General features: G+C 37.3%; 1 protein-coding gene across 1 annotated transcript; it reads left to right on the top strand.

Annotated features, from left to right (window-relative positions):
* Positions 1-669: 669 nt before the first annotated feature.
* On the top strand, positions 670-95,903 carry LOC128117430 (solute carrier organic anion transporter family member 6C1-like). Its single transcript, XM_052749321.1, has 14 exons — positions 670-994; positions 2,612-2,872; positions 8,677-8,868; positions 10,022-10,111; positions 10,601-10,620; positions 25,641-25,743; positions 26,581-26,690; positions 43,442-43,586; positions 52,937-53,132; positions 63,564-63,717; positions 77,935-78,122; positions 88,521-88,585; positions 91,008-91,145; positions 95,767-95,903. The coding sequence occupies exons 1-14, from the start codon at positions 670-672 to the stop codon at positions 95,901-95,903; spliced, it is 2,124 nt and encodes a 707-aa protein (XP_052605281.1).
* Positions 95,904-142,615: the final 46,712 nt, after the last annotated feature.

Here is a 142,615-nt window from a genome sequence, read left to right on the forward strand (position 1 = left end):
ATGGGGTTGATGTTTCGGCAGTCCAAGTCACAACCCTGGGTCGGGGCCTGAGCAGCTGAATTTTTTGTCTGCCAGATGAGAAATGGGGGACAGTGATTCTTTGCAAAGGACACTTGCAAGTAGAGATATGGGTACAAAGGGGTACAAAGCATGACTTCTTGGGTTGCACTGCGGCTTCCATGAGATTTTAAATTTTTTCCCTTTTAACTTTTTTCATTTTATTTTCTTCCTTTTTTCTCTTAAATTTTGTTTTATTTGGGGGAGGGGGGTGCAGGGGCAGAGGGCAGATGTAAAGGGACAGGGAAGGAATGTTATCAGGATATGTGATGTGAAGGACACAAAGGATAAATTAAAAAAAAAAAAAAAAAACGTTTTATTAGTTACTTGAGCATTTTGTCCAACATAGCTTGATTACACTCACCTCCTCTCTCTTTTCTCCCCCTCGTCTTTCCTTTTCTATCTTCTTTCCTTTTCTGTGACACAGAGAAGACAGAATACAATCTTGGAACTTTGGCCACGTCAGTCAACCCTGCCGTAGGGACGTTAGCTTCCTGCACCGGAAGTAACGTTCCCTGCAGGGGTTAGAGTGTCAGCAACAGGGTTAGTCACTTGAGCCTACGGTGTGCACAGGTGCCTCGAAACACACCTGCGGTCTGTGTTAGATAAGCCATGACGCAGGAACCGGGAAAGATGCAAGGTGCCAAGAAAAAGGATCAGTTGGAAGAAGGCCTTGGCACAGACAAATTGGACGTAGAGAAAATCAGTAAAATAACCCCCTATGTGAAAACAATTCCAAGTGCCATGACGAAGTTCAAAAATCTCCAAGTAGAGAAAAAGCTTGATTTGCCAAGTCACCCAGATTTATCAGATCCAAAACATAGTGCTTCCCTGGAGGGGCCATTTGGCTTGGGACCTCTAGTTTTTCCTTCTCTTCAACGTTTCAACAACATTGACTTCTTCCTGTTTTTGTACTTTTTGTTGGTCGTAGCTCATGGTAAGTTGGTGGAGCAGAGTTGCTCTTGAGAGTAGTAGACGAGGCTGGCATACTGTGGGAAGGGAAGGGTCCATGGCAGAGCATGAATGGAATCAGAATCAGTTAAACCAAATCCTCCAGTGCCCTTGTCTTCAGTTCTTAGCCACATGCTTTCACAGGGTGCACACCGCGCTTCTGGTCTCCAGATACAGAGCTGAGAAGGTGGTATTGTTAGTTCATGTTATTTGATGACCAACTTGAGTTGTGGGTTCAATTTCTTGGAGATTAAAGCTGAAAACAGCGTTGCCATCATGAGGTGGTTTCTGCTCACAGTTTGAAACACTCTGACAAGGCAGTTTTCTGTCTGGATTTTGTGTCTTCATCTTTAAATTTCGGAGGACGAAACACAAAGGGTCTTTTTATCCACATGTTGTCTTCCTCCTCCGTGTATTATTTTAGTTATAAATTTCTAATAATTTTTGTTACTATAAAAAGTCACATTCTTTATGCCTGTAGTCCCCAAGCTCCAGCAATCCACTTCTGAATTTACTTTTATTTGCAAAATGTTCTGGTCAACATGAAAGCTGCATTTGCCCACCAGCTTCCACCTGGCCCTCTCACTTATCTGCTGCCAGTGAGAGGCTTGAGGACTACAGATCAAAAGTGTCACCAGAATCTTCTATGGTTTCCTGGTTTGGGTGTTGATTTGGGCAGCAGGAGAAATAACAGGAGTTCATGGAGGTAAAGCAGGGAATAGCTATTCCATCAGCAGCAATCACGGATGTTTCAGCAGCACGGTGCTCTTTGGGTCTAGCCGTGAAAACTGCTGGGGAAGCAGGTGATGCGCGGGTTCTCAGAGCTTTAGGTGCTTTAGGAAGAATCTGGACTCCCGGATCCCTGCAAGCCAAGGAGGGTTTGAGGTAGTTGGACAACACCAGCTGTGGATACTGCAGCACTGACTTGTGATGCAGCCCCTTTGCAGACATAGCATGGCTTTTAATTTGTAACTATTTCTGTTTTCACTCCAAGAAATATAATAATTTTTGTAGCAATTCCCTGTATCAAGTTATTTTTTGTTTCCCTTAGTATGATTTTTTTTTCTTCTTTACATACTGGATGGTGATTTTATACAAATAATACTACCATCTATTTAATACTCAAGAACATGGAATGTATACTTACATTGAATGTATACTTTTGTTAAAGATTAAAAATGCTCAGAAATACTAAAGCTCAAGCACAGAAGCCTAGCTATAGAAAAGTTTATGTTTAGAAATCAAAGCTGGGTTCCAAATGTCTTTCTAGTTTCAATTAAAAAATATGTAAACATTTACTGTATTATTTATTAATTCTTTGTAACTGATATATAATGCATTTAAAAAGAGAGATGAGATGATAAAACCATAATTGATCTTTGATAAGCTACTAATAGAAGCAGTTAAAATAGCTTCTAATATTCAAGTAAAAATATTTCATGAAGGTTAATGAATTAATTTTTGTCTACAGATTTTACTCATTCATAGTATTATAAAATAACATTATATTAGTGTAAAGTTTTCATTGAATGATTATAATAGTGATATGTTTTGTCTATTAAAATGCATTATATTGACTTTTGTCATTCTTTTGAATTTTTAGGTATTGCATTTGCTATGGTTGATCTGAGTTTTAAACATTTGGAGAAGAAATTTTCTCTGTCAGAGGAAGAAAAATACATAATGGATTTCAGTGATTATCATGCATCCTTCCTGGTAGCAATAATTGTGGCATACTATGGAAGCAGAGGGAACAGATCAAAATGGTTGGCAGGTGCTGCCTTCATGTTAACAATTGCATCAACTATTTTTGCTGCCATTTTCTACAAGTATGAATTTATAAGACCGGTAGAAGAAAGTGAAGGTGATATCATATATTAAATCAATATTTAAATAATTGGTTCAAGGAATTTAAAATAAGTCATGATGTATGTCTGTGTTTCCTTCCTTATATATATATAACCATGTTTATTAACCAGTTTCTGTAGCTCTCTGATTTACCTCACAGAAAAGATTCCTAGGGAAGGAATACTGTAGGGTAATTTGTAAAATTATTCCTTTTATACAATTTGATGTGTGTTAAAAATCTCTTGAGAAGTCTGATGGTTCATTTTATCTTCCACAACCTGCTTTAATTACTCCCTTTATTCCCTTTGTAGCACAGACCCACATAAGTTCAAATACAAGAATAAGCCTACACATACAGAAAGATTAACTTTTCTAGTTACTTTTACCATTGCAAAAGTTGGATGCTATTCTTTGATTACTATTTGAATCTGTAAAGATAGTGACTTTGTCAGGTTGTTTATTGTTTGCTCTGCAATCATTTCACTTTTCCTAGTAAATAAGATCTACTTGAAATGTTCTTGGAGTATATTTCTAACACTATTGTCCCATATCTTTCCTTATCATATTCAGGCTTTCATGTAAATGTGAGGCTGGGTTTTAGCAAGACACGATGAATAGGGGAGGTATATCTATGTGTGTATGCATATAAATGTTTTTGAAGTTGACAGCGTATGATATATTTATGGCATTTATAAAATATTAAATTTGAAAGTGGTTCATTTGAGAAACAACTATTTTAATATTATATAGTTACATACTATATAATGCATACAGATGTAAGAACTATATATTACACATATGCTTGTAATATGTCTTTTATATTTATAGAACTGACATTAGTTTGAATGAGAAGATGACTTATGAAAAGAAGGGATTGAAAAACATTTTATTCCTTTGTTCTTTTAACCATAATCTGATCAGAAATGGTGGGATCTTCAGGGACACAGCTGTCTTGATAAATATTAAAATTCCTATCAGTGCTTAAGAGCATATACTACCCTTGTAGAGGACTTTAATTTGATTCCAGACATACATATCAGGAAGCTAGGAACCACACATAACTACAGCTCTAGGGCACCTGAGACCCTCTTCTGGCCTTTGGTAGCATTGGCTTACACACACACACACACACACACACACACACACAAAAAAAAAAAAAAAAAATTAAAAATTAAATATAAATCTTTAAAAGGTGCTGAAAATTGGTGCTGAAAAAGAGTCACAGCAGTAACTATTTTTTTCTTCCACTTGAATCTTGTTCATGTCATTTACATTTTATTTTATTTAGGATTGCACGCATAACCAGAGAGCTTCTGTATTTGTTTATTTTATCTACCCCTCTTCTCTTATTGCCATGTTTCCTGATTTTCTTTTATGCTCTTCCTTTTTTTGTACATTCTTTATTAGATAGATACTGGGCTCATCTTCCATTAGGAGTTCTATGAATCTCTTTGGTATCCTCCATACCTTCCCATTTTTTATTTGTTATCTGCTCCATGATTCCATCTGTTATTTAAAAAAAAAACTGGTTCATACTCAACCTTGTGCCTCAACACACACGTAGACATCATACTTCACCACACCTTGAAATAGCCAAAACAACATTTTTCCACAAATTCATGAAAATGCTCATAGTACGTTGTCATCTTTGTTTTCTAGAACCTGTATAAAGTGACCATCCACACATCTGTCTCAGCAGGCATACTGAGTTCACTTTATGGTGACAGCCATGAGTGCTTACAGCTTACTTAGAATAATGGCAAACTTTTTTCACTGGCACTTGAGGCTAGTGACACCTGCTCTCTCTGATTCTCATAGTTGCTATTTCCCTTCGTTTGTAGCTTGTTTTCTATCTGTCATCATGACATAGTAAAACCATTCAAACTTCCTCCAGTGAGTGCTGCCTTCAGCTCTCTTCTCTCATTGTCCTTAATCTCCTGCTTGTAAACCTTGGGAGTGAATCATGCACCTTCCCTTTACTTATGCCAGGCTGCTGCTGCCAAATGGAAGTGCTAGTTTCTTCACAAATGGATCTATTCACCTGAAAATTGTCTTAGTCCACACTCCATTCTAACCTTTAAAGGGAATTTAAGTTTTCTTACTGAACTCCTAATATGTCCTGTCTTGGATGGAAAATTATGTTCTAGAGGAAAATTCCCTTATTTTCTTTACATTGAAATTTTAACTCAGCTTACACTTTCATATTAGTATTCTTCATTTATTCCCTCCAGTTAAAATGAAGGAGGCATCCTAGAGTGATCATTCTGTGTGCTCCTGTCTTTTACATTGTCCCATTACTGATCCTCTTCTACCGCTATCTACAAGTTACTCTTCTTTATCAGTTCTCACTAACACTTAAATGCAATCAAAAACTTCTCATTCCATTTTAAAATTTCAAATGCTGCATTGTTTTTTTTATTAAAATAAAATGATATAATTTCCTCCCTTTTCTTTTCTATATTCCAACCCCTCCCACATCTCATCCTCCCACACCCTCCCATATTGTTCCCTCCCTCCACTTCCCGACATTTCTACACTTAGTCACTCTCAAATTCATGCCTTCTTTTTCTTTATTAGTGTTACCCTTTAATTGGGGAAGGAGAAGGGGGTTTGTTAAATTTCTTAAATATTTTTAAATATTAGATTTACTTTATCTGTTTTGCATGTATATAAGCATGCACACTGTGTGTATGCCTGGTGCCTGACAAGGCCAGATAGGCTGTCAGAACCTGGAACTGGATATACAGATGGTTGTTAGCCTCCAGTTAGGTACTGAAAACAGAATCCAGGTTCTCTGGAAGAACACCCAGAGCCCTGAATTGCTGAGCTAACTCCCTAGTTCCATATTCTTCTCACTCTTAAAGAATAGCAAGAGCAGATGTGCTTGTGGTCAGTCCTCTTTTTACCACCTGTTGAAATCTCCATGAATTCATAGTGAGTTTGTGAAAGACCTGTACTGATTTCTGGATTTCTTTGGTGAAATATAACTTGACTTTTACCCAAAATGTTATAACAGAATTATTTCTGTCAAGTCATTAACATAACTCATGCTATTTACTGTAATTAAACCTTACTTGTTATGAAATTAGAACTTTAATCAGCATTTTTAAAGATTTATTTTTTTATTTACTTATTTATTATATATACAGTGTCTGCCTGCATGTCTGTCTGCAGGCCAGAAGAGGGCAACAGATCTCATGTGGATGCTAGGAATTAACTCAGGATCTCTGGAAGAGCAGCCTGTGCTCTTAACCACTGAGCCATCCCTCCAGCCCCATTAATCAGTATTTGTAATAATGAACACACTCTACTTCTTGATAAGTTTTTCTTTTGAGAATTTCTATGTATGCTACTTACATGTTACTTATGTTATTTATACCCAATTTCCTTACTACTGAGTTATTTTTAATTGTTAAGAGTAAATAAGATTGTATTCTGTTATTAGTCAATAAAAAGCTCAGAAATATAATTCTTAGGAATAGGCAGACTAATAAATTCAGCATTCTAGAACAAGGCAGAGGTAAGTGGGATCAGGAGACGTTTTATGGTTGTAAAGAGCATAAAGTATTTTCTTAACTCTATTACCATGAAGTCAAAATGGATTTTGAATGCCACATGTTTTTCTTCAGCTCTAAAACTATAGCTAGAGATCATGGAAAAGTGATAATTTGACTATGATTGTAATTTTACTGAGAGTTTGCATGTTGCAAAAGAGGGCAAAGATATACACAAGTGTCAATGATAATTACAGAAGAAACATAAGGGACAACTGTGATAGTTAATAGGAACATTCTAATAAGATAATATTAGATCTAAATAATATTGTATATTATTTGGATCAATACTAAAAGACCTTACTTGGAAAGATTAGAAGAATACAAAATAAGAATTGTGACTGTTGCATGCTCAGTCATAAATAGTTCCTCTAAAGCCCACTGAACATTGCACAAGAAGATGCAGAAGAATAAAAGAACCAGATGAAATGGAAGGTGTGGGAAGTAGTGTGAAATGCTGCACGTAGGCACAAAATAACCATTGTAATCTTGAACTCGTGGAAGCTGTGAGTATCTTCACATAAATTATCCAATATAGTGTCTACAAACACCTTATCGTAGAGGAAAAAGGAGATCACAAGTCCCCTTTCAATCCTGGAGATTTATATATAGCTAGATGTTGGAGAGAGAGAGAGAGAGAGAGAGAGAGAGAGAGAGAGAGAGAGAGAGAGAGAGAGAGAGAGAATTCATCAGTGGAGTCCCTGCCAAGGTGCCAGTGCTTCTACAAACAACCCTTCTTCTACCATCCTGTAACCAATTCCAGCATAACACATTGAGTCATTTAAAAAAGAAGAACGTGATTGTAGAATAAGGTTCTTGTTAGGAAGAGGAAGCCAATCAGAGGGAGAGTGAGGCAGACAGAGAAAAAGAGATGAAATTGATCAGAACATATCATATACATGTATGAAAATTTTATAAAGAAACTAATTGAACACAGTATGTATTATTTAAAAAGAAAATGATGAACATGATGAGTTAAATTACAAATTTAGGGACATCTTCCCATTTGCTATAGAGTTATGTATTATTCCATAGAAACTAAGTAAAATACTTTTTAATTAATGTAATAGGTTGTAAACTTCACTTTAAAAGTTATTGGTGGCACACGCCTTTAATTCCAGCACTCAGGAGGCAGAGCTAGGCGGATCTCTGTGAGTTCGAGGCCAGCCTGGTCTACAAAGTGAGTTCCAGGAAAGGCGCAAAACTACACAGGGTAACCCTGTCTCGAAAAACAAACAAACAAACAAACAAACAAAAAACAAAAAAAGTTATTCTACAATAATATTTCAACAACATGTATTAAATTTCACCCAAGATGGTCATGGTGGATATGGTTTAGTATAAGCTACTTAGCTCTACCAATCTACTAGCCAGTATAAATGCAAAAACCTTATAATCATGTGAGTAAGAAAAATGAGAAATAACATATCATCCAATGATTTTAAAATGGATAAATGACCACATAGTAACAAAGGAAATCTTTTTGACTTAATATCTTTTTTATGGTCCCATTGTACTTAGATGCTCTATTGCTGTGAACAAATTCTGGACATAACTTAAATGTAGGACAGCCCTGCTTTAGCTCATGGTTTCAGAGTGCTCCCTCTATGGTTACTAGACTCCAGTGACTCTGAGCCCATACCAGGCAGAAAACTGGGAGTGTGCAAAGAAGGCTATTTACCTCATGGTAGGAGACAAGCAGAGTGAAGACAGGAAGGGGTTAGGACAAGATATTCCTGTCAGAGATCAGGTGGTGTATCCCTCTTACAGTTCTAGAAACTCATGGGTCTAAAATAAGAAATTATTTAACCACAGTAGCACACGTATAATTTAAAGATTGCTAAAGAAAGGACCATGAAACTAAACTCAGGTGGTGGATTTTGGCAATTCAGATCATCCAGGGCATTGCAAGTACTTTTATTCTGGAGACAAAAGTCAGAAGAACAGGATGCAAAGTATAGAAAAAATAAGTACACATATATGCATAGATGTATATGTATATAAGCATATCTGTGTACATGTAATGGTAATTCATGCATATAAACAATCACATTGTTTCATTATACTGTGTGTGTCTCTTCCAGTGTTCCCACACATCTTCTTTTATTGTGCTACCTCCATTTAGAATATGATAGTTGATTGTATGACTACACTCAAAGCGAAAATATTAAGTAAAAGAAAACAGTGTGGTGGTAGCAACTGCAAGTTATTTGTACATTTAATTTCAAATTCAATTCAGTAAAATATATTTCTTATCTTTTAAAAGAGTTGTGCATAGAAGAAGCAGACAGGACAATGACAGACTGTGGTGGAGTATGGATACCATACAGATCAAAATTTATCTATCTCTTCGTCTTCGCACAGTGTCTCCATGGAGTGTCAGGGATGCCTCTTTATATCCTTGGCGTGACCTTCCTTTACGATCATGTTCCCACATTATCCGCTGGCCTCTATCTAGGCAAGTTTGTTTTTTTTTTTCTAATATGCATGGGGTAATTTGAATATTCATCAGGTTTCTGTATGTTTCAACTGATACAGAAGTACTATTGGCCCTGTGATGACACCACTGTACCAAGTAGTGAAGACCTGTGTGCATAACTTCAAAAATTACATTAATCTACCTAATTTTGAGATTTGCAACACTAGACAAATCATCTAAATGTCTCTGAGAAGACTTAGAGGAATAGAAAATACATAGGTTTTAAGTGACAAAACTTTCTCCTTTTCTCTGTTCCTCTTTTCCCTCTGGGAGAGAGGGAGGAGGGTGGGGGAGGGGATTATGTGGCAGGGGAGGGATGGGGGGAGGAGGAAGGAGAGGGCTAGATAGTTGAATATAGTGTCATCACTTCCACTTACAATGTCTTATGCAAACTGTGTCCTTAAGTAAACATTGATTCATCCTCAAATAATTTACTTAATAACTATTAATGGACTCTGGTCCTGATAGGCCAGAATAAAGAGATACTTTCACAGATAATATCTAGTTATCATTTATTTTAAATATAAACTTATTTTTTACTTACTTTGAAAATGTCTCTAGTGAACTTTTAGAAGAAATATATTTTATTGTGTTCATACTGAATATAAATGTATTTATTCATAATTAAATTTTCTGAGTATCTAGTACTTGATTACATAAGAGGATACTCCACACAGCTGTACTGTCAGGTAGCAGTCTATATGGCTCTCTGACACTGACCCAGGTATGATTAACATTCACAATCGGACACTGAATAAAGCAGATGGCCTTTAAGAGCAAGTTTCATTCAAGCAAGTAAAGTCTTAACACTGCAGACTGACTGTTCCCAAAGAAGCAGTGATTGTGGCTCAGGACTAGCGTCAACTATAAGACTAGGATCCACTCTTACATGAATTTCCCACCAGCCTCCTGCCCTACTAATTTGGGATTTCTTAGAATCAGTTCCAGAAAATACTTCCCCCATTTCTCTTTCCACCTCTTCCTCCCACCCTTTTCCCTCTCTTTTCCTACCCACCTTCCCTCTCTTAAGTAATAGAGAATAGCATGGAAAACATTCAGATACCACAGATTATTCAGCAGTATTTTCTATGACCAAGTTATGAAGCTGTTTGGTGCTGTGTTCATTTTCAAGCTATCAGTGATGCTGCACAAGTACTGGGATACACGATGGGTTTTGCAATAGGAGCACGTGGTGCTAAACGTTCTCAGAATGAAACTTTGAGTGGACTGTAAGTTACACTATTTGCTTTTCTATTTAGTTTAGATTGTATAGAATATTTGTTGAATAGATACCATAGTTCATAAATAACACACAATTAGTAAGTAAAGTTTTAGAAAATGTATGTAACTATGGGTGGTGTACATGTATAGTGTACATTTGTATTTTTACTGTTTGAAATGTAGCTAAAACCGTTACTTAAAAGTTCACCAACTTTTCATGTTTTGTTGTTAAAACATGCATTATCCATTCAATACAATAGTAACAATTATATGCAGGACATACAGTAGTTTTCATCTTATTCATTTTATTATTTAATTAAAAGTTTTTTTCATATCATATATTCTGACTCCTCCCAGATGCCATCCCTAGGCACGTGAGGTGCTTATGTTCTTTCTCTTTCATTCATTGAAAAAACAAAGCAAAGATGAAACAATCCACACATAAAAACACAAAAATGAAAATCAAAACAAACAGGCAAAAGACCATTAGGACAGAAAGTAAATGATAACGCAAAACAACATGAAAAAAAGTTAAAAAAAAAAAAACAAACCCTTGAGTTCATGAGCCCAGCTCTGTAATGTTGCTGTTATACACAGTGACACTCTAATGTAGAAAACTTACTGTCCCTTTGCAAATGGGCATCCATTGGAAACAGTTTCATAGTTAGGACTGGGACCTCATGTCTCTTTCCCCATCTCAGGGCTAGGACCCCATCTTGGGCCAGTGCAGATCTTCTGTATGTTACTACAGTCTCTGGGATTTTTATCTGTGCATCCGTCCTGGATGTGTCTGGAAGATGCTATTTCCCTGCAGTCATTCATCCCTTCTGGCTCTTACAATCTTTTCACGTCCTCTTCCATGCAGAGTCTTGCAACCTGAAGGGAGGGGTTTGATGAAGGCATCCCATTCAGGACTGAGTGCTCCAAAGTCTCTCACTCTTTTCACATTGTCCTGTTGTAGATATCTGTGTTAATTACCCTCTACTGCAAGAAGCTTCTCTGATGTGTGTTGAACAAGGCACTGATCTACAGGTACATGAGGATGTTATTAGGAGCCGTTAATTGTTATAGTCCTTTAGCATAATGATACTATTAGGTTTTCCCCTAGGCCTATGACTGGTCTTGTCTCAGGTTCTTGGCCACTTTAGCAGAGTCAGATATGGGTTCTATCTTCTGGAGTAGACCTTAAATCCAATCAAAAAGTTTTTGCCTATTCCCCGAACGTTGTGACACTATTGCACTTAATACAACTTGAAGGAAGGGCAGTGTTGTAGGTGTCAAGGTTTATAGGTTGTGGATATTGATGATTATGTTTCTCCTTTGGTAGCATGCAGAGTATTTTCCAGCACCATGAATGCAAGTCAGTAGGGATAAAACCTCTAGTTAGGTACAAGCTCAACTTTTCCATTATTGATGACATAAGTTAAGTGCTGCCTTTCGCAATTGGGCCTATCAAGTTATGGAGAGCAACTAGTAGCCTTGGTAATAACTTGTGATGTATGGGGGTTTCATGGCATGCCTTTTGTAAATGGCTCGACAAGGACTTGATGGGCATTATTTCCTCAATTATTTGATGACTCCTTTTGGATTCCTTTCATATATATATATATATATATATATATATATATATATATATATATATATATATATATATATATATATATATATATGTATGTATGTTAGGAGGCTTCTAGAGTAGTAGGTTTCTATATGTGAATTGAATGGCTGTTAGCATTAGATGTTTCTTCCCATATTTCCTCCTTTATCCATCTCTACCATCCCCTTCCCTATTTAACCCTCCCATTCTAGTTTCTTTCTTATCTATCCATAACATTTTGTTGTAGTTCGCCTGTCTTGGGAGATCCTCTCCTCCCTCCTGATCCTTTAGTAGGTACCTAACTTCTGAGTTATTGTTACTGAAGCACATGTTTCAAATGCTTGAGAGCTAACATCCACTTATAAGAGAAAATATATAGTACTTGTGTTTTTGGATCTGGGTTATCTGACTAAAGATATTTTTTTCTGGTTCCATCTATTTATCTGAAACTTTCATAATTTCATTCTTAATGGATGAATAATATTTCATTTTGTAAATGTACCATATTTTTATTGTCTGTGCATCAGTTGATAGACATTTAATCTGTTTCCACCTTCTGACTGTGATAAATACAGTAACAATGCACATAGATAAGAGCACATTATTATAGAGACCTTTGAGTATATGCCCAAGAGTGATATAATTTGGATTCACATAGATTGACCACCATCTTCCTAAGAGAAACGCCACCCCAATTTCCATAATGGCTGTACTAGTGTACACTCCAGCATGTGATGTCATTTTTTTATTGATCATGACAGCCTGAATGGTGTGAGATGAAATCTCAAAGTAGTTCTTATTTGCATTTCCTTGATAAATACAGTTGTTGAGAATTCTTTAAGAGTTTTTCAACCATTTGTGTATTTCATCTTTTTAGACTCTCTGATTAGGTCTGTACTCCATTTTTAAAATGAGTTAGATTTTTGATGATCAGTATTTTAGTTCTTATATATTTGTAGATACTAACATTTATTAGACATAATTGGTAAATATTTTTACTTAATCTGTTGACTGTTGCTTTGCTTGAATAATTGTGTGTCCTTTGCTATACAGAAGCTTTTCAGCTTCATGAGGTCCCATTTTTAATAAAGTTTGTTTTAGTGACTTTGCTACTGGAGTACTTTTCATGAAGTTCTTTCCTGTGTTGGTGAGTACAAGCCTATTCCCCCTCTCTCTTCTGTGAGGGTCAGTATATCTGGTCTTATGTTGAGGTCCTTGTTCCACTTGAAGTTGACTTTTATGTAGAGTGACGGACATGAATCTATTTGCATTCTTGTATATGCATCTACCAAGTATTACCACCAGCATTTTTGAAGATACTATCTTTTCTGCAGTGTGTAATTTTTGTTTCTTAGTAAAAATTCCAGTGTGGGTACATGTGTGGAATAATGTCTGGGTCTTCAATTTGATTTCATTGATCATTGTATCTATGTTTATGCCAATGCCATGCTGTTTTTATTACTCTAGATCTGTAGTACAACTAAAAATTAGAGATGGTGATATCTTCAGCAATTCTTTCACTATTCAGGATTATTTTATGTGTGTGTGTGTGTGTGTGTGTGTGTGTGTGTGTGTGTGTGTGTGTGCATATAAAATTGAGGTTATTTTTTAATTGCAAAGAATTGTGGTGGAATTTTGATGGGTTTTTGTTGAATCTGCTGTTTGCTTTTGGTAGGATGGCCATTTTGGTAGGATGGTCATTAATTCTGATTCAGGAGCATGGGAGCATGGAAGATCACATCTTTTGTCTTCTGTCATTTTTCTTTATTTATTTTTATGAAGAATTTTTAATTCATTTTACATACCCAACTACAGATCCCCCTCTCATTCCTTCTCATGACTCCGCCCCAAGCCTTCCCCCCATCCCATCCTCCATCCCCTACAAAAGGTAAGGTCTTCCATGGAGAGTCAGCAAAGCCTGGTACATTTAATTGAGACAGGTCCAAGCCCCTCCCCTTGCATTAAACCCATAGGTAATGGGCTCTAAAAAGCCAGCACATGCACCAGGGATAGATCCTGATCCCACTGCCAGGGGTCCCTGTAAGATGAATTGCCAAATGGTCACATATTGGGGTAAGAACAGAGATCAGAAAAGCAGAAAGAAACCAGCCATGTTTTTACCACTCGGAAATCCTCAGCCAATGAAACCTACTTCCTGTATACACATGCCTATATGTCTTTCTGTTCTGCATCTCACTTTTCTTCTCCACCCAGCTACATCACTTCCTGTCTGTCTCTACAGACCTCCAGAACTCTATGGTAAGTCCTGGGATTAAAGGCATGTGTCACCATGCCTGGCTCTGTTCCCCAGTATGGTCTTGAACTCACAGAGATTCAAATGGATCCCTGCCTCCTGAATGCTAAGAGTAAAGGCATGTGCTACTATTGCTTGACTTATATGTTTAATATAGTGGCTGGCTTTTTCCTCTGATCCTCAGATAAGCTTTATTACGGTGCACAATATTTTGGGGGACACAATATATCACCACTTACATCTGGTGGCTCGACCTTTATAGCAAGAATTCACAAAAAGCCACTTGTGGCCTTACAGGCCCCTGGCTTAGGCCTGAACTGCATGGCTCAGGCCCAAGCTACACAAGGCCAGAATCTCTACCCGGCTGGAGTCTCTTTGCCTTATTTTCTCCTGGTGGGTGGTGAGCTCTCTCTGGATTTCCACCTCAGACAGCTACCACACTAGGTAGCTGCTTTGATATTCTCTTGGACTTCTACTATTCTACTCAGTCAGCAGAGTTGTTGAATCAATTAAGATATCTTAAAGGGAGAAAATTAGTTAAAAGAGAATTTTTCCCACATTAAAAAATGGGAAACATTTTTATAATGGGGGGATTTTGCCTCTGTTTGATAATACATTAGGCAGTCTAAAAATGGAACAATTAAATGAGAGGATAATTAATGTTGATGGAATTAAAATAACATCAATTGTGAATATTCTTTGTTTGAACATTTTTATTTTAGCATTAAAAAGGTTGGTCAATTTTCTAAAATAAAAATTTTAGAAAAACTTGTTAAAACAAATTGTAGAGAAATTCAGACCCAGAAAGAAAAATTAAAGGTGAACCTATCTCAGCTTTGAATTATATGGTTACAGAGAAACATCTTAAGTTTACCAAACAGCAAACATTAATCTACCTGGTAACCTCACAGGAACAGCCAAATGCTCAAAGCTGTGTACAAGCTAACTACACTCCAGTGGAAATGTTAGATTTAAGGAGATTTAAAGAAGCTATAGTATTATAGCATTATATTGTATGCATTCTCCATTTGCAAAGCAGATGTTAAACTCATGGTAAACTTGTAATTGAATTATCTCTCAGGACTGGAAAGATTTGGTTACAGCAATCATAGAGGCAGGGCCAGAGTTACAATGGATGTCTTGGTGGAAAGAGGAGGCAAAGACTATAGAACAACAATGTAGAACTAGAGGTATGGAAATTTCCCAAGATCAACTTCTTGGAGAAGGTGATTACACTGATATACAATGACAATCTTTATATGATGTCCACTAGCATGACAGCCATGAATGTGTGGAACAGAATTGAAGAAGCAGGGAAGAAAATTGAATCATTTACAAAAGCTATACAGTGCCCAAAAGAAACCTTCACAGATTTCTTACAAAGGCTGTTTTCAGCAGTAAATAGAATGATACCAAATTCAGAAGCTGAAAAAATAATCATTGAATCTCTGGCTTTTGAAAATGCTAATGCATAATCCAAAGAGGTAATTAGGCTGTTAAGGCAAGATCAGCACCCTTGGAGGATTGAATCAGAGATACAATTAATATTGAATCTCATTACCATGGTGTTATGTGGATAGGAGAGGTGATTTCCAGAGGTTTGAAGAAAAATAATAATGTCAGATGCTTTAATTTGGGTAAAGAAAGCCACCTAAAAAGGGACTGTAAACAGGGAATTCCTAGAAAGAATGTTTCTTAAAGGAACAATGGCAACAGAACACCCCTCCCTTCTGGATTACGCAGAAGGTGTGGTAACAGTAAACATTGGACTAATGAATGTAGATCAACAAGGGACAGACAAGGTAGTCCTTTGCCTTTGTCACTGGCAAACTCCCAGAGGGGCCTCTTACAGGTCCCCATGGCAAATTAAATTCTGTCCTTTCCTGCCATCATAGAAGAAACCCATTCCCAGAGCAATTAAATAACCAAATGGATGTTGAAACAAACAAACAAACAAACAAAACAAAGCAAAACAAAAAACAAACAAACAACATACTGTTCAGGGTGATAGAGCAGTTATAGCAGAGAGAACAGAAAATTCAGGAGAAACCATAAAGTGACTCTTTGGCAAACTTCTATAAATGAGCAACGACCAAAATTAAAAATACAAATAAATATTGTTCTCATGGAGAGACTTGTAGACACAGGTGTGGATGTCACAATAATTGCACCAGAATCTTGGCATCCAAATTGGCCCCTTCAGAAGGTAAATATTTAGCTGTTAGGGACTAGAACATTATCTCAAGTGAAACAGAGGGCAAGATGGATCAAATGTATAGGGCCAAAATTAAAGCCTTATGTGTCTAATATTACTACGAATTTACGGTGCCATGATCTATTACAACAATGGAATACCCAGATTAACATTCCTCCAAACTCAGAAACAATCCATAAAGTAGCAAGTGTTTCTGAGAAAAATATTAGAAGATACTATAAAGAATAGTCACCAGCCATTCAGATTGTACAAGAACATGGCCCAACAGCTGCTGATCTTTTGAAGACACCAACAGTTCTACCTTTAAAATGGTTAACAGGCCGGGCGGTGGTGGCGCACGCCTTTAATCCCAGCACTCGGGAGGCAGAGCCAGGCGGATCTCTGTGAGTTCGAGGCCAGCCTGGACTACCAAGTGAGTTCCAGGAAAGGCGCAAAGCTACACAGAGAAACCCTGTCTCGAAAAACCAAAAAAAAAAAAAAATGGTTAACAGACAAGCCTGTATAGGTTCAGCAGTGGCCTTTAACAACAGAGAAACCAAAGGCCTTGGAAGAGCTGGTACAAGAGGAGTTAAATGCTCAGCATATTGAAGAATCAACCAGCTCTTGGAATTTTCCTATATTTGTTATTAAAAGGAAATTTGGTAAGTAGAGAATGGCAAAAGGTGTAAGAAAAATTAACAAGGTAATTCAGCCAATGGGCTTTCTACAATCTGGAATTCCTTTGCCTACTCTGTTACCTAAAGAATGGCTTCTTACAGTTATCATTTTAAAAAGACTTTATTCTCAGGATTTTTACAAGAAAAGGACAGAGAAAAATTTGCCTTCACAGTGCCTACTTATAATAATTCTCAGCTGGTTAAGAGGTATCAATGGAGGGTTCTCCCACAGGGATTGTTGAATAGCCCAACCCTGTGCCAATATTTTGTATAACAGCTATTGAAAGTAATATGTAAACAATTTCCTAAATCTACAATTTATCATAACATGGATGATATTTTACTAGCTGATTCAAGTGCAGATACTTTAGGAAGAGTGTTTGAAGAAGTAAAGAAAATTTTGCCTTTTTGGGATTAAAAATTGCTCCTGAAAAGACACAAAGAGGAGATTCTATTAATTATTTAGGATATGAAATAGATCTACAAGAAATTAGCCCCCAAAAGGTGCAAATTAGGAGAGAACAATTATGGACTCTTAGTGACTTTCAAAGATTATGTGAAAATATTTCCCATCCATGAACTGTTGTCGGGTTAAAAAATGAGGAACTGAGTAATTTGTTCAAAATCTTAGAAGGTGACAAGGACTGAAATAGTCCAAGAGAATTATCAGCTGAAGCTGAGAGAGAATTGGCCTTGGTGAAAAGAAAGTACAGGAAGGACCTGTGGATTGTGTGCATCCAAAGCTTGATTGCATTTTGGATATTTTACCCTCTAAGCATTCTCCTACAGAAATTTTAATGCAGAGTGAAGATATTGGATATTTCTACCAAATTAACCGAATAAAAAATTAAAAACTTATGTGGAAAAGGCCTCTGACTTAATTTTAAAAGGAAAATTGAGACTTCATCAATTAGCAGGAATAGGCCCAGCAGAAAGTTTTGTACCTTTAACTAAGGAGGACATCGAAAAATTATGGGTAGAAAGTGAACTTTGGCAAAGAGCTTACATAATTTTTTGGGAGAGATTAATAGCAAATATCCCAAAAGCAATAGAATTGAATTTATAAAGAGACCTGATGGGAATTTGCCTCACATTGTATGGGAAACACCCATATCTGGAGCTTGTACATTTTATACAGATGCAAATAAACAAGGAAAGGCAGGTTATGAGTCAGAAAATTTAAGTAAAGTGATTCAAATTCCTTATAATTCATTGCAAAAATTAGAATTGTATGCTATTCTGTTGGTATTAATGGATTTTCAGAAACTTTCAACATTGTTACTGAGTCTCATTATGCTGAAAGAGTAATATTACATATTGAGACTGCAGAATTTATCCCTGATGAGTCAGAATTACTTTACTCTTTATTCAGTTACAAGATATAATCAGGTTTAGGAAGCATCCCTTATATATAACTTACATCTGATCCCATGTGGGTCTGCCAGTTCCTCTAGCATGAGGTAATGATGAGATCAATAAACTATTGATAGAAAATGTGCTGGAGGCCTCAGAATTTCATAAAAACCATCATATTAATAGTAAGGGCTTAAAAAAGATTTTTCCATAACCTGGAAACAAGCCAAGGAAATTATAAGGAAATGTTCTCCTTGTTCTTTTTACCATCAGACTCCACTACCAGCAGGATGTAACCCAAAGGGTACACAGAGGAATGAAATCTGGCAGATGGATGTGTTTCACTTTGCAGAATTTGGAAAACTGAAATATGTTCACTATACCATTGATGCCTATTCAGGATTTCAATGGGCAACTGCTTTGAGTTCTGAAAAGGCTGATTCTGTAATCACACATTTGCTAGAAGTTATGGCCATCATGGATATATCTGCAGAAATTAAAATCTGACAATGTTCCAGCATATGTCGCTGGTGAAATGAAACAGTTTTTTGCTTATTACAATATAAAGCATATTACAGGTATACCACATAATCATACAGGCCAAGCAGTTAAAGAAAGGTCGAACAGAACTCAAAAGGATATGCTAAATAAATAGAAAGAGGTAACAACCCCCTAGAAATAGATTACATAATGCTCTATTAACTTTGAATTTTCTCAGTGCTAATGAGGAAGGAACAACAGCTGCAGAGACATTGGATAATAGAAAAAACTACAGAATTAAATCAGCCTATATACTTTAGGGATGTGCTGACCTCAGAATGGAAACCAGGATATGTATTTTGTTAGGGATGAGGTTTTGCTTTTTTTCTACAAAAGAAGAAAAGCTATAGATACCATCAAAATTGATAAAGGTTCAATTTGAACAAGAGAGACCTCTTAATTAGAAGAGGTGATAGTTCATCAACCAGCATGACCATTCTATTTGAAGTAACTTATACCACTAACAAATGCTTTTCCTTTAGTCAGGTATAACTTGCAAAAAGGGAAACTTCCCAAAGTTAGGGCTGGGGAAGGGTTTTTGTTTTTGTCTTTCAGGAGAATAAAGGCAATGGAATCTGAAAAACAATGGACAAATGAGACATCTGAAAAAAAAGGACAAATCATCCAGAAAAAAAAAATGTCTCAAGAAAAATAATAAATTGATCTACTGGTATATCACATACAAAATTTCATAAGTCTTCCTAAATGTTTGTTTCTGATCTTCTTTATAGACACTTAACACAAATGATATTTATGTAGTCCCAGTTCAATTAAAAATTAAAGCTGACTTTGGAGTTGGAGAATTGCTCCCTCCTTCTCTAAACTGAAGCATGTCTGTGAAAAGGAAAATGCAAAATCTCTGTATCATGTCAGAAGAGCCATCTGATATTAGACAGAAGAAAACCAAAAAAATTAAGGGACTATTCTATTGCCAATAATCTCACAGCTCTTTGGTTCTATTTTGACTTTTTAAAACTTTTCCTAAGGTATGAATTTTATATCAAAATTTATAAGATATATATATTAAACTTGTGTTATGATATTAATGGTCATATAGAATACTAACTAAAAAGCTCCATCATTTTGTTTTTGAGTCTCTATCAGTTATATGCAGGGATCCATGACCATACATAACAGCAAATTTGATGTCTCCCAAAAGATGATGATGGTGCCCCACGACAATTCCATAAGGATGATGATAATACCACTAAACTAACAAATACCACCTAAAGATCAGCTTTGGACTACAAAATGCTCAGGAAAATTTTGAGATGGCTAGCTGAGAGGATCCAGGCTCACAGAATACTCAAGCAAGGACTTGAGAGAAGTCCTGCACTTTCACATTATGCAGAGACTGAACAACAAATGATACCACTAACTCTCCCAGAACTTGACCATTAACTCAAAATTTTTCTTTTTAGGATCCCCTAAAGATTCCTTCACTCCCAGACAGCAGGAAGTAATTTTAAGAACATGATACCCACATTCCCAAGAGGTGGGGTGGGTGCTTTTTGGATTGTCAGTGGGTTTTGGCTATTTGCCATTGTTTAGGAAGGCTAGTTACAAGTTGTTATTGCTAATGGTCAGGAAAATGGCTAAACAAAGGAGATTAGATTTAAGGTTATTGTTTGAAAAAAAAGAAGATAGAAGTAGATTATTGAATCTACTCTGGAAAAAAAGATATATAAATGATAGAATAAAGGGTAGATTATTGAATCTACTCTAAAAAAAGAGAGGATATAGTTATGATAAGATAAGAATGTCGATTATTGAATCTACTTTTAGAAGGCAAATACTAGTTTTAAATATTTTACATTGGATTGAACTTTTGTATATTGTATACAAATTATGTCATATTGCTATAAATTTGAGATTGATTTATATAGATATGATAAGATAAAGAGGTAGATTATTGAATCTACTTTTGGAAGGCAACTACTAATTTTAAATATTTTACATTGGATTGGATTTTTTATATTGTATACAAATTTTGCATATTGATACAAATTTGATACTGACTTTGTTAGAATATATTGTACATATATTTCTAATCTTGTTCAAGTTATTGCACCTATACAGTTCATTTAACAATGTAATGCAATTTGCTAATTCTTGAAAGTAATTATTACCTACTAATTAGAGTACAAAGAAACAAATGTTAGTATTTAGCCATTACAATCAAACTTGTAGTCATTAGGCATGTTTTCAAGGTCAAGCAGGGATATATTTTAGATTGACAGGTCATCTTCAAACACTTCAGAGATCTGCAGAATATGGCATTTAAGATGTTTTAATAACACAGATTTTTTTCTTTTTTTATGACAATGAGACATGTCTGCTCTTGGTAGCACCAATCTAATTCAGAGAAGATACTGGGTACTAAGGAATCTCCATATGGAGTTTATTTTCACTGTGGCAAAAGTTAGCCACTGGGCAAGAAAGTGCCCTCACATGGACTGCTGACAGTATGCTGTCCAAAATGGATAAGCAAGACACAAAACAAATGACTGCCAATCCTTGCCAAGACAAGGTAGGAAGGCTCTTTAGAAAATCCTGCTTCACAGATGAGTCTGTCAAATATGCTAAGCTGTGATGATATTATGTCCACCAATATATTGTGCACCCTAATAAACTTATCTGGGTTCAGAGAACAGAACAGCCACTAGATAGACATAGAGGCCAGAAAATGGTGGCACACACACCTTTAATCCTATCACTTGGGAAACAGAGATCTGTGTGGATCTCTGTGAGTTCAAGGCCACACTAGAAACAGAGGCACGTGTGGTGGCACAAACCTTTATCCCAGCACTTGAGATCTCATGTCTTTGCTTAGGAAAGACACATGCCTTTAATCCCAGGAAGTGATAGCAGGAAGCAGAAAGGTATATAAGGTGTGAGGACCAGGAACTAGAGGCTTTTTAAGCTTTTAGGCATTTGAGCAGCAGTTCAGCTGAGATCCATTAAAGTAATGACCCAGAGGCTTCCAATTTGAGGAAAAAAGATCAGCTGAGAAGTTGGCAAGGTGATACTGGATGTGGCTTGTTCTGCTTCTCTCATCTTTCAGTGTTCACCCCAATACCCAGCTCCAAGTTTTTTTTATTATTAAGACCATTTAGAGATTTGTGTTACACTAAGCCTGTAGGCTGAAGATGATGCCCCAACATTGCAGAGAAACCTTGGGTGACTGTCAAGGCAGCTGGCTGTTTTTGTCCTAACTCACACTTTTTTGGAAGTCACTTGTTTGCATTTCCTTCTTACTCAGATAATATTATTTCCTTCTCAGGTTTCTGAGGGAGTTGAAGATTAAATAGTTATATTTTGCTTGTTAAGAAATTCAGAAAAGAAACTCACTAAAGAGGTATAAGTTAGAAAGACATCAGAAGATAGTTTTGGTTATGTAAATTAGGATAAAAGGTAAATTAGATATAATCCTTTGGATTCACAAAAATAGGATAGATAATGGAACACTTTCTCTGAATTTGTCAAATGCAAATGGACTAGATGTTGTTGATGTATTTATTGCTTGTATATATTGTATATAGTTATTGTACTTATTGTATATAGTTTTTCTTAGTTATAATTTTTTTAGACAAAAAGGGGAAATGTGGTGATATATTGTGTTCCCCAAAATATTGTGCACTATAATAAAGCTTGTCTGAGGAGCAGGGGAAAAAGCCAACCACTATATTAAATATAGAAAACAGGCAATGGTAGCACATGGATTTAATCCTAGCATTTGAGAGGCAGAGATCCATCTGGATCTTTGTGAGTTCAAGACCATACTGGGGAACAGAGTCAGGCATGGTGGCACATGCCTTTAATCCCAGCACTAACCATAGAGGTCTGTAGAGACAGACAGGAAGTGATGTAGCTATGTGGAGAGAAGTGAGATGCAGAACAGAAAAGCATATAGGCATGGGTATATAGGAAGTAGGTCTCTTTGGCTGAGGATTTCCAAGTGGTAAGAACGTGGTTGGCTTCTTTCTGCTTTTCTGATCTCTCAGTTTTTTCCCCCGATATCTGGCTCCATGTTTTTTATTAATAAGACCATTTAGCAACTCATCTTTGAGGCCCGTTAAGCAGACAAAACTACACAACTGTCTCACTTGTGCAGAGGACCTAATCCAGTTCCATTTTAGGTTCCACCTGTTGGTCTAAAGTTTGTGAGTTCCCAGTAGCTTGGTTCCGTTGTCTCTGTAGGGTTCCCCATCATGATCTTGATGCCTCTTTCTCACTAAATCTTCCTTCACTCTCTTCGACTGGACTCCTGGAGCTCAGCCTGGTCCTTGGCTGTGGATATCTGCATTTTCTTCCATCAGTTACTGGATGAAGGCTCTATGATGACAGTTAGGACATTCACCAATCTGATTACTGGGGTAGGGCAGCTGAGGTACCCTCTCCACTATTGCTAGTAGTCTAAGCTGGGGTCATTCTTGTGGATTCCTGGGAACTTCCCTTGGACCAGATTTCTCCTTATCTCCATGATGTCTCCCTCTATCAAGATTACTCTTTCATTGCTCTCCCACTCCATCCCTCCCCCAGCTCAACCATCCTGTTCCCTTATGATCTCATCACCTATCCCCTACCCTTTATTGCCCACCTCATTCCCATTTACTCAGGAGATCTCATCTATTTCCCCTTCCCAGGGCAATCGATATGTTCAGTGTATTAAGATTTTTATTACACAAGGTGTTAACTCACTTGGTTTGAGAGAGCTCAAGATATTTTGTGAGGCTATTGGGAAAGGTGTTGTTTCCCTGATTTCTTTCTCAGTCTGTTTGTCATTTTCAATTAGAAAGGCTGCTGAAATTTGTGTGTTAATTTTGTGTCCTGCTACTTTGCTGAAGTGCTTATTGGCTGTAGAAGTTTCCTGGTGGAGTCTTTAAGGTCTTTTATTCATAAAATCATGTACTCTCCAAATGAAGATAATTTTAATTCTTCCTTTTTTGTTTGTATCTCTTTCATCTCCATCAATTGTCTTATTGCTCTATGTTGGACTTCAAGTACTACAACGAATAGGTACGGAGAGAGTTCTTTGCCAGTGAAGGAATGGATTGCTCATGAAGGTCAGAGCAAGCAGGCAAAGAACAAAAGTGGCCTAAGGGGAAGATTGAGCACTCACTACTAGAATATATATTAAAAACTCAATTTGTCAGTTCTTAAAGAAATACAAATGAACAATGAATATTTGAAAAATATTTGACATGCATTCTCATTAGGGAAACACAAATTAAACCTTCATTGAAATTCTGTCTCAACTTGGTTAGAACAGCTGGTAACAAGAGCATAAGTGCTCATGAGAATGTGGGGGAAAAAAACTTTTATTCATTGCTGGTAGGAATATAAACTTGTACAGTTACTACAGAGGTTCCTAAAAAAAAAAAATTCCTGAAAATAAGGGTTTTGAAAGAAGTCTTAAAGTTAAGAATGCATACCATAACTTCTAATTCTGTGAAGAATGCCACTGGAATTTGATGAGTATTACGTTGTATCTAAGAACACTTTTTGTAATATGTCCATTTTCCTAATATTAATTCTTCTAACTAAGTACATAGTTGCCTCCCCAGTGAATAACATTGTGAAAATTTCCACTGTTTTTTTTTAAGTTTTTTTGAGACAGGGTATCTCTGTGTAGTTTTGGTGCCTGTCCTGGATCTCACTCTGTAGTCCAGGCTAGCCTCGAACTCACAGAGTTCCGACTGCCTCTGCCTCCCGAGTGCTGGGATTAAAGGTGAGAGCCACCACGGCCCGGCATTTCCACTTTTTATGAAAGAGAAAGTCTAATGAACTCACTAAGTCTTGTGGAAACACAGGTCCTCCAAAACAAGTTTATATGGAAATGAGCATTTTCCTGGTATATATATCTGGTTAGGGAAGAATTTATTTATTTATTTAAGATTTGTTTATTTGCATTTTATATGTGTGGGTGTTTTTTAGCATGTATGTGTGAAGTGACCATAGTCAAGAAGAGGAGGGTGTTGAATCCTTTGAAAATCAACTTAGAGATGATAGTTAGCCACTATGTGGATACCGGAAACTAAATCCTTTTTTTTTTTTTTTACAAAGGCTTCCAGTGCTCACAATTTCTGACTAAATTATCGCTCTAGCTCCTGGCTAAGATTTTCCATGGGTGCGGAGCTGAAAGGTTATTAACAGTGTATTCACTGACTTCTGTAGATCTTATCCCTAAATGATAAAAACAAACAAACAAAAAACCCTTGGTAACTTTGAAAATTATTCTAGGTGTCCTCAGCCTTAAGTAAAAACTAGGGACCCTGATAGCTCATAGTCACTCTGTGGAAGAGCAACTCAGCAAATCCCAGCACAGAGTCTTTCATATCCCGTCTCTGCCTTGTCAGGTGCTAAGCTCTGTGAGGAAACCTTAAAAAGAATGCAAATGGACCCAATATGGAAAAATGGAAAGACCACAGAAGTATCAAATGCACTTAAACAAGTGACCCGAAGGAAGGGATTTCAGATGATCTGTCACTCTAAGGGTCAGATGCCATATACAGGAGAAGCTGTACAATTTCCAGGGCAAGGCTTCTTACCCCAGAGATCCAGGTGCAAGATTCAGAGGACTAGGTTAAAGAAGGAGACTTGGATTTCCAGGGGCACAACTGTTAATGGAGATAATTTTGACTAGGAACAAACAGGAACTTCTGCAACCTGAGTAGTGTCACTGAAAAGGGAAGTGGGACAGTTAGGCTCCGGTAGGAGCAAAAACACACCATGCAACTGAATATTAACAACTGACCCATGTCAGCAAAACCCCAAAATTAATAGTGACAAATTACAAGTGAATGCAAATTAACAGGAAATTCTCTTTCTATCCTTGTTTATTATGGTTTGTTTTTTATTTGCCCCAAATTGAAATTTCCTATTTTTCTCTCTTCAAGTGAAAATGAGAATGAGTTTCAACGTTGGCAGAAAAATTGGTGGAGTTGTTTTTTTTCAATTGCTGTACTCTCATTTTGTACATTCTTACCACTCTTATGTTTTCCACCTTGGTTACCCGGTGAGTATAAAAAAAAACTTAATTAATTAAAATAATTCCTACCCCCACCTCCCATTCTCAAAGCACAGACAAACTACATTTCCTTATAAATATGTTTCTCCTACTGGTATTGTTCTGAAATGAAGAAATAGTATCATAGTTATTTTAATCCAAATCAATCAACATTACATCCAAATATTATATTTGTGTACTACATTTCATTAGTATATATTTGTACCCCTCATTATTTCTTTTTTAATACCCGTTAATTTTAAAGTATACAGTTGTCTTTTAAAAGTGAAGTATACTCAAATCTATTTACCTAGTGGTTTATTCAGGATTCTCTAGAGTAACAGAAAGTATAGAATGAATCTTTCAACCTTTCTCTCTCTCTCTCTCTCTCTCTCTCTCTCTCTCTCTCTCTATATATATATATATATATATATATATATATATATTATATGTATAATGTGTGTCTATGTCATATGTATGTATTTTAGGACTGTGTCATCAAATGTTAATTACTGAATGTAGCCATTTAATTCTACATTAAATTAAGAATTAATTCATTCAGCCATAGTAAGCATACTTCCAGCAGTTAAAAGACATACATAGTGGCCAACTACAGGATTGGGCAGTGTAGCTGTAAGAAATTTTCATTATCAAGTACCTGTCTTTTGTGAAGCACTCCTGTAGAAGAATTTGCATTCTAAAATATGCATTGGTTTTAGTTTGTTTAAAATAACTCACTTGTCTTTCTATGACAAATTGGGATTATTATAACATATACAATTGCATGATGTATATTTTCTTGCTCACTTGGACATATCAAAAGATTATTTTGCTTGTGACCTATAGGTGCACACAAGATAAGTCTTGAGAAAGAAAAGGAACCTCGCTCCTTTGACAGGAGACTTAAAAATAAGGAATTTGGACCTAATTTGAAGGATTTGTTTCGTGCTCTTAAGGTAAAATAAAATACTTTTGTTAACAAGCCTGTTAAGTTGACCTGTTTAATTTTCTTATAGAGTTAAGAAAAATGACAGTCTTTAATTTAAATTTTGGTGAAACTTTTAGAGTCTCTTAATTAAAGTGCTCATTTTCCTTGTAATGAAAAGGAAGATCCCTTTATTATTTGGCATTGCTAGGGACCTGTCTAGTGTCAGAGACTGATGCTGCACAACTGTAATTTTTATTTTTCATTGCTTTTACATTATTTTGTGTTTATTCCCTTTGAAGAAATAAATAAGACATTAAAAAAGTTCATAAATTGGAAGAATTCTGTTTGTCAACACATATTCCCCCCACACAAAAAGAGTCACAATCTTGAATGCAAAATCTTGTGTTTCTACAGATGTTGAAGGACTACCATAGCAACAGATACCAGGATGCAGGGGAATCCCCTTCCAACACTCTAGTCTTTTTGTGAATGCTTTTTTCCCCTATTTATAACATTATTCTTAGCATATATATTGCTTGGTTGTAATTTTCACATACAGATTTCACTCATTTTTAGTGAATTTTACACTCTGAATAAAACTTCCAAAAGTCTTTGAAATAACATCAATTGAAATTTCGTAACTCACATTAGAATTATATCTCTGTATTCCCGATTTCCTATTATTTTCTCTTTCCTGGAAATAGTTGTTGTTTCATTTCTCATTGTTTGACTCAAAACATTCTGTCCTTTGAAAACATATTTTTATCTCAATATTAAAATATACTATGGACTTTCTCCCCTCCTTCTCTTTCCATGTTCCCCAACACCACTTGAATCTCTCAAAACTGTAGAGAAAATACTAGAGTCAGTGAAGAAACACTATTGAGAGCAGGAAATAACCTTCACTAGGGAAGAGGCCCCTGTTCCTTTTAAAGTATTTATTAGCTATTTGTGTCCCCCATCCCCAGCTCCCTTCCTCTATACAGAATCCCTCTGGGTCTATGAATTGTAGCTTGGTTGTCATTTATTTAATGCCTAGCATCTACATATAAGCAGACACATCATATTTATCTTTTGGGTCTGGGCTACCTCACTCAGGATGATTTTTTTTTCTAGTTCCATCCACTCTTCTGCAAATTTCATTATGTCATTTTTTTTTAACAACCAAGAATAATCCCTTGGATAAGTGTACCACATGTTCTTCATCCATCTCTGTTGTGGGACATCTAAGTTATTTGCAGTTTCTGGCTGTTATGAATGTAGCATCATTGAATATGGTTGAACAATGTCCAGTGGTAGGAAAACGCATCCTTTATCATGAAGGGTATTGGATTTTATCAAAGGCCCTTTCTGTATCTAATGAGATAATTATGTGCTTTTGTCTTTCAGATTGTTTATATGGTGGGTTACATTTATTGATTTTCATAATTTGAAACATACTTGCATCTCAGTGATGAAGTTTACTTAATTTTAGTGGATATTTTTTTCCTGTTCTTGGATTTGGTTTGCAAGTACTTCGTTGAGTATTTTTGCATCTATATACATAAGGGAAATTGGTCTGTAACTCTTTCTTCTTTTGGATATTTATGTGATTTGGGTATCAGGGTAGTTGTGCCCTCAAAAATGAGTTGAGCAATGCTCCTTCTGTTTCTATTTTGTGGAATAGTTTGAGGAATATTGGCATCAACTGTTCTTTGAATGTCTGGTAGAATTCTGGCCCTAGGTTTTGTTTTATTTTATTTTTGGTTGGGAGACTCTTAGTGAGTGCTTCTATTTCACTAGAGATTATAGGACTCTTTAAATTGCTTATCTATCTTGGTTTAACTTTGGTATGTGGTACCTTTTGAGAAAATTATTCATTTCTTTTATGTTTTCTGATTTGGTGGAGTACAGTTTTTTTAGGTATGTTTTTATGATTCTCTGGATGTCTTTATTGTCTCTTGTTATGTCCCCATTTCTATTTATTTTTTTTCCTGTCATTTTAAAGGTTTTATTGATTCTTTGTGAATTTCATATCATATACCCCAACCCCACTCATCTTTCCATATCTCCCTCTCCCCTCAAAACCTCCCCCCAAAAGAAAACAAAAAATAAAAATGACAAAAAATAAAAAGTTAAAAAAATAAATAAAAATTAATGAAAACAGAAACATCTCTCTGTGGTGTGTCATAGTGTATCACCCAGTCTACCCTTTTGCCCAAACAGCTTTATTTGCAAATGTTCTTTGTAATGAGTCATTGGCCAGGTTTGAGGTCTCTGGTTTCTGCTACACTATCAATACTGCATCCTGGACAGGACTCCTATTGGATAACTTGTTTCCCTGTGTCATGGAGATCCTTCAGCTTTTGTTCTGCAGGACCAGACTCTTCACATGCTCTGGCAGTTCTTAGATGGGGTAGACGTTGGAGTGGGCCAACTCAAAGCCCTGGAACAGGGCAATGGTTGGTAACTGAGTTGGTCTACCCACCTGTTCTCCCATGAGCTCAACATTAGGGCCAGCTCTCTTGCTTTGCCCAGGTTGGGGGAGGGGCCAGCTCTTCTGCCTGTGGTAGCTGGCAAGGGGCAGGACTAGCTCTCCTGAGCTCCCATCCTCAGGACCAGCTCTCCCACACCCACTCCACCAGGGCCAGTTCTATCAAGTGCCCAGGTGAGGTGCAAGGCCTGCTCTTGTGAAAGCTGCAGCTGGTGAGGGCCAGGTCCAGCTGACTGGAGTGCTGCAGCTGGTGAGGGCAGGGCAGTCTCTAAGCAGCACTAGGATTTCAATGTGGCTCCAGGCGATAGCCCAGACCAGGGACATCCCCACGGCTTTTGGTGGTAACATAGGCCACAGACATCGACCCAGACTGCTCCTGCTGCAGGGCTATGGACCCAGACATGACACTTGGATGTGTCAAATTAGATCCTGTTTTCACATCCATTCTTTTAGCCCGTGACTTTTTATTGGTGAATGGAGACCATTCCTATTACTTTGTAGAAGTAGTAGTAGTAGTAGTTGTTGTTGTTGTTGCTGCTGCTGGTGGTGGTCGTGGTAGTGTGTGTGTGTGTGTGTGTGTGTGTGTGTGTGTGTGTGTGTGTGTGTGTGTGTCTGCTGCCCTTCTTTTGGTTTGCTGGTGTGAGATTAGTTATTCCCTATGTTTTCATGAGTGTTGTTAACCTCTTTAGGTTGGAGTTTTCCTTCTAGCCCCTTATTTAGGGCTGCATTTGTAGATATTTTTCAATTTGGTCTATCAAAGAATATCTTATTTTCCACATCTATGGTGATTGACAGTTTTCCTGGGTATAGTAGCCTGAGCTGGCATCTGTGGTCTTTTAGAGTTTGTAGCCCAGGCCCTTCTAGTTTTTATAAACTTCTTGAAAAGTCAGGTATAGCTCTAATAGGTCCGCCTTTATATGTACTTGGTCTTTTCCTCTTGCAGCTTTTAATATTCTTTCTTTGTTTTGTATGTTTAGTGTTTTGACTATGAAATGCCTAGGGGATTTTCTGTTCTGGTCCAATCTATTTGGTGTTCCGTATGCTTCTTGTACCTTTATAGGCATGTCCATGTTTAGGTTAGGAAATTTTTCTTCTATGATTTTGTTGAACATATTTTCTTGGGCTTTAAGCTGGATTTCTTCTCCTTCCTCTTTTCCTATTATTTTTAGATTTTATCATTTCATAATATGTCAGATTTCCTGGATGTTTTGTGTCAGGAGTTTTTTAGATTTAACTTTTTCATTGACCAATGTATCCATTAATCTATCATATCTTCAATGTCTGAGATTCTTTCTTCTATCTCTTGTATTGATTTTGTGAAATTTGGCTTTGTAGATTCTATTTTAATTTCTAAATTTTTCATAGCCAAATTTTCCTCAGTTTGGATTTTCTTTATTGTTCTTATTTCCACCTTAGGTCTTAAACAATTGTATTCATTTCTTTCCATTGTTTGTTTTTGCTTTCTTGGACTTCTTTAAGGGATTTAATTATTTCCTCTTTAAGAACCTCTATCATCTTTATACATGGGGTTCTTTAAGGTCTTGTGCTTATGCTTCAGCTATCTTGGAATACTCAGTTCCTACTGTGGTAGGTTTGCTGGGCTTTAGTGGAGATATATTGCCCTAGCTATAATAGATTATATTCTTATGCTGATATCTAGGCATCTGGGATTGGGATGATTATAGTTCTAGATACAATTTCTCATTTTTTTTCCACATGGGTGTTCTGTTTCCTTGGTCTTTGTTTCCTCTGTGGATTTCAGGAAAGTATGATGGATATGTTGTATGGCAGGAAATTTTCTGTGCACCTCATCGGTGTGGCCACTCAGGGTTCCAGGTAAAATAAGTTTCTGGATATTGGGAACTGACTCTTATGAATGGCTAGGGTACTGACTTTGTTCACAGGAGGGAGGAGGGCATAGTTTTCAATAAAGATCTGCTTATTTAATCTACTTAGAATAAGGGTAGATGGTGAAGAGAGGTCACCTCAGAAAGTCTTCTAAAGTGCTGGGGATGAGAATGGGAGATTAGATCTGTTTCTTCTTTAGAGAATTTTCAGTACAGTAGCTTAGAACTTTTGTTAATTGGGTTGTTTGCTTTCTTTAGGTTTATTTTGTTCTTTGTATAGTCTAACAATCTGTCACATTTATATTAGGGAAGTTTTTCCCATTTACTAGGCCATCTATTCATTCTATAATGGTTTTTATTACAGAGAAGAAGTACTTTAATTTCATGAGATTCCACATGTCCATTGTTTACATTTTTCCTCCAGTCACTAGAACCATATTTAGAAAGCCCTTTACTTATCTTTAAATGTACTCCCTACTTTATCCTCCAGTAGTTTCAGAGTTTTGTGTGTAATACTGCGGTCTTTGATCCAATTGTAACTAATTTTGTGCAGAGTGAGAGACAAGGATCAAGCTTTAATCAATATCTGTAGATGTTCAATTTTTCTAGCATCATATGTTGAAGAGGCTGTCTTCTCCAATCTGTATTTTTGGACTTCTTTGTCAAAACTCAGGTGGAGTGGGTGCATGGAGCTATGTCTGGATCTTCTCTTCCATTAATTAATTAGTCTAATTTAGTGCCAGTATGTGTTTATTATTATTATTATTATTATTATTATTATTATTATTATTATTTATTATAACTTGAAACCATGTACTCTGATACCTGTAACAGTGTTCTTATTGTCTAGGATGGTTTGGCTACCTTTGATCTTTTGCATTTTCATGTGAATTTTAAGAATTTTTTATTTTTTTCTGTTAAGAACTGAGTTGACAGTTTTGTGTGGATTGAAGTAACTTTAAGAGTAGATGTAAACAGGAAGTAGGGCTTGAGCATGGAACCTCATTCATGATATGATTTTTGCTATCTTTCAAAGCTAAATGGACTAAGTGGATATACTACATAAGATTTATTTTCACATATTCCTATTCTCCAAGTACTCCTTTTTATTAAATCACAAATCTTTTGTAATACTTGATTGTAGGTCATCAAAAATTTAATTTTTTTAAAGTTGTATTATATTGCTCAGGCTATTCTTGAGTATTTAACCTTTTTTCAGCCTCTGGAGTTCTAGGGTTTCATGAATGCAGTACCACAGCTGGCCCATTTAATATTAATTCTATACAAAGATTACATGCAAGTATTATTTAATAATGCAGAATCTAAACAATTATAACTGCTTTACATTGTTAAACGTTAAGCTGAAATTTTTAACAATATTTTGTAAAAATTTAAGAATCAGTGTTTTAAAGTTTGTTATCATTTAAAATTCTTTGAACAAAATGAATTAACTATCTATATTAATGGGGATCATCGTGGTTTCTCACACACTGAAGATGGCAGACACTGACTGATTCATGATTATTAGGGTTTCTTCATCCCACCCTTATACCTTTTTTGTATTGTAGTATTTAAGGCACTCTTTTGAAAAGCCTTATAAAATTACACAACAGATTATTGGAGACCATGGTCATCCCACTGCCCAAAACACAAAAGCTCATTCATTCCTTGCATGGTTTTGTACCACTTTTTATCCTTCCCCAATCTTATTTCTATGCCCAATTATACCCAGTGTTCTACCTGCAGATAAACTGTTTCCTAGCTCCTAGATACAGGACAGAGCATTTTGTGTTTGTCTTTCTGTGTCTAACTTACTTAATCTATTTCTCATCACTTTCACGTATTAATTTACAAATGATGAGATTTCATTCTTCTTTACTGCTGAATTATATTCTATTACATATACATGCTTTTATGTAAAAACAGATAAAAATAAAATTAAGATAAAATTCCAAAAAGATAAAAAAATTAAAATATACAGATACCACATTTATAGTTTATTGATTAGTAGGTACCTAGGTCAAATATGAATCATAGCTTTTGTGACTATTATAGTAGTTAATTTGGGGTTCAGGTATTTCCTTGTTATGCTGATCATTTTTCATTGAGATCACTGTACTTTCAACAGTTCTTTAGTGTGCCCTAAAGTTTAATATGGTAAGAAGGTTTTATTTCCAGGAAAAAATATTAGGATGCTTTGGGAAATCTAAGAGATGAGGCCCAACCAGAAGTCCTTAGGTAGTTAAGCATGTATCCTGAATAGGATTGTGACAATCTGATCCATTATTTTCTCTCTTTTTTTGTCCTTACCATGCAGGAAAGGATTGTATGAGCATGTGCTGCCTGAGCCAAAGTAACTGAGACAATCAACCATGGTCTGATTCTTAAAACTATGAGGAATATAAATGCTTATGTTTTTATATATGAAGTAGCCCAATCATATGGTAGATCTGCTCCTAATTTTTGAGTAAAAACAATTTCTTTTCTTTTTTTTTTTTTTTTTTTTTTTTGCAATAGCCACATCCCCATTGACAATGTATAGCAGTTTCTATTCCTCCACCTTTGGCAGAATTTTTGGTTGTTGTTGTTGAATTTTGGACCTTTCTGATAACAGCTAATTGTTATCCCTGAGGCAGAATGCTGAGCTGAAGCAGCTTAAGAGATGGAGAGTTTGATTTGACTCAGCATTCTGGGTAATGCAGTCAGTTATGGCACAGAAGGCATGGCTGTTGGCAGGTACCCGGGAGGGGGGGCAACAGGTGGCTGCAACTCTCTCATCACCTCCTGTCTTGTTAGAGTAGAAAGCAGCGGGGAGAAAGTAGAGCCAGGGCATGATGCTCACAGCTGTCCTAGCAGAGGCATGCTCTTTCCAGGTTTCTGCTTCTCCGGACAAAGTTTCCACATCCCCACAAACAGGACCAAGCAGCTACCAACTAACTGAACTTGTGGGGAGAAGTTTATATCTAGACCATAACATCACTCTAACTGGGATAAGAGGTATTTCATTGTAGCATTAATTTGCATTTCCGTGATGGTTGATTGTTTTTTCACATTTTTTATATTATTTCTCACCTGTTTATATTTCTTCTTTTGATACATATTCGGATCACACATCCATTTTTACATTGGATTACCTTTGTGTTGTTTAATTTCTTCAGAACCACACCTGTTTTGTGTATTAATCCTTGGACAGAAGAATATGTGGCAAGCATTTTCTTCCATTCTATGGGTTATCTTTCCACTCCAGTGATTGTTCTCTGTAGCACCATGTAGCTACCACCACCTGTTCACCATGTCTGAGTGAGGGGCTGAGGATCAAAGAACAGAGACAAGAGCAGCTGGTCATTTGTCTCAGCAGAATGCCAAATGCCATTTATTGAAGGAGGGAGGAAGTCTTAAATACAGGCTTACAACAATAGGAGAACCCCAGAGGGCAGAAGTTCGCTACAGATGTTTTACATTCTTGCATACAGCAAATTCAGGATACACAAACAAAGAACTTCCGGTAAGCCTTCAGGAGGAAGGAAACTGGCAGGGAATTAGCCTGGGGAGGACATCTGGTCAAAGTCATCAAGCAGGGCAACAGCTACTCAAAAAACAGGGGGACCAGGGCCCAACAGGTCCCCCCTTTTTACTAAAAAATGAGCTTCTGTCTTAGGTTGCTTGGGACATCAGCATGTCACCTTACCTGTCATAGGGAGTACCTGCCCAGGCCCTACAAGTCCCCTGCCTTAGGTTGGTGCATGCCCCCCAGACATTACCCGTCATTGAATACTCACTGTCATACAGGCTCATCCATGTGTGAGCTGTGGCGTCAACTACTGCCAAAGATCTCAAAGTGGCGCTGGACTTGCAATCTGTGTATTTGACACAGAAAAGACCAACAGAAGTCCTAACCCACCCATAGCCAGTAGGCTAAAGGCAATTGAGCCTTCCTTAACAAGCCTTACTGCAAATTAGAGCCCTCATAAGATGGTATCCTAAAAGCCAAGTGGAACTTGAGTTTTATAAATTTTATAACGTTCAAAGCCAACTGAAATGTATATAACTTTTGAATTAAATGTATCATGTCCAATAGAATGAAGGATTAATTAACTGTAGTAGTTACTTTTGCTCCCAGGGTCTCTACTCTGCTGGCTGTAGTAACCAACTATGAAAAAGTAATCCCAGAAACAGTAGCAGTGGTGGCTGCCACTGCTATAATAGCAACAATGGCAGCAGCAATGTCAAATTCTCTTCTGGAGCATGTGAGCACCATCTGTGTCTTACTGAAGTGGTCCACTGGCATGGACACAACTCCAGGATCAGAACGACCAAGGCCTGTTTTTCTTGATCCCAGCATGACTTAAGCTGGCAGTTCTGCAAAAGAACAACTAAGAACCACAAAGAAAAACAGAGATAGCACACAAGGAGCAGAACTAATGGTCTCATAATGGCTATATTCAGGCTCACAAATTTTAAGGTATCTTCAAGGGGGGCTAGATGAATTTCAGGAGGCCAATAAATATTGCACAGAGCCATTCCTGAAAAGTAGGTACTATACCAGCTTGAAGAGGATTGTGAAAATGAAAAGTCTTAGGTAGCATGGTACTGTTAACAAATGGAGGTCAGTGACCATGCTACCAAATGTCAGGGTTACCCTTTAATCTCCAAAGTATCTGGGTGACACGTTCTCAAACATTCTTGAAAAAGCAGTTAACATACATTACCTTTTGAAGAATCCAACCACATGGCTACAGTTCCTAGGCTTATGTTAATGCTTGTCAAGGCCAGGCATATTGGGCCCTCAGTCCCCACTGGCATCAGAAGGGGAGACTTCTTCACAAAGGCCCAATAGGTCTCTGCCATGTTTGGATTCGGCAGCAGCCACAGGGTGCACACAGCACTCAGGAACCCAAAAAGGAACCTCATTGTCCTTAGGAAAGACAAAAACAGAACCCCCGGCCCACACCAACACTGGATTGGGTCCCCTCCAAGTGCCAATAGAAAGATCCTTCCATCACACCAGAGGATAATTTGCAACAGGAGCCCTCTAGGGCTTATCTGCAGTGGATATTCCAGCAGAATCCACCAATAAAAAATTTAAAATATATAAAACAAGGGAAAGAATAGAATGTGGAGAGGAAAGATGAGCCCCTAGCTCCCCCCTTTTTACTTTAGCAAAATATGTTTTTAAGGTACTATGGCAGCGTTCTACTATAGCCAGTCCTTGAGGATTATAGGGAATTTTGACAGAATTTTGAAAATCCCATACTGCTGTAGGCGGGACCATTATCAGTCTTTATGCATTTTGGCACTCCCATATAAGCAAAAGCATGAAGACAATGATTCTTTACATCCTTAACCTTTTTACCTGAATGGGCAGAGGCAAAAATTAAAGAGGAATATGTATCGATAGATACATGGACATATTGTAATTTTCCAAAGGAAGGCACGTGTGTGACATCCACTTGCCACACGTGATTAGGTAAAAGTCCTCAGGGATTAACTCCCAAATGAGGAACAGGTAAAAATTCAACACAAATAGGACATGATTTAACTATCTGGATGCCTTGTTCCTGGGTTATGCCCATATGATGATGAAGAGATCTAGCATTAAAATGATGTTGATGCAACTGAGTAGCCTTTTAAAAAGCAGAACAAATTAATGTGACAGCCATATGAGTAATGACATCAGCCTTCTAATTACCTTCACTTAGAGGTCCAGGTAATTGACTATGAGCTCTAATATGTCCCACATTAGTCCTTGCACTTGCAATAAATATTCATGAATGGGAGAGATGGATGGTATGTAGGCTGTTGTCTCCAAAGGCACAATGGCATGTGCCACATATTAGCTATCAGTATAAATGTTTACATGTTCATCAGAAAACATTTGTAAAGCAAGCAACAGTGCCTTGTGCCCCTACCATCTGGGCAGAAGTGCCCTGGACTTTCATTCTCTTTACTATGTTACCAGAAACTACCGTAGCAAAACTACGTGAAGTGTCATCAGTAAATACCACACGGGCCTGAAGAATAGGAGTCATCTGTACTATCTTGAGAAATGTAACAGGATGCAATTTAAAAAAAAAATTGGCACACATCATTGGAGGGGTAGTGAGTATCAAACTGACCCTGCATGGAGCATGTCAATATAGCCCAGTCATTATCATTAGCTTGCAACCATGCTATTTGAGACTGGGTTTATGAGGTCACCACAATATCTGGCTCCTTACCAAAAGTTTGAAGACTAATCTTGATTCCTTTAAATATAATCTGAGCAACAGCCTGAGGATAAGGAGTAATGGTTTTCACGGGAGAAGCTGGGCAATGTACCCATAGAATAGGACCTGTTTGCCAAAACACTCCAGTAGCTGAATGAGAAAAACAGAATATCAAATATAATAAGGGAGAAGAAAGATCTATATAATGCACATGAGCCTGCTCCAGGGCCTCTTGCACATGTTTTAGGGCTGTACACCGTTCAGCTGTTAATTCACAGGGAGATAAAGGGTCAGGGCCGCCATTTAAGACATCATACAAAGGACGAAGTTGACCTGTTTGAATCTTTAAAGTGGGCCGAAGCCATTGAATATCTCCCAGAAAGTTTTGGAAATCATTAAATGTGCGTAGCTGATCCGTACACAGAGTAATCTTTTGTGGATGTATGCCTGTGTGTAACAATTCATGACCTAAATAATGATAGGGAAAGGATACCTGTACCTTTTCTGGGGCTATTTGTAAATTAGCCAGGCTAAGAACCTCTTATAATTTAGAAAAGGCATCAAAAACAAGCTTTTTGCCTTCAGCAGCCAATAAAATATCATCCATATAGTGAATTATATAAATATCTGGAAAAGCTTTTTGAACTGGAGCTATGGCCAAAGACATATAAATTTGACATATAGTAGGGCTATTGGCCATTCCTTGGGGCAAGACTGCCCACTGATATCTCTGATAAGGTTCTTTGAGATTTTCTGATGGAACACTAAAAGCAAAGCGAGGACTGTCCTCGGTATGTAAAGGAATGGTGAAGAAACAATCCCTCAAGTCAATCACAATTAAATGCCAATGTTTAGGAATTGCCACAGGGGCAGGCAAACCAGACTGTGTTGCTCCCCTGAGAAGCATGGTTTTATTTACAGCTCTAAGATCCTGTAATAGCCTCCATTTTTTGACTTTTTTTAATAACAAATATAGGTGTGTTCCAGGGTGAAGTGGAAGGAATGATATGTCCAGCATCTAACTGTTTCTTAACTAATGTGTTTGTAGCCTCCAATTTTTCTTTAGTAAGGAGCCGTCAATTATAAAAGCGTTAAATACAATCTCTATAGCATTTGAAGAGGTAACTTTAGGTAATACTCTTCTAGAGTATTTTTATAAAATCTTAAAAAGAGGATCCTTTTTTATAGATCCCAAGTAACACATTTATGTAAATCAACAAATATTAACAATGTGGATCAAACAATTTATCTGTATTTTATTTACTGGAAAAATAATTTTGTAACCTCTTTATCAGTAAGAGATTATTTTTATGGGTTTTTATCTTAGCAACAACATAAGCTAACAACCCAATCCATTTCAGTTGTTATATTTCTATAGAATTAAACCAAGAATTTCTAGAAAGCAGCTTAAAGAGCAGAGCCAAATTTTTAGTAATGATCAACAGACAAGAGCATACCTAATATATAGTTCAGAATTATGAATCCTGTTCCTTTAGTTTATCTACCATGAAAATCAAACATTCATCCAAACATTTATTAAGACAATCAAAAGAACAGAACATCCTTTATACAATGAATGATTAATATTCCTGGAAATTTAAACAGCCTTGACTTAGCATTCCATGTCCTGACTGAAACCGTTTTTTACCAGAAGTTGGGCCCGTTTAAACTTTTAGCGCCGGTCCCTCCCTGGGCCTCTGTTCCCTGGCCCACCCGTGAGTCTGTTCCCCTCAAGGCTTTACTTTCCACCAGCTTGTACCTGCCTGTCCGCAGCTCTGGGCCATCTCCCGCGCTGCATACATGCCTCTGTCCACCACACCGGGTGCGCACTCCCGCCTCTGAGCACTCTGGTTTAACTTCCTCTTTCTCCCATGAAGGGACTACTAATAATGAGTTATTCCCACCATAAGGGAAAAACAGAAAACATTTCCCATGAAGGGATCTTTAATATTGAGTTATTCCCATTCTGATGGAAAAATAAAAAAAAATTAAAAAAAAATAAAAAAATAAAAAAAAATTAAAAAAAAAACATTTAAACCAAAGTTAAGCAAACAGACAACAAAATTTTTAACCTCTGTGCTTGCTTGCTTGTTCAGCCAGCCTCAGTGAGGCCCATCCATTGATTCTTTGTAATTCAAATGCTGCCACTCTGTGCTGGCAGGCAGAAAGAGCTCAGAGTTTTAGCTATCCTGAGATTTCTATATTGGAAAGAGCCTTTTCTTTTTCTATTAATACTAGGAAGAGGCTTTTTTCTTTCCTTTATTTTTCTTTTACAGGGCTTTAAAATCTTTAGGCCTAGTTTCAATATTTTTTCCCTTTTTACTGGGAAAATCCTTTTTTTGTTTGTTTGTTTAAAATTTTTTCCCTTTTCTATTGGGAAATTTCCTTTCCTTCTCTCTTCTCTATAGGGAAGATTTTCTTTTTTTATTTTTTTCTTTCCCTTTAATCTGGTATATTAAATCCCCCAGAGACCAGAAACCAAGGACTAACATTTTAGAGGATCTGAATGAAATCTTCAGCAGTCCAATTAACTGTTCCTCTAGGAATGACTGTGAACTACCTGCACCCATGACAATTTATAACAATTCACCCACCCTTACCTTCTCTTTTCTTTAAAATGTTGGCCATCCTTATTTTCAGGTGTCCATCAGCGACGACCCTTCTTTCTCGAATCTCAGTGGAACCTCCACTTGTAGCAGTAATGCCTGGGCTACCACCACCCATTTACCATGTCCGAGTGAGGGGCTGAGGATCAAAGAACAGAGACAAGAACAGCAGGTCATTTGTCTCAGCAGAATTCTGAATGCCATTTATTGAAGAAGGGAGGAAACCTTAAATACAGGCTTACAGGACAGTGGGAGAACCCCAGAGAGCAGAAGTTCGCTACAGATGTTTTACATTCTTGCATACAGCAAATTCAGGATACATAAACAAAGAACTTCTAGTAAGCATTCAGGAGGAAGGAAACTGGCAGGGAATTAGCCTAGGGAGGACATTTGGTCAAAGTCATCAAGCAGGGTAACAGCTACTCAAAAAAACATGGTGGGGCAGAACCCTACAGTTCTCTTTCCTGAACAGAAGCCTCTTGTTTTTGTTTTTTTCTTTAAATGATCACATTTATCTATATTGCTTCTGTTTTGTGTACCTTTGGAGCCATAGACAAAAAAATAACAAACTCTCTCATACTCATATAATGCAGCCTTTTTGTTACATCTTAGGAGATTTGTAGCTTCTGGTCTTATGCTTACATTTTAATCACCTTTGAGTTGGCTTTTTCTACAGAATGAGAGCAGAGGTCAAAGTACAGTTTTCTGCATGTGGACATTTATTTATGGAAGAACTGTCTCTTCTTCAGTGTTTACTTTTGACTCTTTATCAAAAATCAGCTGGCTATAAATGACATTATTTCTTGGATAATTGCATAGCTTTACCCTTGACTCACTGGGTAAAACTGTTTCTTTCTGTCTATATCATGCTTCTTTGTCTACTGTGGCTCTATGGTATGTCTTGATATCAGATATATTGACACTTCCAGTTTTGTTGTGTTACATGTTAATTCAACTTATTGATGTCTTTTTTCTCTACGGTATGAATTCCAATATTATTTTCAATAGCTCTGAAATAACATCACTGGTGTTTTGTTTGAGGTTGTATTGAAAGTATAGCTCACTTTTTCTTTTTCTAGCATTTATTCTTTCATGATCTTTTCCTTTTGTGTGTGTGTGTGTGTGTGTGTGTGTGTGTGTGTGTGTGTGTGTGTGTCTACTTCAATTTCTCTCATCCGTGTTTTACAACTTTAATTAAAGCAGTACTTCATTTCTAAGGTCAAACTTAATTCCAGGCATTTTCTCTATAGCTGTTTTGATTGTGATTGTTTCCACAATTTCTTTCACAGCAAGTTCATCTAATTAAATGTTACTAATATTTATGGTTTGGTTTTACATGCTACAAATTTCCTGAGTTAAGGTATTAGTTTTAATATTGCTTTAATATTGACTTTAGGTTTTTCTGTACATGAAAGCATATAATCTTTAAACAGTGATAATTTGACCCTGTCCCATGCCTCGCCATTTGTATATCTTTTATCTAAATCTAAAATTGGATTGTAGACTAAAACATTATCACAAAGTTGTAAATAACTCAGAAATTCATTCAACAGCTATGTCTAAAACTTTCATAAAGAAAATTGAATGCAACCTATCTGTATTAATAACATTTGGGGAAATTGACAGATATATAATGCTAATTCATGAAAAGGCTATGTTCCTGTATGAAATATTTAGTCCAATAATCTATAAAGTCAATGTAATAATAAACAATCATATGGCATGCATTTTTTATTTTAAAGAATAACAAATTTCTTATGCACATCTAAATAAATCATAGTTATAGAGTAGACAACTTAACAATTGGTTATCTCTGTGTGTCTATATACATATATATTAAAGAAGTATTTTCTATAACATAAGCAAGGAGGATAATATTGCTCAGTGTATTCTATGATAAATATCCAAATTCCTATCTTATATTATATACATAGATACTTTTCAGATTTATAAAGTTCTTTAGGTAAAATAAGTAAATGTTGAAAGAGAATATGTGTATAAAACAAAAGTGAAAATGTGCTCTAAGTAAGTTTTAACCAATGTAAAACACAAAGTAGAAGTTATTAGGTCAGATAATATAAAGTCAAGAATGTTTGTTCTATGAATGAATCTGTATCCAGTACAGTAGATAACTAATGGCTACCTAAATTCAAGAAGTTAATATTTAGAATGAATAGGGAATTTTCAGGAAATTTATCCAATCCATAAGGAGGTATAGTACAGCACACACAAACACACAAACTGAACTTCTAAATTATATGAAGAAACACACAGGTTTGCATGTATTTGCATGTATGTTTTGTAGATGTTCACATACGTTCAGGTTCACATGCAAATGAGTACACATAAGTGTGGAGTTCAGATGACCTCAGGTGTCATTCCTCAGGTACTATAAATGTTTATTTTCTTTTTTGAAGTACACGCTAGCCTGGTACTTGTTATGTAGGCTAGACTAGTTTATCAGTAGGCCTAGGGACCATCCCTGCCATCGCCATCTCTCAGCACTGATATTATGAGTGTGTGCCACTGTGCCTGGCATTTTGATAAGGGTTATGAGGACTGAATTCAGGTCCTTGAGCAAAGCAAGCACTTTGCCAACTGATACATCTCTCCATTCCCCCAAATATACATTTATATTTGAAAACATAGAAACACAAAAGAAATACTATCTTGTGTATGTCTGTATGACAAAATTTTGGAAGCCTACGAATGTTAGCAAAGGTTATCAAGTGTTTCTAACTATGTGCTCCATGTCACTTAGCTATTGCTGCATGGCAAAACTCAGTAGCATGACAGTAAATAGTTTTTCTTATTAGTGCAAAATTTTTAGGAGGCTTACTTTTCTCAGTTGTGTGTGGGGGGACTAAAGTGCTCACAGTCTGAAGGATGGAATTATCTCAGGGCTTCTTTGCTGTAATATTAGCATTATTACTGGCTATGTTTTAGAACACACACACACACGGCCTTGCTCACAATTGGAAGACCTTCCCACACTCAGTGACATTCCGATGCAATGGTACATTTCTGCAAGGTCCTGCTGAACCCGAGTGAGATATTGTTCTGATGCATCTTAGAGTATAAGCTGCATCGTTAGGAAATGAGACTCTCTGATATTAAGGTGTTATTATAAAAAGGTACAACTTGAAAAACAATTTGGATCAAAAAATGAAATAAATTACTCATAAATCCCAAATATCCCAAAACCCCTTACAAGGGTACACAATTCTAAAGATGCTCTGTTATAGGAGATCAAGAGTACATGCACAGGGGTTTTTACTGTAACCATGTGTGTGACAGTGGGGAGTAGAAGGTGACATAGCTATTTGATCCTATAGGAACCAATAAATACAGTGGAATCATATGGTGTAAAATTATAGAGCACTCACCAGCTGATCAGGTAAATGAAAAATATGAGTGTATCTAATAATGCACAAAGAGATACTTTCAAAAGCTAACAGATCCAGAGATAAAAGCTATTTTTGCTGTGTAGAATAATCAAATACAAATGTCTTATGGAATGTGTCTATTCTGAAATTATATAGTTTTATTTGCATAACTCTGTTTAGACTATAGGAAGCTACTTCTGCAGATTGATTGTTATCATATGAAGAGATAAAATGATTGTGATATGACCTGTTCTGTTTCAGTGTCTGTTGAGGAACCCGCTGCTGATATGCTTCTCCCTGTGCAAATCCACAGAGTCCCTCACTTTTAAGGGAGCTTCGAAATTTGTGCCCAAATATTTAGAAAATCAGTTTTTGTTAACACCCTCACTTGCCACTATGCTCACAGGTAGATTTTTCTTTTTACTGTGCAGATTTGAAAATTTCTACGATATGTATATTTAAGTGTGATGTGTATATTTAAGAAGTATGTCATGTAAACAGAAGACACAGGGTGCAGTGTACTTGAATGCTACTTGCTATAACCATAAAAACATTAACATTCTATACTACATCAATATTTTTAATGTTGTTTTTATAGCTCACTATCTTCCAGCCCCCCCTCTAAATACCTGCCCATTTCTTTTCCTCTTCTCTGTAGGAAATGAGTCTTCTCCAGCCACAATGTGTTCTTCCTTTTTGTGCTTTTATACCTTTCTGCTTGTGGGTCTGTACCCAATGTTTTTCTAAAAAAATTCACATCATTTCCTACTGATTATTCTATTTATTTCACCAGAAATTATATTTTTCAGATTCACAATCATTTGAACTTAATACATTGTAAATCTTCTGTACATTCCTTATTCCTTAACTGCCAGAGTCATACAGCTGTTAATATACATGCAATTGTATACTCATTATTATACTAAGAGACATGAAATTAGATTTAACCTTAATTTCTCTAAACAACGTCACAGTGCATAAACCCTTTAGTATCTCTTCATTTGTATTTGTAAATGTTGTTCTACATTTTGACACTAAACAGGAATTGCTATTGTTTACAGTTTAATCTTAAAAGTGTATTGAGAATTTGACTCTTTAAGAGACTTCTCAATAATACTTCTAAAAGGAAGGTTCTAGAATTAACTGAAAAGTGATGAACAAAAAAGTTAATTTTAGGCTGTAAAAAAATCAAGCAGGTTTCCAGGACAGCCAGGGCTACACAGAAAAACCATGTCTCATATAACCAACCAAAGAAGCAAACAAATAAAAAACAAAATGAAACAAAACAAAACAACAATGAGTCAAGCAGGCATGTTATAGAATTTAGTGTAACCTGTGAAAGAATAGTAAAAATAATATTTACATTAATCTTTAATTGTATAGGGGCCAGAAAGTGATAAGAAGAAATGAACACAAAGCATATGGAGAAAAAACAAATGTTCTCAAGTGAAGAAGCCTTGATCATAAGCAGACTATTGAGTAGAATTTCTTTTCTATTCTAGTGTTAGGTTTCCTCAGATGTTTACATACTGAAGTCTCAATGAACAAGACAAAATGTATATTTTGCACTATTACTAAGCTGAAAACCTGTGTCTGGACAGGTCATAGGCCCTAGGTAAGAACCTACTACTAATATTCTGCTAGTTGGATATAGTATTAAATCAATTTCTAGCAATTTATTATTATTCCATAGATTAATGCGTCTTTGGTCTTTAATTAATAGTCTTTTCATACATTCTGATGCTTCAGCCCGGGTATAATAGATGAAAATAAAAATTGTATACTCTACCGTGGCTTGTAAGGATGAACTTCCATGCAATTTTGGTATTAATAGTAATGACTTAGACTCATCTAATCCTGTCATTCTGCAGAGTTTTCAGGCTTCTCTGCCAGAGCTTTGATTTTGTCAAGTGTCCTAGAGTAAGTTATATTACGTTTTGAGATGCTACCTACTTTAGAAAGTCATTGGCCTATAGTTTTCTGAGAAAGTTTCCTAGAAAATCCTTCCTCCATTCTTTAGAGTCTTATCTGTAAAACCACCTTTCACAAAGATTTGTAGCTCAAGGAAGTGATCTGACTGGCAATGTCTCAAGGTAGACTCTTTTTTAAAAAAATATTTTTATTTTATAATTAATTTAATTTTACATATCAACCACAGACTCTTAAGAGAAAACTGCTGATAACTTAAGGTAGACGTGTAAGAGAAATGCTCTCTCCCACTCCAAGCAGCTAACAGTTGCCAATAGCTCCATGGCTCAGGCTTGGAGTTCTTGCCTAATTCCTATTGTCATGCTGGGATGTGGTCTCACTAGGGCTTGCACAGGTTTTGTGGACACTACTGTACCTGCTGTGCCTTCATGTGTGCCTCTGCCTTGGTGTAAGACGCTATTTCTTTGTAGTTATCCACTGTCATCTGACTTTTTACACTCTTTCTTCTTCCTCTTCCCCAGTGATCTTCCATGCAGAGCTGAGCATTCTTCAATTTCTGTCTCTGGATCTTGGCCATTGTGGGCCTCTGTGCTAATCACCATCTACTGGAGATAAATTCTTCTCAGATGATTGTTGAGAGATGCATTAATTTATGGAATAATAATAAATCGCTAGAAATTGATTTTATACTATATCCAACTAGAAGAAGAATAGTAGTAGGTTCTTACCTAGGGCCTATCACCTGTCAAGACACAGGTTTTCAGTTTAGTAATAGTGCAAATTATACATTTTGTCTTGTTCATTGAGACTTCAGTACATTCAGAAAGTGGCTGTTTTCTCCCCTAACATTTATCTCACTGTTAGCGCAGTAGGTACATCTTGCCATGCCAGTCATTATCATAGTTCTCGGGGATAACACATGGGTATGACTGATAACTACTGTTCTCCTCCAGTAGTGTGTATAGATCCTTCCACATTATGAAAGCTAACCAGTCAGGTTGAAGCATCCATGTGAGTACCAGCCTGATTTCTCCATGATTCATACTTCATTGGCAATAATCTGTGATGTTTGGGGGGTTCTTGAAGCCTCATTGTCCAACAATTCTAGAAGAAATAGCCCATTTTTCTGAAGCACAGTTCCCACAAAGTGATACAAATAGGGACCAGTTAATATCTGTTACTCATAGTAAATTGTAACATGGAAAACAAAAACAAAACAAAGCAAACAACAACAACAAAAAAAACAAATCAAAATCCCAAATTTAGAGGACTCAAATTTTGCATAATGGTCACTAGTTATACTTGTCCTTTGCTTCAGGGGAAGACATTATTACCCCATATAACACATTTCTTCTCTTAGGTTTTGAATAAATATTGTCTTTGTCATCTAAAAATCATAAGCTAACTTGTCTCTTCTCACAAGGCATAGATATAATCTCTATCATCTATGCCTATTTGCAGTACAAAGGAACATGTTAGCAAAGAGTTTAGAACAAAGAGCAGCGTGCTTCAGTATTTATATGCATCAGATTAAAACTTCTAGGGGAAAAATCACCTGATAACTATTGTTGTATTTGTATGCTGTAGGAAGAGACTAAACACTGGCATAATGGGAAGAAATTGCAATATATATTGCTAACTGAAGCTTTCCCTAAATATGGAGACATACAAATGTTGGAAGGAGGAGGATGCAAAAAAGTATACTATGTGAACCCTAACCAGAGCAAAAACTGGTGTAACTATAGTAATTTTAAATGCAATGACATTTCAAGCAAGATTTAATGGTATGAGTCAATAAGCGATGTATATCATAAAATTGTAAGTTGACATTACTCAATAACATTGTTTTAAAACATATAAAACAAAAATCACATAAAATAAATTAAAAGAGCTAGGCAGCGGTGGCGCACGCCTTTAATCCCAGCACTTGGGAGGTAGAACCAAGTGGATCTCTGTGAGTTCGGAGGCCAGCCTGGTCTACACAGCAAGATCCAGGACAGACACTAAAACTACTCAGAGAAATCCTGTCTCAAAAAACAAAAACAAAATAATAGTAATAATAATAATAACAACATAAATTAATTAATAAATTAAAAGACCCTCTAAGAACTTCTGTTTCTTCTCTACCTCATCTTTTCTTTTAGTTGCGAGTGTTCTTCACATCTGAGATTCTAAAGTAAAATGATTTTCTCACTAGAGTTCTTACTCTCCACTCTTCTGAAGTCCATCAAATTAATACTAATCCATGATATTTACTTGGAAATTTTTGCCCACACTGTATATATTTCACTTTCTAATAAATATATCTATAAATGCCTATATAAAATATCCAAATACTTACTTTTTCATAACATTTTTCTAAACACAAAGTAGTAATGCATTTAAATCTAGTAACAAGTTTATAATGGATGTGTCATTATTTATATACTTAATTCAACAACATCATAAGTTTCTAGAAATGATTTTAACTTTTATACATTATTATTTATTCACTATTTGTGTTTTTTTCCTATGTGTATACATGCATGATCTTGCAATAACACACATGTGGAAGTCACTAGACAACTTGGGGGAGTCGTTCTTACATAATACTATTTAAGTTCCAGGAAATGGTGGCATGCATCTTTTCTTATGGAGCCATCTTGCTGGCCACATAGTGATATTCTTCTCTTTAGCTTGATTTAATCTATTGGTAAGGCATTTGACTAATTTTGTTGGATGATATGGAGTGGGATGCAGCCCAGACTGACCTTGCACTTGAACTTGATCTGTAGCTGAGGCTTCAAGTCTTCCACCCACTTTCAGGTGTGCTCTGCCATACCCAGTTTAATTGGTTTTGGTTCAATTTATCAAGCTTTTCATTTCTAAGCTTTGTATTGTTTTTCAGGATCTTTCTTTATCGAGTTGTTTTCTCTTATTTTTAATTATCTTCATTAACTCATACTGTTCATCCACTATGTATTGCTACTTTTCATATTTTTTCATATTGAGGTTTCCACATGAGCTCACACATACAATTCTTTACTTTTGTATGGATGACATTCTTAATATGTTGAATTCTTCCTGTGTAACTTGGAATAATTGGTTTATTTCTCATGTGAAGTTGTGTTTATTTACTAAATAGTTTATGATACAATGTGTTTTTATGTTCATTTGTGATCACAGTTTTGCAACAGAGATTCCCCTGTCAAGATCATTGTAAATCATCATTTCTACAATTCTTGATAGAGTGGACAAACTGCCGTTTCAAGCAGACGTGTAGACAGCATAAATTTTGGTATACATTCTCAATGTTGACTCTTCCTGGAGTCATAACACTGGTAGGATTTATAGACTTCTAAAGAAACTGTTGATAGTAACTCTGTTATCTGAAAGTGATTCTTAGGTTAGTTGCTGCATTCATGTTGCATAGTCTATGGACTGACTGAAGATATTTCATGGTGAAGATTAGCAATTAGAATCATAGCTTATACTTTGTGACACTCCATCACCAGACTCAATCAGTCACACGAAAGTTTGCCCTGCTGCAGCCTTGGCTGCTGTAGGATTAGATGTAGATGTGATCTCTCCTACTATTATGTTTTGAACTCTATTGCTATGGTATGGATATTTGCCCTGGATCTAACTTCACTCTTCCTCCCCCACAACCTGTTCTGGCTAATAGGTGGAGTTGTATGCTTTCTCCATTTCATTAAGTAGAAGGTGCACTAGGGTTCAAGAAAGACTGGGTTATGACTGGAGCTAAGCTAATTTTTCAGAAAATGTAACTCAGGGTATAATGTACACCAGGTCCTCAAGTTGATGTCCAGTTATTGTGGGATGGAGAAGAGAGAAAGGGAGAAGAACTTTTTAAAATAATCTAATATATAAATAAAAAGAAATTGAAAGGTTGGAACTGTCACCCAGTGCTGGAACACTTGCCTACGATACATGAAAATCCCCATAATTTAAAAAATAAAAGAAGAAAAAAGAAAAATTAAAAATATCAAATAACAAGAAATAAAAATCCATATTAAAATGATAATAAATGGAGGAAAAACATCTTCTTGGCTAGATCTCTCTGGATCTCCTAGAGTTGAAATTCTCAAGGAATAGGGTGAGAATAGTAGGTTGTATTTTCAGATTATTCTCATTCTTCTCAATTTTCACCAAACTAGTTGGAGCAGAAGCAGGCTTTGCCCAACATTTGACAAAGTCAGGGCATGTTGCATGTACTAGTGGTGTGTACCCTCAGGAGTCTGCAATACACTGCACAGGGATATTGATGGTAGAGCAGTGAGACTGTCTTACCATAGGAGCTTAGGAGGGATATGCCACTTTAAGAATATCTTCACTTAAGATGTTTTATTCTGTACAATGAAAATATAGACAGTATTGGGGTTATAGCAAGATCTCCTCATTAAACACTAAATTAGGGCAGATATGAGTTATGCTGAATAGATACCTTTGCTTTTCAAGGCTTTTAGTTTTTGCAAGCTGGAGCACAAGAAGCATAGAAGACATAGGACATGCTTGGAATGCCTCTCACTTTGTGTGTGTGTGTGTGTGTGTGTGTGTGTGTGTGTGTGTGTGTGTGTGTGTGTGTGCATAAATTTGTCAGTATCTTGTGTCAGAGAAACTCACCCAGGTATAACTGTGTTGACTTTACCTGTGGCTGCTGCTTGCCCAGCTATGCACTGAGGTGTCCATGAGAAGTCTGAGCTGTGACTACATCTCCGTGTAGTTGAGTCCCTGACAACAGCCTTTCTAGCACTAAGATTTCACTGAGCTTCTTGCTAATTTCTTTTGTGAAGCAAGTTTGTCTTCAGATGCCAGGCCAGGGATTTACTTAGGCTTCTTGTCTGCAGGATTCAGTCTTCTGTGCCAACGCACCATCACTTTATTACCTAGGCACAAAGGGTCCACTTCTCAACTAAATTTTGTATTCCAGGAGCCTGGGTATTGCTTTATCATTTTCCTTAGCCTATGGAATGCGCCATGCTTTATTTACTGTGCAGACAACTTCCAGTGTTCACCTGCCCTTCCTTCCACGACAGGTTCCAAGTCCATTGTTTTGTTTTCATCCCATGAAAGAGAGGACTAGTGCTGAGTGTCCCTCTTCCATCCCCTCAGACCTGAACTTTTTATTTTCTCTATTATGTGTTTTCTATCCTCTCTTCTTGTTTGTTTTACTTTTTCAAAAGTTACCTTTATTTCTTGCTTCTTGTTTTTGTTTTTTTTTTTACTCTCACTCATTACTCTTTGCTTTTTGGGGGCCCACAACCCACCTCCCAAAGAAATCACACAGAGGCTCATTCTTACTTATGAATGCCTGGCCTTAGCTTGGCTTGTTTCCAGACAGCTTTTTTTGGGGTGTGTGTGTGAATGAATATTTATTAAATTTTTAAAACTGTTCTTAACAATATCAATAGGATCCTGAACACAAGATAGTTTTATAGCAAATATTTGCCATGAAAATAATAAGAATGATTAAGCATATATATATATATATATATATATATATATATATATATATATATATATATATACACTTTATGCCAAATACAGACACACACACGTATATATTCCCACCTCCTCCAGGGCAAAGACTCCCCTGAGGATTGAGTTCAACCTGATAGATTCAGTTCAGGGAGGTCCAGTCCCCTCCTCCCAGGCTGAGCCATGTGTCCCTGTATAAGCCCCAGGTTTCAAACAGCCAGCTCATGCACTGAAGACAGGTCCCGGTCCCACTGCCTGGATGCCTCCCAAACAGATCAAGCTAATCAACTGTCTCACTTATCCAGAGGGCCTGATCCAGTTGGGGGCTCCTCAGCTATTGGTTCATAGTTCATGTGTTTCCATTCGTTTGGCTATTTGTCCCTGTGCTTTATCCAACCTTGGTCTCAACAATTCTTGCTCATATAAACCCTCCTCTTTCTCGCCAATTGGACTCCTGGAGCTGGCTGTGGATCTCTGCATCCGGTTCCTGGGGCTGGCTGTGGATCTCTGCATCCGGTTCCCTCAGTCATTGGATGGGGTTTCTAGCACGACAATTAGGGTGTTTGGCCGTCCTATCACCAGAGTAGGTCAGATCGGGCTGTCTCTCAACCATTGCCAGCAGTCTATTGTGGAGGTATCTTTGTGGATTTCTGTGGGCCTCTCTAGCACTTTGCTTCTTCCTATTCTCATATGGTCTTCATTTATCATGGTCTCTTATTCCTTGTTCTCCCTCTCTGTTCGTGGTCCAGCTGGGATCTCCTGCTCCCCTAAGCTCTCTTTCCCTCGAACCTTGCCCTTCATTACCCCCACTCACATCCAGGTTGTTCATGTAGATCTCATCCATTTCTCTGTTATTGGGCGATCCTTGTGTGTTTCTTGGGGTCCTTTTTTCTAGGTAGCCTCCCTGGTGTTGTGAGTAGCAGTCTAGTCATCTTTGTTTTACATCTAGTATCCTCCTATGAGTGAGTACATACCATGTTTCCAACAGCTTTTCTTAACTTAAATTATCCCATCTCTCTCTTGCCTCTGGGCTTTTATCTTTCTCTATTTCTGAATACATTTCCTTACTTCCTACACCATGGCTGGCTGTGTAGCTGGATGCCTGGCCCCTTGCATCCTCGTCTCTTCCTTTTCTTGTTTCTTCATCTCCCATAACCCCAGATTTCTCCTATTCATTCTCTCTGCCTGGCAGGCCCACCTGTCCTTTCTCCTGCCTTGCTATTGGCCATTCAGCTCTTTATTAAACCAATCAGGTGTTTTAGACAGGCACAGTCACAGCTTCACAGAGTTAAACAAATGCAACATAAAGAATGCAAAACATCTTTACATCATTAAACAAATGTTGCACAGCATAAACAGATGTAACAATCTTAAATTAATATTCCACATCTTTTCTTTCATTTTTTCCATTTTTATGGCACATTTCATTTGAATGTATTTATTATGGAATGATTTAATCTTGTGTTTGTGTTGTATTATTTTTTTTTCTCTACCCACTTCTTCACATTGTGGGCTACATTTGGATCTGATTGGATTACAACATTGTGTGAGTTTACTTTGCTATTCTGAGTGCTTTCTATTTTTTTTATTCCTCCTTTTCTTCTTAGTTTTCTAGCTCATATTCTTCCTGTAATTTTCTCTTTCTAAGTATTTGTGCTAAAGTAGAAAAACTATAGCTTATTCTGAGTATTCTGGAGTTTTCCATTATAAGACTGTTCATGTTGACCTTCTTTTTTTTTTTTTTTTTTTTTTTTTTTTGGTTTTCGGGACAGGGTTTCTCTGTGTAGTGTTGCGCCTTTCCTGGAACTCACTCTGTAGTCCAGGCTGGCCTCGAACTCACAGAGATCCGCCTGCTTCTGCCTCCCGAGTGCTGGGATTAAAGGTGTGTGCTACCACCGCCCGGCCTCATGTTGACTTTCTATGAGAGATCTCATTGAGTCGGTTGGTCTGTTTCTTGATCAAAGAATGGTTTAGACAGCCTATTATTCCAATTAAGTCACTTGCAATAAGCCATACATTCAATTACTTAAGTAATAATATTTGTCAATAAGACAGCTCATAACTTCTATGTGGTATGGACTAAGTTCCTGGCTTGAACTAGGTATCTAGTGTATAGGAGCAACACATCACCATCCCTACCAGAATCCAGTAGACCTACAATGGCTCCATCCCCATGCACAAAATTTATATATTATGAAGTCTAGATTTATTCAGTTACCACATTGTCTAGGTTTTTGGCTTTGCTTCATTGTAAAATCTGTATTGATTAGAGGGATTGTCATCTATGTATAATTTTTCTGTACTCCTAACAGGTTGCTTTTTAACAGTTTTTTCTTTTCCTTTTCTCAGGAATTATTATCCTTCCAGGAAGTGCAGTTGGCCATTTTGTGGGAGGTTTAATTGTTGACAGACTGGAGATGTCTTGTAAGAACAAAATAAGATTCATAGTTGTGACATCTACTGTAGCACTCGTGCTTTTTATGTTGATCCTTTTTGTAGAGTGCGAAACAGTGGAATTTGCTGGAATCAATGAAGATTATGATGGGTAAATATAAGTTTGTATACTAGATTTTAAAATTATAACCAAGGAAATATTTTCCAGAAAAATAATCCAGTAACCATATATATTTATATAAGTCTTGGAATTATTAAACATGTAAATGAAGTATAAAAGACAGTTTTACTCTTCATATTAATGGTACCTATCTCAGAGAGAGATGTTTATCATGTATTCATGATAGAATCAAAACTGGAATTTTGTGTTAGGGTATGTAGCAAGTACAAGATGGTGTTAGAATATGTAAAAGTGATTTGATCTCATGTTCTTGAACTGATCTGTCTGCATTGTTGTGAACATCAAGGATGGGTTTAATCTATTATGAGCATATACACGGACATTTTAATTTATATGTAAAAATTCAAAAAGCTTGGCATGGGTTAATATTAAATATTATACAACATAAATGCAACTGATAACTAAAGAATTAAGCAAATGAAATTCTGAAAGAGAACAATAGCACTTTTAACTACAATTGGTTTGCTTACAGTAAACCACTATCCAATACATGCTACTGGAGTTATCCACAAGGTTATAACATGACTTCAACTTCACGTCTTTTACAAATTCATCCAAAGAACTTAGAGGAAGGTCTTGAATTAATAGACATAGCAATAAAAATGTATCTGTAACTGAAAAATAAGATAATTTTAGAATCTTACAAAAATTAAAAGTCTTTTCTGTGCAAAAACTTTTGTTAATCTGGTGGAACAATTATACTGTGCAGTGGAGAAATATCTGAAAAACGAAAATTCAAGTCTACAGTTGGAGATTAATGACATGTCAACTGAAAAATCTCCAGGCACAAAAATACTTATTTAACTGCTTCCTCACTCCAGCTAAAAGAAAAATGGAAAAAACCTCATATTTTAAAGAATTTGTTTGCAAATAAACAAGTAAGGTTCCTAAATAAAATTCTCAACTATCCAAGGTGAACAAAAGCATTTATAAATAAAATAAAATGTTATTTAACACTTAAGCAAAAGTACTGTTGACCCTCATATGCATGAATACTAAATGTTATGAACATGCCACTTCTCTACAACTTTATTTGAAATTATTTATAATTCAAACAATAACTTTTCAAAATACATTTGTATTAAAATAAAATCTATCATTTTTCTCCTAATAAAGATGCCCATATACCTCAAAGAGCCTATGTACATATGCAGAGCACAAAACCAATGGTCATAAGTGAAGAATACACTCCCTTAAAAACCAAAACAATGAAACGGAGTTGGAGAATTCAACTACAAGAGATAAAAATTTATTGTGAAGCCAAAACAAGTATAGTGGTATTGTCTTTCCTAAAAAATCTTTCTAAGATTCAAAGTAGATAGCTCAGTGGTACATTATGAATACTTAGAAACTTAATGTATGCAAAGCAGATATTCCAACCTGAGAAGGATGCTGCATATTTTAAAAGTATATTCCTGGGAAATTTACTTTTCCAACTGGAAATAGAATTTAAGATACCACTTCCAGTTTTACCTAATTCTCCAGTATGTAAGAGATCTACATATGTACAATAAATCTTGTAGTGCTGGGAAAAAATAGGAATTATATTTTTGCCTCACAGTAAGGTAGAATATACTAAATAAGATAAAATTTTAAATATGATTATAATACTCATATATGATCACTATTCCTTGCTCAGAGTGGTCTCAAGTTCTAGTTAGCTTGGCCGAAAAGAAAGCAAATGTGTCCTGAGCAACACTGAATTTAATTGTTTAGTTACTTCCCTTCAAGAAAGCTTTACAAACTTAGAAAGGACTAGTATAACACTTCATGGTATCAAGTAAGCAAATTCTGTCAGTCTTGTTGCTCTCAACTTCACATGGCTGGCCATGACAATTAAATCTATTCTGTCTAAACCCCAGTTTTTATCAGACAAGAAATGAGGTATTAAGAACAATTTCAGAAAGGGAACACACTAATATAATCTGCTGGCCTGACATACCATCTACACAATATGTTTGGTTAAGTACGTGGTTTTTATTCTGACTAGTCATGCATGTGCTAAATAAAAGTAAGGTAACTGGTACAAAAGGACAGGATACAATTTGGCATAAATTTGTCACAGATATTGATACGTCATTCTGCAAAATTCTTATTTCAAAATTAAATCTTTAACTGATGTGTAAAGACACTAAAATTGTTTATATTAATAGGGTAACATGTAAGGTTAAATAAGGACATCAGAAATATATATTTTCACAATGCAGCTACATAGACAATCCAACTACATAAAACAAGTATCACTAAATGTACAAGTAGTGCTAAAATCTGATAACATAATTGTGGAGATTTAAACGCCCTATATTTCTCAAGCACAAATAACCCAGACAGAAAAACCAGAGAAACATTAGTTTTAAACCATATTGTATAATAAGTAGACCTCACAGACTTTAACAAATGTTGTACCTAACAACTATTGACATATATTTCTTATCAGAAAGGGGAATATTATTTAGAATAGACTATACCTTAGGTAACAAAACCTGTCTCAACATATCTTAAAAAATACAAAATAATTATATTTGTTCATTTTGACCACAAAAATCATATAAAATTAGAAACTAGTAAGATAGACTGAAAACAATGCCATATCAAAAGTCAGTGACATGAACACCAACAGTCAATGGATCAGCACGTAATTTAAAAAATAAAAAGTTGAAACATATGCTAAATATTAAAACATGACATAAAAGCAATAAAGCACAAGTTTATAGCAATGAATAATTACATCATAAACATAGAAAGACTTCAAACTGGCCGTCTAACAATGAAAGGAAAGAATATTTAACAGGAACAAGCTAGAAGTGAAAAAAAAGATGTCCCAGAAGTAATGAAAGTAAAACTAAACATACATAATGCAACACTTCTTTAAAAATATTTTTTTAATTTTTAATTCATGTTTATCTGTGTCTAGCACACATGTGTAGGTGCCTGTAGGAGCCAGGAGAGGGAGTCAGAATCACCTGAGCTGGAATTACAGGCATTTGTGAACTGATGACCTGGGTTCTGGGAACTGAACTTGGGTTCTCTAGAAGGAAGAGCAACAAGTGCTCTTAACTGCTGAACTGTTTCTCCAGACCCCAAATGATTAGTTTAACACAACATTTTTTCTTTGAAAAAATAACTGCCCACCCTTCAACTAAACTAGGAAAACAGAGAAATCCAAGTAAGTAGAATTAGAGATCAAAGATAGCCAGTAGAGCAGACACCATAAAGTCACAAAGAGCTAGGAGGAAAGAACTAAATGCAGTCACGTTAGATCAATATGCAATATGTGAAAAACTGATGTGATAATTATGAAAAAGGCAACCTCTTTAGCTGTAGTTATAAAAAGCAAATAAAATAAAATCCCCAAGAGTAAATTTTACCAAGGCAGTAAATCACTACAATGAAAATTACAACTACATAATAAGTTCCAGGCCAGCCTAGATTAAATTTTAGATTTAAATTTAAGAAAAATAAAATTAAAAAAAATTAAAACTCTAATAAATATATTAAAGGACACTGTACAATAGTGGCTCCTGGAGGCTAAGTTAGTTTTGGGAATGAGAAGTGGATGAAAAAGTGACGGTAAATATGTTCAAGGAGGCATTTGTATATGAGGAATGACTTCTAATGTTGTATAGCATAATAAGATAATTGCGGTTAATAATTTTTTTACACATTTTTAAAGTAGCTGGCAAAAAGAACTTTGAGTATTCCCACATACAAAGAAATGATAAATTCTTAAGTTGGTAAATATACCAATTACTTTAATCTTATTGTTGCATATTATATTAATGAATTTATAAGATTATACAAATTATGATCAACCAAGAATCATCAAGAAAACAGGATTAACAGACAAAAATCAATAGATATATCATACTAAACAAAGTGAATCTGAAATAAAAAAAACTTACAGGTAGCCAAAAAAATTACCTTATAAAATTCAACGTCTGTTACTTTCTGAGGCAATAAAAATGTTCTGCACCAAATTGGAAACTGATGGAGAAGGATTATCATGAGTCAAAGGTCAGCCTTGGCTATCTGGTGAGTTTCAGTCAGGTTGGGCTATAGGAGAAGGCTCTGTCTCCTGTAACAAAAAGAAGAGATGGAGAATAATTAAGGAAAAGAATAAAGAAAGGAAGAAAGAATGAAAGGAAGAACGAATAAAAGAAAGAGAAAGTAAGGAAAGAAGGATGAACTGATGGAGAAGGGAAGATTAGAAAAGGCTCTAGTAATTGACTCCTTTGGTGATTTCACATATGCACAAATATACTAAAAACATAGGATGATACCCTTAAAATTGTGGGCTGTATATCAATCAATAAAACTCATTTTTAAGACATGCAATATATACTTTTAAATAAATTAAGAAAACTGGAATTTAAAGATTAGTACTCCAGTTCTTCAGGGGATTCTGAGTTCCCACAGTTACCTTTCTACTTATAAATTATGATATGAATGTTTTTTAATCTGACCCATTATTCACATCTTGATGTCTTCAACCTCTGTGTTATAATATTATTTGGAACCTTGGGGATGATAGTCTTAGTTTAGAACATGAAGATGAAGACTTCATGGTTCACATTTCTTTTCTCACAAGTAGAAGTATCCAGTGCCCCTACTCCTTAATCCATGTGAGGACATATTGGGAAAAGTGGTTCTCTGTGATATAGTAAGAGGGTAATCACTAAACATGGAATCTGTTCTTCTGGCATTATTCTGGCTAGTGTTTTGTCAATTTGATATATAAGCCAGCATCATCGAAGAGGAGGGAGCCTCAATGAAGAAAATGCTTCTATAAGATTGGCTTGTAGGAAGCCTGAGGAGTATTTTTTAAATTATTATTAATGATTGAAAAAGGAGGGCCCAAGATATTTTAGATCATATTACTCATGGGAAGTGGTCCTGGAGTGTATAAGAAAACAAACCCAGCAAGTCAGGAAGCAGCACTCCTCCATGGCCTCTGCCTTTAGGTTTCTACCTTGAGTTCTTGCCCTGACAGTGATGACATGTGATATGACAGTTGTGAGACAAAAAAAATCCTTTCCTTCCCATTTTATTATTCGTCATGATGCTTCATCACAGCAATAGAAACTCTAACTATAGCTGAGCATGGTGGCTCAAGCCTTTGATCCCAGCACTAGGGAGGCAGAGGTAGATCTCTGAGTTTAAGGCTAGCCTGCTCTACAGACAGAGTGAGTTCTAGGACAGCCAGGGCTACACAGAGAAAACATGTCTCCAAAAAACAAACAAAAAAACCCTAACTGAGACAAACATCTTGGTCCTTGATTTCACGGCTCCAGAAATAACTGTATAACTGCTGAAGGCATCTAACCTATGATGGTTTATCAAAACAGGCAGAGTATACTCAGGGGATGGAACTCTAACTGATCAGAAGTGCAATGATGTTTATTTTCAACATTTTCTTTACAAATTTTATGAGAGGTTTTGCTAAATTAACTAAAGAAAACTAAAGGGGATTTTGAATAAACATTATTAGTAAAACTATTAAACTATTTAAAGGCAATATGATTGTAGAAAATTAAAAAGGCACTAGAACTAATATACTGAGTTTAGGATAATTACACAATACAGTTTCAATATAAAAGAACCCATGGTTCTCTGTCGCTGGGGCTGTATATCACTGATTGTTCATTTGTGTAATTACTACATGGCTACGATATATTGGTGAAAATAATTAGAGACATTTTTAAAGGAAAGCTATCCCATATTCTTGGACTGGAGAATTTATTGTTATGAAGATTTTACTCCTTCCCAAATTGCTGTCATGTATTTAGTGTAGTGGTAACAACATTCCATCAGACTGTCTGCTGTGGGATGTTCTGTATGCCAAATGTGTTGCTGATTAGTCAATAAATAAAACACTGATTGGCCATTGGCTAGGCAGGAAGTGTAGGCGGGACAAGGAGGAGAATAAAGCTGGGAAGTAGAAGGCTGAGTCAGAGAGACACTGCCAGCTGCCACGATGAGAAACAGCATGTGAAGATGCCGGCAAGCCACGAGCCATGTGGCAAGGTATAGATTAATGGAAATGGATTAATTTAAGCTGTAAGAACAGCTAGCAAGAAGCCTGCCACGGCCATACAGTTTGTAACCAATATAAGTCTCTGTGTTTACTTGATCGGGTCTGAGCGGCTGTGGGACTGGCAGGTGAGAGAGATTTGTCCTGACTGTGGGCCAGGTAGGAAAACTCTAGCTACAACTGTCCTTTGTAGATACTAGCAATAAAATCTTATATTGCCACTGATATGCAAGGACCTAGAAAAACAAAAAAGTTAAAAAATAACAAAATTAGAAGACTAATTCTTATTTGCTTCCAATACAGTTTGTAGAGCTATGTTAATCAAGAGAGTGTTAAAAGCATGTCAATGGAATACAACTGAGAGTGTGTATAAATAGAGTCACATGTATGTATAGAAAGTTGATCTTTGGCAGGGTACAGATGCAATGTAGAGACTCTAGAGTCATTTACAAAAATGCTATTAGCTGCCTGGCCCTTAAAACATACACACAGGTAGCATTATATGGAGTGAACAGACTATATATTTAGAAATATATGTATTTGTATATGCATATATACATACAATAACATTTAGTGAAAAAAGAAGTCATGAATTTGAAGCAGTGGGTAAGGCTTGGATGGAAGAAGGGAGAGGAGAAACATAATTAAAATCTCAAGAAAAATTAAAGACCAAAAAATTACATATAAATACTATTAGCAGGGCTAGAGAGATTGCTCAGGGTTAAGAATGCCTGCTATTCTTCCAGAGAGCCTGAATTTGGTTCCAAGAATCCTTGTCAGTTGGTTGATAACTGCCAGTTATCCCTGTTCCAGGGGATCTGACATCCTCTTTTGTTGTCTGAGGGTACCCACCCCCATGACATGTTCTCATACAGATACATGCATACTCACAAATGCAATGTAATAAAAATAATTTGAAGATGTAAATTGATATTGGATTTGGAACATTAGATGTCTATATGTAAAGATATGAACTTGGATTCCTACTTTGTATTATACAGAGGAATTTAAAATGAACCATAAGTATATATGTAAAATATATTCTAAGAATATGAGGGAAAATCTTTTTACTTTGAAGTTGGTAAGGACTTCTTTCATATGACATAAAACACATAATAGAGGAAGAAAATTGCAAGTTGGACTTCATAAAAATTAAAACCTGCTTTTTCAAGAACTTTTTTTTCTGTTTTTTTTGTAGGGGGTACTTGATACAGGGTCACACTATGTATACCTGGTTGTTCTTGTACTCACTATGTAGACTAAGCTTGCCTCGAATTATAGAGATCCATCTGTCTCTAATTCTGCCTCTGCCTCCCAAATCCTGAGATTAAAGATGTGCACCATCATACCTGACTTTCAAGGACTATTTTAAAATCAAGCCACAGATGGTAAAACGATATTTGAAAATAATCTATACAAAATAAAATATTTTTTTCTGATCATATAAAACCCCTAACAGCATTTACTTTATTAATAAGAAAATAAACAACATAACAAAAACTGACAAACAATTTGAACCTAGACTTTCCTTTCATCAAATTATATATATATATATATATATATATATATATATGTACATATATTTTTTCATATATATATGGAAAATATACAGAAATAAATTCATTACCATTAGTCACTAGAAAATGTGAATCAAACGTCAAAATCTTAACTATTGTTCCCATATCAGAATGCCTAAGTCATTGAAATCACACTGTTACAGAGAACTGTGGAGAACAGTTGAAACTCCTGTAGACTGCTAGCAGAAATGCAATCATAAACTGAGGGGATCCCTGCAGGTGTCATGCAGGTAGCGAAGTGAAATGTGAAGAGGTGGAAATGAAATCTCAGTTCAGATTGACTTTGTCAACATTGATCAAACTTTGGGGAGCCTGATGCTGTTTGGTCTCTTTTCCATTTTTTGGGTCCACACTACTCATGTGCCATCCTTTCCCACTTCTTTTTACTAAACTCCATTGAGTTCCTCATTCCAGATGTCTCCATTCACTGTACCCTTTCTACATGCACAATTTCTCTTTTCTCACGTTAGGTTGGTTTCCACTCTCCGTGTATTTCTAACCTCGTATGATAATTTATACATGAGGTAAGTTGTTGTTGAGCACCAACCTTCCTGTTGTGTTTCAGCTGTTAAATTTCTTGTAGTCATTAACCAAGGCTCTCACGAAAGCAACTTAAAGAACAGGGTCAAACCCTAACTAGTGATAGACATTTAAGAGTGTATCCAATTGACTTAGCCGTAAAATTTTAATTTTGTTCTTTAAATTTGTCTAACCTAAAAGGTAAGCACTCATTGAGGCACTGCTTCGATGAGCAGGAGAGGAGAATGTCCTCCATATACTGACTGAGCAACAGCTCAGGACATTTAATCAGCACCAGCTTAAGGGATTTATGACTTTTTAATATTTTTCTCTCATGAAGGAACCACTGAAACTTAGTTTATTCCTGCTATGAGGGAAAAACAAAGCAAAAATAAACAAACAAACAGCTCTGTGACAGTCTAGCCCTAGCTTATGCTACAGGTGGTGGAGCTCCACCTGCTGTTCCTTGGAACTCTGGTGTTGCTGCTCTGAACTAGTAGGCTCTGGGCTAGCAGGAGGCATGCAGAGAGAGAACTCCGAGTTCTGGTCAAATCCTGCAGGAGGGTGAGCCCCAAACTTGTGTGGCTGGCCTGGAATCTGAGTCCATTCTGCCTGCCCTGCCTAGATGTGTATGACAGAAAATCCCCCCTCCTCCCTCTCTCCCTCCCCATCTTCTTTCCCCTCTCCATTTTCTTAAATAATTGACAGGGGTTTTATCTCTTTTCTCATGGGATTTTTTCATATCAGTTCCTAGGCATATAAGCTGCAAAGCTATAGCTCTGAATATTTTGTTTTTCTGGATCTTAACAAACATTTCAATAATTCTACAAAATGTTTTGTCCCAAAGACTGAGAAGAGTCCATGTTAGTACCACTCTTTCAAGGGCTAAGATCCCTTTTCAGTGAGAGGCCTGAGTTTCCTGAAACCCTAATATCTATTTAAAGAAAACTTTCCTTACCTTCTCAAAGGATCATGCGCCCCATAATTTGGCGTTCTTAGGTGTCACTGCAGGTAGCGAAATGGACCAGGAATAGATGAGAATGAAAACTCAGTTCAGATTGACTTTGTAAACCTGGATCAAATTTTGGGGAGTCTGATGCCAGGAGGTATAATGTCAGCATATTTAAACACAGTATAATTTTGAAAAACATTTTCTGGTGTAATAAGATCCCCAGTGCACAAGGAAGCATAATTACATTGAAACTCAACTCAAGGTCCATGACATTTCTTCCAAGAAGATGAGTTATTTGTGTTATCTTAAATACATAGGGAAGGATTTGGCATAGTTATGGTCATACATATAGAGTGGAGATCATATAGTCTATTAGCTACCTCTGTCCTTATTGTAGGAGCTTGGGAGAGCCCCTAGCTGTACAGGTAATGTAAGAGTCATTTAGATACATCTAGTCCTGGTTATAAGAGCTTGCTATTGCCTGCCCAATGGATAATGCAGATCACAAGGCTCTTAATCACTTCCATTTTTTTTCCTTTGAGATGAAAATCCTGTATACTTAGCATTTCTGGTTTCCCTGTTGATCTCTGAGCACAAGGAACTTTGTGCTCCTAACAATAAACCACTTTGGAAAACTGATAGTTTCCTGAAAAGTTTAAAAAAAAAAAAAAAAGGAAGTGTTAGCTAGAGAGTTGTTTCAGTGTTTAAGGACCCTTGTTCTCCTTCCAGAGGACTGGTTTGGTTGCCAGCACCCACACTGAGGATCATAAATGTCTCTAAGTGTAGTTCAAGGGTCACAATTTTGCTTCCATAGTTGCTTCACTCACAAATATACATTCCAAGAAAACACACTTACACATAAAATAATTCTAGAATAGTTACATGAAACCTTTCAAACAATTTAAATATATGTTTCACACTAACACAAGAATCATGGAAACCTATGTCTATGTAAGAGCAAATAAAGATCATTTGCATGTATTTTTATGAACCACTTACATGCCTGGTACCTGTAGAGACCATAAGAAAGCATCAGATTCCCTGGAACTGGAGTTACAGGTGGTTGGGAATTGCATTGTGAATGTTGGAAATGGAGTTTTGGTCCTCTGGAAGGGAAGGAAGTGCTCTGAAGAGCTAAACCATCTCTCCAGGACTTTCAAATGGTACACACTTTAAATGTCCATTTCATTGTTTTTAGACCTTAGTAAACCTGTGAAAAAATTAATTAAATGAGCACATGTGTGGATCTTATTGATATCTTGATATGTGCATTGATAATTTAAATGATGGTGCTATAATTGTATTTAATCTCAACTTTGCAGGTCAGGTATATTTGGAAACCTGACAGCTCCCTGCAATGTACAGTGTGGTTGCTCAAGCTCCATTTACGCTTCTGTATGTGGAAGAGATGACAAGGAGTATTTCTCTCCCTGCTTTGCAGGCTGCAAGGCTTCTAAATACTTACAAAATGAAAAGGTAAATTTTATTTATGATGCTTCTTGCTCTCCAGTAACATGCTCAATTTGTAAGCAGTGATTAGATTCTACTCCCACTGCTCTCTAAAATTTTGTTCTTATATTTTCCTTATTTTTTTTTAACTTAATTTAATTTTATATATCAGCCATGGATTCCCCTGTCCTCCCCCCTCCTGCCCCCCCTCGCCTTTCCCTCAGCCCACCCCCCATTCCCATCTCCTCCAGGGCAAAGACTACCCTGGCGATTCAGCTCCACCTGGTAGATTCAGTCCAGGCAGGACCATTCCCCTCTCCCAGGCTGAGCGAAGTGTCCCTGCATAGGCCCCAGATTCCAAACAGCCACCTCATGCACTGAGGACAGGTCCAGGCCCCACTGCCTGGGTGCCTCCCAAACAGTTCAAGCTAATCAACTGTCACACTTATCCAGGGGGCCTGATGCAGTTGGAGGCTCCTCAGCCATTGGTTCATAGTTCATGTGTTTCCATTCGTTTGGCTATTTGTCCCTGTGCTTTTTCCAATCTTGGTCTCCACAATTCTCGCTCATACAATCCCTCCTCTTTCTCACAGAAAGAAAACCCAGTTTATGCTTTCTGAGTTCCCTTTCAGCTGCGCTCACTGAACTTTGAACATAATCTTTCACACACCAAAAGGTTTTCAGGTGCTATCCTGTGAGTCAGCTCTCCTTCAAATGTGCCTTCTGCTGGGATTCAAAATGCCTACTCTGTATTTTCCTGTTGTTTCTCTATTTCCACTTCACAGTAACTCGGATATGGATAAGATTTTTTTCAGAGGTATTGAATCCAGGGCTCTACTGCTGAGCTTTTATCCCCTGTTCCTAGTTCTTTGCACTATTTCAGAAAAAAAATAATCTGACATTCTGGAAAGTGGACAGCCATACAGAAATCACATGAATGAGAGAAGTATGGCTTAACTGAATTGAATCTTTTGAGTAGGGGGAGGGTTTGGGGGGAAGAAGGCTGGGGGGCAGGAGAAGGGAAGAGAGCAGGATCTGTGGTTGGTATGTAAAATGAATAAAAAATTTCTTAATTAAAAAAATCTCTAGTTGCATATCTCATAGCATGCCCATGAAATTTCTTATTTCTTTGCTTGCTGATAATGCCTACAACTGGTTTAATTTTTTCCCTAGTCCTTGTTCTGTTATAAAGAGCAATTGACTAGTCTATCACTTGTCTGAGTTTGTGGGGTTCTCCTTTTTTGATTTTCTGTGTATGCACATTTTGATGAATGTGTGCATGAAGCACATATGCACAACTATGATAACATTTGATACTTAAAAATGGAAAAAGTATTCAGTCTCAAAATATGTGAATAAAGTAATGGTCAGAAGACAATCTCTGATGTCATTCCTTAAGAGAGGTCCACCTTGGTTTTTGAGGCAGTCTTTCACAGATTGGAACTCTCCAAAGAAGGACCCAGGGATCCACACCTTTCTGCTTTTACAGCAGTGAGGTTACAAGCACACCACCAACCTGGGATTTTTATGTGGATGCTGGGGATCAAACCTAAGTCCTGATTCTTGGTACTTCAATGACTCAGTTATCTGCCCATGAACATTTTATAGTTGTTAATTATGTTTTCTTCAGTTTCTATCTATTAAATAGTAAAAAAAAATATGGATCTAGGTATTAAAAATCCTGTGTCTTTCCCCCCCTCAGTTTCCTGGTTTTTGAAGAGAAGAGTGCAGTAAATAGACATATTTACTGATATATATATATATATATATATATATATATATATATATATATATATATTCACATATATACACACATATATATTAGGTCAATATCTTTAGTAGCATTTATGATTTAGTATCATAACAAGGTTTTTAACAAGCATTAGTATACAAGCATTAGTATAAAAATGATTTTGAAATTTATAAAAATCATTCTTCTAAAGTGCTCTATGTTAAAATAATATTTAAGTCTTTAAAATATGAGGAAAATATAGAAGGAATAGGTATATTGAACTCGCACATCAAGTTTTCCATCTTCAAACATTGACTGTAATTACTGTAAGTCCTTGCTTTATACGTGTACCCATTTCTTCTCCTTACTATGTTAAAATATGCAAATGCAGCTGCAAATGCCCACCATGCCACCATACAGCAAATGAACATTCACTGAGAGGCTAAACACAGTATCACTGTTGAGCTACTCTCCTTTGCGGGAAATCCTGCTTTGGAACATTCATCTCAAGGAATTCTTTAAAATTTTCTTATATTTCTACAGGTCACAATTAATTCATAATGCACAGCAAATATAGACAGATTCCACAAAGTAGCCACACACAGTGTACGGAAACGTTTGATACTCAGACATGGGAACGATAGAGGAGTTCCAGTGGAGAGTATGACTACCAAATGTTGTCTAGAAAGACAATAATCATTGATGGGAACAATCGCTCCGAATGAAAGACTGACAAAAACAAAGACTGTGTGGTTAGACAAATTTGACATGAATGGAACTGAAGACTGTGCAGAGTCGGCATTAGTGTCACATGGGAAAGAGCTGAAATAACACCCAGACTAATTTTGATAAAACTGAGGAAAAACACTGCCTTTATTAAAACAGAAAAGTCTTTGCTTCATATTAATAATCTAGACAGTGTGGCTCTTTTAGACACCTTATGCTCCTAAAAGATGCTCACTCTTTTTGTTTTTACTTATTTATGTCATAAAACTGCTTGGACTTTTTTTTTTTTATGATCTTGTATCTTTGGCTGGTTCTTTTTGCTCTCTACTGTAGCTCTTGTTGTAAGACAGCCAGACTGAGAATGTCCATCCGCAGCTTCTTAGTTCAACAGAGACCTCATTCTTATCATCAGTGGAGGAGCCTGTCCACATCTCAGCCAAAGCATTAAGGAATCTCTTCGGTACCAAAGGACAGTGAAGGCTTTCTGTCAGAGTTCATGCTCTGATGGAAAAGTCAAGGCAAATTAAAGCAAAAATGTGTCTCAGATAGGTGTCTCTGTTAGGGTTTCAATTGCTGCAATGAAACACCATGACCAAAAAGTAAGTTGGGGAGGGAAGGGTTTATTCGGCTTTCACATCAGCATTACTGTTCATCATTGAAGGAAGTCAGGACAGGAACTCAAACAGGGCAGGATCCCAGAGGCAGGAGCTGATGCAGAAGCCATAGAGCAGAGCTGCTTACTGGGTTGCTTCCCATAGCTTGCTAAGTCCACCTTCTTATAGAATCCAGGACCAATAGCCCAGGGATGGCACCACCCACCCTGGCCTGGGCCCTTCCCCATTGATCACTAATTGAGGAAATGCCTTACAGCTGGATCTCATAGAGGCATTTCCTTAGCTGAGGCTCCTTCCTCTCTGTTAACGCCAGCTTGTGTCAAGTTGACACATAAAACCAGCCAGTACAGAGAGGGCAGCATACAACAGTAAACAAATGGACTTCTTTTTCTTTTACATTTCAATTTGTAACATAAAACTACATAAGAAAGTGATATGTTAAGTCATACAAACATGAAGCACCTGATAAAGAATCTCAATGAGGGAGGTACCATAGAAGTAAGAAGCTATTAGTAAGTATCTCATTCACCAAAGCATTTATTGGCATGTAAACTGTAACGGATAGTTTGAAATGAATTATGATTTTTCTCTTAAGTGGCCCCAGGTGAGTAAATGTTTATAGAAACAGAAAGGAGCCCTTGGGGTCTCCATCAGAAATATCCTTAAACTATTCTACGTGTATTTTTTACAAAAATCTTATATATTCATTTATAGAGTCAGTATTTGTGTGTGTGTGTGTGTGTGTGTATGTTAGAAGCTACCACTGAATGTCTTCCTCTGCTGCTCTCTGCCTTAACTTTTGAGACAGGGTCTCTCACTGGATATAGAGCTCATCAGTTTGGTTAGTCTAGTTGGCCAGTCATCTCCAGGATCCACGCTTCTCCTTTCCCAGCCCAGAACTAGAGTTATAGATGCAGTTTTCCTGTGGGTGTTCGGTATTCAAACTAGGTTCCTCTTACTGCATGGAAAAGACTCTACTGAATGAGCCATCTCCCAAGCTATCTTTGTTTAAATATCTTAATTTTGGTAGCATGCCTATATTTTCATTTTTAATGATTTTTAATTGAAAGTAGATTTTTTTCATACACTATATTTTGAATACAGTTTGCCACATTCAATGCATACTAGATCCTTCCCCCCTTTATACCCAGTTAATTATGCAGCCTTCCCTCCTCTCTATCATTAGAAAAGAACCAGGCATATAATAATAATAATAATAATAATAATAATAATAATAATAATAATAATAATTAGAAGATACAATAAAAACAATCTAGAGTAGAGCAAAACAATCTTTGTAGAAAAATGGCCAATGTGAAAGCACATAAACACATGCAGATGCCGAAAGACACACATTCACATACATAGAAAACCATGAAAACAAAATTGAAAGCCATACTATATAAGCAAAGTATCTATGGGTGAAAAAAATAGATAGATAAGTAAATAAATAAAGTTCCCAAATAAAGTATTATGATATAAAACCCAATAATAACAACAAAACAAAACACAACACAGCAAAACCCCTCAAAAATACCATTTCATTTGTTTTATATTGGCCAGTTACTGATGGGCATGAAATCTGCCATGGAGAGTAGTTTGAATGCCCAGTGAGACTTGTTTGGAAAAAATGAATTTTTCCTTTACAAGTGGATGTCAATTGGAGACAGCTTCTGGAATGAGTATGAGGGTGAGTGTCTACATCCGATTTTAGAGATGGTCACCCTGGCTGGTCTAGCCCTGTGCATGCTGTTACTCTCTTTATGAGTTCATTTGTATACCCATTCTGTTGTGCCTAAAAGACCTTGTTTTCTGAATGTACTCCATCCCATCCCCCTCTGGCTCTAAAATCTTCCTCTTCTTATACAGAGTTCCCTGGGCCCTTACAGGAGGGACTTGATGTAGACATCCCATTTAGGAGTAAATATTCCGTGGGTTCTCACTCTCTGCATACACATGGGTCTCTGCATTTGTTCCCATCTACTGCAGGAAGAAGCTCCGTGATAATGCCTGAGTGAGGCACTGATTTGATTAGTGGATTGTCATTAGGAGTCAGTTAGTGGCTATGTTCCTTTAACTGAAGAGTAATATTAGGTTTTCTCCTGGGTCTGTGGCCTATGTGGTTACATATTCTTGGCCACTAGGAAGTGCGGGGAATGGGTTCTATCTCATAGAATGTGCCTTAAATCCAGTCAGATATTGGTTGGTTACTCCCACAAAATTTATGCCACTGTTGCATCAACGTAATTTACAGGCAAATCACTCTTGTAGATCACAGGAATTACAGGTGGATTTGTGTTTACCTTTCTCCTTTGGTAGAGTACCTTATAGTACCATAAACACTAGTCCTAGTCTGTAGGGGTGAGGGCTCTAGATAGGCACCAGCACAATTCTCTACATTTAGTGAGTTACATAAGTGTTGTCTTCAGCAAGAGAGCCTTATCATCAGTTTGTGGAGAGCAAGTTATCACCTTGGAAACAGCCTGAGTTATTTGAGAGTTTTCATGGGGCCTCTTTGGCCAAAATTTACTTGTGTAACCAATTCCCTGAACTGGATGTTTCATTAGGTGATGAAAGATATATAGGCAGGGCTTTTTCTCCCTTGCGATTTGGTGATTACCTTGAGATTTCTTTCATACATGTTTATATTTTAAGAAATGTACATTATGTTTCTGCATGACCTTTCAAAATTCCCTAAGTATTATCTGTCCTTCCCAGTATCCCTCCCTTAATTCTCTCTTGACTTCCACTCCCCTTTTGACCCTCCCACCCCTGTCCATTCATAACTACTTTGTTTCCCCATCTTAGGGAGATGCATCTCTTCTCGTAGACTCTGTATCTAACCTCTGTGATTCTACAGATTGTAGCCTGTTTGTCATTGTATTAACAGCCAATAACCACATATAACATAACATATTTGTCTTTTGAGGTTAGGATTAACTCAATCAGGGTGACTTTTTTTATACTTTCATCCTTTTAGATGCAAATTTCATGATTTTTTTTTTTTACCACTGAGTAATATTCCATTGTGTAAATGTACCATGCTTTTGTTAACCTTTCATCTGTTGATGGGCATCTAGGCTATTTTCTAATTCTGGCTATTATCAATGGATCAGCAATAAATATGTTTGAGCAAGTGTCTTTGTAGTAGGATGTAGAGACCTTTGGGTATAGGCCCAAGAGTGGTATAACTGGATCTTGTGGTAGATCTATTTCAGCTTCATGAGGATCTGCCACACTGATTTCCACAGTGACTGCACAAGTTGGCACTGCTACCTGTTCATATATTTTTAATGGCACACACTATTACCAGCTGTTTATTATTTATAGTCAAGACTTGCACATTTTTTTATATTTTTATGTTTTCTGATGGTATTATTTCTTTCTGCCTGAAGAAATTCTCCATCATCTCTGAAAACTTTTCACTGGGCATGGGATGTCAGGTTGGATATCTTCTTCACCTAAACTTTTAAAGAACACAGTTTTAGCAAAGCTATACAGAGAAACCCTGTCTCGAAAAAACAAAACAAAAGAAAAAAAAAAAAAAGAACACAGTTATAGCCGGGCAGTGGTGGAGGCAGACCCAGGCAGATCTCTGTGAGTTTGAGGTCAGCCTGGTCTACAGATTGAGATCCAGGACAGGCACCAAAACTACACAGAGAAACCTTGTCTCGAAAAAAACAAAACCAACCAACCAACCAACCAAACAAACAAACAAACAAAAACACAGTTTTAAACTTTCTGTACTGTGACAAATACCAGAGAGAAACAATTTGAAGGAAAATTTATTTTTCTTCATGCTTTCAAAGTGTTAGTCCATTGTCATTGTAGCTTGCTGCATTAGTTTTGAGTCTGTGGAGGATCACTAATATGGAACATTTACCTTACTGCATTCAGAAAGGAGAGAGGAATAAGAGAGTGTGCCGCTGGATCCTGTTTTTTTCTTTTTGGGTTGGGAGACTTTTAATGACTGCTTCTACTTCACTAGAGGTTATAGATCAATTTAAATGTTTTATGTGATCTTGATTTAACTTTGATAAGTGGTGCCTATCATGAAAATTATCCATTTCTTTTAGATTTTCCAGTTTGGTGGAGTACAAGTTTTTAAACTCCGTCCTTATGATTTTCAGGGTTTCCTTGGTGTCTGTTGCTATATCTCCCTTTTCATTTCTGATTTTATTAATTTGGATATTCTCTCTTCTTCTTTTATTTAGTTTGGATCAGAGTTTGTCTATCTTGTTGATTTTCTCAAAGAACCAACTATTGGTTTCATTGATTCTTTGTATTATTCTCTTTGATTCTATTTCATTGATTTCAATTCCTAGTTTGATAATTTCTTGATGCCTACTTCTCTTGGGTATGTTTACTTCTTTTTATTCTAGAACTCTCTGGTGTGCTCTTAAGTTGCTTGTATGAGATCTTTACAATAATTTTTTTTATGTAAGCACTTAGTGGTATGAACTTTTCTCTTAACACCACCATCATTGTGTCCCGTAAGTTTGGGTATGTTGTGTAGTCATTTTCATTGAATTCTAAAAGTCTTTAGATTCTACATTTCGATCTTAACTCATTCTTCATTTAGTCGAGAGTTGTTCAGTGTACATGAGTTTCTAAGCTTTCCCTTCTTTCTATTGTTAGTACTCAGCTTTATTCCATGGTGGTCTGATAGGATTTTTGTATCTTTTGAGACTTGCTTTGTGTCTGAGTATGTGGTCAGTTTTGAAGAAAGTTCTATGAGGTACTGAGAAGAAGGCATATTCATTGTGCTTGAATAAAATATTCTGTTGTTACCTGTTAGGTTCATTTGATCTACAAGGTATGTTAGCTCCAGTATTTTTCTGTTTAACTTTTGTCTGGATGATCAGTCCATTGGTGACAGTGGGGTACTGAAGTCTCTCACTATCAGTGTGTGAGGATCATTATATGTTTTTACGATGTAGTAGTGTTTCTTTTACAAAAGCAAATTCCATTTGGAGGAGGCATATATATATAATTGAAATGTCATTTTTTTCATTGTTTTTTTTTCTTTTGATGACCATGTAGTATCTTTTCCCATCACTTTTGATTAATTTTAGTTTGAAGTCTATTTTTTCAGATATTAAAAGGGCTATACCAGCATGCTTCTTGGTCCATTTGCTTGTAATATCTTTTTCTAACCCTTTACCCTAAGATAATCTCTATACTTAATGTTGAGGTGTGTTTCTTCAATGAAGCAGAAGGATGCATCATGCTTTTAACATCCATTCTTTTAATCTGTGTGTAGTAATTTGAAAGAAAATTGTCCCCAAAGGGAATGGCACTATTAGGAGTTGTGGCCTTGTTGGAGTATGTGTGGTCTTGTTGGAGGAAGTGTGTTACTGTGGGGATAGGCTTTGAGGTCTTGTTCTCAAGCTTCCTTCAGTGTGATAGTCAACTTCCTGTAACCAGCAAGATGTAGCACTCCCAGCTCCGGCACTACTTTGCCTGCATGCTGCCATGTTCGTCTTTATGATTATAATGGACTGAACCTCTGAAACTGTAAATTAAATGTTTAAACTGTAAATTAAACCCTCAGTTAAATGTTTTCTTTATAAGAGCTGCTATGGTTATGGTATCTTTTCACAGGAATGAAAACCATTTGTCTGGAGGGATTTGGGCTTTGGTACTTTGGGTTTGGAAAGCAATGGAATGTTTTAAGCCTAGTTTAATGGAGCACACTCGGAAGAACATGGAAGACAATGGTCCTGATAATGACATGAAGTGTTGGGAGTTGGCTCAAGAGGTTTCAGAGAAGAATTTTAGTAAGTTGCCTAGAAATTGTTCTTGTGATATTTTGGTGAAGAGCATGGCTGCCTTTTGCCCTTGTCTGAAGAGTCTGCCTGAGGCTGAAGTGAAGAGTTTTTGATTAATTCTCACGGCAGAAGAAATTTCAAAATAACCTGGTATAGACTCTGTCTTGTGATTTAAAAAAATATTTTTTTAATTTTTCAAGACCGTATTCCTCTGTGTAATAGTCCTAGCTGTCCTGGAACTAGATTTGTAGACCAGGCTGGCCTCAGACTCAGAGATTCCCCTGTTTCTCCCTCCCAAGTACTGGGATTAAAGGCATGCACCACCACCACCTGGCTGTCTTGTGATTTTTAGTGGTAACTCTAATGAAAGTTTATAATGAAAAAGAACAAGTTAAGCAGGATAAATTACAAAATGTAAAATCTGAAAGAAAGAAGAACACGAGGAAGTGTGTTGGAGCTTAATCCTATGTCAAAGAGATAAAAAGATTAAGAATTCCAATAAAGAGAGCTATGACCTCAGGGCAAGACCACAGAGCATTTAAGTTTCCAACTTGTGGAATGGAATTAAAGAAGAGTTCAGAGCCTGATGTGTTAGTGCTTAATCCCAGCACTGGGAAGGCACAGGCTGGCAGATCTCTGAGTTTGGGATCAGCTTGGTCTAAAGATCAAGTCAAGGACATCCAAGCAAGGCAGTAAAGAAAAACAGAAAACTCATGAAAATGTCGTTAAACAAGGGGGCCATGTTCCAGTCCCAGTATGCAGCAGAACGTGGCAGCTTTGACTATAAGGTTTGGCTTTAGAGTCAAGACTAGAAGAAATGGGTTACAGAAGTTGCCTCTGTGCATAAGAACAGCTATCAAGGCTAGGCACATGTCAGGGGTGTCCCTGAATAGAGACCTGGTAGAGAGGCCCTTGTGTGAATCTGTGAAGTTCAAGCCTGGACTGCCTTGGAGAGCCCGGGGTGGTAGAGATACCAGAGTTGTGGAATACATGCTGGGGAGAGCTACTAACAGGAAGTAGAACCAGCCCAAGAGAAAGAAGTGTGTTGCAGTCAAACTTGAATGGAGCTGGAGATCTGAAGAGCATTTTGACAACAGACGTGGAGGTGCAAAGTTTGAAGTTTGCTCAGCTGGTGTTCAGTCTTGCTTTGGTCCAGTATTTCCTCTGTTACAGTGTTTGTTACAAAATTCTGCTATTACACCTATTTTCTGAAGTTTTAATTTCACTTTTATATTAGGATGCTATGATTTCACAAAATCTAAATACCTATCAATATGATGCACACTCTATTCTTTTCTTGTAGTTTCTAGTACATATACTTTTTTTCCTGCTACTAACTCCATCAGCCATAAAAAAAGCAGTCAACATAAAGCAGTGCAAAATACTTAAAATGAAGTAGTCTGAGTTCTCTTCTGTGGAGGCTGTTCTTGCTTGATGTACATTGCAGGCATAGATTAACTTGCTTAGTTTTCTCTTGATGAAAACACATTAGTGTCTGTTTTTTGATAACATTATGATTAATATGCTTTCTTCTGTTTCCAGTTCTCACTAAAGAGCCAACCTTTCAGGTAATTCCTCATCTCCACCCCCTTGTCTCTGACTTTGTGTACCTCATCATTTGATTTCATTCTCCACCCATCACTCCCACTGTGGATCTTTCTACCTTGCCCTCTAAAAATAGAAGGAGTTTTCTTTCCAAGCACTACTTCCTTTTGATTTTATCCTCTCACTAATGTCTATCCACCTACTCCCACCCCCCACTTCTTACTTCCCATTAAGAGGCCATAGAAGTGGCAAATATCTTCTTGGTCCTCTGATGATTCAGGGCACATTCTGCTCTTCTTCTCCGAAGTACCTCCCATTGAGACTTTTCCGAGTAGAATATATTTCTATTGCGCCTCCTTATTTCATTCCAGTTCAGCTTAAAGACAGTTCCTCTGATTCCTGGCAAATTATTTAGAGCTTGGGTCACTGATGTTCTGTCTATCATGTCTGAAAATTTTGAAATTCCTTTTGAGTGCCTCATTTGCTACTTTTATGTTTCCTTCACTCCTTCCTTCCCAATAATATTGCATGAATCCTACTCCATTTGACATAATTTTGTGCTTCTATTGAACAAACCCTAGCTAATTTCTCATCAGAATCGACTCCATCCATTATTTCAGTATGAATTTTCTCACACAAAAGCAAATCCATTTCTTCCAGCTGTTGCTAAAACATGGACTTCTCTAATTTTTTAATCTTATAGAGTGTAATATTCTGAAATCTTACCAAGTGACAATTTAACTTTATTTTCCGTCTTGCTCTTAGTCACCTTAGTTTCTGTGCTTTATAGACAATTACTGCACTGCATCTTGGTCCTTCAGATCGGCTCAGGACACTTCTGAGTGTGTTCTGTCCCAGAAGTCAATTATAATACTAAGGGCCTATAATGAAATCCTTTAAGCATATCAGAACGATAGAAAAAGAGAAATGAAATCAATATGCTATTTTCTTCTGCTGCCTCTCTGGACTGGTTCTTCATTTCTCTTGGAAAAACTTCCTCTGTAATTTTCTTATTTTGGTTCCAATTAATTATACAGAGCTTCCAGAAAAGTCTTTCTCTGGGCGGTGGAGGTGCATGCCTTTAATCCCAGCACTCGGGAGGCAGAGGCACGCAGATCTCTTTGAGTTCAAGGCCAGCCTAGTCTGCAGAGCAAGTTCTGTGACAGGTACCAATGGTACACAGAGAAACCCTGTCTTGAAAAATCAACAACAACAAAAAAGCCTTTCATATCTACTTTCTATATAATGGCCTATAGGATTATTTTCATTATTTTCCCTTACATAACTCATTTCATCAGCACTGATTTTTGTTGTACTTTATTTTATTATCTTTTAAGCTGCATATCAGCTTTTATCTTTGTCTTGGTAGTTCAGTAATCTCAGCAACCAGAGTGTGTGGTGGGAGTTTCTCAGTCCAGCCCTGGCCCACTGGTCCAGAAAAATCTCTCCCACCTGCAGTCCCACAGCTGCTTATAAAATAATTACTCAGAGGCTTGTATATTAATTACAAGCTGTTTGGTCTATGACTCAGGCTTCTTGCTAGCTACCTCTCACATCTTAAATTAGTCCATTTACATTTATTAACAGTGTACAAAAAGACCATCCCACAGCAAGAGTGCCTTCTAAGAATAAATATCAAAGTTCCTAAAACTACTTTTGCAATTACCAAATTCTGCACAACTTAATTTCTTATCACATCCTGATTTTTGTTGCTGTTTTTGGTTTTTCAATACAGGATTACTCTGCGTAGCTCTGGCTGTCCTGAAACTCACTCTGTAGACCAGGCTGACCCCAAACTCACGTAGAACCATGAGTTTGCTTCCTGAGTACTGGGATCAAAGGTGTGTGCTGCCACCACCTGGCTCCATCCTTTTTTTTTTTTTTTTTTCTGATTCTTTCACATGTGTTCTGCTCTAGCCCTCACTCTTCTTGGTCACTGAACTTGTTAAGCATGTCTGGCTTGCTGCTTATGACTTCTCATATTTGTAACATATCGTTCTTACGTGGAACTTTCTCCTGTATGTTTCTTAAATTTCTTCTCAAATACTACTCTATCATTTATGCATTCTTTGATCCTGCTAAGTATAAGAGTATTTCCACAGATAGTGCTTGCAATTCTGCCTTGTCTTTTTTCTTCATATTAACCACATATGCATTATATAAAACTGTTGCTTTTCTGTTGTCTAATTGCTTCTCTTCCTAAGTAGAATGTTCTGTAAATGGCAAACAGATATCTGTTGTATTGTTTACAATGTATTTCCTCCAATCAAACTGTTGTTTGGCACACATTTAAAAACTTTGGTGTAAAGACATTTTAAGCTTGGGGATTTGTATATATTTATGCTATTTAACTTGTCTACTGATTCATCAACTAGGTTGATATGATTTTATACTTTTATTTTCTTAACCACTCAGGCCCAGGCCATCTTTAAACTTCCTATTAGAAGTATATTTACTTTGTTATTTCTCTGTTATAATTATTGTTTTGTAGCTCAGGATATTTTAAATAACCTACTAAATTCATATATGATCTCTTCATCTCAGTGCTGGTTTGAATGTAATTGACCTCCATAGGTTCATAAGGAGTTGCAGTATTAGGAATTGTGGCCTTGCTGGAGTAAGTATGACCTTGTTGGAGGAACTATGTCACTGTGGGGGTGAGCTTTGATGTCTCATATAATCAAGCTGCCCTTGTGTGGGACTCAATTCACTTTCCATTGCCTGAGGATCAAGATGTAGAACTCTTAGCTCCTTCTTTAGCACCATGTCTGCCTGCATGCTGCCATGTCTCCTCATGATGATAATGGACTAATAGTCATCGTGTCTCTCCACAGTAATAAAACCCTAACTAAGACATTCTCCAAACACTATGTCTCCTCTCTCTCTCTCTCTCTCTCTCTCTCTCTCTCTCTCTCTCTCTCTGCTTCTGCCTACCTAGTGTTGGTATTACAGTTGCTGTTCTGCGTGTTCTTGAAAACATTTTATCTCAGAAACAATATACCTGCCGTGCTTAACAAAAATCAACTCTGTCATGATTATACACAAAACAAAGTATTAACATGGTTGTGCAATCTTTCATAGTTGGGGCTATTGTCCATATTTCAAATCTGAGCTAAAATTTAATTTTATTCATTATATGCTTTTATTTGCTCTTAGTTTATAAACCTATCCAATGATAAAACTAGCATAATATGACTATTATTTCTTAAATTGGTAGAACTCTTCCTCATTTACAACAATTATACACCCACAAATACCTACACATGTAGTAATTCATTGACAGGTCAAATACTTCAGATTTTTCAACTAATATTGCATTTCTAAATAAGGTATGGCAAGTCTAACATGAGTACATTCATTAAAGCTAGGCAGTCTAAGCTAGATGTGGTTACAAATGCTTTTAACTTCATTACTCTTGAAGCAGAGGCAACTAGATCTCTGTGAGCTCCAGGCCAGCCAGGGCTACATAGCGAGACCCTTGTCTATGGAATGCTGAGAGCAGAAGAAATAGTCTTCTCCAGGGAAATGCCCACCAGCTGGTTATCCAGGACCCAATGGTCAACCCCCAAAATATACATACAAATAATCTTATACAGGCTGAGCAAATTGCATTAAGGAAAAGAGGCTATGAATTTGAAATGGGGACACATGGAAGGATTTGGAACAAGGAGAGGAAGAAGAAAATGACATGATTATATTTTAATATCTCAAATTAAAAATGTTTTAACACAAAATCAATGAAAACACTGTGAAATCTCCCTTTGGATATTGATTTAATTTTTATGTTTATAATAATGAACTTATTGTCTCCTGTCTGTTTATGAAATACTGTTTTTTTTGTGTTCAATATTCGTAGACATACTACAATTGTTCTTGCATCAAAGAAGGATTGACAACTGCAGACACCGAGGGTGACTTTGTTGACGCCATTTCTGGAAAATGCAACATGAAGTGTCACACGTTACCTTTGTTTTTTGCTTTTTTCTTTTGTTCAATAATTTTTTCTAATTTGTCTAGCATACCTGTCACCTTGACTATCCTCCAGTAAGTATATAATTTTCATAATTATTATTACTAATACATACATAAGAAGGATACATTTAGAAATAGTTCAGATTATTACAGCAAATGATTTCTTGTGTTTTATACCTGTAAATATAAAGAGAAAATACTTATATTGATAAAATTCCTGTGTAAGTATAATTTTTTTCCTTTTACTTGCTCATTATTTGCGTGACATGTGTAGCGGTTACTTTGGTTTCACTTTAATTTAAAAATAAGCATACACAATTTTGGAATTTTTACATAATATTTTCTAATTTTGTAGAAAATGTTGATATTTAATCACTAATAACAAAATAAACTTAATAGAAAACTTAGATTACATTTATCTTGTATAACATACAGAAATCATCCATAAACAGGAAGATTTTTAATTGTAACATAGATATGAGTGTAAAGTTGATTCATTGGTAGGGATATTAAACTCTAGTTCTATATTAAAAACAGCTATGAGAAAACAGTGTCATCCACAAAAGAATGCAGTAACTTTGCAATTTCAATTTATTATTCTAAATTGAACCAACTTTTGTCATTCATGTGTCCTTCCAGAAAATTTTAAGTCTACCTAACATTCATTTTTATTCTAGGAACAGAGTAAAAGAGCACTATTCTAAACAATGTTTTTCAAGAGGTTAACAAGTATATTTGCATCCTAACTATCCTGTAAAATTTGACCAATAAAATGAGAGAAACAATAGCTTGTTTCTGGCATGATCTCAATTAGCTGCGAAGTGAAAATAGAGACAGAAATGTGTGGCATATCACAACAAGTATGTGGTTCTGAAGGGAAAAAAAGCATGATGGAGAATAAGAAGGAAATATAGGGGAGGGAAAAGAGGAGTGGGTTTGGTCAAAATGCATTATATCTACAATGAAATTCTCTACAACAGACAAGCAAGATTAATTTTGTTTTGTTTTATGTTGTTGTAGTTCAAGCATTTGGTTTTGGTTTTGGTGGACAAGATCTTCCTATATAACCCAAGCTTGCCTCAAACATGTGATCCTTTTGCTTCTGCCATTCCATTACTGGGATTACAATCAGATGGGCATCTTGATAGGGTAGTTTGAAGAGAGTAAAGAAAATGGAGTTAAAAGAGGAATCTGGAGAAAAGAAAGGGAGAGTATAATAGTGATATTTAGAGATAATATGATAGAGCATATTTAGGAAGTACTTAGCTTTGTTAAAAGGGTGAGAGTTATAACTTGGATAGGATATGCAGAAACATAGGATTATGTTCACACTTCCTATTTGTGCAACTAACAGAATGATAATTCTAGTAACTAAAAGATAAAATTAGAGGGAAAAATGCAAAAGAACACTTATTTGAATGGAAGAAATGCCTCAGTGATTAAAGACACTTTCTACCATGTCTGAGGACCTGTACTCAATCCTCTGAACTCACATGGCAGAAATAAATGATCACTTCTTGAAAGTTTTCCTCTGACTTCTGCAACGTCCCCTCTGTCCCCCACTCTCATACACACGCACACACACACACACACACACACACACAAAAAAAAAAAATTGATTAGTAAATAATGAATATGACTTCTTTAAAGTTGATGTGAAATATCCTAGCCAAGTGTCCTCTTCAGAAAGACATGATTATAATATTCCTGAAATATGATTTTAAATCTTCTCATTGTTATTGTCACCAAAAAAATAAAACATAGCACACTCTCACACACATGCACTTCTATAAATTATGAGATAAACAAAGCAGACAAATGAAATAGCATATACAAAATTGAAGCAATACTGGAATTTCAGCTAATACACTCATAATGATGTTTGTAAGGAACTGCAAATGTGGCATGACTGTGCTGACCTCAGCCCTCTGGGTACTGAAGCTGGAGCATCACAAGTTTGCAAACATCCTTGGTTATTCAGTAATACCTTGTACAAAAGCAAAAAAAATGAATTTGTGAAGAAAACTAAGAATTCACAGATGTCATGTATTTTCTGCATATAGCTCTGTTAAGAATGTGAGGACTTCACCTTGGTAAATGTTTTGGAAGCAGAGCTGAATGCATTAGACAAGGCAGAGGCTCTTGAAAATGATGTCAGAAAACAGAAAATGTCCAGGATGTCCATGATGTAACAAATTTCTGAATGTGAAAGAAAATTAAATGTTCAGCAAATGAATGCCTTGAAAGCATGACATTTCACGAAATCTCAGAAGCTTGTGGAAGGCTACGGGAGTTCACTGAAAGTAGGACAGTTGGAGAAGTTTTATCATCATACATGGGAACTAACTGTAGTTTTCTACATCAATAGGGAAGAGAATATTTTGGTTTTGAAGCTTGAAAATGGTCCAACCAACTTCTAAGAAGATTTTAGATATAGCAAAAGCCAGTTCAGGAAAGGAGGTTTACAATTAAGAGCACATGCATTAAAATATCAAACAATCTCAATAAATGAATTAATGATACATTTTAAGGTCCTAGGAAAACAAAACAAAACTAATACAAAACAAGTAGAAAGAAATGGAGGGTGAGGATACAGTGCTATTTGGAGAGTACTTACTGAGTATTCACAAAGCCTAGGGCTTGATTCTCAGCACCACATAAACCATGAGTGTTGTTATGTGCCTCTACTACCAGCATATGCAAGGTGGATACAGGCAGGTCAGAAGTTCAAGGTCAGCCATAAAGAGAGTTAGAGGATAGCCTAAAACAAAAAAAATCAAACAGCAAGGAGAGAAAAAGAGAAAGAGCAATGGAAGGAGGGAGGATGGAAGGAAAGAGAGAAGTATAGTAAAAAAAAAAAGATACAAAGAAATAGTTCTGAGCTGAAACGAATGAGAGAGGGACAGAATAAAACAGAAATGGCTTAGAAACACACGGACTACTATGAATAAACCTGCTATGAACATAGCTGTGCAACCAGATTGCCTTATCCAGCCTTAATAGAAGAGGAGATGCCTAGTCTTACTGCAGCTTGATACTCTGTGGTTGGCTGATATCCAGGGGAGGCCTGCTCTTTTCTGACGAGAAAATAGTGGGGGTGGAGTGGACGGGGTGGGGAAGGAAGGTAAGGTAGGGGGAAGAACTGGGCAGAAGAGAAGGAGGGGAAATTTTGGTTGTGATGTAAAAACAAACAAACAAATAAAAAGCTGCCTGGACAAGATTGATGAGCTCTCATTCAGAATAACAGCATTTGAGATGGGTAAAATGCCTAAGGAAGTGACAAAAAGGAAATATTGCAAAACATACACCAAAATGCAGAGGATCATTAGGGGACACTGAATATTCAAAACATGAGGGAAATACAGATGATATTAATAAATTTCAAGGTATATACGACTTACAAAGATTAGGAATAAGCCGGGCGGTGGTGGCGCATGCCTTTAATCCCAGCACTCGGGAGGCAGAGGCAGGCGGATCTCTGTGAGTTCGAGGCCAGCCTGGTCTCCAAAGCGAATTCCAGGAAAGGTGCAAAGCTACACAGAGAAACTCTGTCTCGAAAAACCAAAAAATAAAAAATAAAAAATAAAGATTAGGAATATATTAAAGAATCTAGATAGATCATTGGTAAGCAATGAGATTTCCCAATTTAAAAATATAATAGAGCATTTCAGGCCAGTTTCATTCATAAGATACAAGAAAGGTTTTGTATATGGGAATTCATAAACATAATATAAAAACAGAATCAAGGATAAAAATCATGATCATCCATTAGATGTAGAAAATTTTAGTGACAAAATAATAAATAAGCAAATGACCCTCAGTGTTCCGTCTGAATAAAAAAGCAGTAATATACAAAAATACACAAAACCAGTGAGTTTGAACAGATTGTTAATGAAAGAGATAAACACCTAGGAATGTATATCATTCATAGTAGCTTCAAAATTAGTGAGCTATCAATGAATAAACCTAAACAAGATGAAATGCCTTTACAATGGTAATTATAGGAAAAGAAAGAAACCAAAGAAGACATTAGAAGATAATTCATGGTTATAGATCAGTAGAATCGATATTGGCTACATGAAAATACTACCAAATTCAAAATAAAAATTCTTGCAATCTCTATCAATGTGTTCTACTGGCATTCTTCATATGACAAGTGAAAATCCTAAAGTTCACAGGTAAATGCAAATGATTCTGAATAGCCAAAACAGGAATAAACACGAAAGCAAATGCTTGAACCATATATAACTCAAACTATGTAACCGAGCCATTGTCACACAAACACTGTAGTACTAGCACAAAAACCAATATTGAGAGTAATGAAAGAGAATACAGGACCCAGAACAAACCTGCCTAGCAACAGCCCTCTGCTTTCCACAAAGGCATCCCAAGTTTATGTTGCAGAAACCGATGTTTCTGTAGAATACAGCCTCTTCAACAAATGGTGCTGGAAAACCGGAAGTCCACATGCAGAAGAATGAAACTGGTTCAAAAAAAAGTAAATGTGAAATGAGTCAAAGATCTTTATATGAGAGGGCAAGCCAATAATGACATTATAAGGTACAAAATAACTGAAATATTTTTAAAGACACCCCAAGATATAAACATAAGCAATGTCTTTCTGAGAAGGCCTCCAACAGTTCAGGAACCAGGACGAATTTGGCAAGTGGTATTTAATCATATTTAAAAAAAAAAAAAACACATCTGTCAGGCAAGAAAATAATTAAAGAGGAGGCAGTCAACAGAGTAGGAGAAAATTGTTTCCAGCTATACGCCTGGCCATAGATTGATATGTAGACCATAAGAAGAACTCGAAAAATGAAGCACAAGTAATTCAGTGGACAAATGGGGAAACATAATGCACAGACAGTTTAAAAAAGAATTACAAGTATCCATTAAATAAAAAGTAGAGCTATCCAATAAAAACAAAATTGTCAAGCATTTTAATCATAAGGTAAATGCAAATCAGAAACATATTCACATTTTGTATTACCCAGTAGAATGGCCACATTTAAGTAAAACAAAAATAATATCTGGTGAGGATGAGGGAAAGAAATCCCCTTCAGCTGATGGAAATATAGCTTCATATATGCACCATGAAAATCAGTATTGAAGTTCTGCAAGAAGATTGAAAATATAATTACTATATTATTCATTTATATCACTGTAGGGTACATATTTAAGTAATTAACACAAAGTAGTGACAGTACCTGAATACCATGTTCACTGAGCAATGTTTACAATACCCAAAAATAACACTATGATATACACAATGGAGAATGTTTTGATCATAAAAAAATTAAATTGTATTATTTGCTGGAAAATTAATGCAACTGAAGACCATCAGGTTAAGTGAATAAGGTAGACTTGGAATAGAAAGCTATGCATGTAACATCTCATGTATAAAATCTATTTCTTTCACGTCATGAACTTAGATGAAAATTCTTAGGGGATATGAAGGAACCAGAGAAGGAAGTTGAGGTAGGCCTAAGAGGGTAGAATAAAAAGTAAGCACATCATATACTCATAATCCATTATTTTGTACAATTGGTATCTATAATAAAAAGGAATGAAATTTCAGAGCATGGTAGTCAAGGCCTGTAAACCAAGAAGTTGTGAGGCAGAGACAGGTAAATCTTTGTGAGTTCAAAGCCAACCTGTTCTACATAGTGATTTTCAGGTCATTCAGGGCTACATAGTGAGACACAATCCCAAAACAAATAAAAGCAAAAAAAGAAAGAAAAACAAAAAGAAAGAAATGTTAGCTAGGAATATAATATTAATATACATATCAATGAAAATAATTTGCAATCTATAAAGAATGGGATAATTCAGAGATATTGAATCAATATTGGAAACAAAAAAAAAGTAATTAAAGTGATCACCTTTAACAAATGGAGAAAGGTGGGAAAAGAGAGAAAAGACCAGAAGTAGAACTGTTGGTAAATGAAGGCATGTGTATAAGCACCTAGATTTGTGCTTCTTCTTGTTCTGCTTTCCAAAGTGTGCATTCAAATTTGTATTTAAAGTTCTGAAAGCTGGCAGTTCCCAACAGCTGGCCAGCAGGTGAGAGACCTGGCTACAGCCTGCACCACCACTAACACCACCCACTGTATTCTGTTCCCCTAAGACCCACTCTGCCACCCTACCCTACCCACCTCATTATCCTTCCTGTAACCAGCCCTCACCCACAACTCTAGCAGACTACATAGACAAAGGCACAACTCACAAAAAGAACAGGTGATTGACTGGCTTCCAAGCTAAACTGCCCCACTTTCCATACTCTTAGGCACAGGACACAGCCCATGCTCACCCTCAGCAAAGCAGCTGGGCCCTATGATTAACTTCTCTTTGTGGGCATCCCTCCCTGCAACTCCAGCAGATTACATAGGCACAGACACAACCCACACCAGTTGGTAGAACAGACTCCATAGGCACAGGTAGATTCCCACATCAATCAGAAGGACAGGAGAATATGCTGAATCATGGCAACTGAATGGCCATGAACCTTGGCTGAGACAACCCTACAGGACCAGAAGATTTGCTAAACATCAGAAACCTTGGTCATTCTGGCCAAAAGACAATAAAGGAAACAGAAAACAAACAAATCACTCATCCAACAAAGACAACATAAGAATCCACACCAATACATATAATCATCCCAAACTCAGATGTGGTAATACCAGTGTAAGAATATATTAAACGACAGAAAGGACAATATGGTACCACCAGAATCCAGTGATCGTACAACAGAAAGTCCTGAACATTCCAATGCAGCTGAAGCACAAGAAAATAAGCTCAAAAATAACTTGATGAAGATGATAGAGGCCCTTAAATAAGATGAAAAATTCCTTCAAAGAAATAGAGTAAAAAAAAATTAGAAGAAATCAATAAATCCCTTAAAGAAAGCCAAGAAACAAAAATCAAACAGGTGAAGGAAATGGTTCAAAACTTGGAAATTGAAATAGAAGTAATAAAGAAAACACAATCTGAAGGAATTCTGGAAATGGAAAATCTGGGTAAGCAAACACGAACTACAGATGCAAGCATCACAAACAGAATGTAATAGATGGAAGAGAGAATCTCAGGCATTGGAGATACAATTGAGAAAGTAGACTCATTGGTCAAAGAAAATGTTAAAGCCAAAAAATTCCTAACACAAAACATCCAGGAAACCTGGGATGCCATGAAAAGACCAAATCTAAGAATAATAGGGAGAGACAAAGAAGAAGAATCCCAGCTCAAAAGTACAAAAAAAAATATATTTAACAAAATCATAGAAAAAATCTTTCCAAACCAAAAGAAGGAAATGCTTATAAAGGTACAAGAAGCTTACAAAACACCAAATAAGCTGGGCCAAACATGTCCCCTTACCACATAATAATCAAAGCACTAAACATACAGAATAAAGAAAGAATATTAAGAGCTGCAAAGGAAAAAGGCCAAGTGACATATAAAGGCAGACATATCAGAATAACACTGGACCTCTCCATAGAGTCTCTAAAAGCCAGAAGTCCTAGACAGATGTTTTACAGACACTAAGAGTTCATGGATACCAGCCCAGACTATTATACCCAGAAAACTTTCAATCACCATAAATTGAAAAAACAAGATATTTCATGACAAAACCAGATTTAAACAATACCTATCCACAAATCCAGTTCTACAGAAAGTACGAGAAGGAAAACTCCAACCCAAGAAGTTAGCCGCACCCAGGAAAACATGGGCAATAGATAATCTCACATCAACAAAACTCAAAGAAGGAAAACACACACACACACACACACACACACACACACACACACACACACACACACACACGCACACACACACACACACTGCCACCACTGCTATAAAAAGAAATAACAGGTATTAAGAATCACTGGTCATTAATATCTCTTAATATCAATGGACTTGGTTCACCTATAAAAAGACACAGGCTAACAGAATGGATATGAAAAGAGGATCCGTTCTTCTGATGAACACAAGAAACGCACCACAATTTCAAAGACAGACGTTATCTCAGAGTGAAGGGTTGGGAAAAGATTTTCTTTTCTTTTCTTTCTTTTCTTTTTTTTTTTTTTTTTTTTTGGAGACAAGGTTTCTCTGTGTAGCTTTGCACCTTTCCTGGAACTCACTTGGTAGCCCAGTCTGGCCTCGAACTCACAGAGATCCACCTGGCTCTGCCTCCCAAGTGCTGGGATTAAAGGCGTCTGCCACCACTGCCCAGCCGGGAAAAGATTTTCTAATCCAACAGACCTGAGAAGTAAGCTGGTGTAGTTATGCTAACATTTAACAAAATAGATTTCAAACTAAAATTAGTCAAAAATGATGGAAAAGGATATTTGATATTTATCAAAAGAGAAATCCATCAGGATTAAGTCTCAACTCTGAGCATCTATGGCCCAAGTATAAGAACCCCCACCATTAAAAAAAAATTACTAAAGTTTAAAATACACATCAAACCCCACAAATTAATAGTAGGAGACTTCAACACCCCATTCTCACCAATGGGCAGGTTTGCTAGGCAGAAATTTAAGAGAGAAATAAGGGAACTAACAGGTGTTATGATTCAAATACATTTAACAGACATGTACAGAACATACCCCCCAAACACAAAAGAATATCCTTTTTTCTCTAAACCTCATGGAACTCTCTCTAAAAATGACCACCTACTAGGTCACTAAGCCAATCTCAACAGAGAGAAAAAAATTGGAATAGATCTTCCTGTTTACTATTTAGCACTTTCATTCTAAAATATATATAATAAATTTTAGTTGTTTTTACCATTTAATATGTTCTTTTCTTCTTCCCAACAAACCCCTTCTTTAGCTTCTTTCTGTGACTTGCTAAACTAATCAGAATTGCTTGCATCATTGTGGATGAGCACCCCCTATTTAAAATGATGTAAAGTTCCTTGTCATTTATTTAAATTTTGAGTAGTGAATATAATAAGGGTACCACAGAAAAGAGCAAACACTCAGAAATTAGGACTATCTAAGTAAAGTTGAATAAAATTTTAACTAAATGTAGGTTGGAAGTAAGGAATGTCATTGCACAATGTGGCATGCAGCCACCTCACACTCAAGGGACTGAGAAAGAAGCACCTGTGAGGAAGCCACCTCTCTGTGGCACTCAGTCCCCAGAGTAGGAAAGAGTCTGAAGACACAGACTTGACTTCACCCTTCTTCTTCATTCAAGGTACCATTACTGATATAATTCTAGAGTGCAGAATCCATAACTGCTGTGGGATGGTCTGTATGTCAAATTGCTCTGATTGGTCAACAAATAAAACACTGATTACCCAGTGGCTAGGCAGGAAGTATAGGCGGGACTAACAGTGAGGAGAAAAGAAAGAACAGGAAGACAGAAAGAGACGCTGCCAGCCGCAGCCATGACAAACAGCATGTGAAGATGCCGGTAAGCCACGAGCCACGTGGCAAGGTATAGATTTATAAAAATGGATTAATTTAAGCTATAAGAACAGTTAGCAGGAAGCCTTGTATGGCCATACAGTTTGTAAGCAATATAAGTCTCTGTGTTTACTTCTTTGGGTCTGAGAGGCTGTGGGACTGACAGGTGAGAGAGATTTGTCTGACTGTGGGCCAGGCAGGAAAACTCTAGCTACACATAACAAACAGCAGACTAGAAAAATGTGGAGTGAAAAGACTGGAATAACACGGACCTGCGCCCAGCAGCGACGCACTAGGTAAAGCCGGGCGCCGCGGGGTGGACCCCATGGGCACCCGAGGGGGGGCTCCCGAACCCCAAAACCACGGCCGGCCTCGGAACGGCCGTCCGGGGCAGGAGTCTGAGGGAGACACGCCGCCTGACGGGGACCGCCGGCAGGTGGCGCACGCCTTTAAACCCAGCACTCCGGAGGCAGAGGCAGGTGGATCTTTGTGAGTTCGAGGCCAGCCTGGTCTACAGAGCGAGCTCCAGGAAAGGCGCAAAGCTACACAGAGAAACCCTGTCTCGAAAAACCAAAAAAAAAAAAAAACCCTGTCTCAAAAAAAAAAGAAAAATGTGGAGTGGATGTCACAAAGGTGAAATGGATTCTAACCAATACTGTCCCTAACATTGTGAGGAAAGATAAATTGAGAGGCAGAGAGCTAAGTCATTTCAGGAGGCTCAGGGGAGTTTGATCTATGAAAGTCTTTCTTCTGTAGTTGGTATGTTAAGTGAATGAAAAAATTTCTTAATTAAAAAAAGAAAGTCTTTCTCTTTGGAAAAATGAAGATCTGGGAAACATGAAGAAATGGCAAAACAGAAATATTTACACCATGTTTTCAGGTCAAATTGAACTTTTGTCAACCAGCTGAAGATTTGTAATATAAATTATATATATAAATATATAAATATATATATATATACACACATACATACATATATATATATATATATATATATATATAAACATAAACCTAGCGTATGTTACCCATAAGTAATACCACTGTTATTTGCTTTCAGAAATTCACCTCCCAATTTAAATTCACTGAGCATGGGTGTGACCTATACAATTTGGAGAATAAGTGGTATGTGTTTTCAATGGACCAAATTTTTCAGTTTTTATATATAAATTTACCTATGTATGTTTTTAACCTAAAGGTAAACAATAATGTAAAATAGTAGGAGATTGCTTTGAAAAAATTAGGATCCAGTTAAATACAGAGAGAAATTATATGAAATAAAAGCCATCCTGTTAAAAAAACTATGCACCAATTTTATTGCATCAGTTGGAGCCATGCATTGGGACCCCAAGTATCTTCATCATTTCATACAAGTGACTCTGAAAGATTCTGAACAACATGCACATACTCACAGTAATTTCATACTTCTTGTATGTTTGTGAAGTACCAAAAGGAAATGAGGTCTTTAAAATATTTCTCTAGTCATGGTTTTTAATCATGTTTACAGCACTAGCTGTGATTTCCCTCCTTCACAGAAGCCTCAGTTTCAATCAAGAGAGTGGCTTGTTGTCTCTATAAAAAGTCTTGACACTTCTGCACCATAGGCACTACCAGATTGGTAGGTTGGTACTGTAGCAGGGTCTGGTGCTAGATAAGATCTGTTTTTTTCTTTTCCATCAGACTACACAGTGCCTTGCAGTAATATAAAAGCTAGCCAACTGGGAGCTCAGAGTTGTTTTCTCTGTGTCCTGTTTCCAAAGCATGTGGTGTCTTCAGAAATAGGGTCTTATTGAGTTATGGTGCTACTATAATCACTGGCATTAGACTATATTTTTTCATTTGTCCTCCTTACCAATAACCAAAGAAGAGGGAAACTGTGTTTGGCACTGAGATTTTTCACTTAATAATACATGTCTTCATGGAGCAGTATTGTGTTTACTAATGTGGCATAACTCTGTTCACACTCTGAAATAGATTTATCACATGACCCAGATATACCACTCCTGGGCATATAACCAAAGGAACTTATATGTAATTCCAAAGAAACTTGCACATTTATACTTTTTGATTTTATAACCAAATGGCTTGGAATGAAGTCAGTTTAGATGGTTATCAGCTAATGAAAGAACAATGAGAATGCATATATATACATATGCATTATATATGTATTATATAATATATATGTATTATAATATTACTCACATGAAAAGAAAAAGTGGCACTGAGAAACTTTCAGGTAAATGGATATAACTGAAAGAAATAGTACTGAATGAGGTCATCCAGTTCCTAAGACACATTCTGAATGTTCCCTCTCATATTTGGATCCTAGCTTCCAGTCATTTGCATGTTAACCTAAAGTACATGTGGAAACTAGAAATGGTCCATTGCTTGATGGGATACATTGGTGAAGGAGAGATAGCAGAACATAGCCGAGATGAAAGTAGAAACTGAGAATATAGGGAATGGAAGGGTTCAGACAGAAAGTGAAATAATGGAACAGCCAAAAGAAGAGCCAGGGGAAGCCTTAGACAAAATGAAATCTTCGTGAAGAAGTTACATGGACAACAGTGATCTTTCAATCTGAGTAAAAGTATAATAAAAGGGAATAATAAAACTCATGTGATATAAAAGAACAGAGGGGGATGCTTAAGTTTTGTGAGGATGAAGATGAGATGGAAGAGAGGAGAATTAGGGGATGGATCCAAAGTGAATAATTATTGAAAATTTATGAAATCTCACCAGTTACTAAGCTAAATGAAAATAAAACACAGGAATAGGTAATGTGTTTTAATTTAATCAACAGCAGAACACTGTACCAGAAAGCAATGTGAATGTGTGCATGTTTGTGTGAGTGTACAGTTTTGGTGCCATGTAGAGTTTTACACATCCACTAGAGAATCTTGTAATATATTCCCCAGGAATAAGGGAAGAATACTGTAGAGATATAAACATCAGAATACAATCAGAAAACATTAAGTCATTTTCAGTCGTTAAAAATCTCATACCTGTGTATCTTTAAAGGTACAACAACATCATGTAGTTTAGTTCCTTTGTTCTAAATATGCTCTCCTAAATATTCCAGGTAAATTCAACAACTGCTTTAAGATACCTTGTAAACAACCACATAGACAGAGTTCCAAAATACTTTCAAACTACTGACATTTTTTTTTTTTTTTGGTTTTTTCGAGACAGGGTTTCTCTGTGTAGCTTTGCGCCTTTCCTGGGACTCACTTGGTAGGCCAGGCTGGCCTCGAACTCACAGAGATCCGCCTGGCTCTGCCTCCCGAGTGCTGGGATTAAAGGCGTGTGCCACCACCGCCCGGCAACTACTGACATTTGTATACTTGCAGATTTCAGGATATAGATTGTCAGGGTTAATGAGCCAATCTATAAAAGACTATTACAGAATTTTAAATAATGTGTTTGGGGGAGTGTATGTGTGTGTGTGTCTGTGTGTGTATATTTGTGTGTGTTTTAAGAAGAAATTATTCTAATCCTGGCCAATAGTGTTTTTATGAAGAACTTATAATCATTGACTATTTCATAGGATCCATCCCTGGACCACTAATTTTTCACATATCAATACAAGAGTCTTGCATTTACTGGAACTTTAATAAATGTGGAAGGAAAGGACGTTGTTGGATCTACAATAAGTCAAAAATGACCTACATATTGATGGGACTATGTAAGTGACGTAAAGTGTATAAAGTTAAGTAAATAAAATTGTTCTTAGAATTTGTAATTCTTTATAACAGGGTAATAACTATTCATGAATAAATATTTTGTTAATTAAAGGCTTATACAATTGTATAGGAAAAAAGAAGGAAAAAATTGTTATTCTGACTATATGGATAAACCAGATAGAAATTTGTCCTGCAGTATTTATGTAAATACTTGCAGTTTTGGGCTAAACGCACTAGAGTTCTGTGTTATTGTTTAAGAAATGGTGATAATGGTATAATTTCAATTTGTTAACAAATTTTGGCTATACATTTTTACAGCCATATTTATTTCTCTTATGAATTTTTCAATTTTACAATATTAAATATTAGATAATTTTGAGTAAAAATCATTTTTTACTTATAATTTTGAGTAAAAATCATCAAAATCTCTCTGAAGGCTAAACTTCATAATTTCTCCTTTCATAGTAATACTAGACATATATTATGTAATTTTTCAGTTACTAAAAGTCTCACAAAATTACTTAGTATCTTTTTTTCCAAATGTATTTCCACATGTCATTGCCATGCATACAGAGTTCGTGTCTGTCAAATAAATACAAAGCAGAGAGAGTGAACAGCATGTGGGACAAAGATATTAGGTCTCAATAGCATGAGAAAAATGCATTCCTCTTTTGTCCCTCCCAAAATGCTAATCATCTCTTTATCCCAGTATCTTATCTATCTGCTAACTAGTCAGCCACCATCTTGGCTTTAATGTCAATTGCTGTCGTACCCCAAGGCTTGTGTTCAGGTAGCCTTTTAATTTATATGACAACTGCCCTTAAAGTGTGAGAAATGATGCATGGATAGTGGAGAAGAATCACTGAGGGATTCTTTACAGTGAAATAGGAATAAACATCAGTGCTTTATCAGAAAATATCAGATCAAGCTGCTAACAATCAACACTGAGAATGTATCTACCCATGAAACTACAACAAAGGGAAAAGAAAGCCATGCTGATTTAGATATTTTACCTAAAAGGTCAACAATGATGGGCCCAGCACAAGACGAATGTTTACATTTGAAAATGTATTTGTGGGTAAAAGACATGAGTAGGAAACATGTTTAAATTAGTTGATAGCAACCTATTGAACCAGGAAGTTATGTCTGTGTAGGTGCATGGTTGTGTGTGTAAGGTTTAGTGCTATGTACACTTTCACACAACCACTCCAGAATTGTGGAATATATTTCCTTGGGATAAAGGAACACTACTCTAGAGACATGAACAAAAGAATACAATCAGAAAATAGTATATGAAAAAGAATATGAGTTCAGCAGAAATAAAAAAAACAATAAACAAATAAGAACCAATTAGAAATTCGAGGCTAACGAGTACACATAAAGAAGGGAAAAATTTATAACTTCAGTGGCAGGCTTAGTCAAACACAAAAAGAAACCAGTAAGCTAAAAAACAAGTCATTTCAGATTATCAGGTCAAGGAAACACAAAGCAAAAGAGATGAAATAGTGAAGAAAAGCTATAGGAATTGTGGGTCACCGTCTTGTAAGTCTAGTGATGTCATAGACAATAGGCAGCAAGCTAAACAATTGATGAATGGATAAGGACAATATGACATTACATGCCAAAGATACTATTCTGTCCTGAAAAAGAAGGAAAAAATTGTTAGTCTGACTATATGGATAAACCAGATAGAAATCATATATATTATTATTCCATTTTCCATTGCCATAAAATAGTCGAATCCTGTTATTTTATAAAGAATAGAGGTTTATATAGTCCATAATTGGGTAAATTATAAATACTATTAAAATTCTGTGAGGGCTTTTTGGCTGTGTCAGAACATGATACCTGACGTAATAGCTGAAGTCTGTGTGTTAGGGAGCTATCACATTAAGAGACAGGAAGCTAGAAAATGCAGTGCCTAGCTCCAGTGCTACCATGGGAGGAAATCAAGGTCAATTGCTTGTAAAAACCACCCCCCTAGTGTTCTCTATGAGTCTCCCACTGTCCCCTATCTCTTATAAGACTCATCACCATGATCTTAGTATAACAGGATCAAGCTTCCAATGCATGAAATCCAATCTGCAGTAATGCATCCCTGGCCACTGAGATCAGTGACAGTCTCCTAATGTAAAATATAACAATCCCATTCTCACAGTGCAAAGGAACTTGCAGCAACCCCACCATGTTCAGATCCACAGGTTCTTCTGTGACTCATGAAAAGCCCTTTCGGGTAGGAGGTATCGTTTAAAATACATGTCTACAAATTAGAAGTGTGACAGGCACAGGATCGGCACATTTAGTCCAAAGGGAGATGGCAGGAGATAGAGAAGAATACTGAGACTATAAGGAAGAGTAAAACCTGTCACAGCAGATATTGAATCTTAAAATTCCAAACTGATCTCTCACGAACACTGTGGTGAAGGGTGGCCCCCTCAGGCAGCCTTTGCCTATGACATTAAAGATCCTGCAGGACCCCCAGTGTGGTGATATTTTATTTGTGCTGAAATGTGGTGATATTTTATTTGTGCTTCAATAAAATTTGCCTGGGGATCAGAGGAAAAGGCCAGCCATTTTAAGTAAACAAAGTCACACAGCACATGCCCTTAATCCCATCACTTATCAGGCAGGGTCTCTGTGTTTTCAAGGGTATACTAGAGAACAGAGCCTTTCATTCCAGTACCAACCATAGAGACCTGGATGTCTGTACAGACAAGACAGACAGTGACAAGGAAGTGAGGTAGCTGGACCGAGATAGGTAGAACAGCAATGCAATAAAGGCATGGATAAGGCAGGGAGTAACTCTCCTTTTGAAGCTACAGAGTTGGTGAGGTAAGGTTGACTGATGGCTTTATCTATTTCCCTGATCTCTCTAAGGCTTTCACACCTATATTTGGCTCTGTGTTTTTATTTAATAAGACCATTTAAAAATTTGTCTACACCACAGTACATAAATTTTGGTTTGCCTTTGCACTCTATCTACAACTTTCTCTGATGCTGCTTAAAATTGCTAAGTACTCTGGCTGTCTGTTGTCGACTCCAGAGTTTCACCTCCAAAGCTAAACTTGGCATTGCCCTATTAGGCCTGTTCATTGTGGGCTCCAATCTTGTCCAGATTTTGAGCTGGTCTCCCTGGCTTTCTTTTGAGAATTTTGTTGAAACTGTCAGGATCCTAATACACTTGCATTCTGCTCCCCTGGACAACCAGGACCACTTAGTAAGATCTGCTTTCAACATGAGCATTGGTACTTAAGTCTGAGCCAAGGCTACTTAGTGGTACTCGCTTGGAAGCAAGGAGGGAACGTTTCGCTAATCAGCAAGCCCATTCTGAGTTTTGAAGGTTAGCCATTGAAGAATCCTTCCCTAGAAGGAGCAGACTTCTCTCCAGAGACTTCTGAAATATTCTGAAGGCCTGTTTTCATTGTTCTGATGCACAATGATCCACTTCCGTTTAGTCACACTAATCTCATTAGCAAGTGCTTACTGGGCCACACTTATATTTTCTCCTTCCAAACATTTGGTCTTGCTCTTTCCTGACCAGGCTATGAACTCACCAAGTCTTCCCATTGTGTTTCCTTTTGTTCAACTGTGATTCTGAATAAAAACAGCCAATACTACCCACAGCATAGTCTTACTGTTTTATTGTTTAAACTTCTGCCCTCTGAGCATTAAGCATGTGTCTTGGTATTTCTTTGCACTCTTTGTTCAACATAATCAATCCATTTCAGTCTTTGTAAGACTACAGTGTTCAGTCACAGATTATTCTGGGATAAAAGTGTGGTTCTGCACCTCTTGATCCCATCTGCTATGGAAAATGTACTCAAAGTCGACTCCATGCCTCTACCATGATGTTCTCCTCCACACTGGGTGTTCCTTTTTTTTTTTGTTTCTTTAGCTATTAAACATAGGAAAGTATAATGTATTGTCTGGATAGTTTGTGCTGATGTCAGATGAGATTCTTACTTGCACTACATTCTTCTTGGAGGCTATACTGGATGTATTTTTCATAATTTCTCATTCCTTTCTCAAACTGTGCTTCCAAAGGAACATTGCAGTCATTCACTATATATAATTTTCATTTTAATATTACATCTATTTCACAAGTAACTATATCTTTGAGAAGATATCCCTTACGACAGATGAAGTGTTTCATAAATGGAAAAGACTCACTCATGTTTCTTGCCTTATGACGTGGCTGTTAGATAACTGGTATGGTTTTGTTACAACACTTTGACTCTATTTAACAGGTTATTAGCTTTGAAGTTTAATTGCTTTTATGTAATATAATTTTCAGAAGTTTGAGACAAAAATAAAAACTGTAAAAGTAATTATATTTTCTATAAATTAGTATTTATGTGTGGAAAGTGATTAGTATTTTAACACCAAATCTACATAAAGGTTTAAGCAAGTTGCACCTCCTGCAGAGAGTTAAATTTTGAAAATGTAATTCTGTTATGTATTTGTATATTAGCATACTTCATAAATTTGTTTAATATTACTCTTTGTTAGGAAGCTATCTGATGAACGTGAAAAATTTTAAGCATTTTAAATACTTAATTTGGCATAAGTTTATAATATTAGTTATATTTGAACACTCTGACTATTAATTTCTTTTTCATTCAGGTCTTGTTTTCCAAGCAGCCTCAGCCTTTTTTGGTCTCATTGCACTTTGCAAATATGATAGTGTGGTAATGAAAAGCACTGAGAGTCTGGTCCAGCCTGTAAAGAAAGTAAAAGAAGGAGAAGAAGAAAAAGTTTAATTTCTAATTGTTTTTTTCATTGGGTAAGAGTGCACATTTTCCCATTTTCAATGGAATATCATATTGATAACTTTTAAAACAATAACATGTTGATATCCAGTTTTGCCAGCACCATTTGTTGAAGATGCTTTCTTTTTTCCATTGTACACTTTTGGCTTCTTTGTCAAAAATTATATGTTCATAGGTGTGCGGATTAATGTCAGGGTCTTCAATTCGATTCCATTGGTCCACATGTCGGTTTCTATGCCAGTACCAAGCTGTTTTTATTACTGTAGCTCTATAGTAGAGCTTGAAGTCAGGGATCGTGATGCCTCCAGAAGTTGTGTTATTGTACAGGATTCCTTTGGCTATCCTGGGTTTTTTGTTTTTCCATATGAAGTTGAGTATTATTCTTTCCAGGTCTGTGAAGAATTGTGTTGGTATTTTGATGGGGATTGCATTGAATCTGTAGATTGCTTTTGGTAAGATTGCCATTTTTACTATGTTAGTCCTGCCTATCCATGAGCATGGGAGATCTTTCCATTTTCTGACATCTTCTTCAATTTCTTTTTTCAGGGACTTAAAGTTCTTGTCATATAGGTCCTTCACTTGCTTGGTTAGTGTTACCCCAAGGTATTTTATGCCATTTGTGGCTATAGTAAAGGGAGATGTATCTCTGATTTCCTTCTCCACTTCTTTGTCCATTGTATATAGGAGGGCTACTGATTTTTTTGAGTTGATCTTGTATCCTGCTATGTTGCTGAAGGTGTTTATAAGCTGTATCAGTTCCTTGGTGGAATCTTTGGGGTCGCTCAAGTATACTATCATGTCATTATGAAGTACTCTTGTGTGTGTGTGTGTGTCTGAGTGTATGTATGTGTATCACGTGCACGCAATGCCCACAGGTGTCACATCTGGAACTAGAGGACAGATGATTGTGAGTCACCATACAGGGTCTGGGAATTAATTCCTTGGCAAGAGCAGTCAGTGCTCTTAACCACTGAGCCTTTTCTCTAACCCCAGAAGGGTTGTTGTTGTTTTTTTTTTTTTTTTTTTTTTTTTCGAGACAGGGTTTTTCTGTGTAGCTTTGCGCCTTTCCTGGATCTCGCTCTGTAGACCAGGCTGGCCTCGAACTCACAAAGATCCACCTGCCTCTGCCTCCCGAGTGCTGAGATTAAAGGCGTGTGCCACCACCGCCCGGCGACCTCAGTCTGTGGGGAAGGCTTTGCCCTGGAGGAGATGGGAATGAGGGGGGGGGGGGCGTTGGGGGGAAGGTGAGGGGGACGGGAGGGGGGAGAACAAGGGAATCCGTGACCGATATGTAGAACTGAATTGTATTGCAAAATAAATTAAAAAAAAAAAAAAAAAAAAAACAATAACAGTGGATAGTTACATTTAAAAATGTTTCATATAACCCGACAAGTTTAATTATGAACATAATAATATAATGTGTTAAAATTATTGAAGATATTATGAAACATACAATGTTATAACTCTTAAAAGATATTGTAGGTCTTCTCTATCCCCCCTTTTCTTGAAAATAGATTTTTTTCTTTGTAATCTATCCTGACTGCAGTTTCCCCTCCCTCCACTCTTCCTAGTTCCTTCCACCTCTTCTCCCCTCCACATGAACTCCATTTCTGTCTCATTAGAAAAGAGCAGGTTTCTATGAGATAACAACCAAACAGGACAAAAGAAAATGTAATAAGAGAAAAGCCATCACATCAATGCTGGGCAAGGCAACTCAACAGTAGGGAAAGAGCCCCCAAGAGCAAGCACAAGAATTAGAGATCCATTCCTTCAGACACTCAGAGGTCCCATAAAATTATTAAGCTGAAATATAGATAGATGTTTCCTGTCCTGACTGCCTGGTCCAAATACCCGACTCAGAAGCTGAATATTACTTATGAATTCTCAGCCTGTGGCTCAGATTATTACTAATTAACTCTTACATTTTAAGTTAGCACATATTCCTTATGTATGCTCTGCCATGTGGCAGTACCTTTGTTAGATGGCACATTCATTTCCTGATCCCTCTGCATCTGGCTGACGACTCCCGACTTTGCCCTTCTTCCCATCATTCTTAGTTTGGTTGTCCCTTCTATACTTCCATCCTGGATACTGGCCAATCAGTGTTTTATTTAACCAATCCAAGTGACAAATCTTTATAGAATATACTAGGGTTATTCTACAGAATTTCCCCTTTTTGTCTAATTAAAAGGAAATATTTCAATTTTAACATATTAAGGTTTTATAAAACAAAAACAGTTATCAAGTAACAATTACAATTACAATATCCTCAGTCTGCTGGACAAAATCTATTCTATTTTCCCTTCACAGGGAGACCCATGTGTACCCCGAACCCAGATCCTTCCTCTATACATAACTTCTGTGGTAGTTTGAATGAAAATGGCCTCAATAGACTCATAGAAAAGTGGCACTATTAGAAGCTGTGGCCGTGTTGGAGTCACTGTGGTGTTGTTAGAAGAAGTGTATCACTAGGGGGTAGGGTTTGTGATTTCACATGCTCAATCTCGGTCTAGTGTCACTCCCTCTCTTACTGATCCTGCTGATCAGGATGTAGAAATCTCAGCTACCTCTCCGTGACCATATTTGCCTACATATCACAATGTTTCCTGCCATGAGGACAATGGACTAGACCTCTTAACTGTAAGCCAGCCCCAATTAAATGCTTTTCTGTATAGGAGTTGCCATGGTCTCTTCACAGCAATAGAAATCCTAACAAAGACAACCTCTCTGGGTCTACAGATTGTAGGTTGGTTAATACTTATTCAATGGCTAATATCCACATACATGTGAAAACATGCCATATTTATCTTTCTAGGTCTGGGTTATCTCACTCAGGATGATTTCCTTTAGCTCCATCCATTTGCCTACAAATTTTATGTTGTCATTTTTTAACAGCTGATTTATACTCCATTTTGTAAATGTACCACATTTTCTTTATCAATTCTTCAGTTGAGGGATGTCTAGGTTATTTTCAGTTTCTTGCTTTTATGAATAAAGCCACAGTGGACATGGTTGAATAAGTGTCCTTGTGGTAGGATGAAGCATCTTTTGGGTATATATGCTCAAGGTGGTAGAGCTGGATCTTGAGATTGATTGAATCCCAACTTTCTAAGGAACTGCCATGTTGGTTTCCATAGTGTCTGTAGAAATTTGCACTCCCACCAGAAGTGGATGAGTATTTCCCTTATTCCACATTCCTGCCAGCATGAGCTATCACTTGTGTTATTGATCTTAGCCATTCTGACAGATTTAAAATCAAGTCTCAAAGTGGATTTGATTTAGAATTCCCTGAGGTCTAAGGATGTTGAACATTTCATTAAGTGTTCCTCAGCCATTTGAGTTTCTTTGATAGAGAATTCTGTTTATATCTTTACCCATTTTTTAGTAGAATCTTTTTTTGTTTTCTCCTTTAATGATTCTTTGTGAATTTCCCATCATATATTCGATCCTACTTATCTCCCTGTCTCCTTGAATCTGCCATCTGTCCCTGCAACCTTCCCCAAAACTAACCCCGCAAAAGACCCAAACAAATCAAAGAAAAAAATAACAAAACAAAAGCAAAAACAGAAAAACAGAAGGATCTTGCTGTGGAAGTTGTAATGTGACCTGTTGAGTCACACAGTTTACACTTTAGTCCCTTCATCTTTACTTGCAAGTGTTCATTTGCTGTGAGTCATTGGTCTAACTTGAGACATCTGGTTTCTGATGTACCACAAATAATGGGCTTTCACTAGGGCTCATCTTGGATATCCTGTTGTCCCGTGTCATGGAGATCCTGCTGTCTTGGATCTATTTGTACTCTTCTATATGTAGACATCCAGTTTGAGCTGCACCATGTTTTGAAGATGCTGTCATTTTTGCAATGACTGTTTTTTGCGTCTTTATCAAAAATCAGGTGTGCCTAGGTGTGTGGATTTATGACTACGTCTTCAATTTGATTCCATTGATCAATATGTCTGCTTTTATGCCAATGACATTTTGATTTTATTACTGTATCTCTATACTAAAATTTGAAATTGGAAATAGTGAGACCTCCAGCAGTTCTTTTATTCTTCAGGATTCTTTTAGCTATTCTGGGTTGGTTTTTCTTGTGCTTCTATATGAATCTGAAAATTGTAGTTCAAGATGTGTGAAGAATTGTGTTGGCATTGTGATTGGGATTGACTTGAATCTGTAGATTGCTTTTGATAGGATGGCCATTTTTACTATATTAATCCTACTAATGCATGGTCATGGGAGATCTTTTGGTCTTCTGATATCATCTTAAATTTCTTTTTTGAAAGATTTGAAGTTTTATCATACATGTCTTTCATTTTCTCGGTTAGAGTACCCCAAGATATTTTGTATTATTTGAGGCTATTGTGAAAGGAGTTATTTCCTAGTTTCTTTCTCAATCCCTTTGTCATTTCTATGTAGGAGGGCTACTGATTTTTGTGAGTTAAGTTTGTATCCAGCTACTTTTCTAAAAATGTTTATCAGCTGCAGGAGTTACAGAGTTGAATTTTTGGGTTCACTTATGTATGCTATCATATCATATGCAAATAAAGATTCTTTGACTTCCTTCTTTTCAATTTGTATCCCTTTGATCTTTTTTCAGTTGTCTTATTGCTCTAGCTAAGACTGAACAAGTATAGAGAGAGTGTACACCCATATATTGTTGCTGATTTCAGTGGAAATGCTTTGAGCTTCTCTCCATTTAACTCGATGTTGGCACTAGTCTTATTATAATTGACCTGTCTTGTGTTTATCCATATCCCTTGTATTCCTACTCTCTCCAGACTTGTATATGAATGGTATTGGATTTTGTCAAAGGCCTATTCTGTATCTAATGAGATGATAACATAGTTTTTTTTTTCTTTTAGTTTGTTTATATGGTGGATTGCATTTATTCATCTTCATATATTGAACCATTCTTGCATCTCTGGGATGAAGCCTATTTGATCATTGTGGATGATCTTTTTGATATGTTCTTGGATTTGATTTGAAAGTATTTTATTGGGTATTTTTGCATCTACGCTCATAAGGGAAATTTGCAATTCTTTTTCTTTGTTGGGTCTTTATGTAGTTTGGGTGTCAGGGTACATGTGGCCTCATAAAATTAATTAGGCAAGTGCTAATTCTGTTTCTTCTTTGTAGAATAATTTGAGGAGTATTGGGATTAACTTTTCCTTTTGAAGTCTATTAAAATTTTGAACTGAAACCATGTGATCCTTGGATTTTTTATTGGGAGATTTTAATGACTGCTTCTGTTTCATGAGGGGTTATAGGTCTATTCTAAAGGGTTAACTGTTCCTGATTTAACTTTGGTAAGTGGTATCTATCCAGAAAATTATCCATTTCTTTTATATTTCCAAGTTTGGTGGAGTATAGGGTTTTTAAAGTATATCTTAGTAATTCAATGGATTTCCTTATTGTCTGTTGTTAGGATTCTTCTTTTGCTTCTGATTTTGTAAGTTTGGATATTCTCTTTCTTCTATTTTGTTCATTTTGATAAGGGTTTGTCTATTTTGTTGATTTCCTCCAAACACCATCTCTTTGATTCATTGATTCTTTGTATTGTCTTTGTTTCTATTTTATTGGTTTCATACCAGAGCTTGATCATTTCTTTCCCTCTACTCCTCTTAGCTGTGAACTCTTCTTTTTGTTCTAGAGCTTTCTGATGTGCTGTTAAGATGCTAGTATGAGCTTTTTCATTTTTTTTTAATTTTTATGTAGGTGTTGAATACTATATGAACTTGCCTTGTATAACAACTTTCATTGTGTTTCGTAAGTTTCACATGGTGTATAATAATTTTCATTGAATTCTAGAGAGTATTTAATTTCTTTATTTCTTTCTTGACCCATTCTTCATTACTTAGAGAATAGTTCAGTTTCCATGAGTTTTAAAGTTGTCTGTAGCTACTATTGTTGTTAATATCCAGCATTAATCTGTTTGGTTCCAATAGGATGCAAGGAATTATTTCAATTTTCTTGTGTCCATTGAGACTTCCCATGTGTCTTGAGTATGTGGTCAGTTTCTAAGAAAGTTCCATGAGGTACAGAGAAGGGATATTGTGTTTGTGTGTGTGTGTGTGTGTGTGTGTGTGTGTGTGTGTGTGTTTAGGTCAAATATTCTATAAACATCTGTTAGCTCAATTTGGTTTATGATGTCTGGTATCTCCAGCATTTCCCTTTAAGTTTTGTCTTGGTGACATCTTGGTGAGAGTCCCTGGAGATCAGCCTGTGAGGGTCAATATATGATTTAAGCTGTAGTGATATTTCTTTGACAAACATGGATGCCCTTGTGTTTGGGGCATATATATTAAGGATAGAAATGTTATCTTGCTTGATTTTTTTTTTCTTTGATAAATATGTAGTATCCTTCCCCATCTCTTTTGATTAATTTTGGTTTGAAGTGTATTTAATTAGATACTAAAATGGGTACACCAGCTTGCTTCCTAGGTCCATTTGATTGGAAAAACTTTTCCCAACCCTTTGCCCTGAGGTAATATCTGTCTTTGATGTTGAGATGTGTTTGTTGTATGGAGCAGAAGGATGGATCCTGTTTTCACATCCATTCTCTTAATATGTTATTTTTATTGGGGAGTTGAGGCTGTGGATATTGAGAGATATCAATGACCAATGTTTGTTAATTCCTATTTGTTGGTGTTGTTGGTATGTTGCGTGTGTGTGTGTGTGTGTGTGTGTGTATTTGTGTTTGTCTATGCTTCCCTTTCTGTTTTTCTGATGTGAGATTATTTATTCCTGTGTTTCCATGAGTGTAGTTAACCTCCTTGGGTTAGAGTTTTCCTACTGGCACTTTCTGTAGGGCTGGATTTGTAGATAAATGTTGTTTAAATTCAGCGTTATTGTGCAATATCTTATTTTCTCCATCTATTGTGATTGAAAGTTTTGTTGAGTTTACTAGCCTGGATTGGCATTTTTGATCTTTCGTAGTTTGCAGTACATCTGTCCAAGTGCTTCTCCTAGAATCTTCATGGAGAAGTCAAGTATACCTCTAATAGGTCTGTCTTCAAATATTGCTTGATCTTTTTCCTTTGCAGCTTTTAATATTCTATCTTTGTTCTATTTCAATATGGGGGGACTTTCCTTTCTGGTTCAATCTCTTTGCTGTTCTGTATGCTTTTTGTATCTTTATAAGCACTTCTTTCTTTGGGTTAGGAAAATTTTCTTCTATGATTTTGTTGCAAACACTTTCTGGACCTTTGAGCTAGGTTTTTTTCCTACTTCCTCTATACCTATATTTATTAGATTTCATCTTTTCATACTATCCCAGATTTCCTGGAAGTTTGGTGTCAGAAATTTTTTGAAATTTAAATTTTCTTTGGCCTATGTATCAGTTTCTTTTATTGTATCTTAAACACCTGAGATTCTCTCTTCCATCTCCTGTGTTATGTTTGCAAAGGTTGCCTCTGTAGTTTCTTTTTAAAGTCCATCATTTTTTCATTTCTAGATTTCCTTCAGTTTGGAGTTACTTTGTTGAAGAATTCCAATTCCTGGTCTTGAACAGTTTTATTCATTACCTTCCACTGTTTCTACTTTTCTGGGTTACTTTTAAAGATATATTCATTTCCTGTTTTATCAAATTCATAAGGCTGTTTTAAGGTCTTTTTCTTGTGCTTCAGCTATGTTGGAAGATTCAGGACCCTCTATGGTAGGATAGCTGGGCTATAATGGAGACATACTAATCTTGCTATTATTGTTTGTGTTTTCATGCTGGCATACAGAAATCCGGGACTGGAATGAATATAGGTCTAGTGGCTGGTTTCTGGATCTGTCTTCATCAGGTGGGGTGTTGCTGTTTGGTTTCCTTTTCTGCTCTAGGTTTTCAGAGGGCATGATACCTGTGTGTTGTCTGGTCAGAAATTGCCTTTGAACCTGATAGTTAACGCCAGTTGGTATGTCAGGTAATATTTGTTTCTGAATATTGAAAGATGACCCTAAGTAATGGGGAATGGCTAGGTGCATGAGGGGATTCACACAGGAGGGATGAGAATAGAGGCTTCCACCAAGATCTGTTTATTTTTTTCTCCTTGGAATGGGGGGAAGACAGTGAAGAGAGGTTACCCCACAGGTTCTTCTATAGCTCAGGGGATGAGACAGACAGGTGGGCTCTAAAGAAACAGGAAGAGAGCAGAAGATTGAGAGACAGCCTGTTGGCTTTCTTGGCAGGAGTGGTGTATGAATTAGTAGGGAGGGCTAGCTGGAGCTGGGCCAGAGATAAAGAAACAAGTGGGGAGATGGAGGTAGAAGGTGACAGCCTGTGGGATCCACAGGAGATGTGAGCAGAGGAGGAAGGAAGTCTGCAGGAGGTGTTCTGTTGTAGAGACAGGGATGAGACGGGGGGATTGGGTTTGGAGGAGAAAAGGGAGTGGTAAAGATCTTCAGTGTACTTACTTTTTTCCTTGGCCTGCTCAGCTGGGGTGTTCACAGTGAAAGCCTTCTGGTGTTAGAGGCTGGGATACTGAGATGTGTTGGGGGAAGGAAGGCTGGAGGAGGAGGAGGTCTTGGTGATCTGTTGTGGATGGAGTCAGAAAGGAAAGGGAGACTGCGGCAGGTTTTCTGTTTAGGAGCTGGGATGAACCTAGCTGATTGGTTCTAGAGGAGAAGACAGAAGTAAGGCTCCATCTCCTGTCTACTTGCTGCCCTGAAGAGAGCAGCCTTTTAATTTGCAGGTGATGCCTTCTTGGCCTGGGAGCTGGGTGAGAGCACCAAGTGGGAGAAGGAGATTAGAAGGGCAAGATGGGGGACCTACAAGAGATGGGAGAATGGAGGGGGGCAGGGAAGGCTGCCACAGATGTTCTGCTGCAGATCTGGGGATGAGACTGGGGGATTTGGCCCGAGGTAAGAGAAGAGAAAGAGATGCGGGAATCCTACCTCATTTTCTCAAAGAAGTGGCCTCTGGATTAGTTGGGGATGTCTGCTGGAGTTGGGAACTAGTGTAAAGCAAGGAGCAGGAAGAGGGGGGTCACTAGGGGAAGATCTGTGGGATCCACAGGAGATGGGAGCATGGGGAGCAGGGAAGGAAAACACAGGTTCTGCTGCAGAGCCGGGGATGAGACTGGGGGATTGGATCTGGGGGAAACGAGTGCACACTTAATGCTTTTAATATGACGATACACTTGAAGGAAGAAGTTGAGATAGAAATATGAAAATATACACAGTTTTACCCTGCAAGGTTTCCCTATTAGTTATTGAACACAGGAAATTTAAGAGTATATTTAACGTGTTCTACTTCATTTTTGAGAATTTCACACACATGTATATGATAAAATATTTTCATAGCCACCCTTCATTCCCCCAACTCCTGTCATGTCCCCTCAGCATATACCATTCTCACCTTCATTTCAGTGTGTGTGTGTGTGTATGTGTGTGTGTGTATGTATGTATGTGTGTGTGTCTATTCCAACAAGTGTAGTTAGTGCTGCCCATGTATACATGGGTAGCGGGCCGTGCACTTGTGCATGGGACTTATTCTATTCTTAAAATTATTTTTTCTTTTATTTATTATTTGTGTGTGTGTGTGTGTGTGTGTGTGTGTGTGTGTGTGTGTTGTGAATTTGCATGTATTTAGCATGGCAAGTGTGTGGAGTAGAACTGAACTATGCTCACCCATCTTGAGGGCTAGAGCCTTTACCTGTTGAGTCTTCTCTCCAACCCCTGTCTATTTTTGTTACTTTTTATTTGGAGTATCAATAATTGCTTCCAATGATCCTATAAATTAATTTGGTCTTTCACTATAGATCATATTGTAAATTTTTAAAAATTAAAATCATGTTAAATTTCCAAAATGGATTATTTTGGCCTTTTAAGAGTCAGTATTACATTCATCGATGATTTAACATAGATAACTTCAGAAAATTTGCAGTATACATTTTTCTGCTGCTTTTTATTTCAGAAGACATAAAATTTAATGTCATCACATACCTCTACATTTTACCTTCACCTGAGTGTTATTAACAGTGCCTGATAACCTGAATCAATTGCCTGTTTTTTGCTTTATTCTTCAGTTTATATTTAATTACAACTATTTCTTTTGAAGAAACATTTGCATTTGAATATAGAATACGTAGCAATCATCATATGGAATTTTTCTCAAGTTAAAATGTTCTGAAGAAATTTTATTTTTTTCATATGTTATAACACAACATTTCCTTACATTTTCCAAATACTTGATAAAAATGATTTCTTTATAGCAAGAACACATAAGCCAGTTTTCTCTGCTGATTTTCTGGGAGTCACTAATGTAATGTGGCCCTGCGTGGAAGGGTGGCTCCATCTATGACCATGGCAGGCAGAAGAGAGTGAGAAGCAGGAAATAATCACTGTACTCACAATTCCTTAAATTGAAGATGCAATATGAAAATCTACAAACTAGTTTTATGGGAAAATTAACTGACTCTTTTTGGTTTTAACCCACAGGCCTGGAGAACCTGTGAGGATCTGAGTTCTAAGGACAGCAGTCTATCCTCTGAAGATACCATAAGATTTGTGGCCAGGGTATAATTCAGAAGAGAAAATATAGCAGAAAAGTATCTATGTGGATCTTCATTTTCACAATAAATAATGCTGTTATGAAACATTTTTGACTGTGTTTTATGGATTAGGAATTTTTTTCTTAGTTTTATTGTGGGAACAAGATGTGTTTCTGCCATAGTTCATGCTTGAGTAGTTCTCAGGAGTCCGTTTTCTCATACCAGCCTGTGGGCTATGGGGATTGAATTCAAATCGTCAGCTCTATGGAAAAGCACCCTTACATAAGCCATTTTCTATCTGTGGATTAGGATTTTAAAATGATATTTTATGTGTGTGATATATATTTTAGGAAGAATTAGTCTTAAATTATTAAATTATGACTATTAAAGCATTCTTAAATCCAGATATGATTTGAATATGTATCTACAGTTAGATAATGTTAAAAAATACTCTCTGAGTATACATGTAATATGTATTAGTCCATTAAGAATTCATTTAATATACCTTTGCTCCCCCCTCAGAAAAAAGTTATAATAAAAATTAAGAGTTGAGTTATAGAGTAAAGACTTAAATTGGCTTTTTGCTGTGGCAGATTATACAGTCTGGTTCACAAATTAACTCAGGGCAAATGATAAAGAAGAATAAACTGTAACTAAAAACTCAACACCTTCTTTGTGTAAAGTGAACTTGACTGCCTTTAAAATAACCACAGGAAAATATCTCAGTATTAGATAAGACACTTTAGCAAATACATAACACTTTAAAAAACTGGCCAGATGAGGAATGCGTATCTTGCCACCCGAGTATGTGAACCTACATTTGGATCACTATCATCTATGTAAACCAGACACGGCACCCTGCCTCTGTGGTCTGAGCACTCCTATTTTGAGGTGTAAAGTGGAGACAAGAGACTCCCTTGAAGTCTGGCACATGCAGTGATGACAAAGGAGAGACCCTGTCTCAACCAAAGAGGAAGACAAGAATCAACACTAAGGTTGCCTTTAACATCAGAGGCACATGCATGGTGAGTTTCAGATTCATGGACATGGACATGCACACATGAGCATTATAACATTACAACATTATAATGTTACGACACAAACATATATACACACAAGATTTTAAAAAGGAATCATTACACAGAAGATTCAAATACAGATGAAAAAAGATTTCTAGTTTTCATGAAGTTGGTATCTTTGGAGAGTTCATGTTCTGAATGGCCTATGTCTTTTTTTGTTGGTGTAATTGGCCGATTTTAGTTGTAGATTTGTGACTATAAGCAAAAATCATCAAATCTAGTCAAGTGTGTCCTTTACCTCAGCCCCATCTTTCAAGTGGACTTAAGTAGATCTCAGAACAGGCTGGCTTTATTGCAGAGTAAAAGGTTGGTAAAGTCTTATCTCCATTGACTAACTACTCAAAATTAATTGTAAGGCTCTGTTTACAGAGTTACATAAGTATTTTTTTATTATTTGCTTGTTCGTTTACCTCTGAAGCATCTTCTCCATTAGCCAATTTATTTCTGTTTCTGTTTTAGTAATATTTTAATTAATAATATTTCATTTTTATACTTCTTTTTATTCCTCTACCATGGGGTTCCCTGAGCCTCAAGGATAGGGAGTTGATGGAGACATCCCATTTGGGACTGATTGTTATGAGGTCTTTCATTCTCTGAACAATGTCTGGCTGTAGGTCTCTGTGTATGTTCCCACCAACTTCAGGAGGAATCTTCTCTGATGATGGCAAGACACTGATGAATGAGTATATGGCAGAATGTCATTAGGAGTCACTTTATTGTGACTTCTGTGTCTCTGTGTCTTCACAACAGTAATATTTTGCTTTTCCCTAGGTCCTTGGGCTGTCTAGTCTCAGGTTCTTGGTCATACAAGCAGCATCAGGTTCCATCTTTTGTTGGTTAGTTACTCCCACAAACTTTGTGCCACTATTTCCCTAGCATATCTTGCAGACAAGACACCTTTGTAGGTTTTGTGGATTGACTGGTGTTACCTTTCTTTCTCCTTTGGTAGTGTGCAGAGTTCCATTCTGTATCAAAGACACTTCCACACAGGTGTGAAAAGCTCTATGTGGCACCAGCTTGACTTCTCTAGGCTCTTTGAGTTATTTAGGTGTTGTCTTCAGCAATTGGGACTTGCTGACAGTTTGCAAAGAGCAACCTATAACCTTGGCAACAGTTTGGGTTGTTTGGAGGTTCCCATGGGACACTGTTGCCCAAAACCTCAATTAGATGTAACTCTACTTCAGTACTAGAAGCTTCATTTGGGAACAGGAAATGTCCAGTGAAGGATCATTCTCCCCAATGATTTGGTCATTTTATTTCAATCACCTTCCTAAATGTTTGTATTTTAGGAAGCTTCTACTGCATTGGTTTTCCATACTACTTCTCAAATGGACCTTAGTTTTTGCTGTCTCTCTCTGTATTCCCTCCTTCATGCCCCTTTCTCCACCCAGATTCTTCATTTGAGCCTCCCATTCCAGCCCCAGCCCTATCTGTCCATAGTGTCTATTTCTCTTTCCTAGGGAGATCTAATTTATTCCTGTAGATCCTTAATCTATATATAACCTCTGTAATTCTACAGATCAGAACTTGATTATCATAGATTCAGCACCTAATATCCACATATAAGTGAATATATACCATATTTATCTTTCAATATCTGTGTTACTACCAGATGATGTTTTTTAGTTCCATCCATTTACCTACAAATTGTATGATGCTATTTTAATCACCTAAAACATTTACACAATGGAGGGAGTATTCTACTGTGCATTACAATACTCCATTGTGTAAATGTACAACACCTTCTTTATCCATACTCCTGTTGAGGGACATCTAGTTGGTTTTTAATTTCTGCCTATTATGAATAGAGCAGCAGCAAATATGGCTGAACAAGTTTCCCTATAATATGATGAAGTATCTTTTGGGTAAATGGCCAAGAGTGGTGTAGACAGCTGGATTTTGAGGTAGATCAATTCTGATCTTCTTGAGGAAGCACCACACTAATTTCCATAGTGGCTGTACAAGGTTGCACTCCAACTAACAAAGGATATTGGTTCCCATTGCTCAATATCCTAGCAAGCAGGAGCTATCTTTTTTTTGTTTGTTTGTTTGTTTTTTTATCTGAGCTATTCTTACTGGTGTAAGATGATATCTCAAAATAGTTTTGATTTACATTTCCATATGACTCAAGATGTTGAACATTTCTTTATTTCTCAGCTGTTAGATTTTCCTGTTTTACAAGTTCTGTTCCGATCTGTACCCCATTTTCAATTGCTTTTCTTTTCTTGATATATAGTTTTTTAAACTTTTTTTTTGTTTTTTTTTTGTTTGTTTGTTTTTGTTTTTGAGACAGGGTTTCTCTGTATAGCTTTGCGCCTTTCCTGGATCTCGCTCTGTAGACCAGGCTGGCCTCGAACTCACAAAGATCCACCTGCCTCTGCTTCCCAAGTGCTGGGATTGAAGGCGTGTGCCACCATCGCCTGGTGATGTATAGTTTTTTTTTTTTTAATAAATTTATTTGTTTTACTTCCTGGCTGCAGTTTCTCCTCCTCCATCCTCCCTCTTTTCACTCCCCACCTCACTCCTTCTCCATTTCTGTCTAGGAAAGGGCAGGTCTCCCATGAGTATCAACAAAACATGGCATATTAAGTTGTTGTAAGACCAAGCACCTCCCCATGAATTAAGGCTGGGCAAGGTGACCCAGTATAGGGAGTAAGGTCTCAAAGGCCTGCAAAAGAGTCAAAGGCAGCCCTATTCCTGTTGTCGGGAGTACCACAAGAGGATCAAGCTGTACAACTATAACATCTGTGCAGACTGCTTAGGTCAGTTCATACTGTCTGTTTTTTAAAGAACTCTGTTTCATTGATCTTTCTCATTATTCTTTTTGTACCTAGTTCATTAATTTCTGCTCTGAACTTTGTTTTCTTTGTTTCTTTCTTTCTTGGCTTCCTCTATTTCCTTCCTTTTGCTTCTCTCTTTCCTAATTTCCTCCCTCCTTTTCCCCCCACTTTCATCTTTTTACTATCTTTCCATGTGTTTTTTTATTATTATTTTTAGGCAGACTCAGTGAAAGCTGGCATCCAAATCCCTACGTTTATAAGGCTGACATTGAACAGGAGTTTAATGATCCTCCTGCATTCACCTAGCAAATATTGGGATTAGAGGCATATAAAAAACACTCTTAGTTTATGTAGTGCTGGAGATCAAACCCACCACTCAGTAAGTATTCTCCAAACTGCACAATATCCCCAGGCTCCCTTTTAAATCACCAAGATCTATTTCAAGCTAGGGCAATTTCATTGTCTGGTGAATCTTTAGAATGGCCTACCAGATAAGAATTCTTTGTAAATTAGAATAATCCTAGTAAAGTCATGTTTGTTTTAAGCCCACAGTAATCCCATATTCTTTTCATAACTACCTTGAATAAATTACCCCCTAAAATACATTAAGTCAAAAGGATTTCTTTTTTTTTTTTTTTTTTTTTTTTTTTTTTGGTTTTCGAGACAGGGTTTCTCTGTGTAGCTTTGCGCCTTTCCTGGAACTCACTTGGTAGCCCAGGCTGGCCTCGAACTCACAGAGATCCACCTGGCTCTGCCTCCCAAGTGCTGGGATTAAAGGCGTGCGCCACCACCGCCCGGCCAAAAGGATTTCTTAAAAAAGCATATTGAAGGCTTATTTCTACTCTGCTTTAACCATACAAGAATAGTTAATAATAAAAATAAAGAGCACAATACAGGGTAGACTCTCACAGAGCTTCAATTCCAAAGACTTTTGAGAAAACATCAGCTAGTGGGTGTCAAATATGAGAAGTAGCAAGTAACATGGCTGTGAGAATAGGAGAGCCCTTGAGGTCCAACCTATTCCTCCTTGTGACAATTGAAACTTCTAGGACAGCAATGTTTGCCATGTAATTGTTCACATACCATCTCATTATGTCCCCATAGGACTTTAGATGTAAACTTTATTATTTTCATATCATAGGGAGATTAAGAAAGATGTCTTGTTCAACTAGAAATAACCAGCAATTTGTGAGCATGGATTCCATGGATTCAAAGTCTTGTGTTTTCATTCCAAGCCCAATTTTCCCTTTATACATTTTCATGAAACATAGCATTGTCTTAGAAGAGACAACCCCCAGTGGACTGTGAGATATCCAGAGTTCTTTAGTCCAGTTCTGCAACCCATGGGTCAAAGAGCATACCCTTGTCAGGTTTATGTAGGAGAGGGAGGATAAAGCCTCCTTCCTAGGGATGAGGCAGAAAGCTTTAATGCTCTTCTCCACAGAGGACATGTTGCTGAGCTTTACAGAATAAGAATGGAAGGAATGAGCTGATTGTTCTCTCTGCAGTAATGAGGTTGGTGGATTCCCAATGTTAATGGCAGCCTAAGTGTGATGGAGCCATTGGCATAGCCAGATACATGGGCATGTCTCACTGAGCCTGCTCCTCAGAACAGACACTCAGAAGAATAAGAGCTTCAGCATAAAAGGCACAGAAGCAAGCAGCAGATGCCAGAGGCTTATCAAAGGAATCAGCAGCCTTGGATAGCAGTGATATCTCTATTCATAAGGATCAGTTTGTGAAAATGCTATACCATGTGAATCAGATTATTGATAAGTTTTAGTTATCCTTATGTTTAACTATTTAGCCTCATTTTTATTGCTACTATGAGTGTGTACATGTACAATAAGGCATGGACTTGTTTCTCAATAAAATATATTAATAGATTATTAATCATTGGTCTATTTAGTTAATTCTTAAAAAGTATGCATTCTATATGGTTTTAGTGGTTTGTGGGGTTGATACAAAGATTTACTAGACTATGTGTGTATCCATGTATGTGAGTGCTTCTATGTAGATATATTATTCATCCACTCAAAGAATTTGAATTAAAATTTGTTATAAAATGTGGTGGTATTGTGTTCCCCAAAACATTATGCACTCTAATAAACTTATCTGGGATCAGAAAACAGAACAGCCACAATATTAAACATAGAGATTAAGCAGTGGTAGCACATGCCTTTAATTCTAGCATTCCAAAGGCAGAGATCCTCTGGATCTCTGTGAGTTCAAGGTCACACTGGAAACAGCCAGGCATGGTGACTGACACCTTTAATCCCAGGAAGGATGATTGGAAGCAGAAGGTATATAAGACGTGAGGACCAGGAACTATCCTGGTTAAGCTTTCAGGCTTTTGAGAAGCAGTTCAGCTGAGATCTATTTGGATGAGGACTAAGAGGCTTCCAGTCTGAGGAAACAGGATGAGCTGTGGAATTGGTGAGGTGAGGAAACTGTGGCTTGTTCTACTTCTCTGATCTTCCAGCATTCACCCCAAAACATTGGCTTCAGGTTTGATTTCATTAATAAGACCTGTTAAGAATCATGCTACAATAAGATTGTGTTAAAAGTACTAAGAGTATTTTTAAACTTCTCTCATTTTTCCCTAATTAAAGAAAACGTGAACGAGATGCATAAATTGACAAGTACTTGCTGAGAGTCTATTGTGTATTAGGAATTACTTTATATATTGTGAATTTAACAATGAATAGGAGATCTATGGTTTTTATGATCATGGAGCTCACTGGAAGGAGATGAAAATGAATAACATACAAGTAATCAATTGAAAAAATAGATAAGAGTGATAATATAAATTAAAGAGAATGCAATACTAAAGGAACCTCTTGAAAGCAAATGCTAGTTGTGGACAAAAAAAATCAAGCTGGGCTGTAAATGAGAAATAGTTCTGTATGTAAAATAGCTAGGTAAGAGGCCTTGAAGCAAGTACATCCCAGGAAAAGAACCATCCCTCTCATCCTGGAAAAGAGAGGATGAGAAAGCCAAACTATCATTTGGATAAATAGAGCTGTGTAGGAGCTTCAGAGAAAACAGATGATATGTAGTATGTCTTCCAAACTACTACATGATTTAGAAAATAATATATTTGGACACCTTGGTATAAATGTTTGACTTTTCCATATATAATATGTAGATACCATTTTCTTTCATACCTATGTCTTCATGAGTTATTAATCTACATTCAGTTTTAAATGTCTCAAATGAATGCATTTTGTATCTTTCTGAGGCCCTTCCCAGGCCAATGAGTCCATCTGGAAGACAGTGGATCTGGTACAGGTGTGCACATTGCTGACATCCATTAATCACCTTTCACTTGGAGTTGAATGGTTTGTGTTAAGTGCTACCTTTATTTAGCCAACAATTAGGCATCTTTTGCTGTATTTTAATGAAGACATAGTAGGCTAGTTTATAAGCACAGTGCACAAGAAACTTTCATTCTTCAGCTTCCAAAAGACTTGAGTAGCTTTTCCACAGTTTGGAATGTTCCACAGTTTGATATGCTAACAATAAAAAGCAAAGATGGCCAAAATACCAAGTATAATGCCAGCTGTAAGTGACTGTTTATTAAGAATTTGCCTTATTTAGAGAAACCATGAATGGGGAACATTGAATACAGCTTTGTTTGTGTACCCATCCGTTTGTGGCTCAGCTTAGAAAAATATTGTTCAATGATTTGAAGACCAGTTCTGGGACCTTCCCACTCTCTTTTATGTACTGCCTAATTTCTATCCACTTAGAACATTTTGAATAAAATTGGGAAGTTCAAGATCCAGATACCAGCAGATTGGAATCACTCATTAAGGCTGCTTTGCTTCTCCTTCCTGCTCTCATAAAGTCACTAACACCACCACATGGACCCCGCCTCCTAATGTATCACTTCAGAAGTTAGAGTTTAACAGAAGCTATTTGAGATTGTGCAATGCAAATGTTTATTTCATAACAAATGGGATTTTTCTCATGAGTGTCAGAGTACATTACATTATTATTCTTTATTTTTGTTGTTCTTTTCAACAAAGTTTCAGTATTTAGCCTAGGTTGACCTCAAACTCACAATCTCCTTGCCTTAGTTTCTGAAATTACAGGTGTGTAATGTAAGAAATTCACAGAAGTCTGGGAAGAAGACTTATTTATTAAGAACAAGTAGACACCTAAACTCTGCTGCTAGATATCAGGTGTCATTCTGCCCAAGGGCAATGGGGACCAACCCCAAGCTGCTCTCCACCAATTGATCTGGCTCTGACCACCAAAGAGAGTGTTAGACTCCTCTCCCTCAGCTCTTAAGTGGTCACATATGCAGATAAGACCACACCCTAGGGCTTGAGAGCCCGAAGCCATTGGCTCAATGGAGCATATTCCCACAACACTTTCTCTTTTTTTTGCCTAAATAAGAAGGTTCTAATCTTAATACAAAACTATATACTATAGGAACAAGTGTCAAGTATTGTCCAGGAGAAAGAAGAGGTAATAACATAAACAAAAAGGTAATAACATGAACTACAACCTACAAGAACAACATCAAGCAAGAAACATTCTTAATGTTCAGCTCATAGGTAACTGGCAAATTACAGCGATTACTCCAATAGCTGTCCTATCCTGAAGAGTCTAAGTCTTGTACCTAATATGCCCTTAGCTAAGGTATGAGAGGGTTGCAACTGTAACTATCTAGTCTTCAACCCCATCAAATACCTGAGAAGGAAAATAATATTACCTGAGTTAGTAGAAAGTGCAAGCAAGCAACTTCCAAAAAAATGCAAGAAGTGACAGAAACAACAGGCTGTCTGGACAATCACCCAATGTTTCTCTGAAACATTGGGACATTCTACTTTGGCTATAGGCCTAGAATATCTGACAGACCATTCTCAGAAGCAGGAAATTTGAAAGACTGCCCTACCCTTGCTTGGTAAATTTAGCAATCACTTTTCCTTATGTCCTGCTTGTCAAGATTAGACAATGCACTTAGTATCAACAGTCAAGGCAAGGGCAGTTCTTTGCCCAATAGGCCAGTTTTGCTAAGAGGAAGACAAACTTCATCTGGAGTGTCTTTGATGCCCATCATCCCCTCAGGAGTAGATCAGTACTGCCAGGAGCAGTTATGTCTCTTTTAAACAAAATTCTAAGTTATTAAAACATTTAAATGCCATATTCTATAGGTCTTTGAAGTGTTTGAAGATTACCTATCCATCTGAAATATATTTCTGTATATCTAGAAACCCTAACTAATATGATTATAAGTTTGACAAACATGGGTGACTAATAACCTGTAATTCTTATTAACCTATATAGCTTAAAGACTAAAGCTTTACTTTATAAAATAAAATACCTCACAACAGATGTACAGCTTAAGGACAATGACCTCAAAGTTGTGACAATATACAAAGATATCTTAAAAAGAGGTAGAAATGTATAATCCAATATGACAAAAAAAATCCTTAATTTTCATCAATATACAAAATATCCTAAAGAGAAGTAGAAATATACATATGTTATGGTAAATATAATTTTACATTTGTATCAATATATAAAAATATTTTAAACAGAAGTATAAACATATATACAATATGACAAATGCAATTTTGAATTTGTATCAATATACAACTTAAATAGGAACAGAAAAATAATTTTAAATTTGTATCTATATAAAAGAATCCATATCAATGCATATTATCTAAAACTGACAGTTGCTACATTATTTTACAAGTAGTTATATTAATCTATCTTATTATCTTATCCTACCTATCCCCTTTTTTCTATTACAAATGAGATTCCTGAGTCTAATTTTTATTGTTCAACTCCCAATCCTGTAACAAATTATCACCAACCCCTTACATATGACAATTATCCATATCCCTGAAAAAACAAAAACCTGTTGAGAGAGGGGGCTTTGTTTCCTTAGAATTACTTCCTCCTCTCCAGGTGGCGATGGTATCTCTGTGGAATCCTGTAAAAAACTAAAACAATGATTAAGCCTCATGAGGACTAGCTGTAACATTTGTAGCCAGTCTCAGAATAATGGGTAAGACTTACCTGAAGTTCTGGCTAGAGTGATGTAAAAAGGTGGTCCATCTCAGCTAGCCACCTTGGAATTTTCCTGAGCATTTTGTAGTCCAAAACCAATCTTTGAGTGGTGTTGATCAGTTTGATGGCATTATTATGGACCAAGTAGAATCATTGTGGGGCCCCACAATGTTTGGAGACTTCAGAGATTGCTGTTAGGAAAATTTATTGTTTACCACAGTAAAACTTAAACATTATTAATATCAAAATGGATATGTAAGTTTTAAGATAGTACTATATCTAAATAAAGGTTTTAAAGAGTCAAAACTAAGTATGAGAAAGAGAATTATGACTACAACAGATTTTTTTCTGTCTCACACCAGGTGGCTCTTCTGTGATGAGACAGAGACTCTGAATTTTTCTTTTAACAACATGCTTAGATTTAGAGAAGGAGAGAGCCACACTCTCACTCCAAAGCCAGCTCTAATTTTTAAGTCGAAACTTCAACTATTTTGAGAAGTAAAGAGATATTGATGTTTAGATAGTGAGATTTTACCCTGTAGAGAATATTAATACCATTAGGTCAGATTTTTCTTTGCTTGGTAAATTTTTTCAGATAGCTTTTTCTTCTTTTTTTAGATGTCTAGATGTCCAAGATCTTTTGACTTCTTAAAGATGGGCATTTCTATTTTCTTGTAAATATCTCTACACAGCTGCTATTCCTTTCTCATTAGAATTTAGAAAATTTAAAGTTAATAAGGCATTATGCAATCTATCTCTGGGGTTATTTATCACCCCTCTCTATTTATTAAGCATTTCTTTTAAAGTACAATTAGCTCTTTCTACAACTGCTTGTCCTGTAGGCTTGTGTGGTATACCTGGAATGTGATTTATATTATAATATGCAAAAAATTTATTACTGGCATAATTTCTTTTCCACCAGAACCATTTCTCTCTCAGCTTCAGCTGATAATTCTCTTGGACTGTTTAAGTCTTTGTCACCATTTAAGGTTTTGAACAAATAATCAGTTCATCATTTTTTTATTCTAATAATGGGTCATAGAATGGAAATGTCTTCTAGCAATCTTTGAAAGTCTTTGAAGTTTGCAATCAATCTCTCCTGATTTGTATCTTTTGGAGCTAAATTGTGTAAAAACGTAATTAATTAATAGAATCTCCTCTTTGTATTTTTTCAGGAGTAATTTGTAATCCCCAGTGAGGCAAAATTTTCTTTACTTCTTTAAACATTTTTTAAAAATATCTACATTTGAATCAGGTAATAAGACATCATCCATATAATGGTAAATTATAAATTGTGGAAACTGTACACAAATTATTTCCAATGGTTTTTGAACAAAATATTGGCAAAAGGTAGGGCTATTTAACATTCCCTGTGGTATAGCCTTCCATTGCTATCTCTTAACAGGCTGAGAATTATTATAAGTAGGCACCATGAAGGCAAATTTTTCCTTATCCTTTTCTTGTGGAGGTATAGTGAAAAAAACAGTCTTTCAAGTCAATAACTATAAACAGCCATCCTTTAGGTAACAGAGAAGGCAAAGGTATTCCAGGCTGTAGAGAATCCATAGGGTGAATTACTTTATTTATGGTTCTCTGATCTGTCAGCATTCTCCATTTTCCAGATTTCTTTTTAATAACAAGTACAGGAGAATTCTAAGGGCGGGTTGATTCTTCAATATGTTGAGCATTTAGCTGCTCCTGAACCAGGTGTTCTAGGGCTTGTAGTTTCTCTGATGTCATAGGCCATTGCCCAAGCCAGACAGGTTGGTCAGTTAACCATTTTAAGGGTAGGGCCATTGGTACCTCTGTGACATCAACAGCATCATGTCCTATTTTTGTACAGCCAGAATGGTTGGTGACTGTTTTTTTATAGTGCCCTATAATATTCTAGAAATATGAGTTGGTTTATGGTCTGTTTCTGAGATTGGAGGAATATTAATCTGGGTATTCCATTGTTGCAACAGTTCATGACCCCATAGATTCACGCAACATTAGCCACATATGGCCTCAATTTTCCTCTCTATCCTTCTGGTCCTGTACATTCCACCCATCTGATGCTTTTTTAAACCTGAGATAGGGTTCCAATCCCTAAGAACTGAACATCTACCTCCTGAAGATGCCAATTTGAATGCCATGATTTTTGTGTAATTATATTCACATCTGCCCCTGTGTCCAATAGACCTTCAATTACAATGCCATTTATAATTACCCTAAGCTTTGGTCTTTGATCATTTATAGAAGTCTGCAAAATATTTGTTTTATGGTTTCTTCTGGAATTTTTTATCATCTTCCAAAGCTGTTCTATCATCCAGAACAGTATGTTTTTTTACAATAGGCGTTGGATCCTCTAATTGTTCTGGGGAGTTTCCTCCATAGTGCCTAGGAATGACTGGACCATGTTTGACGGGGTCTGCAAGAGTCTCCAACCAAGGTGTTTCCCAATGGTAAACAGTTGCCTTGTTTATCTCTTATTAATCTGTATTCATTGGGTCAATGTTGGCCTTTGCCACATCTTCTGCATCCCTAGAAGAAGCATTGTTTCTAGGAACACCCTATATACAATTTCTTCTTAGAAACTGGTTTATCTCCTGAACAGTGAGTTCTTCCCAAACCATCATTAAATCAGTTTCTTGTTCTCTTCATTTGTATATAATTCTAAATTTGTATATAATTCTAAAGCTTTTATCTCATCTATCAAGGCTACCTTGTCTTCCTTAGTGACTATCTGTATGGCTTGCAAATTGCTTCCAAAAGTTAGTGTGTTTTTGTAAAGTGTAAAGTTATCAAGTAATTTGCCTCAGTTAAAATCCTCGGAAGATTGTCACAGGTATAATAATCTTGATTAAACCATAGATAGATCCTATATTCAAATGGTTGGTTCATGCCAAGATTTTAGGATGTAAGAAGATGTTTGGGCAGCAAGTGTCACAGGTGTGGTGCCAAAGCAGATGGGCTTAGGCTAACTCAGGTTCCTAGAGTTGACTCTCCTGTGAATTAAGGTCCTACTCAGGCTAGCAACTTGGTAGCAGGTTATTTTACACTGAACTAATTTGGTTAGAGAATTCTCAGCCTCAGGCTCTGCCCCAGTGTTGCAGTGGAGAAGAACCTGTATGAGAGGGTAGGGAGGACACGCCACGTGAAAATGGCTGATGGGGAGCAGACCACTGGATCACTGATAGAACACTGGCACACTCAAGCATACAGGGCTCAAACGCTGCCAGGAATGGGAAGACGGACACATCAGGCTGCTAGGAGCCAGGCACGGTTGCATCATTTCAAGTTACAAGCAAGGATTTTAAAAACCTGACTTTGGACACATTAAACTGTGTAGAGTTAGGTAGCCCTGATCAGGAAACACAGGCACAGGCCAGGAGGGGCACACAGCTGTAGCATGTCTCTGGTGGAGTAGGAATTTCTAAAGGTGGAATTTAGGTGTGCTGGCCTCCATGGTCAGCGGAGGGAGGAAGGCCTAAAGGCTATGTGGATTAGACCACATGGCACCAGATTTTTATTTATTTATTTTTTTATCTAGCTCAACCAGGAGAACACGAGACTCTTAATCTCAGGGTTGTAGGTTCATGCCCCCACATTGAGTACCAGATAATGCAAGAAATCCACGTAAGTCTGGGAAGAAGACTTATTTATTAAGGAATAAAATGGGGATGACACTCACTCATACAGAACAAGTAGACACACCTCTGCTGATCCAGCTGCTGTTCTGCCCAAGGGTAATGGGGACCAACAACAAGCCACTCTCCACCATCAGGCTCTGACCACACAAGAGAGCTTGTGACCCTTCTACCTCAGCTCTTAAGTGGTCACATCCACAGACAAGACCACGCTGTAGGGCTTGTTAGCCAAAAGTCATTGGCTGAATGGAGAATTCCCACAACAGATGTGTGCTGTGGGATGTTCTGTATGGCAAATATGTTAATAAATAAAACACTGATTGGCCAGTAGCCAGACAGGAAGGATAGGCCAGACTAACAGGGATGAGAATTAAGGAAACAGGAAGGGAAGGAGGAAGCCACCGCCAGGACAAGGAAGATGTAAGGTACCAGTAAGCCATGAGCCACGTGGCAACGTATAGATTAATAGAAATGGGCTGAATATAAGAGTAAGAGCTAGACAATTTTTCCCAGATAATTTGATAGTAAAAATTTGAATTTCTTTTGTCATTTTAACAATGATTATCCTAATATGGTTCTTTGTTTAATGGTCACAAATTTATATTTTATGTTTGGCTGATAATAACCAAGAAAGGAATGTTTGGATGAGCTAGTACTATGCATAGTAGGCTTAATTCAGGACAAAGTCACCTTCACTGCCTAATGTTCTTATTGGGACCATAAGATAATTATCTTCAGCTTCTTTCTTTCTTTGTTTTTAAAGACAGAGTTTCTTTCTGTAGTCCTGGCTGTCCTGGAACTTATTCTGTAGACCAGGCTGGCCTTGAAATCAGAGATCCACTTGCTTCTGCCTCCTGAGTGCTGGGACTAAAGGCAGAACAGAGAGTTATGTTCCTGTGCTTTTGACAGTTAATCACACCTGTCCTCCTTTTCTCTCTGTTCAGCATATTGTCTTTTTCAGAATCTGGTGCCAGGAGAGTTCAGGGATTCTGACATAACTTAAAAAAAAGATGCTACAACTGTAGTGTTGTGGGGAGTCCTATGAGATAAAGAGAAGCTGGCATTTTTTCAATTATTTTTAACAAGACTATAAAGAGTCAGGCACGAATCCCAGGAGAATGATGGTCTGTAGCTAGAGTTTTCCTGCCTGGCCCACAGTCAGGACAAATCTCTCTCACCCGCCAGTCCCAAACCGCTCAAACCCGATCAAGTAAACACAGACACTTATATTGGTTTCAAACTGTATGGCCGTGGCAGGCTTCTTGCTAACTGTTCTTACAGCTTAAATTAATCCATTTCTATTAATCTATACCTTGCCACGTGGCTTGTGGCTTACCGGTACTTTACATCTTCCTTGTCCTGATGGCGGCTGGCAGTGTCTCCCCCACCCAGCTTCCTGTTCTCTCAATTCTCCTCTCTGTTAGCCCCGCCTATACTTCCTGCCTGGCCACTGACCAATCAGTGATTTATTCATTGACCAATCAGCAACACATTTGACATACAGACCATCCCACAGCACTTCCCCTTTTCTTTTCTTAAAAAGGAAGGTTTTAACCTTTACACATCTCCAAAGTCAGCTTGGTATATTTGGGAATTTGGGCGTAGCTTCTCTTACTACTTCCTGCTGGAGGGGGACGCTGTATCTTATGGGGAAACAAAGAAAATTTTAGGATCATGGAGTAGTCCGTGAGGCTGTATCATCTGAGCCAGTTGCCTTGAAACGGTTCTGGATGTTGGATCATCTGGGCCATGGTGTCACCCGAGACCTTTCAGGTGGTCTTGGCTGGTCAAACCTGATGTGTCTTAATCTGGAACAAATCCATAGCCTCTGGCTTTCTGTGGAAACAAAAGCAGAGTCTCCTTTCCAAAGTAACATATCCTTATATCCAAATTTTGAAGTCAAGGTACCTTTAAAATATGCATATTGGTTTAACTCAGCTTCCTTTACAATCAAATATCTCTCTGTAGTTAAGAATCCCAAAGACAACACAATCCAGATTCTCTGTGTGATATCCATCTTTACGGGGCTTATTTTTTATATTAATTTTACTGTCTCTTTAAAGACTTTATTTTTTTAAACTATGTATTTGTTTCTGTAACTGTATATATCACCTTTTTAATCTCTTTCAAGCCTACGTATATTTTACACACATTTTAAACTATTACATCTGAATCTATCTTATTGTGAACCTATTGCCTTAAACTGCAGCAGCTGTGGCTGCTGGCTCCGCCTACCTCAGCTTCCCAACATGGCAGCGGTATGCTTACCGCCAGCTCTGGGAGCCATCGTGGGTCTATGCTTTTATCCAAGCAGCATGTAGCACAGAAACCTCTTTTTTTTTTTTTTTTTTTTTGTACTAGCAAAGGCTAAATCCACCAAGCAGCTTAATGTGCCACTTGCAGAGGCCTCATTCCCGCCATACCGCAGGTTGAGCGCGCACACTAGGAACCCACCAGTAGCTCAAACCGGCAGCTGCCTCTCATTTGAGAGAGACAGTTAGGAACTGTTTTTAGCTCCGTTTTAGAATCTTTTCTCAATTTTTAGGTGGAAACTCTTGCCACCACGTTGGACGCCATTTGTTGCTAATGTTTTCCTGCCTGGCCCACAGTCAGGTCAAATCTCTCTCACCCGCCAGTCCCAAGCCGCTCAAACCCGATCAAGTAAACACAGACACTTATATTGGTTTCAAACTGTATGGCCGTGGCAGGCTTCTTGCTAACTGTTCTTACAGCTTAAATTAATCCATTTCTATTAATCTATACCTTGCCACGTGGCTTGTGGCTTACCGGTACTTTACATCTTCCTTGTCCTGATGGCGGCTGGCAGTGTCTCCCTCACCCAGCTTCCTGTTCTCTCAATTCTCCTCTCTGTTAGTCCCGCCTATACTTCCTGCCTGGCCACTGCCAATCAGTGATTTATTCATTGACCAATCAGCAACACATTTGACATACAGACCATCCCACAGCAATGGTCAATGACGACATCTCAGTAAAGAGCACAATATACAGCAGACGCTCTGTTACCTCATTCTCCATCATTCTTGTTTTGTTCCCATTAGCCAATGTTTAAATGTGTACACAATGATGAGAATTCATCTTTACCACATGAGATGCTCACATTATAAATCAGGTGTCTGAGTGCAATATATTTAGGATTGTGTGTGTGTGTGTGTGTGTGTGTGTGTGTGTGTGTGTGTGCACATGCGTGCATGTGTGTATTTTTATATCTTATTGGTTCTATGCCTTTCGAAATTTTGAAGGTAAGTAAGACTATGAAGGGTAGAATGAATATTCCCCGTTACTTGAGTGAGATCCCAGTCATATGTTGTGTATTGGGCACCTAATAATCCTTGACCTTCCACCTATTACCTCAATAGTCTCAGGCTCTTTGGATAAAGCCACGCATGATGGTTTAAGTATTTCTGCTCTGCACAAGTCTGGTCCACCTAAGCTTGCACATAGATTAAGCTAAGACAGTGAGTGGGTTTTCAATCAGAATCACAGCCTCATGTACTGGTTCAGTGGATGGGGAAAGACAAGATTCTGCCCCCCCCCCCATTATACCTTTTGTCAAACAATAATATTTTTCCTCCTTTTTAACAAGATGGACTTAAGTTTCTTCAGCTGATTCTGTGACAGGGAGAATGTTTATAGGAACATGGAAAAGAGAACAGAGAGATGCCAGTCCAGAAGTGCCACAGCAGAAAGCATGTTCCTTGTCTCTCACTCATTTTTTCTTATAAACAAAGCCATGAAAATATGGAATTGTGTTCGGTCCTCCACAAATAGGGGTAGGTGTCTGTCTAAGAAATTTTTAGACCCAAAATTGAAATTATCGAAAATAGGAAGTTGGAGAAGATGGATTGTTTTTTGCTTAATGTGATTTCCTCAGATTTTATTCAGATACATATAGTAAAATTAGAATGATTTTTAATAGTTAACATTAGGAAAACATCAATTATTTATACCAAATGATATTGTTAACCTTATGCTAGCAAACTCTCAAGAAAGCTGAAGCTGATGATATACTCCTGCAGTCACAGCAACTTAGGGAGATGAGATAAAAGGCTCTGTTTTGTTTTGTTTGTTTTTATTCAAAAATTTTCTTTCATTTTGATCATATTTTCCCATCCCCCAATGCCTCTCAGATCCTCCTCACCTCCTTATCCACCCAATTTCATGTTTCTTTTTTTTCTCTCCTTTTTATTTACTTTTTTTTGTGGTTTTTACATCATGAATCTCCATCCCATTCATTTCCCTGCCCCTTCATACCCACCTTCTGCCCTTGCAACCTCTCTCTCTAAAATAAAATAAAATAAAATTTAAGAGAAAAAAGAAAAAAGAGAGAGAAGGAAAAAAATCAGTCTCATCATGGAAGTGTAGTGTGACACACTGAGTCACACAGTAAATCCTTTTATCCATGTATTTTTATTTGCAAGTGCTCATTGCATAGAGGCATTGGTCTGGTTCGAGGCCCCTGGTTTCTACTGCACTATCAATGCTGGGTCCTCATTGGAACTACTCTTGGTTATCCTGCTGTTGCCTTGTGGTTTTTGTTCTGCAGGACTTGTCCCTCGTGTGTTCCAGCAGATCATTAAACCCTGGTTCTCAGCCTGGGTTGTTACAAGTTGGTCAGCCTGCCAGATCTCTCTTGTTCTCACCAACAGGGTGAGCTCTCCTGCATTGTCCTGGTGAATTCACCCCCTGCAGTGATGAGCAAGGGGTGGGGTCAGTTCTCCTGCTTTCATGTCCTCAACCCCTACACCTTCAGGGTCAGCTCTACTGTGTTGCCCTGGCCCGGCTTAGGGGCCACTTTCCTGAGTGCTGCAGCTAATGAGGAGCAGGACCAGCTCTTCCTCTCTTATGACATCAGGGCCAGCTCTCCCACCCACCACAGGCATTGATGGGAAGAGGGGGAGGCCTCTCTACCTTGAACATGCTGCCACATGACAGATGAGTATGGGGACAGTTCTCCCATGCTCTCATCTACGGGGCTGGCTCGCCCACACCTCCACCAACAGGATTGGCTCTACGGTGCTGTACAGGCAAGGTGCGGGGCCTGCTCTTCGGAGTGTTGCGTCTGGTGGTGGGTAGGGGCAGCTCTCCTGTTCTTATGACCTCAAGGCCAGCTCTTTCACCTGCGTCAGGCATTGATGGGTGGGGGAGGGAAGGCATCTCTCTCTGGTCCATGCTGCCACATGACAGGTGAGTACTGAGGACAGCTCTCCCTAGCTCACAACATTCACAACATCTGGGCTGGCTTACCCATACCTCTGCCAGTGGGGTTGGCTCTATTGTGCTGCCCAGGCAAGGTGGATGGCCTACTCTCCCAAGTGTTGCAGCTGATGGCAGCTCCAACTTCCTGTTTCTTTCTCAAAAACTAAAGCAAAACATAAAACTCAAACAAAAAACAAAACAACAAGAAAGACAAAAATACCAAAATGAAGCAAAAAGCCCACAAAATGAAAAACTACATGAAAGTCCACTTTGTGTTGGTCAGCTACTCCTGAGCATGGGCCTACCTTATAGAGTGGTTAATATACCTAGTACTCCCTTGGAGAATACTGGTGTTCCTTTCCCCAACAGATTTTAATTGCAAATAACTTCTTAGAGATGAGACTGTATGTCCACTTTCCCTTTGCTGGGATTTTGTCTGGTTCAAACTGTGTAGGTGTTACATGTGCTGTGACGGTCTCTTCACATATGTATCAGTCCAGGTGTGTCTGGAAGACCCGATTTCTTTGGAGTCATTCACTGCTTCGGGCTCTTACGATCTTTCTTTCTGTCTCCTCTCCTATATACATCCCTGTACCTTAAGGGGAAGGTTCTGATAAAAATACCCCATTGGATTGAGTGCTCTTGTTCTCTCTCCATTGCCCAGGTGTGGGTCTCTGTGTTAGTTGTCATCTACTGCAAGAAGAATCTTTTCTGATGTGTTCTGAGCACTGCACTGATCTATGAGTATAGCAATATGCATGTCTCTTGTATCCATCTTACCAAAGGACTTTTCTGTATATAAAGATACGATATTGTAGTTTTGCATTTCAACTTGTTCATGTGGTGGATTACAATTTCACATGTTGAACCATCTCTGCTTCTCTCAGGTGAAGTCAATTTGATCATGGTGAGCAATTTTTTTTGATGTGTTCTTTGATTCAGTTAGCCAATATTTTAAAAAAATATTTATCTTATCTATGTTTAATTAATTTTTAGATTATATTATTTTTTCCTTCCCTTTACTTCTTTAAATATGCACATACTTGCTCTCTTTCAAAATTATGGCCTCTTTTTTGTTAGTTGTTAAATCCACATATGTATATATTATACATATGTAGTCTAGATATATATAGTCTAAAATATAACCTGTTTAATCTGATTATTGCTTCCTATACATGTTTATACATAAATATGTATATTAATATATACTAAACATACATATGTCTAAAATATAACCTATTCAGTCTGTATAATGCTTCTCATACATGTGTTTTCATGACTGACTGTCTGGTATTGCATAACCACTTAGTGTACTCTTCTCTGTATAAGACTATTTTTCCCATACTCAACATTCCTTATTTGCTTGTAGTTCTTTGAGTATGGTTGAGGCATTATAGGCTTTCCCCATCTACTTTAGCATGTCTATTGTTGGTGTCTTTGTTCAGCCCATGTTTAGATAATCATGCTGGTAAGACTTTATGGATATAGCTTTGGACATTACTAGAAGACACAGTCATTTTTAGATAATTTATTTTTATTTTATTTATATTAGTGTTTTACCTGCATTTATGTCTGTGTGAGGATGTCAGATCTTGGAATTATAGACATTTGTTAACTGTCATTGGGTTCTGAGAATTGAACCCAGGTCCTCTGAAAGAGCAGTCAGTGCTCTTAACACTCTGAGCCATCTCTCCAGCCAAGGAGACACAGTCTTACAACAAAATTATCAACAATGAAAGTTTATTTCAGATATAATAGATATCATCCTTTTAAAACTCAACATCTAGCTACTCTACATGAATTATAGGTGAAAGATTCTAGCTAATATGTTCAAAGGAAATTATTTATAAATACTGAGGCATAATAGTAATATTAGAACTATGTTTATTATATGACCCCCAAGTACTGTTTTTCTTTCATCTGACATACAAGAAATATGTAACATACTTATGCAGGTGTATGCTTATGCACATATTATGTCATGGGATGCTCTTCAGTCTAGTAACAATAATATTTTGTTCCTTAGTATTTAATAATAAAATACTATTCACCTGCATACAAAAAAGAGACAGTATCTATTTATGCTCCTCTTGATCTTGGCCAAGAGCAAGGATGTAAGAAAAGTGTCCTATTATAAAATAACAACATGTGTGGATAGTTGATTTGTACATGTCACCGTGTTATTTCACAGCCTTTGTCTGAGCCATTCATTGTGAAAACAAATACTATCCCTGGCATGTTCATGTAACTGTGCCTCTCACATGTGTAAAATTTTATTGGAAAAATCTTATTAATCCACATCCTTAAAATATGACAAGACAAAAAGCAAATTTCTGTATATTGGGTTAATTTAATATTAAAACATTCAATATGGAGCAATCAAAAGTCCTATAATATTTTGACAATAATTTGAACTAAGTCAGCCTTTTTAGATGTGTAGTTAATTACTTCACAGAAATGGATTGTGTTTGTTTACAATCTGTTGCTGTGATAAAACACCACTCCAAAAAGCAACTTGAGGAAGAACTATATTTGGCTTGCATGTTACAGAACCTCATCGGGGAAGTCAGGAGAGGGACTCAAAGTAGGAACCTGAAGGCAGGAACTGAAGCAGAAGCCATGGAGGGTTGGTTTGCTGCTCATAGCTTGCTCAGTTTGCTTTCTTTAGCACCCAGAACCACCTGCCCAGGCCTGAAACTCTCCCTTCCCACCAAGTGTGGTCCTTCTACATTAATTATTAAGAAAAGGCTCTACTGACTTGCATCTAGGCAATATGATGGAGCATTTTCTCAACTGATGTCTCTTTTCCAAGATAACCCACGCTGGTGTAGACTAGCCAGGATATGTACAGCTGTATAACTATTACAAACCCACGATAGGATACTTTAGTCTTCCTGCAAAATTTATCTGTGCCATGTTCTGTTCAGTCTCTTCTCCCTAACCCCAGTCAAACTCCTGAAGTCTCTGTATATTTTTCAAGCATGTCTTGGGCATCTTACAGTGTGCTGTCTTGTGTGTCTGATTTCTTTCACTCAGCATTGCACTTTGACGATTCATCCTGTTTTATGCAATTCCTTTATTCCACTGCTGTTACTGTTCCATGCTGTGTGTTTGTCTGCTCTCCAGCTGATGTGCAATTTTTAGTTTGGGTGCATATAAATAACACTGTTTAAAAAGCATGTGCAAATTGATCTTTGTATAGACATATGGTTTCATTTATTTTGGATAAGCACAACAGACTGGAATTTCTGCATGTTATAGTAATATAAGGAACGTGTACATTTGATATTAAGAAACAAATCAGTAAATAATAAGCAAAATATTTGGACAGGTAGTTTGGCAAAGATAATATAAAGTGAGCTAAGAAGCATATTTGAAACATGTTTGCCATGGTTAGTCATTAAAGAAAGTCACAAACCACAATGATGGTCTAGGGAGCCATTCCATTTGGAAAACTGCTTGCTGTGTAAGCATAAGGACCTGACTTCGTATCCTCAACATCCAAAAAAAAAAAAAAAAAAAGCAACTGTGTTTTGAGTCTATAACACAAGTTAGCACTGAAAATGGAGTTGGCGTGGGGTGGCATAGGGTGGGGAGGAGTGAGTCAGGAATAGGTATATTCCTAAAATTCATTGGCCAGCCAACCTAGCAGAATTATTCACTTGCCCATACAAACAGGAACATATCCCTCAAAACATATACACACACAATAAATAAAATCTACTATGATGTACGACTGTATAGCTAGTAGGAAGAGTAAAATAAATAAGTAGCAAAGCTTCAGCCAGGTGGTGAATGAAGCCTTTTGAATTTTCACATGCTGCTGGTGGAGCTAAAAAGTTATATGCCATTCTAGGAAATAGTTTGGAACCTTCTTAATTTTTCTAAAACGAATTTAAGCAAATGGCTCCATCTAGTGTATAAATGGGGGGAAATGCCCATTTGGATTTAAAAAAGTCAAAATAGAAATTTTATCTTTACAGTTATTTAGTCATTTTTACTTTAATTTAAATAGTTGTAAGTGGAAGTTTATGATTTTTGTGGCAGAAAAAGATAAAGAAATACTTAAGTGAAATGAAATAAACATCTTTCCAAATACTGTTATTTTGATCAATAACAGAATAGGAAGAAAGTACTCTTTAATGTGGGGTAAGTCCCAGAGGCTGACCACTGAAAACACTTGTTTTCTCCAAAGTTGAAAGTTGCAACAGAGTTCCATGAAAGCAAGGGACCTCACTGCTTCTGAATTCACAAGGTCTTATTTTCTTTATTTTTCTTTTTTGGTATTATAATAGTAGTATGTTATGGTTTGGATCTTGAATGTGTCCTATGGGATATATATCCAAGGCTTGGGTGCCAGTTGATGGCATTAGAAGCAACTGGTAGAAACTCTAGTAGGTGAGGTCTTTTTAGTTGGCATAGGTCATTGGGAATAGCCTACAAGAATATTTCTTGTCTTCTACACTTCTTCTATCTTTTTTCTTCTTGCTCATCATGAATTAAGTCACACTGTGCTGCCACTGTTCTAGCTGAAATGATGTTTTGTCTTTCCTCGAACCTAAAGGTAAAGGGGCCAGTCAACCATGGATTGAAGCCTTTGTAACTTGGGGCTGAAATGAGACTTTCCCTCCTTTTGAATTGCCCCCTCTCTTGGGTATTTTGCCACTAGAGTGGAAAGTTGAGTAGAACAATGTAAAAATCAATGTGGAGGAAGATGATTTGCAGCTCTTTTACTCCAGATTCTTTATTTAACTGCTCCTTTATTCCCTGAACATTAGTTTCAGAACTTAGCATGTGCCAGATACAAAGACAAGTCCCCCACACACATACAATGCCTTTGGTATAGAAGTTCACCTAAATGTTGAGTCTGAAGGCAGGCATGTATACAAATAAAAACAACAGCTTAGGAGCACAAAAAGTAAAATCTAATACTACACACCGGTGTAATTATAGGTAAACTAATCCTCAAAGATAATTTATTTTGCATGTATGTGTGTGTTCATATTTGTATGCATGTTGCAATATGTGTGGACATGGGTACATGTGAATGTGAGTTTGTATGTATATGAGGGTCAGAGACTGAGCCAGTGTCTTCCACAATTGTCCTACTTTTTTTTTTTAACCACAGCAGGGTCTCCTGGTGTGGAATGCACTTTATCCACTGTACCATCTCCCAAGCCCCTCAAAGTTAATTTTTGATACAATCTTATTGATATTACATGATATTCATGTCTTATCCCAAGTGAGCAAGAACAGGAAGACCTTCACTAATTAAGAAAAGGGATGAAGTTTTCCTTATACAACTATAAGAAGGCTTCTTAAATTACCTTAAGAATTCACTATTTTCAGGTAACTTAGTACCAGCAGTTTCCACATACTTTCACACCATGTGAAACACTGGGTACAGGAGTGCTGACTGGAGGAAACAAAATGGAATTTGATAAGAAAAGAAACTCTATAATTAGATGGAAGGACTTTAAGGAACGTCTCTACTTAATGGATACAGAATATATTCTTAAATGGATGGATGTGTTGAACAATACCCCAAGAGCCAAAAAGTTGGAGGGTGTAGAGTACCTTAGAATTAGTTCCCTTGAGACCATGACATCATTTTCTCCTGTACATACTGTGCAAAGTAATTTTTTTATGGGATCTACTTTAGAAAAATAAGCATTTCTATAGTCTCTACTACACAGAGTTTTAAAATACACAGTGTGTTTGTGTTTTGTTAATGAGACTAAATAACTTCTTAAGATGATCAGGACACAATCATCTCCCATGTAAATGCTGGACTTGGGAGGGGAAAGTCCTCACAGTAGGTTTCAGAAATCCATTCTTTGTTCTGGATGTGCATTTACTACTGGGCAGCTGTTTTACTGTTTTTTAAGAGACATTGTGACTTGGGAATTGTTTTCATGCTCTGTTTAGTATGGTCATCCCAAATGGTTGGAAAGCCTCATGTTTCTGTTTCTTAGCAGCACTTGTCCCTAAAGACCAGTACCGGCCAAGATCATGATGTTATTCCCACTGTGGCCATGAGTATTCAAGGGCTAAATTTTTTCTCATCTAGTTTAAATACGTAGGGTTTGAAGTGTTGGATATAGTGCTTATGTTTAATATTATTGGGATATCGCAAGTATTCATAGCACAATAACAATTTTTTTCTTGCTTTTTAATTTATAGGTTGCTTCTTTTCCATGGTATGCAATTTGCATAACAAACATAGTTTAGTTATAGTATAGTTACAAGTACAGTACAAGTATAGTATAGTTACAAGTCTTTGATTAAAGACTTAGGGAAGAGGAGGGGGCGGGAGTGGGGAGAACAAGAGAATCTGTGGCTGATATGTAGAACTGAATTGTATTGTACAATAAAATAAAATAAAATAAAAAAATGAAAAATAAAAAAAATAATTAAAAATAAAAGGATGTAACTCTAACCTCTTTAAGAAATATTCTCTGTACTGTATTGATAGAAGAAAATCTCCATATATTCCAAGCATGCTTAGCTATAAATTGCAGGAGGTTTTAACCATAAGCCTTTATCCTATTGTATTTATTAGTATATGTACACTTTTGGTGCAATACTGTGTAAAAACACTGAACAGTTTCTAACAGGCAGCAGTTCCATACTCCCTGTATGACTGAATCCACAGTCTCTTCTCTTTGGGGTGTAGATTAGTCAAGGTTCTACCCTGCTTCAAGTATTCTAGAAGGCTTTGTTTGAAATGAATTCATGTGTTACACATTTCCTCCCACAAAGGAAGTCAAAGCACATTACTTGACGACACCCTTGCCACATCCTGGAGATCTGAGAAGCAAAGGTCACTTTCCCGAAGTTAATGGTGAGGAAAGTGATGCCTGGTGAAGTTAAACGGCCAAATAGAAGTTCTTCGGTGGTGCAGATCTGACTCTCTGACTCCTTTACTTAACAGGAACCAGAAGGTAAACAATTGTGGGACCACAGCCACAGCTTCCACTTCGGCAAGTCACAGCGCAGGACCAGCACTGATGCAGGGACTGTGTCAGGCACCTGAGTTTACAGCGCTCTGGAGCAAACCAGTGTTTCTCTGAAGCTCTCTGCTTAGATGCCTCTTGTCAAACAGGATTCTTAAAATTGTGTCTGTTTGCATCATCAAATTATTGCCAACTCTTTTCTAACCAAGGATCAAGGAAAGACATGTGAGGAGGATCAATGGGAATAAGTCTTTCCTAAGAGAAGTTCTTACTTGCACAAATTTTTAAAATTTATTTATTTGACATCCCAACCAGTTTCCCCTCCCTCCTCTCCTTCCAGGTCTACCCCATACCTTACCTCTGCTACTCCCCCATATCAGGGCTAGGTGAAGCAATCCAGTAGAAGGAAAAGAGTCTCAAGGGGAGACGAAAGAGTTAGAGACATCCCCTCCTCCCATTGTGGCATTTCCAACAATGGGAGCAGGTGTATCTCTGACTCCTTTGCCTGCTTTTGGCACCTTTTTCCTCCTACTTAGTTGCCTCATCCAGCCTTGATATGAGAGTGTGTGCCTAGTCTTATTGTAACTTGTTATGCCACGTTTCGTTGGTATCATTGGGAGGCCTCCTCTTTTCTGAAGGAAATAGAGGAAAAATGGATCTGGGGAAGAGGGAAGGTTAGGGGGACTGGAGGAGAAGAGGGAGGGGAAACTGCAGTCAGATGTAACATATGAGGGAAGAATAAATAAAAAAGGAAACAAAAACAAAACAACAAAGAAACATCAAGCTAACAACCATAATACATATCCACATGACCTAGCACAGACCCTTACAGGCTACATGATTACAGCTTCAGTTTCTGTGAGCCCCTATGATAGTTGAGATCTGTGAACCAAGTTCTTCTGGCATCCTCGACCTCCCTGGCTCCTATATTTCTTTCTACCCCTCTTCCATGGAGTTCCCTGAGCTCCAAGCTGATGGATCAGGTGGAGGTCTCCAAATGGGATCTCTCTCTGCCTAATGTTTGGTTGTATTTCTCTGTATCTACTCCCATCAGCTGCCCAGTGGAAGCCTCTTTGATGAATATTGGGTTAGACACTGATTTGTGAGTATATGAGGATATCATTAGGAATCATCTTATTGACTTTTTAAATCATAGGTCTCTGGGCTATCCAGCCTCTGACTCCTGGTCATCCAGGCTATGGGCTCCCCCTTATGGTATGGGCCTCAAATTAGATTTGTCATTAGTTGACCACTCCCACAAATTCTGTGCCTCCACTACCCAGTACATCTTGCAGATGGAATAGATTATAGGTCAAGGGTTTTTTGGCTAGGCTGGTGTTCCAATCCTAAATCTAAAAGCCTCACTTGGTTACAGAGGATGGGCAGTTTAGGCTCTCAATCCTTCATTACTAGGAGTACTTGCTAGGGTCACCCTCTTGTAGAATCCTGAGAGTTTCTAATGTACTAGGTTTCCACATTACCCTCTAATGCCTCCCAATTCCATTCATCCCTTCCCATACTCTCTTCCTCCATTCCTCCACATCTACCTGATCACTGCTGTTCCCATTCTCACTCACTCCCAGTACACTGGGAAAAATCTGTTCCTTTCCCCCTTCCCAAGAAGATCCATGCATTCCTCTTTTGAGTCCTCCTTGTTACTTAGCCTTTCTAGGTCTATAGATTGTAGTTTGATTATCATTGACTTAACAGCTATTATCTAATTGTAAGTGAGTCCATACCACCCATGTCTTTCTAAATCTGAGTTACTGACTGAGGATGATTTTATTTCTAGTTCCATCCATTTACCTGAAAATTTCATGATGTTATTTTTTTTAACAGCTGAGTAACAGTCCATTGTGGACATGTACCACATCTTCTTTATACATTCTTCAGTTGAAGGACACCTAGGTTGTTTCTAGTTCCTGGCTATTATGAATAAAGTTGATGTGAACATAGTTGAGCAAGTGTCTTTGTGGAGTGTCCTTTGGGTATATTTCCAAGTTTGGTATAGCTTGAGATAGATTGATTACCAGATTTCTGAAGATCTGTCACATTGATTTTCATAGTGCTTGTACAAATTTGTACTCCCACCAGCAGTGGAAGAGTATTCCCCTTGTACTACATCCTTACCTTCATTTGTGTTGATGATCTTAGCCATTCTGACAGGTGTAAGATGGAATCTCAAAGTAGTTTTGATGTGCATTTCCCTGCTGTTGTGGGATGTCTTTCTGTACACTGTGAATATGTGTTGCTCTGATTGGTTGATAAATAAAGCTGTTTGGCCAATGGAAAGGTAGAATAAGATAAGGCGGTACATTCAAACTGAAGAGAGAGGAGAAGAAAGGAGAAGGAGAGGAGACTCTAGCCCACTGCCTAAGGAGCAACAAGATGCCAGCAGACCACTAAGGCCATGGCTACGTGGCAACATATAGAGTAATAGAAATGGGTTTAGTTAAGTTATAAGAGCTAGCTAACAAGAAGCCTGAGCCATAGGCCACACAGTTTGTAAAATAGTACGAGCCTCTGTGTGTTTACTTGGGACCAACTGGCTGCAGGACATGAATGGAAGAGATTCGTCCTGACTGAGAGACCGAGCAGGACTGGAGGAACTTCTGGCTACAGTTAAGGATGTTGACCTTTTCCTTAAGTGTTTTTCAGCCATTTGGGTTTCCTCTATTGAGAATTCTTGGGCAGGATAAGGAGGAGTGGAGGGAGCGGAAGCTGCGAGTGGGGTGTATTGAAAACTAAAAGAAAGAAACAAAGATGTTCACACTTTATATAACCAAAACTCTTAACATTTTTTTCATACAGTATATTTTTGTCTTATATTCCCCTCTCCTAATTCCTCCATAGCCCCTTACCTCCCTACTCATCCTTTGTCTTATTGGTAACCTGAAGTCCTATAGCTATTTCACCACAGAAGACTTGACTTATCCAGGCTCAGCCACACTCCTCTGATCATCCAGCAGAGGGCACCATGATTCACAGTTTTGAAAGGGAAATGACCAGCTGAAGCCTGCAGGGACCTGGAAAAGAGACTTTTCTTCACACATTGATGACTAACATTTTCAGGGTAGAAGAAAAGATTGTAAATTAAAGGCACACCGTAGTTTAAACAGCAGTCCTTTTCTTCATTCTTGCTGAAGCAAATACATTATGATGTTTAAGATTAATGTTTCCATTATTCATTGTTTTCAAAAGTCCTGCTTCAAACACACACACACACACACACACACACACACACACACACACACACACACACACACACACACGTTTAATCATCAAATGCAGCCTTTACATGTTTATCCCTCTTCAAAAACAGTTTATAGGTGCAAACTCTCATGCGTAGTCTGACCCTAGTTCCTCAACCTTTACTGCTCATCCACAATGTCAACAAGGCCCAGGCAGGAGCCACATCCATGAGCTCTACTGGTGAGTCTAATTCAGTCTCCTCCTCCCAGGTGGCTCCCCCCAGGGCCTGCCCATCTAGGAGCCCTGTCTGAGCACTCTCTTCCTGAGGCCAGCACTAGACCTCATGGGTTACTAACCCCAAGTAGCTGCCACCACCCCTCCTCTATGACTCTCCAGATCCAGACCCAAGCAGGAGTTGCTTCCCTATCTAGGTCCTTTCTTTAGTCTAACCCAGGACTTTCATTCACCTCCAACTACCTGTCCAGGCCATGTGATGCACCTGGCAGGAGCCACATCTGTGAGCCCTTGGTGAGTCTGAATTTAATCCCTTGACCTATACTCTAGGCCCAAGCCCAGCACATCTTCCTGCCTTTTCAGAGATCCTGTGTGGTTCCTTGCTTATGTGTTGTCTTTCCAAGTCCACACTCAGATGGGAGCCACACCAGGCCACTTCCTTGGGCTTCACCCCAACAGTCTCAAATGATCCTTAGGACCTCTGTATCCCACTAGTTACAGTGAATTGCCACCCCAGCTTTTCCAGTCTGAAGGACTGGCATGTTCATTCCTCCAACCTGACCAGAAATGTACTACTTTGCGGTACTAAGCAAAAACAGAACTAAACTTTCAATCTCCATGGGCAGGCTAAAATATCATATCCAAAACACAAGCAATGAGCTAAATCCACAAACCCAGTCCCCTTGTAAAAACACAAGCATTGTGAAAGATCAATAAATATGCTCCCCCGCAAAACCGCTGGAGAAATGTCCTCTGATGGGAATTACCTAGATACACCTCAGAACATGGAATTTAAAATAAAAATGATAAGTTTGATCACATGATCAAGGAATTCAAAAAAAGATGCAAGCAAAGACCTGACTGAACCTCAAGAAGGCTGAGAGAATTTCCTGATTGAAGTTCAAGAACACAAACAGCTAAATGAAATTATGTCAACAATAGAGAATTTGCAAGCTGAATTCAATAAAGAGATACAAATACTGAATAAAAATGTTGCATTAGAATAACTGAAAAAGTACTTATAAAAAAAACAATGTATGCATTATGTAGTTAAATTCCATCTAGTCTATTAGAGAACCTAACAAATCTTTCAGTTTTCTTCCTCACTGTCACTTAAAAAGGGTCTGTATACTGACCAAGTAGTACCTGATGAACACGGACCTTTAATAATGTTGTACAAATGTTTATGGGAAAATGGCAAATGTAATCCATTGTCCTGAGAACTCAGGTTATGGGGCACACCTTTAATGCTAGTGTGCAAAAGGATGGATCTCTATGAGTTGGAGATCAACATGGTCTATATAGTGAGTTCACGACTGGCGAGAGCTACATAGTAAGATCCCATCTAGGAAAATAAAACCCTAAATTAGTAACACTTTGAGTAATTTTTATCAAGATACATGCAGTTTCAATCTGATGGATTTTTGACAAAATGGCCAGTTAGTCAAACAATAAATTAGTACAATCTCATCAGGGTCTCTAGTCTCCACTAGTCTTGTCTCTCTTTCCTTCTCCTCTTCCCTCTCCTCACCCACTCTCCTTTTTTCCCCCACAATTTTTCTCATTGTGTGACTGAATTGATATGCTATTTTCAAGAAAGCAGTTGAACCTCATTTGTAAATGCGACTTTAGCTGTCAACATGTTAATATCCATGGATTCAGTCAGTTAGGTCACAAAGCACAGGCAATGTGTTTCCTGTTGCCTCTTCCTGTCACTGCTGTTCTTCACTGTCTGAATAGTGACTCTCCTTGCAGCAGCCTCAGTGTCCAGGGCATTTGGATTTTAGAGCTATTAAAAAAACTACACATTTGTGGTTTCTTATTTTACCTCTCTTATATGTGGTTCTGGGGGGTCATTTTTTCCCCTTGCTTAACCCCACTTTGTGTTCTCCAACAATGAATTTCTTCTTTTTAACCTCAATAAGATAGGCCAAGCCCTGTGCTTCAGCGAGTTCCTGTCTATGCATCTCACTGTATTTCCTGGAGGCAATATTGGCCTCTGAGGTATACATTTTTATTTTGGTAAAAACAAACAAACAAACAACAAAAAAAACAAAAAACAAACAAACAAAAACCCCAAAAACCATAAACAGCTTCATCAACATTTGTTTTCTTGGGGCACACTTTTAAATATAATGAAAACTAACAGAGATAAGAAAGCTTGGAAAGATCCTAACTAATTATACTATATCCTCGTAGGGACAGGGCTGTACCATAAAAAAAAAAAAATTTGCTATGCCACTTTCGAGAAGATATAATCCATGTTAAATTGGTGGACATTTACAGAGGGAATATGGTCATATTGAAGTTTCATGGTTTGCAAAATAGTTTGTTTGAGGCCAAAAAATTTAGTGGCCATTTTGTAAACATTGCTAATTATCTTGTTTTGAAAATAAGAGCGGGGCAGCCCCTGTTGGCCTGTTGTTCTCCTCGCCCAGGAGATATGAACAAAAGGCCCAGTGCAGTTAATCAGGAGTTTTGCTCAATCCTTTGTCCTTCCTTCTGGGACATAATTCACACCAGATCTCTCTACAGTGCTTCATATTAATATAGCATAATGTACTAGGAACATTCAGATGAGGAGGCTTAACCATGAAGGCACTAGTTGAGAGCGTGTGCTCTCATTAGAAATCCAGAATCAACAAGTCATCAATCCACTTTTCATCATTCCTCAGATTTGGCTTCAGGAAGATTAAGATGCTCCCAGGCACTGATGGAGGCCCATGTTTTTCTCATTTTCTTCTATTCCTTATTGTATCATAGTTCTTCTTAACATGGAGCAAGGACTTCATGGAGATGAGAAGACCCAGACAAAACACTGATAGTTACTCTGGGAAGGAGCTGAGTAGAGGAAGAAAGTTTTAAATCTTCCAACACTTATATCCTGGATTTCTATATAGAAGATTGTGAACAAAAGATTTAGTTTAACCCAAACCAGAGTGAAGAATAGATATAATTAGATACATTAATATTTTATTTACTTGAATTTTATCATATATATATATATATATATATATATATATATATATGAAACTTACAACAGCAAGGAAATAAAATATTTCCTTGAACTGTTCCAAGATATTTACACCATGATGTTAGTAGCACATGAATTCTAAATAGAATCAAAACATGGAATTTACCTTGAAACCCACAAAGACTTAATGAATTACTGAAGAGTTTGTAGAAGTCAGTATGGCATTTAGAAAGCACACTGCATGCAGAGAAAGGAAGAAAGAGACTAAGGACCAAGGAACAGTCAAAACCTCCACAAACACACCATTTGGGGCCTACTTCCTCTAGCTGGACCCTACCTGTTACATGTCCTACAATTTCTCCAGTAACCCCACCTGGGAATAAGAATTTAGCACATAGGCCTTTGGTGAGTGATTGATATTCAAGGATAACAACCCCCAGGTCTGCTTTTGAGAGCAATTCTTGGATACCCAGAACTTTATCTTTTATAGAATAGCAATTAAAATAAAAAGAAGAAACAGAAACATATGAAAAGTACAGTTTTTGTATAAGAACAGTGGCCGTGAGTCCTGACTGCATGATACAAACAGGCAGAGCTTTATAAAGCCCCTTTATCACAGGTCATGTGTAGCTAAAGTTTTCCTGCCTGGCCCACAGTCAGGACAAATCTCTCTCACCTGCCAGTCCCACAGCTGCTCAGACCCGACCAAGTAACACAGAGACTTATATTGGTTACAAACTGTATGGCCGTGCCAGGCTTCTTGCTAACTGTTCTTACAGCTTAAATTAATCCATTTCTATAAATCTATACCTTGCCACATAGCTTGTGGCTTACCGGCATCTTCACATGCTGTTTCTCATCATGGCGCCTGGCAGTGTCTCTCTGACTCAGCCTTCCACTTCCCAGCTTTATTCTCCTCCTTGTCCCGCCTGCACTTCCTGCCTAGCCAATGGCCAATCAGTGTTTTATTTATTGACTAATTAGCAACACATTTGCCATACAGAACATCCCACAGCAGTCATGACTGAGACCAATTAGATAAAAACTGTGAGGGTGGGCTGTGGCCTCAGTATTCTTTAAGCTTTCTCAATGATCACAGTATGTTAATATTGATGGAGAACATGATTTGAGGAACAGCCTGAGCAAGCAGAGTAGTGTTAGACCATCTTCATCCACATCATGTTTTTTGGACTTCCAGGCCTATTTTTCTGTATTTTTCTGCCAAAATACTCAGTTACTTTGTGTCTTATAGATTTATCTGTGACAAGTGAAACATCTATAGGATCAATACTACTTAATTATTGTAAAATAAATTCTGGCTTATTTGACACCTCATTTTAGTGTACATCAGTGAGGCTGTCTGAATCATTCACTAGTAGTTCTCATGGGCTAGTTAAGAAAATGTAGTAAATCATTAATCATCTAATAGTTCAGTTGTAGTTACAAATATCCATGTGTATGGCTGAGAGTTAGGCTATTGTGACACACACAGTTTGAATTTTGGATGGCTGTATGACCCTGGTAAATTAGAAACTTGTGAGGCAGCTTTCCCCCTTTGTCTGCATGTAAACTGTAGAACTCATGTTGCTCCATGTGGAAAGTATTCTTCAGAGTCAGTAGGAAGTCTTACTGGATAACATCACTATGCCTCTCAAGACTGCTGACATGAACTTGATCTACAAACCCATAAAAATTGATAGGGAGAACCAATTTCACTAGGTTGTCCTCTGACCTCTGCATGTACAAATAACCACACACACACACACACAGACACAGACACAGACACAGACACACACACACACACACACACACACACACACACACACACACGCAACGCGTGCACACACACACCAATTTTTTAAAAAGTGAACTTTACAATGTCTGATGAATAAACACCAAGAGGTTAGTTATTACTATTTAAGTTTAATTAACACTGGTGGAGTAAGAAGTGACAAAAGGTTCTGTTTTTGTATTTGTCAGATAAAGAAGAATATATTATATTTTGGGGCAACTATGCTATATTATATGGAATAAGTTCAGGAAGTTTATAAAGATTTTATACAAATTTCTCACTTTATTTTCTTTGGGCTCAGTTGATCTGAGCATTCAGTTTTACAAATGGGGTAATGTATATCAAGAAAGTCAAGAATGTGTGCTAACTATATTTTAATGACATTTCTAGTGGTGATGTCTCGGTTAGGGTTTCTGTTGCTGCAATGGAATACCATGACCAAAAGCAAGTTTGCAAGGAAAGGGTTTATTTGGCTTATACTTCCACAGCATTGTTATCATTGAAGGAAGTCAGGACAGGGACCCAAACATGGCAGGAACCTGGAGGCAGGAGCTGATTCAGAGGCCATGGAGGGGTGGTGCTTACTAGCTTGCTTCTCATGGCTTGCTCAGTCTGCGTTCTTATAGAACCCAGGACCACTAGCCCAGAGATGGCACCACCAGAAATGGGCTGGACCCTCCTGCATCAATGACTAATTAAGAAAATGTCCTATGGCCACTTGACCAAGGTTGTTGAAATACATCCACATGCCATCCTGGGTCCTCACAGTCCAGCCTGGCTGAAGGCATCTACAGGCCTTTATAGGTAAGTAGGGGCCATTATGATGAACAAATATATGGTGGAAAATGGGAGAGAATGAGAAGCAGAATGGTTCATGTGCGGTGGGAAGAGCAGAACTGAAGAAGTAAAGGTGGTAAGGAGCAGGCTTATGTGGTAGCCTGCTTTCCACCCAGGGCCATGGTAACATCAGGGCCTAGGCTACTGCCAAGGGCCATGTCTGGGTCCAGGTAGGGTCTGTGTTGACATTCATGACCCATGTTGCCACCAAGGCCATAAGGGTGCCCGGCATCTGGGCTGCCACCTGTGGGCATGATGGTGTCCAAGGGTCATGTTGCCACCAGGGCCATGTCTATCTGAGTGGCCTATGTTATCACCAGGGGCCATGACACATCCAAGCCTGAGCTGCTGCCAAGGGTCATATCTGTGACATGGCCTTACAGTGAGTGGTCAGGGTCTCTATTGATGTCTATGGCCCCTGTTACCATCAAAGGCCTTGCCAATGCCAAGGATCTGGGCCACCATCTGAGGCCATGCTGGTGTCCAAGGGCTACCCTGCCACTGAGGAAATGCTTATTTGAGTGGCCCATGCTACCAACTGGGGCCATGGTGACACAGGCCTAGGCTGCTGCTGAGGACCATGTCTGGGTCCATAGTCCTATAGCATCTTTTGTTTGTGTTGATATCCACGGCCCATGTTACCACAGGAGGCCATAGGAAACTGGCATGTTGAAATCCAAGGTCCATGTTGAGCCAGCCCCACCCTTCACTGGCCCTGGGATAGCTGGCATTACCCTTCACTGACACTGAAGCAGGAGAGCTGTCCCTGTCTCTCATGAAAGAGCTGATCCTTGCACTAGGGAGAGATAGCCCTACCCATCACCACAGGTCTGGGAGAGCTGGCCCAGATGGCATAGATATGGGAGAGCTGGATTTTCCCCTCATCTGAGGGGACAGTTCCAGTGGCCAGGACTGACCAACTCAGCAACCACCCAGGCCCACATCCTGGACTTTGAGTTGGCACACCTAACATCTACCCCATCTATGACCTGCTAGAGTGCATGAAGGGACTGGTCCTCTGGAACAATAGTCACAGGATCTCCATGACTCGGGGCAACACCAGGATAAACAAGAGGAGTTACAGTGAGGGTCCAGTGATGATGGTGTGCCAGAGACCACTGACCTTGAACCAGACCAATGACTCATTGCAGCGAACATTTGTAGGTGGGGCTGCTTGGACAAAAGGGTATACTTTGTGACATACCATAGTTCCCAGTGCCACTAGAACAAAGGAAGAAGAGAAGGGAAAGATGGAGGAGTGAGGTATTGTTTTTAAATTAATTTTGGGGGGAGTTTCTTTGGGGGGCATGTTACAAGGGTGAGGGATATATATGGAGGGACTGGAAGGTGGATAGTATTAGGGTGCATATGTGAAATTCCCAAAGAATCAATGAAGAATTATATTATTTAAAAAAAGAAAAGAAGCCGGGCGGTGGTGGCGCATGCCTTTAATCCCAGCACTCAGGAGGCAGAGGCAGGCAGATCTCTGTGAGTTTGAGGCCAGCCTG

The sequence above is a fragment of the Peromyscus californicus genome, unplaced genomic scaffold (genome assembly GCF_007827085.1).
Source record: "Peromyscus californicus insignis strain IS unplaced genomic scaffold, ASM782708v3 Scaffold_21__1_contigs__length_65335640, whole genome shotgun sequence".
Classification (NCBI taxonomy): domain Eukaryota; kingdom Metazoa; phylum Chordata; class Mammalia; order Rodentia; family Cricetidae; genus Peromyscus; species Peromyscus californicus.

What these genes read in the sequence shown, in the direction of transcription:
- LOC128117430 (XM_052749321.1), top strand. Translation starts at nt 670, where the DNA reads ATGACGCAGGAACCGGGAAAGATGCAAGGTGCCAAGAAAAAGGATCAG. An exon ending in GACAGAAAGTAAATGATAAC is followed by an intron (nt 10,621 to 25,640) that starts GCAAAACAACAT and finishes AATGAGAATGAG; the next exon opens with TTTCAACGTTGGCAGAAAAA. An exon ending in TACAATTTGGAGAATAAGTG is followed by an intron (nt 88,586 to 91,007) that starts GTATGTGTTTTC and finishes ACTATTTCATAG; the next exon opens with GATCCATCCCTGGACCACTA.